General features: G+C 42.5%; 15 protein-coding genes and 1 long non-coding RNA gene across 19 annotated transcripts; 10 read left to right on the top strand and 6 right to left on the bottom strand.

Annotated features, from left to right (window-relative positions):
• The first annotated feature begins 5,146 nt into the window (after nucleotides 1-5,146).
• Nucleotides 5,147-10,876, top strand: LOC108127806 (cilia- and flagella-associated protein 43). The gene is made up of 9 exons (XM_017245106.3): nucleotides 5,147-5,319; nucleotides 5,375-5,640; nucleotides 5,701-6,248; nucleotides 6,406-7,448; nucleotides 7,507-9,649; nucleotides 9,715-9,858; nucleotides 9,921-10,198; nucleotides 10,267-10,428; nucleotides 10,494-10,876. The coding sequence occupies exons 1-9, from the start codon at nucleotides 5,297-5,299 to the stop codon at nucleotides 10,672-10,674; spliced, it is 4,788 nt and encodes a 1,595-aa protein (XP_017100595.2). The 5' UTR covers nucleotides 5,147-5,296; the 3' UTR covers nucleotides 10,675-10,876.
• An 821-nt stretch (nucleotides 10,877-11,697) lies between these two features.
• On the top strand, nucleotides 11,698-12,678 carry Nplp2 (Neuropeptide-like precursor 2). Its single transcript, XM_017244724.3, has 3 exons — nucleotides 11,698-11,856; nucleotides 11,916-12,044; nucleotides 12,545-12,678. The coding sequence occupies exons 1-3, from the start codon at nucleotides 11,812-11,814 to the stop codon at nucleotides 12,638-12,640; spliced, it is 270 nt and encodes an 89-aa protein (XP_017100213.1). The 5' UTR covers nucleotides 11,698-11,811; the 3' UTR covers nucleotides 12,641-12,678.
• Nucleotides 12,679-21,329: 8,651 nt separating this feature from the next.
• On the top strand, nucleotides 21,330-23,897 carry LOC138926329 (uncharacterized). Its single transcript, XR_011442798.1, has 3 exons — nucleotides 21,330-21,365; nucleotides 22,393-22,559; nucleotides 23,176-23,897. It is a non-coding gene; the product is annotated as an uncharacterized lncRNA (long non-coding RNA).
• A 7,094-nt stretch (nucleotides 23,898-30,991) lies between these two features.
• LOC108127510 (uncharacterized) lies at nucleotides 30,992-32,894 on the top strand. The gene is made up of 3 exons (XM_043209717.1): nucleotides 30,992-31,022; nucleotides 32,141-32,460; nucleotides 32,541-32,894. Exons 1-3 carry the CDS (start codon nucleotides 30,992-30,994, stop codon nucleotides 32,892-32,894), a joined length of 705 nt encoding a protein of 234 aa, XP_043065652.1.
• SNCF (SoxNeuro Co-Factor) lies at nucleotides 31,577-32,228 on the top strand. The gene is made up of 2 exons (XM_017244696.3): nucleotides 31,577-32,038; nucleotides 32,141-32,228. The coding sequence occupies exon 1, from the start codon at nucleotides 31,586-31,588 to the stop codon at nucleotides 31,991-31,993; it is 408 nt and encodes a 135-aa protein (XP_017100185.2). The 5' UTR covers nucleotides 31,577-31,585; the 3' UTR covers nucleotides 31,994-32,038; nucleotides 32,141-32,228.
• A 62-nt stretch (nucleotides 32,895-32,956) lies between the features above and the next one.
• On the bottom strand, nucleotides 32,957-33,912 carry LOC108127566 (neurofilament medium polypeptide). Its single transcript, XM_017244694.3, has 2 exons — nucleotides 33,767-33,912; nucleotides 32,957-33,703 (listed from the first exon to the last, which is right to left on the bottom strand). Exons 1-2 carry the CDS (start codon nucleotides 33,792-33,794, stop codon nucleotides 32,991-32,993), a joined length of 741 nt encoding a protein of 246 aa, XP_017100183.2. The 5' UTR covers nucleotides 33,795-33,912; the 3' UTR covers nucleotides 32,957-32,990.
• Nucleotides 33,913-35,200: 1,288 nt separating this feature from the next.
• On the top strand, nucleotides 35,201-36,491 carry ImpL1 (Ecdysone-inducible gene L1). The gene is made up of 2 exons (XM_017244698.3): nucleotides 35,201-35,303; nucleotides 35,381-36,491. Exons 1-2 carry the CDS (start codon nucleotides 35,273-35,275, stop codon nucleotides 36,415-36,417), a joined length of 1,068 nt encoding a protein of 355 aa, XP_017100187.2. The 5' UTR covers nucleotides 35,201-35,272; the 3' UTR covers nucleotides 36,418-36,491.
• A 736-nt stretch (nucleotides 36,492-37,227) lies between these two features.
• LOC108127750 (submandibular gland secretory Glx-rich protein CA) lies at nucleotides 37,228-38,275 on the top strand. Its single transcript, XM_017245020.2, has 2 exons — nucleotides 37,228-37,270; nucleotides 37,326-38,275. The coding sequence occupies exons 1-2, from the start codon at nucleotides 37,228-37,230 to the stop codon at nucleotides 38,273-38,275; spliced, it is 993 nt and encodes a 330-aa protein (XP_017100509.2).
• A 316-nt stretch (nucleotides 38,276-38,591) lies between these two features.
• On the bottom strand, nucleotides 38,592-39,993 carry LOC108127751 (transmembrane protein 19). Its single transcript, XM_017245021.3, has 2 exons — nucleotides 39,769-39,993; nucleotides 38,592-39,703 (listed from the first exon to the last, which is right to left on the bottom strand). The coding sequence occupies exons 1-2, from the start codon at nucleotides 39,875-39,877 to the stop codon at nucleotides 38,820-38,822; spliced, it is 993 nt and encodes a 330-aa protein (XP_017100510.2). The 5' UTR covers nucleotides 39,878-39,993; the 3' UTR covers nucleotides 38,592-38,819.
• Nucleotides 39,994-40,123: 130 nt separating this feature from the next.
• Poc1 (Proteome of centrioles 1) lies at nucleotides 40,124-41,730 on the bottom strand. Its single transcript, XM_017245023.3, has 3 exons — nucleotides 40,731-41,730; nucleotides 40,456-40,659; nucleotides 40,124-40,315 (listed from the first exon to the last, which is right to left on the bottom strand). The coding sequence occupies exons 1-3, from the start codon at nucleotides 41,619-41,621 to the stop codon at nucleotides 40,184-40,186; spliced, it is 1,227 nt and encodes a 408-aa protein (XP_017100512.2). The 5' UTR covers nucleotides 41,622-41,730; the 3' UTR covers nucleotides 40,124-40,183.
• Nucleotides 41,731-41,794: 64 nt separating this feature from the next.
• On the top strand, nucleotides 41,795-43,549 carry LOC108127752 (transmembrane protein 65-like). Its single transcript, XM_017245022.3, has 2 exons — nucleotides 41,795-42,173; nucleotides 42,240-43,549. Exons 1-2 carry the CDS (start codon nucleotides 42,091-42,093, stop codon nucleotides 42,994-42,996), a joined length of 840 nt encoding a protein of 279 aa, XP_017100511.2. The 5' UTR covers nucleotides 41,795-42,090; the 3' UTR covers nucleotides 42,997-43,549.
• A 538-nt stretch (nucleotides 43,550-44,087) lies between these two features.
• Nucleotides 44,088-48,197, top strand: Taf2 (TATA-box binding protein associated factor 2). Its single transcript, XM_017245081.3, has 6 exons — nucleotides 44,088-44,233; nucleotides 44,295-44,349; nucleotides 44,413-46,178; nucleotides 46,232-46,644; nucleotides 46,699-46,909; nucleotides 46,973-48,197. Exons 1-6 carry the CDS (start codon nucleotides 44,184-44,186, stop codon nucleotides 48,141-48,143), a joined length of 3,666 nt encoding a protein of 1,221 aa, XP_017100570.2. The 5' UTR covers nucleotides 44,088-44,183; the 3' UTR covers nucleotides 48,144-48,197.
• A 14,218-nt stretch (nucleotides 48,198-62,415) lies between these two features.
• On the bottom strand, nucleotides 62,416-67,180 carry sens (senseless). Its single transcript, XM_017244675.3, has 4 exons — nucleotides 66,810-67,180; nucleotides 65,538-66,655; nucleotides 63,445-63,595; nucleotides 62,416-63,212 (listed from the first exon to the last, which is right to left on the bottom strand). The coding sequence occupies exons 1-4, from the start codon at nucleotides 66,967-66,969 to the stop codon at nucleotides 62,962-62,964; spliced, it is 1,680 nt and encodes a 559-aa protein (XP_017100164.2). The 5' UTR covers nucleotides 66,970-67,180; the 3' UTR covers nucleotides 62,416-62,961.
• An 8,750-nt stretch (nucleotides 67,181-75,930) lies between these two features.
• On the bottom strand, nucleotides 75,931-77,527 carry LOC108127602 (tetratricopeptide repeat protein 36 homolog). 3 transcript variants are annotated; one of them, XM_070280193.1, is made up of 4 exons: nucleotides 77,266-77,527; nucleotides 76,846-77,203; nucleotides 76,354-76,529; nucleotides 75,931-76,291 (listed from the first exon to the last, which is right to left on the bottom strand). In XM_070280193.1, the coding sequence occupies exons 2-4, from the start codon at nucleotides 77,162-77,164 to the stop codon at nucleotides 76,220-76,222; spliced, it is 567 nt and encodes a 188-aa protein (XP_070136294.1). In that variant the 5' UTR covers nucleotides 77,165-77,203; nucleotides 77,266-77,527; the 3' UTR covers nucleotides 75,931-76,219. The 3 variants fall into 3 exon arrangements, with proteins under 3 accessions (XP_070136294.1, XP_070136293.1, XP_017100239.3); XM_070280192.1 differs by having other exon boundaries at nucleotides 76,846-77,198; XM_017244750.3 differs by having other exon boundaries at nucleotides 76,846-77,177.
• A 265-nt stretch (nucleotides 77,528-77,792) lies between these two features.
• dysc (whirlin protein dyschronic) lies at nucleotides 77,793-114,293 on the bottom strand. The gene is given in 17 exon segments (XM_070280191.1): nucleotides 77,793-83,276; nucleotides 83,355-83,447; nucleotides 83,515-83,709; nucleotides 84,383-84,469; nucleotides 86,477-86,557; nucleotides 92,953-93,024; nucleotides 93,689-93,962; nucleotides 94,107-94,201; nucleotides 95,360-95,389; nucleotides 95,456-95,566; nucleotides 95,626-95,797; nucleotides 95,861-96,181; nucleotides 99,279-99,568; nucleotides 101,285-101,415; nucleotides 102,419-102,557; nucleotides 102,617-103,487; nucleotides 114,278-114,293. Coding segments are annotated over 16 exon segments (3,882 nt in total). The 5' UTR covers nucleotides 103,475-103,487; nucleotides 114,278-114,293; the 3' UTR covers nucleotides 77,793-82,343.
• LOC108127674 (uncharacterized) lies at nucleotides 89,119-92,856 on the top strand. 2 transcript variants are annotated; one of them, XM_070280195.1, is made up of 3 exons: nucleotides 89,151-89,237; nucleotides 91,981-92,214; nucleotides 92,430-92,856. In XM_070280195.1, exon 3 carries the CDS (start codon nucleotides 92,458-92,460, stop codon nucleotides 92,698-92,700), a length of 243 nt encoding a protein of 80 aa, XP_070136296.1. In that variant the 5' UTR covers nucleotides 89,151-89,237; nucleotides 91,981-92,214; nucleotides 92,430-92,457; the 3' UTR covers nucleotides 92,701-92,856. The 2 variants fall into 2 exon arrangements, with proteins under 2 accessions (XP_043067082.1, XP_070136296.1); XM_043211147.2 differs by lacking the exon at nucleotides 91,981-92,214 and having other exon boundaries at nucleotides 89,119-89,237.
• Nucleotides 114,294-115,092: the final 799 nt, after the last annotated feature.

Here is a 115,092-nt window from a genome sequence, read left to right as displayed (position 1 = left end):
TCCGATTCTTGAGCGGAATATCTTAAACGATTTCTAGATCGATTCTCCACCATTCTGCATCAAAATCTAGAAACAAATTATTTTTTAAATTTTTTGTCAAATTTCCTGGATCATCCCCTATCCGAATTGGGGAGAATGCATGGAAGGCCCATATGGCCCACAGCGATGACTGTATCTTGGCCAATTTTTATCCGATTCTTGAGCGGAATATCTTAAATGATTTCTAGATCGATTCTCCACCATTCTGCATCAAAATCTAGAAACAAATTATTTTTTAGATTTTTTGTCAAATTTCCTGGATGATCCCATATCCGAATTGGGGAAAATGCATGGAAGGCTCATATGGCCCACAGCGATGACTGTAACTTGGCCAATTTTTATCAGATTCTTGAGCGGAATACCTTAAACGATTTCTAGATCGATTCTCCACCAATCTGCATCAAAATCTAGAAACAAATTATATTGTAGATTTTTTGTCAAATTTCCTGGATCATCCCCTATCCGAATTGGGGAAAATGCATGGAAGGCCCATATGGCCCACAGCGATGACTGTATCTTGGCCAATTTTTATCAGATTCTTGAGCGGAATACCTTAAACGATTTCTAGATCGATTCTCCACCAATCTGCATCAAAATCTAGAAACAAATTATTTTGTAGATTTTTTGCCAAATTTCCTGGATCATCCCCTATCCGAATTGGGGAAAATGCATGGAAGGCCCATATGGCCCACAGCGATGACTGAATCTTGGCCAATTTTTTTCAGATTCTTGAGCGGAATACCTTAAACGATTTCTAGATCGATTCTCCACCAACCTGCATCAAAATCTGGAAACAAATTATTTTTTAGATTTTTTGTCCATTTTCCTGGACGATCCCATTCCAGGATAGGGGATAGTTCATTTGGTAAGGTACATTTGTGTATATGTTCAATATAATATACTGCAGTAATTCTTGATAGATTTTTTTTTTCGATGCAATATCCAGGGTAAAAACCATTATCTCCATTAAGAGCCTGCGCGTGCATGACTTGGACTTTCATTCAATAACCTCCTAGAACAGTTCCCAGCTTATCCGCAAACAGATTCCCCATTTGTGAACTCAAACACTTGCATGTGATTTATGGTTAGCACATTTGAATTACTTCGCCCACTTCTCTTCGCAGAAATCGGTGTCTTTGGGTAATTGTGCCTCCAGGCCAGATCGTATATCATTGTGTAGTGGTCTTGCATATGCCAGAGGCAGTTTAAATAACAAGGCTCTCTCTGATTTTGTCATTGACATATATTCCACGCCTAGTGGCAGATACGCGACTCAAGCGGCAGCCACTAAATGTATCCACAAGATACAAGATAAGACAAGGGGCTGCCAGACACTTGAATGCCCCGTGCACACATTTCGAATCTATCACACTTGTGATAACATAAACTTTTCCACTAGATACATTTTCAATGTTATTTTATTTTGAGAGCCAATAACCAATATTGCGAAAATTGTCTAAGCAAAATCAAGTTGGAGGAGAATATTTTTCAATAAATATTCCGCAAGGTTGCAGCTCATAAGATTGCCAATAATACGTCAATCACACGCTTTCCTGGCTGGCTGCTCTGGAAAACAGAAACCATAACTTTAACAATTCAATCTCCCCAATAAGAAAACGCAAGATATGAAAACAAAGCAAAAATCACAAACTACTACACTACTTTTTTCCATATACACTTTGAATAATTAAAATAAACGTTGCCAGTGACAACAAACCGGTGGGAAAACACTCGATTAAAAGACATCATCAATAAATTGCTTTTGTATTATAAACAATTCAATTTTTGCCGTAGCCCCTTCTCCATCATAATGTTAAAATGAATTGAAAACACATATGGAATATGTATGTATGTTTAATGCAATTTTTATATATGCATGTTCCTGTGGGTTAAAAGCCCGGGGCATGTGGAGTTTAATGGTTTACACATATTGGCATGAAAGTGCTTTGGAGAGCTCTTTACGGCCCGACGGCGCTCCGTTTTTATGGGTCTGGGCAATTGTGTTCTGGCCAAAAAGGCGGTGACGACCGCTCTGGGCCCCGTCAGATGGGTAATTTCCTTTGTTTTTGACAACTTTGAAGCTTTCAACTTGACCGAACCTAGCTGCAGCCCAGATGGCCTTACCAAAAAGGATTTAAGTATTTAATATTCTTTACTATAAACTAGTGTGTCAGATTATTAAAATGGAGACTATAGTAACTTATCAGATTTTCTTTACAATTCTTACTCTATATGACAAAATATGTGTGCCATTCTGTGCCATTCTTTCTCCTCCTTGAATCGTAAAAAAAGTGTTTACATTTCATTCATAAAATATCAATTACGGACATGTGTGACAGCCAAGGGAATGAGCATGTGGGTGTGTATGGGTTTTGTGAGTCAAATCGATATTATACAAATACGTGAGGACATCAGAGTTCATTGCTTCGGCTTCCTCCTCGGGCTCTGTGACATTTAGGGCCAATATGCTGCACGCACACTGATGGAAATTTAACGAGTTGCGCGACAACAACCTCGTCAACAGGAACAACAAAGGATGCTCTTATAATGCAGAGCAGCAAATAATAATCAGCTGCCAGTTGTTCAGCAGATCCAGCAGCAGAAAAACGAGTAATGTGGACCCGAACTGCTCATAAACAACTCATTGACGGCAGAAAAATGAAATATTTAGTTGGAAAGTGTGAAATATATTTGAATTTAAATCAAGAAGTCCTTAAAGTCATAATCATACATTCTTAAAGATTTGAAAATCTTTTTAAAATGAATCCCAAGTTGATGTCAAGCTTTAAATTTGAAATACTCTCCTAAAAGCCTTCTATTTGTTATCACAATAAAGTTTTCTGGAAATTAAATCATCTGAGACCTGTATTTATTGAAAAAATCTTAGAAAGAGAAACAAATTCCATAAATTTCCGCCTTAATTTAATGCAATGGTCTTAAACGAATAGAAAGCCCAAACGCCCATTCGCTTTGGCCCTGCGGCTTCTCCATTTAAGTAAATGCAGCCCACAGCATTCGCATAACCAAGTAGCTAGCCACCCGTCCAGCTCCTAAGCCCTCTGTCTACCACCCACTCAATACAGACCCACACCACCCACCGACAACCAGCCACCCACCCACTCTCATCCCCATCCTATTTAACATCCGCCGGCCGCACCTGCTGTCTGCAGTTTGCAGTGTGCACTTTGCTGCCTACTTTGGGGCGCCACTCAATTATTTATGCGCCCCTGCAGTGTTGCGGAGAAGTGTCTTCTCATATGAGGGGCAAACTTTTTTCGCCTATATGCATCCGGGTGGCGTCCCAGAACCATAGCACCCCATCACCCCACTGGAAACATGGAATGTCTTTAATGTTAATGACTCGAATGCAGCAGAACTTTTCCGAGCGCTTAAGGCGGCTTTGTGGCAAGACGCCGACTACGAGGACGACGCTGACGATGCCGGCAACTTTCCCATTGTGCGGCTGGAAATCTCAAATCTCTGGTGACAAGTTTCCGCTGCACACAACTTTTTATTATAGCATGCAGACTCTCATTAAAAACGCATTAACTATGCATTGTAAATCATTATCGTGCCATAAGTGCACTCCTCCTTTTTATTTTTCTGTTCCGACATTTCCCCAAAGGCATCGACAAGCATTGCTACACCATCCGATAATTTTGTATATTTAGCAGAAAAATATTGTGTATGCTTTCAAAGTTTGTTTAAGAAATCACAAAAATCCTTCCAAAGCTCTTAGTAATTTTTTAACAATTTTCAGTTGACGTATTTAACATGTTAATAACCCCACCTGAGGGCAGGACGATCCCAAAGACGACCATTGGGGCGGCTGTAATAAATATTTTATAAAGGCCAGACGACGTCAACAACAAAGGGACGATGGGATTGTGGAGCTTCCGCCACAGGTAGCCGCCATCATAAAAAAGGCAACTTTGTAGAAAAAGATTGCGCCGATGTGCTGAAAATTCCTTCCTTCCGTCAACAACAACAAGGACGACGGCAGCAGGACAGGCCACACAATTGGCTGGCTGATGGCTAGCAGTCTGGCAAGAAACAGCAACAATGCGAGGTTGTCCTTTTGACCCGCCAGGTCCTACCCGACTCCTGTCACACTCGAGTCCCATCCAGCCACCCACCCATCGTGTGTGTGTGTGTGCTTGGGTCCCATTTCTTTATTCATTAGCATTTCGACGGGTGGGCACTTCGTGAAAGGGAAATCCCAACATTAATATTAAATTTCATGGGGCCTTCGGCGGCCCATCGGTTTTCAACCTAATTTGTTAGAGTGCGGAGTGTTTAGCGAATTTAAATAGCAAACACGGCAAATTAGTTTCTATATGGCCGGCAAACAAATCTGGACCACAACCGACCAGAACCGGCGATCAGAGGCGTAAAGACCATTTCCGTTATTAGGCCCATTTAACATGCGTTCTATTTGTTTTCGGCCATTAGTTGTCGGTGTTGAGCCGGGCTTTGCGATTTTATTTAAACATATTTTGAGCTTTTAATTAAATTTATGGGCTCATGTAAATGAAAATCTGCGCCGCAACGTATTTAATTGCTATGTGTAGCGAATAAATCGATAATAAAGCGATTCAATTTATGGGTGTTTAAGCCCATTTTGCTAATTTAGCTCAAATTTGTTTGTTTATCTTTTTTCTAATTGTTCTTTCAATATGTGGCAGTGGGGAATTTAATATTTTTAAAGCCACGAGTTACGGCTCGTCCTCAAAACATGTATCAGAAGCCGGGTAATTGTTTCAAATTTAATAACAGCCGCAAATGCAATCAACGACACCCATGTGGCTCCTAAAAAAATTACCTATCACCGGTTAGAGCCAGTCAGCCAAAAAAGGCAGCCCATTAACCATAACGCCTGGGCAATAAAAATAACAAGCCGCATCACATTTTAAAGTAACGTTCAGCCTGGGAAAAAAACCAAAAAAAAATTAATTTGGCCAAAGTTGGACTTTCATTTCTATTTTTTCAAAATGGCTAGGATAGCGGCCACTTGGGAAATTTTATTTTTGAAATTATAGAAAAACTTTATCATTGGCAATGGATCTTAGAAAAGAGGGATAGATTTTAGTAAAAAATCAAGTTTTGTTGGTTGTCCGGGAGACGAAGCAAACTTCAACAAGTAAATAGTAAACATAGCAACCAAAATAAACATTATTGTCTTTCAAAGGACTTAACAGAGTCCTAAACAAATCAGACAAAAGGACTAAACCAACCGCAGGCTCAGAAAACGATCAACATGAATATAACCTCAGCTGTTTGGTAAGTTTGGCTAAAGTCCTAAGAACCTGATCGTAGTTAATACTCTTCTGTGCAGTTGGTGCAACATCTGGGACAAGGACACCATCATGTGTGTGGGCCCCGATGTCCTGTGTGTGAGAAACGGCAACACTGTTAAGTTCATCAACATGCAAACCAAGGCCGTGAATTACTTCAAGGCGGAGACGGTCAGCACTGGCCTCAGTATTGGTTCGTTTACGGGTCACAACCGCTTCCCGCTGTTCGCCTTCTCGGAAGTTACCTTGCGACCCAACATCTACATATATCGCTATCCGGATATGACCAAGTTTGCCACTATTCCCCGTAAGATGCCAAGGGAAACTAGAGTCTTTTAAGATGTGATAATCCATCCCTTCCTCACAGCCAACAAACTCAGCTACTCCGACATCCGGTTCACGGAGTTCGATCTGTTAATCTGCATTGGCAGCTACCCGGAGTACCCCCTTTGTGTCTACAACTATCGCACCAGCACTCTCATCGTAGAACAGCAAACCATGGTGCCCTCGTTGAACCGCAGCCTGGTGGTGAGCTTCAACAGTCTGCCGAGCATGGTTATGTTCCACAAGCGGGAGATGACCATCCTCTGCTACGAGATCTGCACCATCGAGAAGGAGTCCTTCCTGCACAAGGTCTCGGAGGTGGAGGTGAGCAAGGACTACCTCAAGTCATGCGATCAGTTCCTATCCTTCGGCGAGGACAACAACCTGTATGCGACCAACGACTTTGGCCACCTCGTCCTCGTGGACGTGGCCTGCTTCGCTCTCAAGCCCCAGTGGCAGCCCATTGACATGAGCGACCTTAGCCTCATCACGATACCACGAGCTCACTCCCTCACCTGCCACAAGGCCGGCTTCCTCATAGCCAGCCACACCAATGCCTTCTACATTAAGAAAAAGTCGGGAGCATTTCAGGTAAGTCCATCGCCTGAAATTATATTAATTTTATTTTCGAAACTCATACACATCCCATTACCATCAGTGCGCCTTAAAGTCCACAACAAAATACGTTAATAATTTAAATTTAATATATTATTTAGCTGTTTAAAAAAAAATGCTTATCTTCTCAAAGGTCGAATGGATGCTGGAGGGGAGCCTGCGGGACATCAGTCGCTTTCTGAGCAACACCAACGGCGAGATTTACGCCCAACAGGATCCGGGCCACATCGAACAGGTGGTGGTGGACAAGAACGGAGTCGCGGCGCTGGAGCGGGTGGTGCATGCTGGCAGCCCTGTGATCACCTTCCGGATACTCCAGGGACTCAAGGACGAATGCGTCCTGCTGCTCCACAGCGACAAGGTGGCCATGATGGACCTTTCCAAGGGCAACACGCTAAGCGAGGTGCCTGTGGCGGACGCGAGTGCCATGTGCAACCACCGGAGTCTAGCCATAGTGGCGGTGGGCACCTTGAACGGTCGCCTGGTGCTAATCCAATTCGAGCGGGCCACCGTCCCGCATGTGTTGTGCGAGTTGAACTGCGACACTCCTCCCATAGTCGCGCTGGAATTCAATGACACTTGGATAGTGTTCCAGGATCAGACCAAGATGCTCCACACTGTGCAGGTGGACAACCGGCCGCACAAGCTGACCCACTACTTCGAGATGAGTGGGCAGGAGATAGCCAATGTCTTCATACACTCCTTCATTCTGGCCGACGGACCTCGGCTGATGGTCTACATCAATAGGAATCGGCAAACGAAGCGCCCTGGCTTCGCCACGGAGCTCTGGCTCTACAGCTGGGGCAAAGACAGACGCCTGCACCGACGGGAGTTTGTTCTACCGAAGGAGTACAGCTTCTTCTGTGTCCAGCCACCGGTGGGTAGGTGGGCCCTCATCGAGATCGTGGCCATTGAACACAACAGTTACAACTACGACCAATTCGCGCTCAACGAGAAGGACGAACTGCAGTGGATAGCCTCCTCCAAGTCAGCCCATTACAGCTACATCCTTGGCGCAGGGATGACCAAGCACCTGGTTACCTGGAGCCTTGGCGGAGTCTTGGTTCACTTCAAGCAGCACAAGCGTGCCAAAAAGCCGTATATGATCTGTCGTTTCCTTAACTTGGCCTTCGAAACGGAGTACCTACTGAGGGTCAGGGAGTGCTTCAACTCCAAGTGAGTCTTGAAATTTGTTCTTTATAGGATATTAAATCCGAGCATGACCTCCTTTCAGGTATCTAATTATCCTGTTGGCCAACCAGAGCCTGAGAGTGATGAGGCTACCATCACTGGCCGACTTCGTACGGGAGAATTTGTTCATAAAGCTGCCCGTGGAGGAGGGGGTGCCTCTGTTTATAGAGCAGAAGACCCACAAGGTGGACATGTTCGTTCCTATCAGCATGCGGCAGGAGGTGAAGGAGGAGTTCACCAGGGCTGACTTTCTGAAGCGCGACAAGGTCTTTGCGATGATCAAGGATTTTTCCGCCAAGGTGACGGCTCTGATCGACTACGACATTTCCAAGACGGGCAAAACGAAGGGCATCTTTAAGAAGTTCTGCTTCCACTACAAGTGGCTGGACGCCCTCACCGAGGAGGCGCGCAAGCTGTGCGCCTTGGAGCGCGCCTCCCTGGAGCGGGCCGCGGAGGACCAGGCCCGCATCCGCGACTGGATCATCCGGCTGGTGACCCGCGATGCCGTCAGCATCAATTACCGGGTGCGATCGATATTTGCGGACGCAAACTTCGAGAGCTTCTCTACGCGACGCAAAGTGGATATGGTCGAGTTCGACAAGTACAGGTTCTATGACATCGAGGACCACCTGCGCCTCTCGCTGGGCTCCTTCGAGGAGGAGGAGGAACACCTTCCGGCACCAGGCGGACATGGTGGGCCGCCACATGGAGATATGGAGGACGGAGAACTTGGCCAGGAGGAGCAGGTGGTGGAAGGTCCGGAAGGCCTGGAGGAATACAAGCCGTTTGTGGTGGTGACCAGCACCGTCTACGACCATATTATGGCGCCAGTTTTCCAACTGCAGGACAAGAACCTGGTCACCTCCAACCAGTTGTTCAACCACAACTGCAAGATACGATACTACTTGAGCGATCCCCTGAAGCAGGAGTTCAACAAGCTCTTCCACGAGGCCCAGCAGCTCAAGCAGGACACAATCGACAATGTCCTGCACACAAACGAGGTGCTGAACAAGATCTACGACAACATGAACATTATGCTGCGCCTGCTCAACATGGAACAGTTCAAGTTGCCGGAGCTCACGGTGCCCACGCTGGCGCAGGACGAGGTGATCAAACGCATCATGGAGGTGGACGACTCCGAGGTGAAGGCGATCAACCGCCGGAAGCCAAAGACAATCGATACGGGCGGGAAGAAGGGCCGCCTGCTTCTCTGGAGCCCCGAGTTCTGGGCCAGGGCCCTCATTGTGATGATGGACGGTGTGCTGGAGAAGCTCTGGGAGGAGGAAATCAAAAAGGACATTCCCGAGCCGGAGTTCGTGGCTAAGAAGCAGCCGCACGAGTACAACCTGGAGGAGCAGAGGATCTTTCGGGCCTACGAGGAGGCAGTGCGTCTGCTGGAGCTCGATCGCCGCAAGTACCTGCGCATCCTGCACGAAAACGAGGAGAAAACTCTAGCCCTGAAGGCCTCCCAGATCCAAAAGCTCAACCAGCGGGTGGCCGAGCTTATGATCATGAAACTCAAGTACGACTTTGCCCTGAAGCAGGGCCAGTTGCGCCTGCTCACGCTTGAACTGATTAACTTTGGACGTGTCCAGCTACGCAAACGCGTCCAGATGTTCCGCAAGGACATCAACAAGCTCAATGAATATATGACGCGCTACGGCTACCTTTTGGACTTCTGGGAAAAGGCTCTGGTGGATGTAAAGTCACGACTGGAGGCGCAACAGACCCGCGACCGGACTGTGGAGCGTCAGTTTCGCAGCCAGTTCCTGCCCCTGGTGCCACATGCCACCCACGAAATGACCAAGCTCTTCAAGAAGCGCCCCAAGCTGCCACCCAAGATCTTTAACTCGGCGCTTATTTGCATGGAGGCCTCCAACAAGCTGAGCGGTAAGCCCAGCACTCGCACCCCCTTCCCACTGCCCGCTGACGTGATGGACTTCCTCGCCGCCCTGGCGGAGCACGACCTTCCGAAGAACTGCCCACCGCAGGTTGATGCCAAGACCTGGGACACCTTCAGCAAGATGAGGCGCCAGAAGATGGAGAGCGAGCTGAGGCTCAAGGGCATCCAATACCAGTTGTTGGACAGCCAGAGCTACCTCAACATGCTCCATAAGGACATGTCGGCGCTCAGGGATTCGAAGGTCCTTACCCAGCGCAACGCAGAGGAGAGTATCCAGTCATACGTGAGTTTCTTCCTTCTGCCTAAGAAACATTGTGCTCTACAATCCACTCTTGTATGATCCTTTAGTTGGAAAAAATGAGAAACATGTCACTTCAGTTGACCCTTTCCATGGGCCAAGTGGAGGTCTCCGTATTGGGCCACGTCACGAACCTTTCAAACGCCGTCCTCATGCACATGGAGGATATAAACGAAGTCAATCGACAGATTCAGGTGAGTATTGCCAAGTCTCCTTTTAGAAAAGCTTTCATATTTTAGTCAAAAAAATCCTTTAGGATGCTGGCAACCAAAAAATAAGAGCCATGCAGAGGGTGGCCGTCTTCCGCCGCCAGGTGATCTTCAAGGAGTGGGAGCACAAGCTCTACAAGGCAAACATCGCTTACCTCAAGTACATGCTGGATGCCATTGAGAAATGCAAGGTGTCGATGGAGTTTCTAAACATTTTGCGAAACTGGGACAAGGTCAAGACGGACCGGCAAAAGTACATAGCCGGCGCCATAGAGAGAGTTATTGAACAAAAACTGGCTGCCTTCCGGAAGCACATTGAACGCCTGTAAGCAAGGCAGGATTTCCTAGCCTATATCGTAATCTAACCTTTATCCTTTTTCATTCCTCGTACAGCAATATCAAAATAGATGCGGTTAAAGCCGAAACTTTGGAGGTAAAGCGCAGCAATCATGCCATCGATTCGAAAATTGAGAGAATCAAAGTGGATGTCACCTTCCAGCACACCCTGCGCGATACAATGATGGAGGAGAAACGAGATCGGGAACAGCGGGAGAGGTGATTTAAACTTTTAAATTTAATTATATACTTTCTTAAAAATTCCTATATATTCTTGCCTTTAGAATGCAACAGATCAAGACCCATCGTCAGCTGATGGAGAATGTGCGCCGACACTATGCCCATGTCCTGGAGTTGCAGACCATACTGGAGCTCCTGCGTTTGCGAACCTACCCGACGCTGGCCCCGCCCCTCCCCCAATGTCATCCGCCCGTACCGGAGCATATACTCAGCTCAGTTCCCTAGACAGAGTACATGGTAGATCTGTCAATGACTTAAACGAATTTCAATTAAGTATTTTCAATAATTCCATTAAAAACAAAATATTTTGGTGATTTTCCTCTTGTGATTTTGCTGTACTACCGGCTAATCCATGATAGTAGAAATAAGCATTTAATTCTGGTTTATAAAAAACAAAACATTTAATAATCACAGAAAAATATTCAAAATTATTCTGATTATTATGCAATCCGAAGACTCGCATCAGTGAACTCTCTGCTTATCTGCTTGGCTTCCCGAATCAACAAACTGTACTTTTTATTTGCTCAGTGTGTCATTTTTAGGGGAATTAGAAACCTTTTGAATTATATTATCTACATATTGAATAAAATTCTTCAAGAAAGATATAAATATCCTGCACGTTATTCCTACCTAACCCATAAGTATAGCCCTGCAATATATGGTTCTTTGTTTTTTATAAAAGAAGTCTTTCGAGATCCCTTTTCAATCGCTTTTATTCCAAACAAAACAATATATACTTGCAAATATGGGACACCTTATCAGGATTGCAAATATACTGAATGTCAGCATGAGACCTTCAGCCACGTGCTGTTACCAACTGATGCTGTCATTTACCTTATCAATCAAGAAGCTGGACTTAAGTCATTCTAAATACTGCAAACAGAAGACTATCCGAGAGCCGAAGCTTACATACCCTTATTAAGGCACAGATATTTTATTTTAATCCATGAATTCAAAATAGACGAAAGGTATCTGTTGAAAATGTATATAGTCCTTATAGGAAAAATTTGTTGCAATAGGTACATGATTTTTTTTTCTTCTATTAGAAGCATTTTTTGTATTCCAACAAAAAAAGCTTGATTTCAAATGCCAATATTTATATTTTTGTTTAGTTTGCTAGAACCATGAAAGCAGATTAATTAATCTAAGTGGATGCCTCGTATGGCTGCTTATCAGGGTTCAGTTCCGTCATATTGAAGCACTTGACCTTCACGAATGCAGTGCCGAGTCTGGATCTAAGTTTTTGCAGTCTTGCTGCGACGCAAAACGAGGTGATGTGAGGAGTAGTTTCGCCAATTCTCAATCAGTACTCGAGTCGACTTTCGCCAGTTCAGACCTCCAAAGTAAAACCAATATCCTAAAATGGCCAAGCTTGCTGTGATCTTCGTTTTGTTCGCTCTGTTCGCCGTAAGTTAATTCAAAGGACTATTCCCAGGATAAAAAATTACCAAGGAACTTCCTTCTAGATCGCCATGAGCGCTCGCATCGCGCGGGAGGAGCCCAAAGAATCGAACCCTGCTCTGGACACCTTGAACAAGATTGTTGAGGATATCCAGAAGGTCTTCAAGGAACACACCACTCCCGAGAAGATTGAGGTAAGCTATAAATCAAATAGAAATTCAACATAAAATATGTTGGTATACTATATTTTAAAGTATGTATTTAAAAGTTCAGAGTTCAGAAATTTCTAGGCAGGTATCTAACGTTTATTTTAATACGAAAATTAAATTTAATAATTTTAAATTGCATCAATCGAAAAAGTAGTGCAAAAAAATATAATTTTTATATTGAGTCTGCAAGACATAATTTGAAAGATATTTAATTTAAAATACTAACTTAAAATCTCTTATTTTCCCATACATTTTTAAAGAATAACTATTACTTTCTATTACTATTTCGTTAGCTTTAAATATTATATTCCTTTCCTCCTAATTATTCCTGATAATTACCTTTTGTCCTCTCTTTTGGTTAAATTCATCACATGTTTAGTAAAAAATGTAACCAAATTTTATTTTTCATCTGAATGAAAAATTCCTTAATAAGCTTTTAAATATTGAAAGCAATTCTTTAATAAAATCATTTTAATTCTTTGCAGGAGATGAAGAACAAATTTAACGAGCTGAGAACCACTTTCGTTGACTCATTGAAGAGTGGCTCTGACGCGGTCAACAAGGAGATCCAGAAGGCTTAGGCTTCTAATAAAATGTGAATTTAATAAATAAAGAAAAATAGTCCTGCAAAATTTGCAATTATGGATGCCAGTCTATGGTAATGTTAAACGGCAGGATTTGGGCCAACAAATAGCTGCGAAAAGGTGACATCTGTGAAATATTTGTCAGTTATTTTGCACACCTGTCTGAGCAGCATTATTTGTCGGAGGGGTAGGAGGATGGAAAGCCGTGAGCCATGGCTTCGAACATGAATAATGTAATGGCATCACATCCCTTAGGAGCCACCTCGACTCCGCCACTGGAGCCTCGCACGATTGCATAATATCAAAGTGGATTTTTTCTTTGGCATCGGAGCGTATCGGGTGGGCCAAGTATCACAGCGTACAAACGGAAGCTGCCAGAGACGGGTAATGCCAAATTGTTGCTTAGACACAATTTATAGGACAAACATTCGAACAAACACATCCAGAATACCCATACTTGCTGGGTGAGTGTGTGTTCTCATCAATTGGAATCTTTTGTGCGATTTCAATGGAATTGTTGTGTGAAATTTATAAACGTTTTCGATACTTTTTCTTATTCAAATGCGTCAAGGCTTACCCATCCTGCAGAGACCCATACGATTTTTGATGTTTTTACAAGCGAAGTGGTAGGATAAATGTAGGAATTGTTTAAAGTGAATTTAAGATACATCAGTCAGTAAAGCAGAATTTATTCTAGTTTAGTTTTTAAGTTAAACAAGATGTGCCCCAATTTATAAAGATTTTTTGGAGTGTGGAGCTTGAAAACTCCTATGTTCCCTGATGTTCCAAACAATTCTCAAAGCAACAATATGGTTGCCATGTCACGCAGCGGGCTTGTGTGTACGAGTGTACGTATGCATTGTAATGCTAATTTAAATAACGATAAGCTCAACAACAGCAGCCACTGCAACTTCAGCTACAACTGCAACTAAAGCTGCAACTGCAACTACAACAATGCCAATGATGGCAGCGACAACAATGGCAACAATAATAGGAAAACAATTTGGCATTCTGTGATTTTGTCATCCTTTACTGGCTGATGTTGTCCCTTTACAAATTACCCTTACAGTCAATGAAAATGTTTACAAGTTGCAACAAAACAATTGAATTTAAAAATAAATATACATATATAATTAATTTAATAAAATAAAAACCATACTTTTGTGAGAATTTTCATTACTATTTTAATTTATTAAATATTTGCTTGGTATAGATTTTAAATAAAATTATTATTATGAACCTATAAGGATAAATAAAAGCAAATATGCATAATATTAGATATATAATTATTATTGTAAAGCTTTATTTTAATTTGTGTCTTTTCTATTTGTAAGTTTTATCCCAAAAAGAGTACTCAAAGTTCTTTAAATAAAAATCCATAAGTTTCCCTTACTTTCCTTGGTGTTGCAGCATCCCAACTAGACACGAAAAACACGCACGACACACATCCTTGCACCAGCATCCTTGCAGCATTAGCGTGCGAGCGAGAAAAACAAATAATAAAGCCACTTTCGCATAAAGAAGCGAAAACAACGGGAAAAGAATAAGTTCTGCATGGGGAATAGTCAGCAGCAGGGGTGTTGGGGCGGTGGCAGCATGGTGGCATTATCCTTTCTATCACTTGTCACATTTTCCCATAATGGCGTCACCATTGTTGTTGTCGTTTTGCTGCCTGTTGCCGCTGTCGGCGCTGCAGTTGCAAACAATGAATACATTTGTAATGTTAATGGAATGCAACGGGAGCAGGGCGGAAACGCGACCGAAACGAGAACAACGCCAACCATTTTCCGTTGCCTATTCGCGTTTTTGTCGCCCATATTTGTTTGTGTTTATCAGCCAGTTGCCTTACCTCATAAAAGCCGTTCATACCATGCCACCCACAACCTGCATGCCACACACCAGCCTCCTAGATTTCCAGCAAGTCATGTCCACACGCACTCTGACGAGATTTGACTTTAATGAGAAATAATGTTTTATATTTAAAGTTTTCTTCCAAATACTAAAAACCTACACTAAACAATTATTTCCTAGCTCAAATATTTATCATTAAAAAAAAGCTTTAATATTTTATAGATTTTAGTTTCTGGAATAAACCCTATATCCTTATGCTAACATCCCTAGTCGCTTTATTGAATCTCCTCCCAGCAAAGTGCATCGAAGCATAAAATAACGTACAATTTTTATTAGAAATATAAACAGAAAAAAAAGCAAATGCAACTCACTTGCATATATAGCTGCATAGCGCACAATGTGGCAGCCACAATAAAGAAATAAAAGGCCCAGTTGCAACAACATCACTAGCAGCAGCAGCAGCAGAAGCAGCAACAGCAGTAACATAAGCCTCATAGTCGTCGTTGTCGCAGCAACATCAACAAAAAGCACAAAAGCATTTGCATTGCAAATGCAACATAATGCGCAACAACAACACAGCACAACACACACTCAGAGGCACGCTGACAGACACATTTGCTTGCCATTTCCGAAGGATGTTGCTCCTTGCTGGCTGCCGTTGCCCAGCAGCAACAACATGAAAGTATTTGCCAGGACAAGTATTTAAGTTCCTCGACTGCTTCTTCGCAGGACTTTGTATGAATGCATACATAAATTTTTATATGCATTTTAATGCATTCGAAATGCAGGTATGAAAAAATGCATATCAGGGTGATGTAGAGGTGCAACTAAGCTTCAATTTTTATTGAAACCAGAAGGAGGCTGGGTAAAAAAGTCATTACAATGCATAGTTTACATCTAATATAGGAAAAATTAAAGTAATATCCCCTTTAAGCATCAAAATGCAAAATACATGTATATAAGAACATTAATTATGTGTTTTTCTTTCTGTGCGACAATCTCTCAAGCCCTCTCAGGTATTTGGAGAGCTCTTGCATCTACTCAGCGACAGCTTTGGACCATTGATTGCCTTGTGCCAAGGACCTGCCGAAGCCAAAAGCCAGACCGCATCCTTTTGTCTCATCAAGTGAGTTAGTTGAGTTGGAGTCGCGACTCGCAGTGGCCTTTTGCATATTCATGCATTTCTGCAGCTCCAACTGAAAACTGATGGCAACAGCTGCCTTAGCGCTAAGACCGCGGCAGACAGTGGCGGCCAGGAAGTCCTCCACGACATGGACATGGTTAGGGGCAACACTCGACTCTGGCCGCGATGATTTGCAGGCAGAGATGCGAACTCTGCGGCAATCCCAATGGTTCGTTTGCACGGGCTGTAGTTTGGCATGAATATGCATGAGTAGTTGAGCAGTTACAAGCCATCAAAACATGCCACACACTCCACCCTGCCACCGAGCGAAGTGCCACACTAGCAGCAGTGCGAGCTTTAAAACTAAAAACTAAAAAGATGCGCGGCATTTGCCTTTCGCCCGCTATGAGAAATTTAACCGCGCGACTAACGAGTATATCGTTAGAGCCAGATCCATTCCAGTGGCTTGGCCAATGCCTTCACACTGAAACAAATGTTTTCGTCAAAAATATAAAAAAAGGACTCAATATTTTTCACTGCCAGAAGATGCAAGAAAGGCTACACTTTTTTATGAATATCTTAAGGACTTTTACCATTAAGGTTATTATTTCTTTTTGATTTTATTGCATTCCTGCCTTTATTTTTAAATATTTATCAAAAAAAAGTATACATTTTAATGAAAATATATCTTTGTGGTCGTGCAACAGCACACCATGGCGTATACTTGATGACCGCCTCTGTTGTTTGACGTGTTGAGTTTAATTGGAACACTCCACGACGTTGCTGGTTCGGTCTGTTGGTGTATCCATCGTCGCTTTTGACGTTGCAACCACCTACCCTCCACCCACTCCGCCCCGTGTCTGTGGCATTAATTCATTCAGTTTCAAAGCTGCTGCTGCCAGCGCAAGCAACACATATTCATTTAGTTGATTCTTTTTTGTTGCACCTTCTTTTGCACAAAAGGATACGCCGTGCAGTGTTAGTTAGCGCCCAGACTGCGTTTTTAGTTTTGGCCATCCTTTTTTCCATCATTAAAGCGAGTGAATGTCAGGATACGCAGGACGCAGGAACAGAGGGGGCAGCACTTTATTAAAATCTAAAGTTCATTGCTGGGCTTAATGGGCGTTGTCGGGGAAAAATGTGTTGGGAAAAAAACCCAGCCACTCCTAAAGTGGAAGTTTACTTTAATGAAGATCATGATATTGAAATTTTTTCCCAAGCTTAGAAATTTTCATTTATTTCTGACCCTTTCACACTTGGTGGTTTCTTTTGTGAAGGGGTTGCAGCAACTGGGAGTCTCTTGCTCTGTCACAGCCCCCATAATCCTCAACTATCATTCGATACTCCAGGATAAATTGTCCCGCCATTACGCAAATCGTTTTTGAGCAAAAGCCCAGACACAAATAATATTCATATTATTATGACAGCCAGGACTTTGGGGCTTCTCCCCGCTCCCGACAAATAAAAATATTGTATTTCAATTGTCAATTGAACTGCAGCCATCGAAAAGCTTGAGCCATCGAAATAAAAAAGATGAAATGTAATCAAATCATATGAAAAAGCCACGAAAGTTGAGAGCCATAAGCGAAATAATATGACTTCGATTTCGACGATGTCTACGTCGGCGATTTGCAGTCAGAGGAGGAGGATGGCTCTGAGGATGAATTTTTCGCATACTTTCGAGGTCTGACGGATCTCAGAACTAAATATCCCGTCGTTATTGTCGATGTTTGTGGCTTGTCAATGGTTATTGATTGTCTGGGTGTCATGCGAGTGTAATCCGAATGGGGCGGAAGCTTTTAGGACCCACCCCATTCGGGGTGGTAGCATTTGAAATACGAGGCCCTCGTGCTGGGCTGAGCTCCTTGGCATTTGCATTACACACAACAGGAGCAGGCAAAATAAAAGATTTTCCTCCTTCACCGAGAAATCAGAGCACATAAAAAGTAAAACGCGTTTTCACATATTCCAAACACAAAAGCGGCTTGGCAAATCCTTGAGAGCTAAGCAGCATATCACAAACGGCTCAGCAAGAAAGCTTCCTGCAGGACACGGCTCAGTCTGACATTGCAATGGCATCGGAACAGAGGGACAGGGTAGAAATGTGGGAAAACTGGGGATAGCTGGGGAAAATGGGAAAAACGGAAAAGCAGAAAGACCGGGATTTGGGGGTAAGGATCGGGAGAAAAACGGTGACAGTTGAACATGCAGGCGCTGAACGAAAACTTTGTCATAACTTTCCTGAATTAAATTCTGGCGAAAGTCAACGCAACGATTCATCTTCTGTTCGTTCATTGTTTCCCGCATTGATTGCACTTTTTGGAAAGTGCAGCAAGGCTTTCACTTTGTCTTCAGTTTCAGGGATGGGCCTTACTTTCGGGCTGATGAGGCAAAAACTTGGCTTGGAAACTTCAAACGGGGACAAAGTTATGCAACTGAAACTGCTACTGAAATATAAACATTAAATAATTATGGGTAGTACATGGTACTACATTGATGAAAGAGTTTATGGAAGTGACAATAAAAATAGAACCATTTACTAGAAGTTATAAGAAAAATACAAATCCCCTTTCACCCCATTTATTCCCAAAAAAAATCTCACAAACTTTATATTCAAATAACTCAGGATGACAGGCCTCTTTTGGCGCGAAATCCTTCGTCTTAAATCCTTTGATTTTGGCTTCAACTAAGCCCGCCCTGTCATATTAAAGCTAATTCCCCGATTTCTGGTTTGCCATTTAAATGCTGGTTCGAAATGTGATGCGTATCATGAGCACCCGCATGTCAATCACCGAGATTGAACGGAAAACTCCACGCCTCCTCACTCCAACCACTCGCCAGGATAATGTGGGGAAAGGAAGCGGGCCTCGGCTTGGGTTTGATTGGGTTTGGTTTGTGTGGTGGTTGGTTTGATGGCGGTGGCTTTGGTGGATGCTAAGCAGCTGCACGTGACTCCCAAAGTGCCGGCCCACTCCACTATCGGAAACGAAATCTGTCTGCGTTTTGTGGCACTATCTTTACGGCTCGCCTCACACATGATAGAACCGTCCAGACCGCAGTACAACTTTCCCACTCCAGGTGAAAGTTTGGCCCACTTAAAGTTGCCTCATTAGAGTTGAAGTGTTTGTCCAAGAACTCAATACACAAAGAAAAATGTTAAAGGTGAGCTTTATCCAGGAATATCTCCAAGCATACTATGTAAATAATATTTTCCTAATATATTCTTTAGGTAGGAAACTCCTTTATTTCAACTTAGTAATACCAATTTTTCTTAGTGCATCTTCAATTCTTTTCATCATTCTGTCTGGCACTGATAGTCGAGTGCGTGCCAATCGAGTTTTATGCTTTTTTGGGGCGAGAACACACAATCAAAGGTGTTGAGAATTAGCACAAGTTTAATGAAGTATCCATCCCAGGGCTGGCGATTGTCTGGCTCTGTGGGGCTCTGTCTGTTTTTGTTTCTGGCTCTCTAAGTAGCTGCTAACCCAGCAGAGCACTCTTGCCTTTCACTCCCATTGCCTTCTAAGTGGATAATGCATTTCCTCAGCCAAAAAGGAAGCAGCAATGCCGAAGCTAACAGGCAGGGCGTCCAAAAAGACGACGAGGAGTCCTTCCAAAGGAGTCGCACGCACTCAAAGTGACTGGCAGACAAACTCACTTAGACACTCGGATTTGCCCAGACAATTGCCAGACAGGCGACAAAGGTGTCAAAATCGATTCATGAAGCTAAGAAAGGTGAGAAAGGATAGAGGAATCTATAACACTATAGACTATAGAATAGCATAGTCCTTACCATAATTAAAATTTAATAAATTATTACAACTATTTTAAGATCAAATCATCCTGCAACATTTAGTTGCCTGTCTGTGGGCACAGCAAAAACTGCAACACGCCTCGCTGCACAAACCATCCAGCAACAATAACGAAACACTTAATTCGTCGTCGTCTAGCGACGTCATCAGTGGCATGCCTCAGCTCTCCGACACCTTTGCCGCCCAACGCCCCCTTCCACAAGGACACTCGCCCGCCCACCTACACAAACACACTCACATCGTTAGCAACTGTAAAAGCACCCGCAAGGTATGCTCTATAAAATTTTACTTAAAATGCCACAGCATCAATCTGCCACGCCCACACTTGGTGCCCACACCCCCATAGCCCATGCCAGCTTGCCGACTTGCCGGCTTGCTTAGCCGAAAGTTTTGTAACGAAAATTGTTGTAGTCAGTTTTTTGGGGGAAAGAGTCAGGTCGGGTTTCCATTCTTCTACCAGTTTGCCGCTGCCTGTGCACTTGACTTATAAGCTGCCATATATATTGGCCACGGAGGGATTCAGGGGTGACGACACGGCTTCGTCTTTAGCCACGCCCATGCCTCTGCTACCGCCCACAATACGTTTGCAATTTCGTACACATACGTGAGGTAATTTTAAATTGTTTTGGACAAGTTTCGATGGCACTCTTGCACCCTTCCTCTGCCGCAGCTACTGCCCTGCCCCAGGAAGTATGCAACGATTTCTGTTTCTGTTTCAGCTTCTGCTTCAGCTTCCTTCGCTTTGTGCTCGTCCTGTTTCTTTCCATTTACGCATTGGCGAGCAATGAGCGCAAATTAAGCGCAGCTGACGGAGTTGGAAAAGAGCAAGAAGCAGCAGCATATATGTGCGACCCAAAATGGATGCCACACACACACCCATACCATTAGACAGCCGCTGATGTCTTCTCGAGGCCCGAGTCCTTTGTCCTTTGTTGTCGTTGTCGTCGTCTGCTGTTACATCAGCTTGAAAATTAGTTGCTACTTATATGCTTCACTTAGTTTTTCTTAAGTAGCAAGGATCAGCTCGCCATGTGTGCACATGTGTGTGTGTTGGCAGCCAGGTGTGTGTCCTTTCAGAGATGAGTGTGGGACTTGAGATGTCCTTGAAAGAAAGAAACTTTTTTTTTTAACTTAATTTATTTTTTTATGAAGTATATCTATTATTTGAAGCATTTATGACTTGAAGTTTTTATCTTTTAAAAGAACTTCATAGCCATTGTCTCACCACCAGCTAGCTGGAAGGCACCCGCTCACATTTCTTCCTTCGTCCTCGTCGACTGGAGGATTATTTTCTTTCTCTGGCTGCATTTTGCACCCGAGCATTTTCTACTTAAGAGAGTCTGTCAACGTGATTGCACGTTAGCTCCACTCTACTTCAACTCTGGCCGGCTTAAAGGGGAGCACAGGATTTGCGGCAACAGTTGCACTTAAGATGGCAGCAAGTGTTGCACTCGTTGCACATTTTTTCCTTGACTTTAAGCCACTTTGTCTCTCTGCTTTGATTTATTAATTAAAAAGCCCAAAGAAACAGCACAATATAATCAGGTTTCTACCTCTTGCTAAATATATTTCCATAAGCATTTTCACAATTAGACTGAAATTTATGTGTGAACGTGAGGAATGCTACTGCACACTCGAATTTTCAGATGCTGTGTTTGTCACTCTCTAAGTTCATTAGTTTTGTGGCACGTCACTCGTTATTTTATTTATCGAATTATATGGCAAAAGCAGACACAAACAAACAATGGAATAATTCCTCCTTCAATTTGCGTTTCCTCACCGCCCCATACTGCCACCCACTCTCGGAAATATGGCGTTTTGGTTTATTAAGCATACGCCCCGTGCAACACACACAAGCCTTTTAAATGTAATTAAACCGCCGCGCCGTGTGGGAAGGCGGCGTGGGATGGCCTGCCTTTGATGGCGAATATTTTCAGTAAGTTTCGCCGCAGTTTTGTCATATTTGCATTATTCCGATTGCAGAATCACTTTGTTTTGTTTTCACGCTTAATAGCAGGAACACAGGTGGGGGCTCGGAGGGCACCGCCTATCCTGGGGGCTTTTCAGCTACGAGTTTAATCCAATTACAAGGGGCTGCCATAGGACTTTGGGGATAGTTGTGGTGCCGGCATGCTCACATAGGTGTGGTCCTCTAATTACATTAGCTAATGAATTGAAATAGAATTAAATATTTATTATTTATTTGCTTAGATTTGCACTTTGTTGCAATTCATTTTACTCATTGTTACCTAAGCTCTGTAAATAATTGTTTAATGGCATTTTCCATTTTCTATTTTCTATTTGCCTGTCCATTTCCCATTCAACGAAAATAAACACCAACAAGTGAAACAAACTTAAATTGAAACATTTTCGTTTATCGTTTATATTTATTTTATTTATTAGATTGCCATTTTTTGGTGTTGGGCATTTTGTGGCAACTTAAATGGGGCTCATTTTGTGGTTGCCCATAGATGGGTATTTAGTAATAGGTTATCGGTTATAGTTCGCATTTAAATGCTTAGTCGCCCGAATGTGTGATGGAAGATTAGCAAGCACGGGAATCAACAAGCCTAGCCGCAATCTCAATGGCCTTAATGGTATTTGTTTATTCGGCAACAAAAAATATCTTAATGGCTATAAATTGCCAACTAAACCAAAAATAAATAATGAAACTAGGATTCCTGATTAATTTCTTTGTTATTCAAAAACAAATCAAAGCCAAATAAATGAATTGCTTTGACAGTAATGCCTCAATTGGCTTCAATCACATTATCCCCACTCACCGCAACATTTAAATTTTACGGCACGCCTCATTTTCCACCACATTGCACCGCCAGCGGATCGCTTTACAAAACCACTCACACCCACCCAGAAGACTTAAAGAGCAAAGGGGCCCGGATTGAGGTCAACGGGCGGTGGCTTTTATCATTCAGCATTCGCCATGTAATGACTTTGGTCAACAGAACTCATCGAGGATATGTCAGCTTACCCTTGAACCGCCACACTCATCACCCACCCACTGGCCTTCGACCTCGGGGTTGCCGGGGGCGGTGGCTCCAGCAGTTCGCTTGCGGTTGGCGCTCAGCGAGCATACAAAGCACTTAACTCGTTAGCGGTTAACGGCATATTGGTAAGCCAACGGTAACGCGAACAATAATTAAACAAGAACAGTTTGCCAAACGACTTGCTTACAAACATGTCATGTGACTTGTCAACCGGCCGGGCCAAGGTCCAGGTGGCAGGACGAACAATGTGCAAATGATTGTCGGCCTGGCTGATTGATTGATTGACCCGCCTGCGACCCAGAGCCACAAATCTTAGCCGGAGCATCAAGCCCAGATTGTAGCATCAATTAAGTGCAATTAATGTGATTAACAGAAAGTCCTCAAAAAAAAATTAAAAGCCCACCCATTGTCTGCAGTTGGCTGATTAAGGACTAAGCCGGTAGGATTGGTTTCGGGGAATGGTGAATGGTCATGTGAGTCAGCCTGGTCGAAGGCTGGCAAGTGGCCAGTGAAACAACAATAAACAGTTTTTGGAAATACAGTATGAGGAAAAAACGGAACTCTTTTGATGGACTATAAAATACCTAGTACTCATTCTCCAAGTTATTACTAATGATACATTAAAGTAGAGTTCGAGAAGTATTAAACAGGGACTCACTTGTATTTATAATTCAAAGTATTAAATTAATATCTCTTTCTAGATTTAATATATTCTCTAATACCCCAACTTTTGGTTAATAGACTCCACTTAATGGGATATTAAGCCACGATGCTGTGAAGAACCAAAAACAACGATCTAGATAAAGGGAAAAACTTGCCAGCCAATAGCACACATGACTCAACACACAAAATACTTGGCCAAAAAATGCTACAGCCCAGACCAGGACCCGGGACGCAGGACCCAGTAACCGGACGAGGACAAGGACGAGGACCAGGACCAGGAACAGGACCAAGAGCAGGCATCCCCGGAATAAAAATAACAAATATCCACAGTTAATTGAAATTCCTTAACTTTCTCAATTAAACTTTCGTGCAATGCTCTCAACTTTTGTGGGGCCCGAGACGAGGGCGAGACTTGGCTCAGTCTTTTATTCAGTAGCATCAGCACAAAAAAAAAATATAAAAAAGAGGCAGACTATATATAGTATATATATTTAAGTTTCCTTTAGAGCCCGGCGTGCAACACGGCGTATGAGCAATGGCTGCTAAGACGAACGCTGAACGTGGCCAACCTGTGGGCGTTTTTCGTCGCAACTTTATGAACTTTCCACGGCGGATGATAGTGTGCAACTTTTGTAAGACTATTTGAAGTATGTGCAAGTAGCGACAACAACAATAACTGTCTGCTTAGCGAAGAAACGGGAAACGGGGAGTGGCAAGTGGATGCTGCAGCAAGAACAACATCTATAAACAAGATGAGGCAGCAACAAACTGCAACAAAGTTTACTTTAGAGATGGTAAATAAAAACCTTAATATGAAACAAGTCTTACTTAATACAAATTTTAAAATAAGCTATTTATTTTGATAAGTTTTTATAAATTAAAATTATTAATTTGTAAGTAGACTCACGCTCCCATCAATAGATACTTTTAACAGACTCCAGTTCCTGTCGCGTTTTGGGGCGTTAGTTTATAAAAAATGCACAAAGCTTGGCCGTGTTAAGAGCCATCCCCCATTGCTCCTTCGTTTCCTGTTCCTGGCCAAACTAAGTCCCACCGCTCCCCCCTCTCAGACGATTCCAAGCCAAAAGTGGCTGCCTTACGACGTCTATGGCTCATTCTTATCAACTTTTGGCCGTGCTTATAACTTTTGCCAGAAGGCAACGGCACCGGCACCAGGACCAGCACCAGGACCAGCAACAAGGAGCCTGGCAGAAGGACTTTGTTAGCTGCACGCGACAGAAGCGAGTCCTGGAAACCAGAATCCTCCCACAAATCCACCCGGATAGCCCATTCAGACAACTTCAGCTAACAACAATAATTGTTAATAATGTTTATGAAAAGTTGCCCCGCATTGTGCCCCCTCCCGGTATCGCATCCGCCATCCGACGTCGTTTCCCTGCCGTTGTTGCCACTTTGGCTATATAGTTTGGCATATCTTTTGGTCTTGTTCAGTCGACTGTTGCTGGTCGAGCAATTGGCCTCAATGGTGGCGAACAGGAGCCGGCTACTTGCTTAAGTTTAATGATATTTGTTTATTTATGGCCAGTTATTGTTAAGTTGGCGCACAAACCAGATTGCTCAGAGGAGCCACTTTGTCCAGCCCAGTCCTGGACAAAGGAATGCGGCATTCCAGGGCCCATCAAATAGAAAGGGAGAACTCTCAGCGTCGCAGATCAGAGTCCCATCTATCAACCCCATGTTGAGATAGATCAAATACTCAAGGAGCTGACGGAGAGACTCCCAGGATGCTGCGCTCAAAGGAGCAACCGAGTCCTGTGCACTTCAATTTAAACTGTAAGCCAGCTCTCAGCCTGCAATCGAGCTACATAGTGGGGTGCCCGGGGTGGCTGGGAGAGCTTTCACCTTTGTCACAACATTTGACATGACTGCCCTTTGCCCCACGCCCTCGACTTTTACGACCATTCACTGGAAATGCTTCGGTCAATGTCTGCCAGCTGGCGCGCATTTCCTCTAAGCTTGAGCAAAAATCTTGAGACTAATTTAACTTTTAAATATAATTAAAAAATAATAAACATTCATTTAATTTAACAAAAACTTACCTCATTAAATACATTTTTTATTTATCTTTTTTTTATTTTATATTTTGTAGGCTTATCATTTCTCACAGTGTATAAACACCACCATTCTAGGTGTGAAGAAAAACTGGAAAACAGGACGAACGCCAGGATACCCAAAGACTGTTGCTTAAGCCGGGCGCCAAGTGTTCAATATATCAATCAAAGGTGTTGAAAATAAATGAAAAATGTGTCGAAAGTTTATCATTGGATACGGGAGGGGGAGGGTCGCCTAACGGATTTTCCATTTTCTGAATTTTTCCAAGGTTCTGGCGAGGGGGTTTTCGAACCAAATGGTGCGTAAAAATAAAGTGGCATGGCAAGGGTGGCTCGGAACATGGCAGCTTTTTCCAAATCGATTAAGCTGCGACAACTTACCTGTTCCAAGGGGAACTGTTTCAAGTTTCCCCACCTCCTCCTCGTCCACACAGTCACTCCATTTTCATCGCCCTTCGAAACTGTTTAAAGGTTAGCGTTTGAAAAGTGAAAAGAAATTCTGTAGCTCTGTATTTTCCCCTGACTGGCTGACTGGGTTTGGACCTGGTCCAAAAGCTCCCACAAGGCTAACCACAAAAGCGAAGCGCCGGGAGCCATGCATTTTACCTTCTGCATTCGGCAACTATTTTCCGAAAAATCTGTCGAAAATTGTTCACTCTTGCCCCCCCAGGCAATAAGCCCCAGAACACAAATAAGTAGGACGGGGGCTTCCCGGCCACAAAAAAAAAAAAGAAATACCATTTGAAAGTCTAAAGTTGCAAGTAACCAGGAAATTGCAAAGGAAAATGTTGAACTTAAAATGCCCTTTCAGAAGGACTTTCATCAACTGGCTTGTTTAGTTTTAATACTTGAATTAAATATTTTGAGAAGATCTTCGTTTTCAGAATGCAGGAAAACATCTCAGGTTCAAAGGGTATAAAAGGCAAGGGCAGCATTAAGAAGCGGCAAGTTATTGGCCAAACTGTAGCACAAATTTTTGCTGACTGCTGCCGATAGAAGGACTCACAGTGGATTGAGACACTTTTAATAAAATATAAATGGATAAGAAAATAAATAAAAAATACTAGTTATACTTGAGAAATTCCAGAGACTTGTTCTACATTGTCCTTTGAATAAACTTTATTTTTAATCAATTAACAAAATATTGGAACCACTGTAAGTCCCTTATCCGTTCCACTCACATTTTGGCTAAACGCCCCACTTCACTTAACTTTATTTTTCCCTTTTCCTGTTGCTTTTCAGAGCTTTTGACGTAGAAATTCTCCAGTGTTTTGCTTTCGGTCAAGTATGATTGGAATTTTATATGGCCAAAAGGTTCGACATGGACCGCCAAGCCAAAATGCCGTCAAAATGGCCAACACGTATTGAAGAGCAGCGGGTGGTGTTGGTGCAGCTTGTGAAGTGTTTGGCTTTTAGCTCTAGCCCTGGCTATGGCATTGGCGGAGAGGTGGCTTCTGGCCGTGGCTTTTGCAGAGCAAAGCAAATTGTTACCGACTCGCCAGCGATATTATTATTAATTTATGTACCGGCGACTGAGGCGGCGAAAGTTCAATCGAAATCAATAAACTAGTCACGTTTGTGGCACCCCGGCCAATTCAATCCCATCGTGGCCCGGAAATGAGCAGCAAGCTAAAATATCCATTTGCAATTTGTTGCTGCCGATTAATGAAGCTTGGACCGGACGGGAATGGAGTTGGCCGACTCGGGGGCGAAAGAAAATGGCTAATTTATGTTCACTTATCAAAATGGCGCTAATTGAAAATTAGCCTGTTATCGCGCAATTATCTGAAAGCGTCCTTTCTGCACATATGACTCCCGATTCACGATTCAGCTCTCATCTGTCAGGGGAAATTCAATTTCCATAGCCGATAGATAAGCGGCCCAAACCCAAAGATGCCGGATGAACCGGATGCTGCTGGAGGGCCATGACTGGGCCTCGAAGCCTAGTCTCTATACTCGTATATTTTGATTTGTGCGAACAGAGATTTGCCCCGCCTCTGCGGATAAACGTGGCTAAATTAAGAGACACCCCCATCTCGCCCTGGATCCAGATCTGGCCGGAGTTAATAGACCATGGACTCGTTAAATTTATGGCCAATAAGCCGGGAATCGAAACTGCGGCTACGGTTCCAGTGCGTGGCTTGTTTTCAAAATGGTATGGCGATGATATTGCAATTGCCTGAACAATGTTGAAAAGGACATGGCAGATTGCTGCCATAGATATGACTATTTAATGGGTAATGTATAGAGAAAGGACTCTAATTTAATGGTCTTAGAGTTACGCTTGATTAAGTGCAAACAAAAAACATGTAATTAAATGCTATGTAACCTCCTCATCAATTTCCGCTTCGATTATTTTAAGGGATTATTCCTATTTGTTGTTTAAAATTAAAATTTTCCCAGTGATGAATAGAAAATTATAGAGTATCCTTACTTTAAAAAATATACCAAAAAATGTTGAAACAAGTTGGAGAAATGGGTGTGGTCCTAATAAGGGTTTGGAGGATTGAAGTGGAATATCCTTCCTACAAAATGCTTCCTATTTATCCCGATACACTAATTTGTTACCCATCCTGGGGTGGCAGGAGTGTGCGTGTGGCTGGGTGTTTTTGGTGAGCCCATTTCAATTCGTATTCGGGTCTGGCAACAAATTGGACAACTTAAAGAGCCCATCAAATTAACTGCACGCATCTGTAAAACTTTCGGTCATTTTCACTTGTTCTACATACATATTTATTATTATTTTTCTTAGTTCTAGACTCGTCCTGTGTGTGGATCCTTGTGAGTGCCATTTTTTCTTCTTTTTTTGGACTGTTTGTTCTGGTCCATCTTCTCAATTTCATTTTGTCAGTTTTTGTTGAACTGGCACTGCTGACATGACATGAACTGTAGTTTATTTATTATTTCTCTGTGCCTCGGCCTCCATCTTTCTTTTCTCCATTTTATTTATATCCTTAACGCATGCAAACATTTGTATGTATGCGAATCAGGTCATACATACTATATATGTACATGTATGTATGTATGTGTTGAAGTTTATTGTCAATTGTATGTGGCATTTATTTCGCAATTGTTTTCCTTTATTTTGTCACTTTATTTGCCTGTGCCCACAGCCCCCCCGGTTTTTGTTCATTTATTTATTTATTTTATTAGTTTTTATTGCTTGACAATTTTTGGTGCATATGATATAGAGAACCACAAGTTCTTTCTTATTCCCATTTTGTTTGACTGGGAGAATTGAAATTAGTTTTTCTCAAAATAGAAAATACAATTATTTAATTTTTTAGACAAAAGGAATTCTCTTCCAGAGGCTATTTAGTATATCCTTTTCGTTTAAAGTCAGAAAGGAGTCTCCTATTATCGTAATAGTGCATTATTATGGATAGCAGTTTTCTTCAAATTACTTCTCGGCCAAGAGCTTTCGGGATAATTCATTCATCGTTTGAACATCATTTAACTGATTCAAAGTCACTTGGCATTTCAAAGACTCCATCATATGGTCTGCGCAAACACAATAAGGGTCTTTCCACAGGGATCTCCAGCCATTAACTTCCACTGCTAGCAATGGGATTGGAATCCCCTTTCACCCGAGGAGGCATTACTTTGACTGCAGCATCCAGAGGTCGGTGGACCTAGGGGGGTATGGTAAGAGAATGGGGGACGTATCAGTACAGCCATCCATCTGATGGTATTTGGTTGCCCAGTTGACTCCTTGCCCCATAGTCGATTGAGTTGGCATGCGGCACGTGCAACATGAATGGACTGGGCGCAATCGGTCGATGCATATACAGGGAGGCCTCTGCCCCAGCCGGCGAAAGCTCTTGGTGATTGGAACTGCCAAAGGGATGCACTGAAAAAAAGTAGAGATATTGGACAGTATAGTCCTGCCTCATACCTTCGTAGAGAACTAATTTTTAAGCTACCCAATTTTTTCCACTGTACAGAAAATGGTTTGATGCGAAGTGGGTGCAACTTCTACGCGTGGCTTCAACTCAATTATCAAACTTTTGGCTGGCAATTCCGCCGGATTCCGCGGAGCACCTGCAGTTGAACCCGGAGAGCCCACTCTCCGGCCGGACAGTCGACACGTGTTGGTTCGAAACAAACGGAAATGGATTTTTGATTGAGTGCACAATAAAATGTGAAATGCATTTTACACGCCAAAACAAGAGAAATACATAAAATGAAAACGTATACAACTCCGCGCCGGGAGTGGAGTTTAGTTGTGTGTATTTTAATAAATTTCTTTTGCTAAAAAAAAATAAAATAGAAAAAAACATGGAAGCTCCTCATCTCACACCAGGAAAAATCCGTTTCAATTTGGATCGAAAAGTTGGCTTTTATTTGCCAGCCCGTCTATCATGAAAGTCAATTTATTTCATTATTAAGTGCATAGGTTTGGGCGTATCCCTTCCGTGCATTTTGTCCTACTATCTGCCGGATGTATCTTCACTCCGTTAGCTCCTTTTGCTCTTCACTTTATGGCGCATATTTGGCCAATTTATTGGCCTCATGGCCAACAACAAATTGCAAACACACAATGGCGATGGAGAATTATTGCGCCGTTCATTCAATTGGATGCAATGAAAAAGTTTCTTCCTTCGACGGTTTGACTTTTTCTGCATTTATAATTGGAAATCCATAAAGGGCGGATCGTAAACTGGCCCCAGACTGAAGGGTCAGCCATAAAAGCCAGAAACATTTAAGCAGAATTAAACGATGCCCTATCCGGGATATAAAATCGATGGCGATGCATAAAAAATATTTAATTTTTCTAAGTGGCAAAATAAAAGGACTACTTATTCGGTTTTTACGCTTAGCATTAAAGTGCTATAACATCGAGTAATTCTAATAAATGAAGATTCCTCAGAAAATATGAAAACTAGACCATTAGATGCACCAAAAAATTCTGCCAAAAATATATTGCTAGATTTATAATAGTGCTGCTTGACACAAAATCAAATCGAATAAACCAAAAAGGACCTCAAAAGGAACTGAAAAGGAAGCCAAAGACAAATGCCCTCGGGACTAGCTGGCTCAGTCATGAGGAATCAGAAAACGTTGCCAATTTTCGACGATTTCCCTATGGCGATATTTGTGTAGCCAACTTCTTGGAGCAAACGCCGGCATATCGATGTCTGGCCCGGCCTGTCCTCTTCTGGCTTGGCCTGACTGTTCCGACTGAGTCCTGGTCTAGACATTGTCTAATGACAAACGCAAACCGCAAAAGATGAAGGACATTGAGGGAAACGTTATGCAAGTCAGTCGGAGCCAAGTCAAATGGAAATGTCCTGACGCTCCGTCTGGCAGCTAGATAAATAAACGGAACTTTAAATGGAAGCCAGGACTCCCTGGTTCTGGGGCTAATTCCCATCCACCAGAAATCGAAAGCGGAGCAAGGGGATTTCTTTCGATGGGCACTGGAGCGAAAGAATATCTTGATTCGAATTTCGAAATTCATAAAATGCATGCAAAATAAACCGAAAAAGTGGCGCATCATCATTATTTATTCGATTTCCCCCGCATCAATCTGACCCCCTTCATCCGAGGGCACAATCAATGACGACATCGACGTTTAAATATGAAGGGGCATAGCCATCTGAAGCCATCCAAAATTTGCATAGACCGGAGAAGAGCAGAGAAAGAGAAAAGTCGAGCCAGACTATTGAGGAATTAATATGCAAATTTCTGCCGGGAGAACTCGGCATTTCGTTTCCATTTAAGTGAAATTTCTCTAGCATCTCTAGAAACTTTGCCTTCTCAGGTATAAAATTGAAATCTCTGGCCTAAAGAAGTTTTAGTATTATTTTAAAACACGAAACATGAAGACATACTGGAGCTTGAGTTGTGGAGGTTCGTTTTTAGCGAAATTGTTTCTGTGGTTTCGGTTTAGAAAGTAAAGGAATCCTCGGAATCTACCTAAGTGAAAGAAACAGTGATATTGTTAGCCAGAATTTTCTAGGGGGACATTTTAGGGTCGGGATTCCTAGTTCTCTGAAAGTAGAATATCTGGATTCTAGAACTATCCACAAATTCCGCGAAAGGTAGCCCCTGTATCCCCTGCTGGGTTCCGATGGAAAATCTCCACAAAACCAAAAGGATCTGGCGAACGGCGCTAAGTTGGCAGCCATAATTGAGGATTAAGCGAGGACCGCTAGAACGGTGACTGGTCATAAAGCCATAAATCGGGACGGGGAAATCCCGGCGACCCGCCGCGGGCGCTGAAATCCCGAATGAAAATGAAAAGTCTGGGAACGGATAAGTTTATGACATGCACACGCGTGACCGGCACCCACTAATTACACCCGCTACCTGCCCAGGGCTTACCTGCCGGGGTGGTCCTTTTAAAAGGACTCGCCCGGAAGCATACTTCATCATTCACTCCCGAGTCGTCACACAAGCCAGATCATCGCACCATGAGCCACAAGTCGGAGAAAAAGCAATCCGGATCGGAGAAGCTGCAAAAGTTGAAGGCCATCATTTTGCTGAAGAAACAAAAGAAACGGGCCCTAAAAAAGCTAAGAAGGAAAGAAGCCGGGCCGAACTTCAGCTACCAGCTCTTCCTCTACCGCCAGGAACTGCGGCGTGCCCACTCGGACTTCTCCTACCTTCGTCTCTCAAAGGCCAAGATCAATCTTACCTCGCAACTGATTGCCAGGAATCTCGTATACGGTAAACCAATGAGCACCGTGGAGGAACTAAAGGAACTCAGTCGGGAGGTGCAGTTCAAGAAGCGTCTGGCCCACCAAGTGGAGCGTCTGCAGCAATTCCGCCAGCTGGGACTCACCGAGATGATCCTCAACGGCAAAAGGATGACTCTATAAAGGGACTACTGGGCGCATTAGACTTAGGGCCGGGCATTAGCTTATGTTAGTTGGTAGAACTTAGACTGTAATATTTTATCAAATAAAATATCACATTAAATTTTAAAAACTTTAAATTTTATGATTCAATTCCTGAACCATTTTCAGTTTGGTTTCTTTGTTTCATTTTGTGCTCTGGCCAAAATGTAACCCACACCAACGACAGCCAAGAAGCCATCAAAGTAAAGGTTCTGCTGCAGGCATCTTCTTCGAGTCCAGCTAGTTCCACTACCACAACAACGGAAAAGTCAAAGGTCAGCCCCACAGCCAAGACCTTTAAGCAGGGCCAGGAAATTGAGGAAGAGGACTACAACTTCCACACCGATCGCCTGCCCGAGTTAAGCGAAGATGAGTTCAACAACTTGAGCGAGGATGCTAATCCTTTGCACTTCCTCAAGCAACTACCTATGCAGACAGAGAACCAACAGGTGAGAAAATCTAAAAAAAAGGATGAAGATCTCTAAATTTAAAGTCATCTAAGCTGCAGGAGCCAGAAGTCCCGGTTGAGCCCAAGCCAGAAGCTCAGGCTCAGCCTAAGCCAGACACCCCAGCCCCTGTGATCCCATCACAGCCAAGTGGCTCACCTATTTACATCACAATTCCCATTTACATCAGCACGGCGGGCAAACTGCCCCTCACCCTGACCATTGGCGATCAGGAGCTGTCCTTGAACAAGATACGAAAAAAGGGAAACTCGGCTCTGGGCAGGAAACCCCCATCCACCAAGGCTCCTAATTCCCACTACAACCGGCTGCTTGAAACGCCCAAGAGGCGCACCACAAACCGCCATCGCAGTCAACTCAAGAGCCACATTTATGCCATCAAGGATCGCCAGGACTCTATGTTCAAGCCGAAACAATGAGCATTTTTCTGAATGAATTATGGCATTTAATTTTTTATAATAAATAATAAATAAATGAAAATAAATAGATTTTATGGACTTGAACTGCGGAACAGACTAGACAGCATTGCTCAGAGGGGCGGACGTGGAAGCCATCTGCTCTGGCACCTTGGCAGGCTCTGGGGTTTCCTTCTCAGGACTGGCCACAGCTTCTGTATTCTTCTCGGGCTGAGTCTCAGAGGTGATCTCTTCCTCTGGCTTCTTAATCTCTTCGCCTTCGGTTTCGGCCCCGGGAATGACGGTCACCGGAGTCTCCTCCTCGTCATCATCATCGCCGATTACTTCCTCAATAGCCTGCTGGATAAAGTGCTCGAACTGCTGGAAGTACTGCAGAGCATTGTTGGCCACCTGGGCGGTGGGCAGGTCGGTGGTAACCTTCTTTAGGGCATCCCGGATGAGGACGAGCACAGGCTTCCGGACTGGAGCAGCCGCAGTGGTGGCGTCCACCTTCTGGTCCTTGTCTGTCTCGACGGGAGTCTCGGTTCCGGTCTCCTCCTCTGGTGCTTCGGTGGTTTCCACCTCGCGACGCCTACGAATCAGCGACTCATCCTCGTCATCGTCCTCTTCATCATCATCCTCTTTAGAATCATCGGCCACCTTGTGTGAATCCTCCGTCTCCTCATCGTCGTCCGACTCCTCGCTGGTAACAGCGCTAGAGTTTTGGACTTCCTCCTCCTGAACAGCCTGCCTGGAGGCTGGGAACTCGAGACTGGAGCCTGATCCCGCCACGGGAGCTGAGCTCACGGCACAGGCGAGGCAGAGCAGAGCAGCTGTTGAGAAAACCCAGATTAGCAAACATACTCCCAGGCCTTGAGGGAATTAGCTTGTCTCACCTAAAGTCAGGTAGATGGGTCTAACCATGATGCTAATCCTTGATTTCTTGCTCTTGACTCCGTAGTGGACTTTTGCAGTTTTGCGGTCTTTATGAGCGAATCCAGCGCTCAGCTTTCGCTTTTTATAGGCCCCCCCAAAAATGAAAGTAAATGCGCGGGTAAACAAGGCGCTGGGGGCTCCGATCCCAGCGATCTCAAAGATGAGGTCTCTGGAGCGGACTGGCTGCAACTCAAGCTCTCTTTCTAGGGTTTCTTTCTCCGCCCTCTCAGCAGCCCATCTCGTTTCATTTCTTTCTTCGTTTGACTTTGACTTCTTTTGTTTACTCGGGTCTCGAGACGCCATACGCAGATCCCCAAAAGAAACCGAAATCATTTATTTAAATTTTCGGTCTGTCTGCTTTCTGGCAACTTCTTTCATAAATTGGTTAATTTGTGTCCAAAGACCTGGGTCTCGCTCGGATCTGTTTGCCAGAAATATTAGCGAGGCCCGGCTCAACTCCGGGTCTGACATGCAAAACCGCTTACAAGATCACTTGGTCTTCCGAGTTGGGGGAGCTGGTCGGCCAGCAGCCCAATTATGTAATTGGACACGCTCCAGCAGAGACGATCTAATCGAACCCCCTCATACCATCTAGCAATGCATCACAGATCGGATAACTTTCTAATGCTAATGGGAAATTTGAAAACTTTTCCATGGAACTACGTTTTAAAGTCAACAAGAAGTGATAACGAGGAAGATGATTCATCAAATCCACGGTGGTAATAATAAATGCAATTATGGATGGATTTCAAAAGATGGTACCCCTAACCTTATAGACAAAACTTCGAAACTCTGCGGTTAGGATCATCTAGAAAGAAGACTCAATCCACGACTCTTCAATAAAAACCACAATTACAATTGATGGAAGTTTTTGAAGACTGTAGCAGATCAAAGATCATCAGCATCGTATATCGTCAGAAGAGAACACTTAATTGGACGCGGATTTCCTGAAAGCGATGGCCAGCAGAAGAACCTCGTAAAATAACAACCAGATCACCGAACCTTTCCAGATTGACCCAATTTCAGAGAACCGGATCGCTGGAGAGACTGTCAAGCTTGGGCGACTGGGAGTGGGATTGGGCCTCGAATGGAGGGCACCAAAGGTGTTAAACACACAACCAGTTCCATGTCCGAGAAATTCTAGATGGCCATTTCAAGTGTGAGTGGACAGTCGGAAAGGGCAGGCCCACACCACATGAGTTTGCATAAAATTTCACCAATATGATACCAAAACTTTGCGTACTTTCGTTTCGGGGGAATCCGAGGGGAATAGACATCTCGAAGCTGCGCGAAGTGTAAACAAACCCGGAGAAGAACCGGGCTGGCCAAGAAGAGAGTTGCAGTATCAAGAAAACCGGTAAGAGCGAAAAGAATTCCCCGTCGAGAGGAGAAGACTGGTACTTAAGTCGGTGCCTGCTACAAGATGTGATCAGTTGTTTTGGAAACCAGCAGCTGACCGAAGCAATATGAGACCATACCCAGCTATCTGTATCGTAGGTAAGGCATCTAAATCAGGTCAAATCAGGGATCAGAGCCTATATCCTATTATACCTTCTGGTTTTACCTTTTTCCAGTGGCTGCTTTCCTGCTTTTGGGAGCAGCTCCCGCCGAGGCCAAGCGCCGCAAGCACAAGGGCTCCGACCACCACCACCACGACCATGAGAAATCCGATCCCCACAAGACTAAGACCAAGACCAAGTGGTCTACTTCCACGGATCTGGCTGCCAATAGTCAAGTGTCCACGGAGGAGCACGGCTACTATGTGAAGCGCACTTATGCGCCATCCGAGGAGGCCCAGGGCCGAAAGCGTCTGAGTCCTCCGTATCTGGCCATTCCCATCGCCTGGTTCAGCTGTGAGTCCTCCGACCAGAAGCAGTGTCTTACCTCCAACTCCGCGGCCATTAACAGCGCCGCTCAGTCCCTGAGCGAGGGATACCTCTGCGACGACGACTGCGAGGACCTGTACGAGCCCATTTGCGGCAAGACCAATTCCGAGGTGGCCGTTTTCTACAGCCAGTGCAAGCTGAACGTGGCCAAGTGCCGATCCCACGGCCTCTGGACGGAGTTGCCCTACGCCGAGTGCCAGGCCAAGTACCCCACGGAGACCGCCTATGCTGACAAGAAGTTCCGGGCGTCCCCCTATTTCCGAGACCTTGCCCTGGTGGAGCAACAGAAACTGCTGGAGGAGCAGCGCCGGGCCGAGGAGGAGAAGGAGAAGCTGGAGAAGGAGCAAAAGAAGCGCGAGAAGGCCGAGAAAAAGAAGAAGGAGAAGGACAGCAGCGAAAGCAGCGAGGAGAAGGAGGATGAAAAGGGTGACAAGCCATTGAAGGATGAGCTCCCGACTCTGCCTTTGTTGCAGAATCATAAGCCCGTCGAAGCTCCTTCGAACGTGCCAGTGGCAGTTGCAGTACCAACTCCAATTGCTGCTCCAGTTGCTGTTCCTGCCATGGTAGAGAAAAAGCACGAGCCCATTGCCCTGCCTCCCATGCCCATGAAGGAAGTGCCCAGCCACAAACCCATTGCCATTGCCATGGTCGAGGCTATTCCCCCGAAAGTGCAGGCCCCACCCAAGGCCAAAGAGGACGACAGGCTCAAGTACACGGTGGCATAAACTAGAAATAAGATCTCATCTAAGAAAATGTATTTATTTTAATTTATTTAAATAAAAAACTTAAAATTTAACAATGCTTGTTTTGGGGGTAACTAAAATAATCTTCAATTTAATGGGTTATTTTTTAGATAGACTGTTATGATTTGTGCGTCATGCATAATGCTTTCTCAGGGTAGTTGTTTTTCGGAGAAAGCAGCTTTATTTTTTCTGCAAATAAAGGCAAGCAGAATTTGTTTTTATTGACTTTAAAAATAATCAAGATCATCATAAAAAGATTTCTAGAAATATTTTATTTTTTCTTCTAATCTTATAAAAATTTGCAATATTACTTTTAGAGTTTTATAAACCTTTAGCCTTACTAAAGGATCTCTTAAGTTAACTGGCTTACATCTTATTTTAAGAAAATACTGCCATAGAACTATACCGGATTTCCAACAGTGTTAAGGGTATTATATCCTCCATAAAACAAATTTAAAATAAACCCATTTCTTGCAATTAAAATATACTACTTCTTAAGTTTTTCCAAGCCCATGATCATCGTCTCCCTTTGGACTTTTACGAGTCTTAGGCTGATGCAGCTTCTGTTAGGTGCATTGAACTTTGAAACAAGTTCTATAAACTGATTGACAGCGATATCAAAGCTTGGAAGGGCCATCATCCGGAGGCCAGAGCACTAAACCCAAAAACTAAGTGGGCGTGGGATGGATGGACAGTGCAACAGGTTGCCGCCAGCTGCCTATAAAAGCTGCAAGATGTGTGTCAGTAAATCACAGAAGTGACCCAACTGCAAAGGGATCCAGAAGTGCAGACATGTGGTTCTTAAAGCTTCAGCTATTGATCTTACTAAGTGCAGGTGAGTTACAGAATCCTTCAAATTAAAGCGATTTCTTAAAGAATTCTTTTTTCAGGCTTGCTAGCCATTCAAGCTGCTCCTGCGGAAGTAGCGGATGAAGTAACACATCCTCCTCCCGAACAGCTGCAGACAGAATCCCGATCTCGCAAGGACGATGTCCTGGACGTAGAGGACGACCTGGATGGACGCAGTGCTTATGTGAATAACCAGTTTGTTCCCAGCGAGCCGGTGGAAGTGGTGGACGATGAGCAGAATGCCCCGCTCTACGAGATTCTTCAGAAGCAAATGGAGCAGGTCCTGGCCTCCACAAGTCCCAATGATCCAATCTATGAGCAACGCGAAAAACAGGAGCGTCGCGATCAGCAGCAGCCACCCCACCAAGCACCCCTATTTTCTGGAGGAAATCGGGAGGATAACGATCTGCAGGACGATTACGACGACGAGGAGGATCAAACAGACCAGGGATATCCGGATGACCCTGAGAAACCAGACGCAGTGCCTGCTTCTGAGGAGGAGGATCAGCCAGAATCCGGCTACCAGGCACCACAGCTGAACAAACCCATCAGTACCACTCGTAGGCCCAACAAAAGACGAACCACGTCTCATCCCAGAACCTCGAGGCCAAAGTCCTCCGTTTCATCCAGGACTACTGCAGCTCCGTTGAATCAAACCAGCACCACCGAGTCACCAATAACTAGCAGTACCACCACCACCCACCGCCCGAAGACCACCACAACTTCCAAGCCTAACAGCCTTCCCAGTGATCCTCAGGTGTACCAGCACAAGCGGCGCATCATCTTCAAGACCATTTCCACGGGCTCCCAGTTTGTCAACTCGCCCATTGGCGACCTCATGATCAAGTTCTCCATCGGATTTGCCAAGCCAACTGCTCCAGGTGCAGTTCCTAATCCCTCAAACGAGGCACTTCGGGCTCTATCCAATAACATTTTAAGAAATCTTGAACTTCAAAAGCTAAAGAGAGCTAATAAATTGCAAAAGGAATAAATAATATATTTAAATAAAATATTTGTGTTAATTTCTGCGAGGTATAAACCTGTTTTTAATTTTTGAATTTTTCTTTCAGAATTTTGTGATTTTTTTTGAAAATTTCTAGGAAATGAAACCAAATATCGATGTTTATTCAACAATATTACATTTGTGAAAACTTTCGACCTTGAAAATTATTATTAGAGTCGATATTTAGTTTATTATTCTTGGAAAAATTAAAGCATCGTCTGCACCGCTATTTGAAATTCTACTTTTCTTGAAGTAGAAATTTTTCATCTTTCGAATAATTATAAAGTAGTTTTAACAACGTATGTATGATGTCAACATGTGGGTTATTTAATGGAATTCTAAATCTATAAATTAAATGGACAGTCGTTGAGGCTTTTATGTATCGATATGAGTTGTAGCATTCCCAGCCAATCTGTGCCATAATATATGTTCGTTTCGAGTCTTTTAGTATGTTAGTTCGCTTGGCGTTATGGAAGCTTTACAAAAATATATATATGTACTCCTAATCCTAGAGCATAACAGGCAACGAGCTTTAGCGCACAGGCCAGAATTTCTGGGCTAAAAGGGGTATGGTGACGCCAGTGACTATGCTGGATATTAGATTAACGCTGTGGTTGTCCAGAATGCGTAGTCCGCTTACGTGTCGCACGCCTTTTCCAGGAGCATCTACAATCTTTCCGTCGGCATTGATGCCCGAAAACTGTAACAGGCCGCCCAAAACCGAATCGAGGAGCGATCCAAAGAGCCCGGCAATGCCGCCAAACAGGATAATGGGCCATTGGGGCGGGCTCACCAGTAGCATCTTTGACTCTACAGTGTAGCGCACAGTGACAAAGTAACCGAAGCCAACCAGTAATCCGCCCAGCAGGCTGACCACGATCCCGGGCAACGAGACGCCCCCGTTGGTTCCGCGTGGCACTCTCCGCCAGGTAATTATAGACACGGGATCTCGCCGAGAGAGCACACTTCCCAGCTCGCTGGACCAGGTGTCTCCGTTGCAGCAGGCAAATGCGCTCAGCACGCCCACGCCCAGCCAACTGGATCGGTACTCCCGGGCAAAGTCGATCGCCCTCTCACCACTGCCACAGTCGAGGAGGTAAAGGAGTGCCAGTTGGGCGGCCATGCCACCGTTGCACAGCACCTGGACCCAGTTACGTTGGCCTTCGCCTTCCCGAAAGTCACTTTCAAAGCGGCGCTTCATGTTCGACCGGAACTTGGTGGCACGGGAGGAGCTGAAGAAGAAGACAACCAGGCTGGCGAAGAACGGGTGACTGGCCACAGACAGGATAAAAGCCACCAAAATGCCAAGAGCTGCACCGGATCGGTTTACGGAGCCTCTCTTCAACGCCACGGTCATCAGGGCCAGGGGGGAAAGTATGGAGAAGAGCCAGCGCGCCGGCGAGATCACCCTTGACTCTGTGGGGCAGTTAGATAACCTTTAGCTTGAATGCACCTGGGCGTTAATTGGATTTTGATCTCACCTTCGAACTCGCCGCTCCAGAACTTCGATAACGCCACGTTTCCCAGCCACATGAAGAGCGAGAGGGGCACGGAGAGCCCGCAGAAGAGTATGGGCATCCAGTCTCGCATTGTAATTCTCCGTCTGGGAATGCAATCAGTTGTTTAATGCCCTCCAGCGGGCACTTTCACCGCTGGCATTTGTTTATTTTATTGTATGCGCAGCTTAGAGATGGCAGTGCCGGCGTATAAGGTTTCCTATGTCTATCGGCTAAAAACTATCGCCGATTTTTTGGTATTTTACAACCCTTAAATTTTGCCAACTTCTTTAAAATGGTTCTTTTACAACACCTTGGCGGAAAATTCAAAATTTGTTCGTATTCGTATGTCATAAATTATATTTATAGTAAGAAAGAATGTCTAAAAGGCGCTTAACTATTACAAAGTGTAAATGCCCTCCAAACGCCGCACTCGCTCGTCTAGCAACTTCAGCATCTCATTCATCTCCTCCAGTTGGGCCTCGCACGAGCAGGCGGACTCCGAGGCGGATTCGAGGGACACGTCCACCACCTGTGGGAGGTTCATCAGGTTATGTGCGGCAAGGCTACTCAGGTATTTTTTTGTTTTGTTTAAAAAAGGCGCGGACTGGCGCTTCGGGGATTGAGGTCCAGGTCCTGGGGGGACGGTGTCAAGTGTCGGCTGTCAAGCACCTGGAAATCCTCATCCAAGGCCTGGTAGGCCAGAGACTGGCGTGGATCGATGCGGATGCTCAGGTCGTTGGACTTTGCGTCGCTAGCATTGCTCTGCTTGGTGGAAGATGCGGCACTGGTGTCGCAGCCCGATGATGCCAAGGCAGACTTGGTCTCGAATTGGGATGCGTCGTAGGTGTGCAAGTTGGACTGCCAAACCAGTAGCTGCAGGATTAAATAATAATTATAATAACCTCTCATATTAAGTGGCCCAAAAGCTACAAGTTGAAACCTACCTGTTTATCGTTTCCAGCTGTGGCAAATTGTTCTCCATCCTTTGTAAAAGCCACCGCATTTACTGCGTCAGTGTGTCCGGTAAGCGTATAAATTGGTCGCCCCTCTAGCAAATCCAGGATCCGGATGGTGTGGTCATCGCTGCCCGACAGCAGAAAATGTCCGCCCGGATGGAAGGCCACATCGTTCACAGGCGCCGAGTGAACCACGTACAGCTGAAGCAGCTGGCTGGCGCTCACGTCAAAGATTTTAATGCGGTTACAGCCGAGGGCCACGGCCACCATATTGCCCCACGGGTGCCAGGCAACTTGGCGGGGCGCGGCCCTCTCCTCTGTGAATGTGCGGACGCACTCGCCGCTTCCCACGTCGTAGATGCGGAGCGATTTGTCGTCGCTCACAGTGGCCACCAGCTTTCCGTTGGGACTGAACTTTGCCGAACGCACCCAGTTGCATTGCTGGGTGAAGGAGGCGATGAACTGACGCCTGGCCACGCGCCACAGCTTGACGCTCTTATCGTCGGAAGCGGTCAGCAGCTGGTGTCCTGTCGGATCGAAATCCACGCTTCGCACTGACTTGCTGTGCGCCACAAACTCACCGGAGACGCCGCGAACCTTGGGCTCCCATATCTTCACTGTTCGGTCATGACCAGCAGAGGCTATTAGGTTACCCTTTGGGGACCAGGCCACACCGTTCACCGTACCGGAGTGCGATCCGAAGCGAATGCAGCGTGCCGCCTGCTTCAGGTTCCAAAGAATCACGGATGAGTCCATTGAAGATGTCGCTATCTGACTCCCGTCCGGGCTGAAGCGAAGTTGTGTGATACCACCCGAGTGTCCCGTGAAGTGGCGTTCCAAAGCCGGGTCGCTGAAAAGGCCTTGCATCTCGGTTCTCATTGCTTTGTCAAAAAAAAAATGATATTTTCACACAAAACTCGTTGAATTTGCCGCTGGAGTTTGAAAATTGAAAACTGCGTCGCCAAGCCAACCCTGCAGTGTGACCAAAACACGAAATATTTATCACCGACTAGTAGGCGTTACTAAGCACGGTCACACTAAAATCGATATAAATTTATAAAAATTCATAATTTTTTAAAATTTGGGAGAAAATATTTAAAAAAATATATGTTTTTTCAATAAAACATTAAATAACAGTCGGAAAATGTCAACCCAATGTTAAAGCTCATTAAAAACACGTATTTGGACATGTTTCCAACACTGAAACAGCGCTATTAGATCACTTCACGTATAAGAGCAAATTGCGTGGCAAATTCTTGTTTATTTTTACAAAAGTCAGAGCGCTGCTCCGATCAATTAAAGTGCCATAATTGTGTAATAGTTAATTAATTTTATTCGATTCCCCACCATGCGAAGACAATGGCTCGGGGTACTGGGGCGTTTCCTAGGAGGTCCAGCTCCTCTGGGCTATGTGGCCGGCGTTGATAGAGGGTGAGTCTTGAAAACTAGGATTTCCCTGAAAACCTCTTCATTTCAATTGTTTATTTTCGATTTTAGTGCCACTAGCTTCACCACCCGATCTGATATGCGCCTGCGGCTTAGCTCCAGTGCCTTCACATGCCGAAACTACTCCGAAGTCAGCACTCACCTCAGTTCGGAACGGGCCACGGAACTGCTGGGAAACCTGGACGATGAGGAGCTGAAGAATCTGCGTGGTGCCTTGGGAAAATTGGACTCCGACAAGGAGAAGAAAAATTTCGAAAGCCAGCTAGCCGTGGGCAGTTGGCGTACTCGATTTGGACGACTCTCGAACAAGCCCACATTGGGTCAGGTGGATACTTCCGGGACCTTTTGTGCCATCCCAGACGATTGGCTGCGGAAAAAACTGTTGGAAACTGCACCCTCCCCTACAGTTGGACAATTGTGCAGCATATTTTTTGTTAATGCTGTACCCTTTGTTGCGTTCGGATTCCTCGACAACTTCATCATGATAATGGCAGGAGAATCCATCGAATTCTATTTGGGCCACTTTGTTGTTTTGTCCACAATGGCAGCCGCCGGTCTGGGCAACACCATCAGTGATGTGATAGGAATAATGACCGCCACCTATGTGGAGAGCGGATGTGAAATTTTAGGCCTGAAACCGCCTAAGCTAACGCCCGCCCAGTTCGAGCTGAAGTCCAGCAAAAGATCCGCCAGTTATGGTCGCGTGATAGGCATTACTGTCGGCTGCCTTTTGGGCATGTGTCCGTTGTGGCTTTCGGACGACAAAAAGGAGGAGGTCACGGAGAGTACTGTGGCTGTGACTGATTGAAGTGCCTTCGAGTAGTATCAAGATCAGGGTATTGGTCTACAGGAATATGGATAACGAAAATTGAAAGCCTACAGGGACAAAAAAATAGGGAATAATTCTAAAATAATGACGCGGAAAGGTACTTAGCTGAATGCGTTTGGGCAAGTCGATCTCGTGTGACTGCTTTAAACAACAAATAGGAAGCTGCCAATAAATCAGGTTACGAAGCTCAAGAAAGTCCTTACAAAGGAACCATGGGAATCCCCGTACTCCACAACACGGAAATGGTCTTCAATTGCCTTCAGAGACTAAACCTTAAGTCGAACGAGTCTGACCTATCCTAATGCTGTGCAAATAACTTAACATTAGATCAGTATTCCATTTTTAAGTGTTCCATATAAATATTTGTATATCATGAAGAGACCACTTTATTTTAACTTTTTAAAGGACTACTAATAACCTGAAACCCGGTTCGTCCCCGGTTCTTGTATGGGGAGACCCAAGTTTTTATCTGTATATACCGCTTAGCCTGATTAAATTATTTTGAAATAAATCTAATTAATAACAATGACAATTGTGGTTTTTAATTCATCCTCCATAAATTTGTTTCAAATCAAAGATCGATAGATCTAAAATCGATAGATCTTAGATTAATTCTTAGTTTTTATGTCGAAAAGCCAATTTATTCGGTTTTTTGTTGAATTTCTAGGATATTATCTTCAAAAACTGTGAAAAATGCGCTTCATATATTGGAGGGCCAATATAAGCTACTGCGGGAGCTAATCATGGCCGAAGCGGGGTACCTTTATTATTTTTCGGATCGATTCTCCACTAAACTGCTTTGGAACCTGGAAAATCTGATCAAAAATAATTTTTTCGATTAGATGTACAATTTTTTGAGGGAAATTAGGTATTTTTAAATTCTAAAATTTTCGTTACACGACTGGAGATTTTTTACCAGAACTTTTTTTTAATAATTGGTTTTTTATATATGTTAAAAAATAAACTCAAAGATCATACAGAGGGTTAAACATGAAATTCAGGGCTGAATAAACTGAATAGGGTTGCCAAATCAAGCAAAACTCCATTTTTGGTATTTTTTAGGACATTACTTCTAGGAGAAATAAAAAGAAGAAGAATTGATTGTTTTCTTTTATGATAACAAACGAAAACCTAAATAAAATTAATTAAAAGACGGGAAATTCACGATGGAAGCCCAACCTGAGGTGCCGGACCTACCACTGCGTCCATTCAAATTATAAGTATTACACCTATTTTCGTATTATCATAAAATAATGTCCCTCCTTTTCAAACAGTACGGCGCATCAGGTTGTTAGCCTCACCGGAATTAGTTTTGAGAGAAAAAGCATTATTGTAAGGACTAAACACAAATATACCTATTTGGAAGGCATTCCCATTACAATTTTTCATTTTTAGGGAGTGGTAGAGCTTACGATTGTGCCGAATAGTGAAGGCCTGCGACTCATCCGCTTGAATGCAAAGCAGCTTCGAATTTATACCGTCGTTCTCAATGATGTCTGCCAGGCGGAGTTCGTCTATTTCGATCCCTTCCAGGATATCTCGCACAAGGAACCGAAGAGCCGTTCGCTGGAGACCTACTCAAAGCAGCATCTTACTGCTGCCCAGCTCACCGACCCAGATGCAAATAATGGAGAACTTCTAATCATTGTGCCGCCCGAGGGTTATTCCATGATCCAGGAGGGTCAAGGCCTGCGTGTTCGCATCGAGTTCTCGCTGGAGACACCCAAAAGCGGTGTACACTTTGTGATTCCGCCATCGTCCATGGACGAGGAAACGCAGCAGAACTGTTCGCATATGTTTACGAATTGCTACGAAAACTCAACCAGATTGTGGTTTCCCTGCGTTGACAGCTTTGCAGATCCGTGTACGTGGCGCTTGGAGTTCACGGTGGACAAGAACCTGACTGCAGTTTCGTGTGGAGAGCTAGTGGAGGTTGTGATGACCCCCGATCTAAGAAAGAAAACGTTTCACTACACGGTCACCACTCCAGTTTGTGCTCCGAACATTGCCCTGGCTGTGGGGCCCTTCGAAATCTATGTAGATCCGCACATGCACGAGGTGACTCACTTTTGCCTCCCTGGAATGCTGCCGCTCCTGAAGAACACCGTCAGATATCTGCATGAAGCGTTTGAGTTCTTCGAGGAGACGCTCTCAACCCGTTATCCGTTCTCCTGCTACAAACAGGTGTTTGTAGATGAACTGGACACGGACATAAGTGCCTATGCCACCATGAGTATTGCTTCGGTGAATCTCCTGCACTCCATAGCCATCATAGACCAGACGTATGTATCTCGAACATTTATGTCGCGCGCCGTAGCGGAGCAGTTCTTTGGTTGCTTCATTACCTCCCATCACTGGTCGGACACCTGGCTGGCCAAGGGAATCGCCGAGTACCTTTGCGGGTTGTATTCCCGCAAGTGTTTCGGCAACAACGAGTACCGCGCATGGGTTCAGAGTGAATTGGCCCGGGTTGTGCGCTACGAGGAGCAGTACGGTGGAATAATCCTCGACTGCAGCCAGCCGCCAGCCCCCCTGCCTGTTTCGAGTACCAATCCAGCAGCAGCTGCTAGCAAGCAACAGGAGATCGTCCACTACTTTCCCATTAAAAGTTTGCACACCGTCTCTCCCAAATATGTGGAGGCCATGAGAAGGAAGGCGCACTTGGTCATCCGGATGTTGGAGCACCGCATCGGGCAGGAGCTTCTTATCCAGGTGTTCAATAAGCAATTGGCTTTAGCCACCAATGCGGCGTCCACAAAGATTGGTGCTGGTCTCTGGTCGCAGCTTTTGATATCCACGAACATATTCATAAAGGCAATTTTCACCGTAACTGGCAAGGACATGTCTGTGTTTATGGATCAGTGGGTGCGAACTGGCGGGCATGCCAAGTTCTCCCTCACATCGGTGTTCAACCGCAAGAGGAACACCATCGAACTGGAAATACGCCAGGACTTTGTCAATCAGCGGGGAGTGAGGAAGTACAATGGGCCGTTGCTGGTCCAGCTACAGGAGTTGGACGGTACCTTCAAGCACACCTTGCAAATTGAAAACACCCTGGTGAAGGCAGACATCACCTGCCATTCGAAGAGCAGGCGAAACAAAAAGAAAAAGATTCCCCTCTGCACAGGCGAGGAAGTGGACATGGATCTCTCGGCTATGGAGTAAGTTGTTCGATACTTTATTAGAACTTTTCATCATTTAACTTATTTTATAGCGATTCACCTGTACTTTGGATTCGCCTGGACCCTGAAATGATTCTGATGCGGGATCTCATTATTGAGCAGCCAGATTTTCAATGGCAGTACCAGCTCCGGCACGAAAAGGATGTAACGGCCCAATTCCAGGCCATACAGGCTCTGCAAAAGTATCCAACAAACGCCACTCGATTGGCCCTAACCGACACGATTGAGAGCGACCGGTGCTTTTACAAAGTGCGTTGCGAGGCGGCCCACAGCCTAACCAAAGTGGCCAACCAAATGGTGGCCTCGTGGAGCGGACCACCAGCTATGCTCAACATATTTAGGAAGTTTTTTGGCTCCTTTAGTGCTCCGCACATCATTAAGCTGAACAACTTTTCCAACTTTCAGCTTTATTTTCTGCAGAAGGCGATACCTGTGGCTATGGCAGGTGGGTTTCATGAATCCTACTCTAATTTCAAATACTAATCTTTTTTTTGTTTAGGCCTGCGCACCTCCCATGGCATCTGCCCGACGGAAGTAATGCGCTTTCTCTTTGATCTCTTCAAGTACAATGAGAACTCCCGAAACCACTACACAGATGCTTACTACAGAGCCGCCTTGGTGGAGGCACTAGGTGAAACGTTAACGCCTGTGGTTTCTGTGGCCATTCACGGCACGCAGATCACCACAGACAGTCTTTCCACAGATGCCAAGTATGATTATTCAATAGACAACCGAAAAGAGCTTCTGAACTATTAACCAACCCATTCTTTCAGGCTGGTGCTCGACGAAGTGACTCGCTTGCTGAACATGGAGAAGCATCTGCCCTCGTACAAGTACATGGTGTCTGTTTCCTGTTTAAAAGTCATTCGAAAACTGCAAAAGTTTGGACACTTGCCATCGCTTCCACATATTTATCGCAGCTATGCGGCGTATGGAATTTTTCTGGATCTGCGAATCGCTGCCATGGAGTGTCTAGTGGATTTCGTCAAAGTAGATGGCCGAAGCGAGGATCTGGAGCATTTAATCACACTGCTGGAAACCGATCCCGACCCAGCGGCCCGGCATGCACTAGCTCAACTCCTGATCGACAATCCGCCGTTCACTCGTGATTCTCGCAGTCGCTTGGACAAGCCCGACCTGGTCGATCGCCTTTGGTTGAGCATCAACACGTTGGCGTACGACACCAAGCTGCGTTGCGACATCGTGGATTTGTATTATGCATTGTATGGAAGCAAGCGTCCCAACTGCCTGCAGGCCAACGAAAATCAGAGTTTCTACAAGGACCTGATGAAGGACAATAGCAGCGGCGCTGGTACTAGTAGCACACCCAGCTTCAAAAAGAATAGCAGTGATCCGAAGGCCACCGTAACGTCTGCATCCGACGGGATTAGCATGGAAAGCGAGCCACATAAACCAGCCATGGTCACCATCAAGCGAACGGCCACCGAGGCATTCGAAGTCGGTGATGAGATTATCAAACTGGAACGCAGCGAGGAGATCACAGTCCTCGATGAACCGATGGATGTTGAAGCCTTCGACAGCGAGACTAAGCTGAATGTGCTCCCAGCAGGCGACGGTGGACCAGAGGGTCACCAGCAAATTAAGAAGACGAAGACGGAAATATTTGCCGAGGATGACAACGCATCCATGGCCATGGATGTGACCGAGTCCACGAGATACGAAAGCAGCTACGAGGATGGCAAGTTCAAGCCAGGCGATGGCTCCATTAAAAAGAAAAAGAAGAAGGACAAAAAGAAGCACAAGCACAAACATAAGCACAAGCACAACAAGGACAAGGATCGTGAGAAGGGAGAGCGCAAAGACAAGGATAAGCGCGATCCACAGATTTCCCGCCTCCAAGCTCGGGAGGCAGCCACTCCCGATACACTGAGCTCGGCGGACAGTAGCAACAGCAATAGCAATCCCCCCATTGGCCTTCCCTAAGCTCCAAAGTATATGTAATTAAATTTGTGTCGAATTTTCTGATCCTATTAAAAATTGTGGATCGATTCTGAATCAATCTGCATAATAACCTTACCATTTTTTAAATTTTTTGTCTGAGGGATTCCCTGAAAAATGTATGGGGAAGCTATATCTTGGCCAATACTCATCCGATTCTCAAATGGGATACCTTTAACGATTTGTGGAGCGATTCTGCATTAATCTGCAGCAAAATCTGGAAGCAAAATATTTTTTCGATTTTTTGTTGATTTTTCTGGGGTGTCCCCTTCAAAAACTGAGAAAATGCATGGAAGGCCCATATGAGCCACTGTGGAAGCTATATCTTGCCCAATACTCATCCGATTCTCAAATGGGATACCTTTAACGATTTGTGGAGCGATTCTGCATTAATCTGCAGCAAAAACTGAGAAAATGCATGGAAGGCCCATATGAGCCACTGTGGAAGCTATATCTTGCCCAATACTCATCCGATTCTCAAATGGGATACCTTTAACGATTTGTGGAGCGATTCTGCATTAATCTGCATCAAAATCTGGAAGCAAAATATTTTTTCGATTTTTTGTTGATTTTTCTGGGGTGTCCCCTTCAAAAACTGAGAAAATGCATGGAAGGCCAATATGAGCCACTGGGGAAGCTATATCTTGGCCAATACTCATCCGATTCCCAAATGGAATACCTTTAACGATTTGTGGAGCGATTCTGCATTAATCTGCATCAAAATCTGGAAGCAAAATATTTTTTCGATTTTTTGTTGATTTTTCTGGGGTGTCCCCTTCAAAAACTGTGAAAATGCAGGTTAGGCCAATATGAGCCACTGGGGAAGCTATATCTTGCCCAATACTCATCCGATTCTCAATTGGGATACCTTTAACAATTTGTGGAGCGATTCTGCCTTAATCTGCATCAAAATCTGGAAGCAAAATATTTTTTCGATTTTTTGTTGATTTTTCTGGGGTGTCCCCTTCAAAAACTGTGAAAATGCAGGTTAGGCCAATATGAGCCACTGGGGAAGCTATATCTTGGCCAATACTCATCCGATTCCCAAATGGAATACCTTTAACGATTTGTGGAGCGATTCTGCATTAATCTGCATCAAAATCTGGAAGCAAAATATTTTTTCGATTTTTTGTTGATTTTTCTGGGGTGTCCCCTTCAAAAACTGTGAAAATGCAGGTTAGGCCAATATGAGCCACTGGGGAAGCTATATCTTGCCCAATACTCATCCGATTCTCAATTGGGATACCTTTAACAATTTGTGGAGCGATTCTGCATTAATCTGCATCAAAATCTGGAAGCAAAATATTTTTTCGATTTTTTGTTGATTTTTCTGGGGTGTCCCCTTCAAAAACTGAGAAAATGCATGGAAGGCCAATATGAGCCACTGTGGAAGCTATATCTTGCCCAATACTCATCCGATTCTCAAATGGGATACCTTTAACGATTTGTGGAGCGATTCTGCATTAATCTGCATCAAAATCTGGAAGCAAAATATTTTTTCGATTTTTTGTTGATTTTTCTGGGGTGTCCCCTTCAAAAACTGAGAAAATGCATGGAAGGCCCATATGAGCCACTGTGGAAGCTATATCTTGCCCAATACTCATCCGATTCTCAAATGGGATACCTTTCACGATTTGTGGAGCGATTCTGCATTAATCTGCATCAAAATCTGGAAGCAAAATATTTTTTCGATTTTTTGTTGATTTTTCTGGGGTGTCCCCTTCAAAAACTGTGAAAATGCAGGTTAGGCCAATATGAGCCACTGGGGAAGCTATATCTTGGCCAATACTCATCCGATTCCCAAATGGAATACCTTTAACGATTTGTGGAGCGATTCTGCATTAATCTGCATCAAAATCTGGAAGCAAAATATTTTTTCGATTTTTTGTTGATTTTTCTGGGGTGTCCCCTTCAAAAACTGAGAAAATGCATGGAAGGCCCATATGAGCCACTGTGGAATCTATATCTTGCCCAATACTCATCCGATTCTCAAATGGGATACCTTTAACGATTTGTGGAGCAATTCTGCATTAATCTGCATTAAAATCTGGAAGCAAAATATTTTTTCGATTTTTTGTTGATTTTTCTGGGGTGTCCCCTTCAAAAACTGAGAAAATGCATGGAAGGCCAATATGAGCCACTGGGGAAGCTATATCTTGGCCAATACTCATCCGATTCCCAAATGGAATACCTTTAACGATTTGTGGAGCGATTCTGCATTAATCTGCATCAAAATCTGGAAGCAAAATATTTTTTCGATTTTTTGTTGATTTTTCTGGGGTGTCCCCTTCAAAAACTGAGAAAATGCATGGAAGGCCAATATGAGCCACTGTGGAAGCTATATCTTGCCCAATACTCATCCGATTCTCAAATGGGATACCTTTAACGATTTGTGGAGCGATTCTGCATTAATCTGCATCAAAATCTGGAAGCAAAATATATTTTCGATTTTTTGTTGATTTTTCTGGGGGTGTCCCCTTCAAAAACTGTGAAAATGCATGGAAGGCCTATATCAGCCACTGGAAAAGCTATATCTTGGCCAATACGTATCCGATTCTCAAATGGCTCACCTTTAACGATTTGTGGAGCGATTCTGCATTAATCTGCATCAAAATCTGGAAGCAAAATATTTTTTCGATTTTTTGTTGATTTTTCTGGGGTGTCCCCTTCAAAAACTGAGAAAATGCATGGAAGGCCAATATGAGCCACTGTGGAAGCTATATCTTGCCCAATACTCATCCGATTCTCAAATGGGATACCTTTAACGATTTGTGGAGCGATTCTGCATTAATCTGCAGCAAAAACTGAGAAAATGCATGGAAGGCCCATATGAGCCACTGTGGAAGCTATATCTTGCCCAATACTCATCCGATTCTCAAATGGGATACCTTTAACGATTTGTGGAGCGATTCTGCATTAATCTGCATCAAAATCTGGAAGCAAAATATTTTTTCGATTTTTTGTTGATTTTTCTGGGGTGTCCCCTTCAAAAACTGAGAAAATGCATGGAAGGCCAATATGAGCCACTGGGGAAGCTATATCTTGGCCAATACTCATCCGATTCCCAAATGGAATACCTTTAACGATTTGTGGAGCGATTCTGCATTAATCTGCATCAAAATCTGGAAGCAAAATATTTTTTCGATTTTTTGTTGATTTTTCTGGGGTGTCCCCTTCAAAAACTGTGAAAATGCAGGTTAGGCCAATATGAGCCACTGGGGAAGCTATATCTTGCCCAATACTCATCCGATTCTCAATTGGGATACCTTTAACAATTTGTGGAGCGATTCTGCCTTAATCTGCATCAAAATCTGGAAGCAAAATATTTTTTCGATTTTTTGTTGATTTTTCTGGGGTGTCCCCTTCAAAAACTGTGAAAATGCAGGTTAGGCCAATATGAGCCACTGGGGAAGCTATATCTTGGCCAATACTCATCCGATTCCCAAATGGAATACCTTTAACGATTTGTGGAGCGATTCTGCATTAATCTGCATCAAAATCTGGAAGCAAAATATTTTTTCGATTTTTTGTTGATTTTTCTGGGGTGTCCCCTTCAAAAACTGTGAAAATGCAGGTTAGGCCAATATGAGCCACTGGGGAAGCTATATCTTGCCCAATACTCATCCGATTCTCAATTGGGATACCTTTAACAATTTGTGGAGCGATTCTGCATTAATCTGCATCAAAATCTGGAAGCAAAATATTTTTTCGATTTTTTGTTGATTTTTCTGGGGTGTCCCCTTCAAAAACTGAGAAAATGCATGGAAGGCCAATATGAGCCACTGTGGAAGCTATATCTTGCCCAATACTCATCCGATTCTCAAATGGGATACCTTTAACGATTTGTGGAGCGATTCTGCATTAATCTGCATCAAAATCTGGAAGCAAAATATTTTTTCGATTTTTTGTTGATTTTTCTGGGGTGTCCCCTTCAAAAACTGAGAAAATGCATGGAAGGCCCATATGAGCCACTGTGGAAGCTATATCTTGCCCAATACTCATCCGATTCTCAAATGGGATACCTTTCACGATTTGTGGAGCGATTCTGCATTAATCTGCATCAAAATCTGGAAGCAAAATATTTTTTCGATTTTTTGTTGATTTTTCTGGGGTGTCCCCTTCAAAAACTGTGAAAATGCAGGTTAGGCCAATATGAGCCACTGGGGAAGCTATATCTTGGCCAATACTCATCCGATTCCCAAATGGAATACCTTTAACGATTTGTGGAGCGATTCTGCATTAATCTGCATCAAAATCTGGAAGCAAAATATTTTTTCGATTTTTTGTTGATTTTTCTGGGGTGTCCCCTTCAAAAACTGAGAAAATGCATGGAAGGCCCATATGAGCCACTGTGGAATCTATATCTTGCCCAATACTCATCCGATTCTCAAATGGGATACCTTTAACGATTTGTGGAGCAATTCTGCATTAATCTGCATTAAAATCTGGAAGCAAAATATTTTTTCGATTTTTTGTTGATTTTTCTGGGGTGTCCCCTTCAAAAACTGAGAAAATGCATGGAAGGCCAATATGAGCCACTGGGGAAGCTATATCTTGGCCAATACTCATCCGATTCCCAAATGGAATACCTTTAACGATTTGTGGAGCGATTCTGCATTAATCTGCATCAAAATCTGGAAGCAAAATATTTTTTCGATTTTTTGTTGATTTTTCTGGGGTGTCCCCTTCAAAAACTGAGAAAATGCATGGAAGGCCAATATGAGCCACTGTGGAAGCTATATCTTGCCCAATACTCATCCGATTCTCAAATGGGATACCTTTAACGATTTGTGGAGCGATTCTGCATTAATCTGCAGCAAAATCTGGAAGCAAAATATTTTTTCGATTTTTTGTTGATTTTTCTGGGGTGTCCCCTTCAAAAACTGAGAAAATGCATGGAAGGCCCATATGAGCCACTGTGGAAGCTATATCTTGCCCAATACTCATCCGATTCTCAAATGGGATACCTTTAACGATTTGTGGAGCGATTCTGCATTAATCTGCATCAAAATCTGGAAGCAAAATATTTTTTCGATTTTTTGTTGATTTTTCTGGGGTGTCCCCTTCAAAAACTGAGAAAATGCATGGAAGGCCAATATGAGCCACTGGGGAAGCTATATCTTGGCCAATACTCATCCGATTTCCAAATGGAATACCTTTAACGATTTGTGGAGCGATTCTGCATTAATCTGCATCAAAATCTGGAAGCAAAATATTTTTTCGATTTTTTGTTGATTTTTCTGGGGTGTCCCCTTCAAAAACTGTGAAAATGCAGGTTAGGCCAATATGAGCCACTGGGGAAGCTATATCTTGCCCAATACTCATCCGATTCTCAATTGGGATACCTTTAACAATTTGTGGAGCGATTCTGCCTTAATCTGCATCAAAATCTGGAAGCAAAATATTTTTTCGATTTTTTGTTGATTTTTCTGGGGTGTCCCCTTCAAAAACTGTGAAAATGCAGGTTAGGCCAATATGAGCCACTGGGGAAGCTGTATCTTGCCCAATACTCATCCGATTCTCAATTGGGATACCTTTAACAATTTGTGGAGCGATTCTGCATTAATCTGCATCAAAATCTGGAAGCAAAATATTTTTTCGATTTTTTGTTGATTTTTCTGGGGTGTCCCCTTCAAAAACTGAGAAAATGCATGGAAGGCCAATATGAGCCACTGTGGAAGCTATATCTTGCCCAATACTCATCCGATTCTCAAATGGGATACCTTTAACGATTTGTGGAGCGATTCTGCATTAATCTGCATCAAAATCTGGAAGCAAAATATTTTTTCGATTTTTTGTTGATTTTTCTGGGGTGTCCCCTTCAAAAACTGAGAAAATGCATGGAAGGCCCATATGAGCCACTGTGGAAGCTATATCTTGCCCAATACTCATCCGATTCTCAAATGGGATACCTTTAACGATTTGTGGAGCGATTCTGCATTAATCTGCATCAAAATCTGGAAGCAAAATATTTTTTCGATTTTTTGTTGATTTTTCTGGGGTGTCCCCTTCAAAAACTGTGAAAATGCAGGTTAGGCCAATATGAGCCACTGGGGAAGCTATATCTTGGCCAATACTCATCCGATTCCCAAATGGAATACCTTTAACGATTTGTGGAGCGATTCTGCATTAATCTGCATCAAAATCTGGAAGCAAAATATTTTTTCGATTTTTTGTTGATTTTTCTGGGGTGTCCCCTTCAAAAACTGAGAAAATGCATGGAAGGCCCATATGAGCCACTGTGGAATCTATATCTTGCCCAATACTCATCCGATTCTCAAATGGGATACCTTTAACGATTTGTGGAGCAATTCTGCATTAATCTGCATTAAAATCTGGAAGCAAAATATTTTTTCGATTTTTTGTTGATTTTTCTGGGGTGTCCCCTTCAAAAACTGAGAAAATGCATGGAAGGCCAATATGAGCCAGTGGGGAAGCTATATCTTGGCCAATACTCATCCGATTCCCAATTGGGATACCTTTAACAATTTGTGGAGCGATTCTGCCTTAATCTGCATCAAAATCTGGAAGCAAAATATTTTTTCGATTTTTTGTTGATTTTTCTGGGGTGTCCCCTTCAAAAACTGTGAAAATGCAGGTTAGGCCAATATGAGCCACTGGGGAAGCTGTATCTTGCCCAATACTCATCCGATTCTCAATTGGGATACCTTTAACAATTTGTGGAGCGATTCTGCATTAATCTGCATCAAAATCTGGAAGCAAAATATTTTTTCGATTTTTTGTTGATTTTTCTGGGGTGTCCCCTTCAAAAACTGTGAAAATGCAGGTTAGGCCAATATGAGCCACTGGGGAAGCTATATCTTGCCCAATACTCATCCGATTCTCAATTGGGATACCTTTAACAATTTGTGGAGCGATTCTGCCTTAATCTGCATCAAAATCTGGAAGCAAAATATTTTTTCGATTTTTTGTTGATTTTTCTGGGGTGTCCCCTTCAAAAACTGTGAAAATGCAGGTTAGGCCAATATGAGCCACTGGGGAAGCTGTATCTTGCCCAATACTCATCCGATTCTCAATTGGGATACCTTTAACAATTTGTGGAGCGATTCTGCATTAATCTGCATCAAAATCTGGAAGCAAAATATTTTTTCGATTTTTTGTTGATTTTTCTGGGGTGCCCCCTTCAAAAACTGAGAAAATGCATGGAAGGCCAATATGAGCCACTGTGGAAGCTATATCTTGCCCAATACTCATCCGATTCTCAAATGGGATACCTTTAACGATTTGTGGAGCGATTCTGCATTAATCTGCATCAAAATCTGGAAGCAAAATATTTTTTCGATTTTTTGTTGATTTTTCTGGGGTGTCCCCTCCAAAAACTGAGAAAATGCATGGAAGGCCCATATGAGCCACTGTGGAAGCTATATCTTGCCCAATACTCATCCGATTCTCAAATGGGATACCTTTAACGATTTGTGGAGCGATTCTGCATTAATCTGCATCAAAATCTGGAAGCAAAATATTTTTTCGATTTTTTGTTGATTTTTCTGGGGTGTCCCCTTCAAAAACTGTGAAAATGCAGGTTAGGCCAATATGAGCCACTGGGGAAGCTATATCTTGGCCAATACTCATCCGATTCCCAAATGGAATACCTTTAACGATTTGTGGAGCGATTCTGCATTAATCTGCATCAAAATCTGGAAGCAAAATATTTTTTCGATTTTTTGTTGATTTTTCTGGGGTGTCCCCTTCAAAAACTGTGAAAATGCAGGTTAGGCCAATATGAGCCACTGGGGAAGCTATATCTTGGCCAATACTCATCCGATTCTCAAATGGGATACCTTTAACGATTTGTGGAGCAATTCTGCATTAATCTGCATTAAAATCTGGAAGCAAAATATTTTTTCGATTTTTTGTTGATTTTTCTGGGGTGTCCCCTTCAAAAACTGAGAAAATGCATGGAAGGCCAATATGAGCCAGTGGGGAAGCTATATCTTGGCCAATACTCATCCGATTCCCAATTGGGATACCTTTAACGATTTGTGGAGCAATTCTGCATTAATCTGCATTAAAATCTGGAAGCAAAATATTTTTTCGATTTTTTGTTGATTTTTCTGGGGTGTCCCCTTCAAAAACTGAGAAAATGCATGGAAGGCCAATATGAGCCACTGGGGAAGCTATATCTTGGCCAATACTCATCCGATTCCCAAATGGAATACCTTTAACGATTTGTGGAGCGATTCTGCATTAATCTGCATCAAAATCTGGAAGCAAAATATTTTTTCGATTTTTTGTTGATTTTTCTGGGGTGTCCCCTTCAAAAACTGTGAAAATGCAGGTTAGGCCAATATGAGCCACTGGGGAAGCTATATCTTGCCCAATACTCATCCGATTCTCAATTGGGATACCTTTAACAATTTGTGGAGCGATTCTGCATTAATCTGCATCAAAATCTGGAAGCAAAATATTTTTTCGATTTTTTGTTGATTTTTCTGGGGTGTCCCCTTCAAAAACTGTGAAAATGCAGGTTAGGCCAATATGAGCCACTGTGAAAGCTATATCTTGGCCCATACTTATCGGATTCTCAAATTGGATACCTTTAACGATTTGTGGAGCGATTTTGCATTAATCTGCATCAAAATCTGGAAGCAAAATATTTTTTCGATTTTTTGTTGATTTTTCTGGGGTGTCCCCTTCAAAAACTGTATGGAAGGCCCATATGGCCCAAAGTGATGGCTGTATATTGGCCAATTTTCATCCGATTCTTGAGCCGAATACTTTAAACAATTTGTGAATCGATTCTCAATAAAACTGCGTTAAAATCTAGAAATAAAATATTTGATTTCAAATTTTGTTAAGTGTCCTGGGAATGCTGTATATTTTTTTAGCGCCACAACGGTCACGTTTCAATGTAGTGTAGAAATGTTTGTAATGTAGAATGTATATAAGTAAAAAAACTAGTGTAAAAAAGAATATTTTTAAAAAACATTAAAAAAAGAGCCAGGAGTGTTAGAGCTTTAAAATAGAAACCTCTTATTAGAGTAAGAAAGTGCTGACTTTTTTTATTTAAAGGGTGGGCAAGGTCCGATTTCTAGCCGTTTTGGTGTGTCTGGGTCCTAAGGAGAACATAGTCTTGCCCAAGAGGACCACCATAATCTAGGATCTTGGCCAGAAGGAATGTAGTCTAGAATCTTAGCCAGAAGAAACAGTACAATATAGAAGACTAGCTAGGAAACGCTGCCTAATTGAGATGATTACATCGCTGATAACCAAGATTTCCGCATCCTTTTGGTAAGAAACTCTTAATATCCTTTTTCTGCCATGGAACTCCTTGCTAGTTCATTAAACCTTCTGTTTGGTGCTGTGTCCCTCTAATGATCCTTTTTGAACTTTTTTTTGGCCAAGTTCAATGCCTCTTCTCGGCTGCTATCTCTATCGACTAATTATGCGTTCCCCAGAATGCCGGGCAAACGACCCCAGAAGCCGTTCTGGCCAAAGGCTGACATCAAATTAAACAACGAAAAGTGACAGGAGTGCAACTGTGAAAGTGCAGCAAACGGCAAACAAGGACTACAAACAAAAGCCACCGACGAACATTGAACTCTAACTTTGGGAAATTATTGTGACAAGCACACGATTTCCACCTGTGGCTATGCACCTCTCGCTCGTGCCCCATGCCTCATGCCTCATGCCTCATGCCCCATGCCTCGTAACTCGTAACTGTTCTTTGCCAAAATGCAGTTATGCTCGCAGGTTGGTAGTTGGACTGGCCCGGACTGGAGTGGACTTTTTGCAACCCTTGGCCGTGTTTATAACTCTGCAGATCGCATAGACAAAAGGTCGTTGTCGCTGCCATCACATCTCAGAGGGGGAACCCAAAGGATTCCGTTCGCTCGGTTAAGTTCAACAAACTGTTTTATCAAAAAACTGTTGCACTTTCAAATAAACTAAGCTAATGTGCCGCAGGACCAAAAGGACTAAGTGGAAACAACCACAAGCTGATGAAAAATCCTTGGTAACACGAAATGATCTTTTTATGACAATAATATATACTCTTTTTTTCAAAAACGTGGGAATTACTTAAAGAAGATTTATATAGAAGACCATTAGATCTCAGATATTAAGTTTAATTCTTTATTTTTAAAACAATCTTCATAGCCAATGTAGCCTTTGGCAAGGTATCTTTAAAGCCGCTGAGCCAAGGGTCCTGGATGCAAGGCATGTGGCTTGCGCCACAAACGAGCCCAAGCACCAGGATTGCCGAGAAGACCCCAAAGGCACCGACCAATCAAGCTTCGGACCCTCGTGCCGCAGCTCCTCGGGGCCCTTGCCGCTTGGCTCGTGTCATCTGTTGAATTATAAAATATGGCAAGGAATTAATTTGGCCAGCCCCTGTAGCCCGGCAGAATCTGGCACAGCAGCAGCCGAAAAAGAGGGAGGAGCAGGACCAGTGGAGCGGCAGGATAACGATCCGAACCGATCCGAATCATCTACCGCTATCTGCCGAGCACCTGTCGTCCAATGCACCAATTCGAATACAAATTCGAATCTGGACTCGAATCCCGGTCCCAGTCCCAGTTCCAGCCTCAGTCTCGAAAACCAAAACGAAAGGTGCGCTTAAATTCTTATAATGACTTGACTCGCTCGCGTCTTCAACCTGCTGATCCCTGCCCCTGCCACCAGGAACGTGCAACCTGCCCCTAATGTTGTATCTTTGGCCGCAATTTGTTGCCCATTGTGTGCCTGCCTCCGTCTACTTCTTCTGCATCAAAATCTGTCTATAATCTGTATTTCTTTTTTTCTGGTCTGGTTTTGGGCTGATACGCAGTCGAGGCTAAAAACACCTTGTGATCTTTTTACTTTTTTGTGTCTCCTTCAAGGGTCTGTGGACGTCAGGGTCCTGCCGTCCCGGCGTCTTGCCCTGCCCCTTGACTTTGCACCTTTCCTGACAAAATCCGTACAAAATTTCGTGTTTAGATTTTGTCATTTTAATTGCGGAGGATTGGCTTTTGTTTGGGTCGCCTCTTGCCTTTGTTTTGTTTTGACCGTTGCCTTCGCTAAGCTCTCCGGATTGGACAGAGTAGTCTCTTTTTCTTCGGGCTTGCCAATTAAGCTGTTGGAATAGATTTCACAATTCTTCCCGGCCTTCTGGCCGAGGGTTGATTTGCATATCTGACTTGGATTTGTCACTGCATTGCCTTTGCCCTCTGCACTCAAATCGAAACAGCTTAAGATTTTCCAAGGGGGTGATGAAGACTAATCTACAACTTGCAGACTAGTCGTTGACATGGCATTCTCATGGCTTCCGATTTGGCCAGCGAACTTGGCCAAACTAACTAACGATGTCTTAGCCACTGAGTCACTAATGAAGCCTGGAACCAATCAAAATATGACTTCTGTAGAGACTCTTGAATGGTCTTCACCTCCCGAAAGGACATTTAATATTTTTATTGCAGCATATGCAGTCGTCACCTGTCCCTTAATGTCTATTAAGAATACCCCTTGAAACCATCGGAGACTCAGTTATATCGATATTACAAGATCGCCAGGTGACAATGCTCAATCAAACAAAAGCAAAGCAATCATAACTTATCAGCTCGAGCCTAAAAAAAAAATAGGAGGGGAAAAGGGACATCGGCTTGGCAATGGATGTGCAAGTGGTAGCCGAGGGCAGCTTGTTGAAATTGGGTCACTTTTGGCCAGGCAGTGGCAACAAAAGATCTTGTAATATCGATCGAGCGTGACAGGTGCAGTGGTGCATTTGCGATTGTTGTTGCTGCACCTTCGCCTCTGGATTTTGAGCGACAGCTTGTGGCCCAAAAGGCAGTGGCTGCGACTCCCCTGAGGGCCTAGATTAGATGCAGATCGAGATCCAGATATCTCTTCTCGTATCGGACGTATTTTTGCGGTCTGACCCGGTCGGAGGGGAGAGATTTTTACGACTGTTGCATCTTTTGGCTTCTGCCGTTGTTGCAATTGCTAGTGTTGCTGTTGCTGTTACTGTTGCTGTTGCTGGTGTCGTGTGGCCCATGTCAACTGGTTGCAGGTCGCCGATGTAATTTGCCTCTTGGCATATGGCTTTTGCCGCAAACCGGCTTTGAGCACGCGTCTTGTCTCGTCCTGGCTCAATAATTGCGCGACAGGTTCCAGGATTCCACCAGCAGCAGCAGCAACAGCAACAGTACCATCAGCAACAGCAGGTGCTCAATGCGGCTAAAGGGAATCGGGAATCAGCGCCAGGCTGCTTACAACGAAAGGACATAAACATAAATGAGCCGATGTAATATTGAGCCGCTGCTGCTGCTGCTGCTCCTTTTTCTTGAGCCTCTTCCTCGTCCTTGCCGCATCCCTTTTTGTCTGCCATCTCCCTCTATCTGTGCGTTACAGGTGCCTTTTCGAAGGCATCCCCTCCGCATTTTAATTGTGAGCCCAGTTCGCTTCACCTGCAACACACAGCAACTGACCTAAGACATCTTTTTTGCTCTTGCTCTTGGCCCGGCTCTTCACCTTTTTCTTCTTATATGTTGTTGTTGTTGTTTTTTTTTTTAGCCACAACTATTATTTTTATTAATAGCCAAAGTCAAAAGTCACCTGCTTGGCACCAAAAAGAACTCGAACTAAGGGTAGCCGGAAAACGGAACCGAGGGGCAAAAGGATACAGCATGTTGCGGGTTTTGGGCCACATTTTCTTCTGACCATTTCTAAGATCAATTTCCTCTTCTCTATTATTCCCGCACGGGTTTTCCATTGTTTGCGTTTTGGGGTTGCAGCTTTCGAGTGATAGCCATAGCCATTCTTTATTATCGAAGGGGTCTGACTCTCTTTCTTTCCATTTTTCCATGTGGGCTTGGCTCGAGTGGGGCTGACTGGCTGGCTGTTGAATAAATTCCAAACGGCATGACAAATTATGTGGGCTCAGGTGTTATGCGGCGAAAAAAAGGGGTTAATAAACCGAGAGTCACCGCTGCGGAGAAACTCCAGCATATGGCTGCAAACGCATGCCACTTATCGCTATATCTGGGTCTGCATTGTGGTGTGGAAGTAGACGATATTGTGACTATATCTTTTGATAGGAAAAGGATCAAAGATCACTTACAGTTTTCTACAAAGGATACTCTGAATTCTCAACCCTTTGCAGCCTTAATCTACTAATCTACTTTTAAACATACCACTCCCTCCTCTTTAATTATCCTCTAAAACTTCCCTTCGACCTTGAATCCTCCTGACAAATTCTTCAACTCCATTGATCACCTGCTATTGCATATGCAACAATTTCATCTATGGTACTGGGCATCTACATTCCTTTGACTTTTAACTCTTACTTTACTTTGTCGGCACTTGTCGGAAAGTCCTTGAACTGCATTTTTTTTGGAGCGGCAACAATTGAACGGCATACTTCTTGATCTCCTTCCTCGGTTTTTGTTCAATATTTTGTCAATTTCGATCAATTTGTGGCGTGCCAAAGTGAAAAGAACCACTCCGTCTCCGACTCCATCTCCGTCTCCAACTCCGATTGCAGAAAGTGGCCCCTTTTTGGTTGAAATCCTGCGGCTGGAGGGCTTCGCGATTTCTGATTGCGGCCAGCGATGAATGGCGATAATGAGGGAAGTCGGTGATTTGTAAACTGCCAAACTTCATTTCGGGCGTTTTAAAGTGCCGCAAAATGCATTCGGACATTTCGATTACCGAAAATTGCGATCAGCAGCAGCAGTCCTCAATGACCATTGCACTCGATTCCTCCAGCCTCCATCCTCTTACTCCTCCTCGCCAGACCTCAGCCTCCCTTTCTCACTTTATTTTTCGTCAGCAATTAGTTCGAACTTCGAACACTTATTGGCGTTTTCCCCCGGGAGGGAGGGGGATGGGCGGTGCCAGTGTACCTGCTGTAACGCGGCGGTGTACAAAGGACATTCCCCACATGCCACATTGGCCACAGATCAAAGATCACCGCGTCACCCGAACCAGGAGCCGTGGCAGGAGCTGCAACAGGAGCAACTTATTCCCCAACAATTGGGGACGTGCTGGAATTTGTCTATAAAATCAGGTTATGAGCCAAATCCCCTCAAGAAACAGGATTCCCCCGAAAATATATTTGGAGCGTTTTGGACAATTGGCAGGAATATGTGCGTCTGCAGAGGAGGAGGCTGTGTCCTTGATGCCCAAGAATGCTTCATTTTCATCATCACCGCTTTTGAATGGTAATTGAATGCCATAAATGAGGCCTTAAAGTATTACATTTTAATAAATTAAATCCATTAAAAAATCATTGAAATTCCTTGTTCTTGAACTTTGCATTTTATTTTCCAAAATATCATATTTAATCTACTAATAACTAAAATACAAATCATTGGGTAAATTATAAAATTATAATAATAGGCTACAAAAAATTCACAATAATCGTATAAATAAATGAGGATGGTAATCGAAACTAACTTAAATAAATAAAAATGCTTAAATTTTGACAAGTTTTTGGTCGCCAAGTGGTGGTTGTGTTCCTTGTTGATGTTGTTCTTTGGTACTTTTAGCTGCCAATTTTGGGTTACGTTTAAACCAAATCGATAGAGGTTAATGCAATAAGTTAATATTAGTCATTAGGCTAGGATCTATTAACAACTACAGAAAAGTCTTGTGTTTTGTTTACTATATACAGGCTTACAGTACTAGGGTTGAGCAGTAACTTAACAATAGTCATCCTAATCCTAGTTAAATCTTTGCGAAGGCCTAAACAAAACAAACTTTGGCTTCATAGCAACGACTTAGACGGGGATGAGCTCCTACATCTGAACTGGTTTGGGTGTGTGTCTCTTCTTGGAGGAGGAGGAGGATAAGGAGGAGATCCTGGTCAACAGCTGCTGCTGCTCACCTCCATCTTGAGCAAGGTCGGGGGCATGTCCAGGGGCTTGAGGTCCTCGTTGGAGGCCTCCTCGTGGCGGCTCTCGCGATGCCTCCGGAGATCCACTTTGCGCTGGAAGGACTGATCGCAGAGTCCGCAGCCGAAGGGCTTGTATCCCGTGTGCTTCCTCATGTGCGTGATCAGGTTGGAGCTCTGGCTGAAGGCCTTCAGGCACACGGTGCACTTGTGCGGCTTCTCGCCTGGAAAACGGAGTCAAGGAAATCGATAAACACAATTAGTTAAATGCAGGTTCAAAGTTTATTAATTGTGCGGTTCGGCAGCTTTACAGCAATTAGGAAAATGGAAGGGCGATAGGGATCAGGAGGGGGTGAGTTTGTTTGCGTTGACACATTTGCCGCCAGGACGAGGAGTCCGTGGGCAGGCTTTGATTTCCCCGTGGAACCCGTGAAACCCGTGGAACTGGCAACTTACCGGTGTGTATGTAGGTGTGCTTCTTCATGTCGGACTTCTGGTGGAAACGCTTGCCACAGTACTGGCAGGGATAGGGCCGGGTATCACTGTGGATGAGCAGATGCGTGGACAGGGTGGATGAACGCTTGAAGCTCTTGCCACATTGTTTGCACTGAAAGAAACAAAAGGGCAGCAATGTTAAATAAATGCCACAAACAGAACGAGTCACGATTAGGAATCGCAAAATCCCCCATATTTGTACAGCCTGGTTTGCCTCGCACCCGAAAGCCAAAAAGCTAAATAAAATCTGAATAGAAATGCCAAGAATATACTTGGCGCTTTTTGTGTGTCTGAACCAAATTCTCAGTGGCAACATGAATTAAACTAGATTTGTGAGTGCTCAAATATTTGTCGGGCAGGTGACGACAACCCCCAGCCACCCAGCCATCCAGTCGATGAGGGAAAACCCAAAGCCAAACTTTGTACCTCCACATCATCCAGATAGGTTATTTTTGCATTTCTGTCTCACTCGCTAGATGTCAGGCACAAAACAGCTAAGTAAACAGGTCGAGGGGGGGTCTACAGACTAGAGAGAGATCCAATGCTAAATCTCAAGTCAGGCGGCGATGTATTTGTGGGCCAAACACAGCTGGGCCAAGTGGATCGATCGCGGATTGGGCGACACTCGAAAGATCCAATCCCCCAAGCTCTGTAACATCTTCTGGCCAACTCGGTCTGTCTGTTTGTCAGATTAAATGTTTAAACAGTTTGCGTGTTGCAGCAACATCCCAGTCTCTAAACATTGACACACTGACTCGACTGTCCCCCCACATCGCGGCTCAAATCGTTCATCAGCAGCTCGGCCTACGTGGGCGACATTTATTAAATACTGGAGGGAGCCTGTATGGAAGGCTATTTTGTTTTCCAAAAAAACAAAAAAAAAATGCGTAATTGTAAATTGACACAAGTGTCTCATATTTTGAATTTCTACCATTTTATTTATTTTCTGATGGCTTTTGTTTTTTTGGGATTTTCTATTTGCGCATTGCATTGGAGTGGACCATATCCATATCCACGTAGCCGCAGAAGTAGCTCCACATTGGCTAGTAGCTAGATCCGGGCCCAATTAGTTGGCCTATTGTTAAGCTGCGCTCTGAGCCGCAGTGTCAATATGCTTAGCTTCGACAAGGGAGCGGAAGTTGGCGAAACTCGAACAAAAAGTCGAAAAGTCGCAAAGACATACAGAGTCGAGGAGAAACCCCAAAGTCTGAGTCAGCCGGGTGGCCCGCCTACAGGGAACAGATGTAAAATACGAATTACAGAAGAAAAAAACTCGAAATTATCCATAAAACAAGGAAAACTCTACCCCGAGTCTGAGACAGAGCCTCAGCCAGAGCCTAAGCCCGCGCCTGCGCCTGCGCCTGCCACTTAACCCTGACCATATGGTCCTGGAAACCTTTCTTGCTGCTGGCCTATCGCATTTCACTCGAATGTGTGAAAAAAACAAAAGAGGAAAAAAACAAAAAATAAGGACTCGCTGCAGCGGGTGTTGATGGATATGAACGCAAAATGACATCGGGGGTAGGCATCGATGAGGACACCCGGGTGATGCCTTCTCGAATTCCAAGAGGGTCGGTCGGGTCGTGTGCCTCGACTCAATCCAATAACGAAATGACAATTATGATTGTAATTTGTACATAAATCTTCGAGGGGGTCACCCACAGCCCCCACACTCCCGCTAATCAAAATTATTTGATTAACTAATTGCGTGATTTCGATGGGACTTAATTGAATTTCCATAGAGCTCTATCACTATTTTATTACAATATTTGCTGTGCCACTTTTCCAAATTGAAAGCGGGGAGCAGTGGAGAGTGGAGAGCTGACAATTAAAACACTCGAGGACAAAATATGAAACAATTAACACAGGGGAATACGTTTAAGGACACGCAACCTTACGCAAGGATATTACTCCACGCGAAAAGGGTTGGAGGTGTTTGGACTCCCCCCTACTCTGGGGCACGTGATAGCCCCATTAGAGACAGATCAGAGATTTGGCCTCGATTTCGTGTTTGCCCCAAAAATGATATATCCTGTTTGACTTTCGTTTCTTACCTGGAAATTCCTGCCACTGCGCTTCTCCTCGCCCTCACCTTGGTACGAGGACGAAGAGGATGAGCGACGTGCAACATCTGTGGCCGTTGAGTCAGGATGTTGCTGCTGCTGCTGCTGATGTTGCTGCTGCTGCTGCTGTTGCTGATGATGATGATGATGCAACTGTTGCTGGTGCGTCTGCTGGTGTGGATTACGCATGTAGCCGAACTCGGCGGCAGCCACCAAGCCCATCAGAGCGGCTGCCGAACGGTTTTCCTGGTGCTCGTCCTTGATGTGTTGCTGCTGCTGCTGTTGGTGTTTCTGGTTCTGCTGCGACTTCAAGTGCTGGGTCAGCAGCTCCAGATTGCTGCCCGTTAGCCCGGCCATAAAGGCGCTGCGATGGGCGTACAACTGCTGCTGGGCCACCTCAAAGTCCAGATCCTGGCCAGAAGTGGAAGGCGGCGCGGAGAGCGAGGAGATCGGCGATTGCAGCGACGAGACAGAGGCTGCAGTCCTTCGCTCATACTTGAACTTCCGTACAATGGGGTCCACCTGGTGCTCCTCTTCTCCCGCTTCTCCCTCCAGCTCTACATCCTCCTCCATTTTCAGAGCCAGTTGCTCCCTTCGCGCCGATCTCTCGCACATCGAAGCCGGCGACCAAATGAGATTGCCCTGCGATCGCTGCCTCTGTTGCTGCTGCTGTGGTGTTCCCGAGCTCTTCAGATTCACCGCCCTCAATGGGGGCGGGGTCACATTCAGGGCTGCCACCGGATGCAGTGGCTCCACGTCGCTGCTGGAGCTGCTGCGGCTGCTGTTGTTGCTGCTGCTGCTGCTACTGCTGGTGATGTGCAGGTGATGCTGGCCGTAGTTCTCCTGGTCGGAGATGCGCCCTTTGGTGCTCAGGTTCAGGGGCATGTCCTCGTCCTGCTCCATCTCCTGCTTGCCGATCTGCTGCATCTCGTGCTCCTTCTCAGGAGTGAGAGCATAGTCCCGATCACGCTGACCTGCCACCAAGCCAGCCGGTGACTTGGGGGTCATGGGGGTCAGAGGAGTGCCCAGAGCAGTGGCCGAAGACAGAAGGAATTGGGGCCACAGCAGGGCACTGGAGTAGAGCAGTGGGTTGTACAAAAAGGGCAGATCTGTGAGACAAAAGTGGGGTTTTACAAGGGTTTTAGTAAAGTATATTGGTAGTAACAGATCTGCCCAATAAGGAAAGTCGAGAGTTGATCTTTGGGAGCTTATCTTTCATGATTATTAATTATTAAATATAATATTCCTTCTTTCAGGACTCACCTCTTCCATTGAGCTTCTGGGCTGCGGCTGAGGCTATCACGGTATTGAAGGCGGATGCACGCTGCATCCACTGCTTGTCCAAGGAGGCTCCATTGTAGCCCATGCCCGCCGGACTCGGCTGCTGGGAGTGCGGTGATGGTGGCGGCGATAGATGATTCATTTTGAGTCTTGACTGTTTTTTACTCTTCACTGGCTTTGATAATTTTCAAATACTTGTTGTATCTTTTTGGTAATACTCTTGGGACACTCGGATGACACAAATCTCACTGTTTCACTCTCGAACTGATCTCTGGAATTTTGTGCGGATTCTAGACTCGAAGGAGGCGAACACGTCCGTATCGCTCGGTGCTTCGCACCTGACTGAATCTTTGGCCGATTGCTCGGTTCTAAATTGAGCCAACGGTGAAGCGGCAGTGCCTTGGCTCGACTTGGCCCGAAAAAAGGTAAAAATCGAGGTGAGTGTGCTGGTAGTAAGCCAGTGTGTGTAAGTGTATGTGAGTGGCAGCAAGCCGAATCAAAACGAGCCCTCTTTGGTGGTGGTGGCTCTGTTGGCCCTAACCTGTCTGTGTGTGTGTTTGTGTTACCAACTCTGGTTTTTCACCTTTGGCAGCAGTTGGCGGCTGTTGCAGTTGCTGTTGCTGTTGCTGCTGCAGTTGTCCTGCACAGTTAGGAGCCCTCTCGCCACTCACCCCTCCTTTACCCCTGGTCCTATCAGGGACTTTGATCGTGCCTCTCATTGTTGTTGGCAGCACGCGTTTCCTACTAATTGGTATGCAGTTAAAACTTTGGCGGGCGTTTGTTTTCTTGTCCTTTTCCCGCTGCATTGTAACTGTTACAGTTGATGTTGCTGCCCCTGCCCCATGCCACTGCTGTTTGTTGCTGCCACCAACTGTTGTTGGCTGGGAATCGGCAGGAGAGTAGGAGAAAGGGCCATCGATCGACGGAGGATTTCGTTGCCGATCGCTAATAGTGGAATGCAGGACGAGGGCGGCTACCGGGAGGGGTGACTTACAAATATTTATAGTATGTCCAAGGATCTGCAGATTCAACATCTGTTGTTTTTAGACTTAAAATCCATCAACCAAGAAATTTCTCTTGAAAAAATGCTAATTTTTGTTATAAAATTTTAATAAAATTTGAATAAAAATCAACTTAAAATCCCTTCTGTATTTATAAAAATTTATATCTTTATCCCAAAGAAAGTTTTAAAGTAATTTAAAGCAAATAAAATTAGCTACAATGAAATATACCTACACTAATCAGTTATTGGTATAGCCTCTTTAAAAAATGTACCTTAAAAAAGTCAACTTAAAAATTCTAGATATTTTTTTATATCTAAGAAAAACACTTTTCCAATTTACAGTCTTAACAATAGAAGCATTTCTGATGCATTCAGTTGTTTACAAAATACTATTTTTGTTTAGAATCTACATCTATCGAAAGTTAGTTATATAGATCTTAAACCTCAATTAAACATAAAGTTTTTAAAAAACTTAAATGTTATAAAGTACACAAAATATTAAGATATTTTTAACTAAAGTCTTAATATTTCTGAAGTAGTTTTTCTCCGATTTTAAAACGCATTTGAATCTCAGATATATTTTACAAGATAAAGTAGTAAGGAATGTGATTTTTTTTTAAAATATGTACATCGTTATTCTCTAAATTTAAGTCATTTAATTTCAAGTTAAAGTTATTTTTAAATTAAATATTGATTTGCTTTATTTTATTTAATTAATTCAACTGTAGAACAATATATCCTCAAATTTCTAATTAAAGGCAAAAACAGAATCGGTAAAGCATTAAATATATGTATATAATCTTCAAATTTAGTTCCACTCTAGGATAATCACGAAATTAGAGGTTTTTGGGAAGAGACCCCTAGCCCTTTTCGAATGGAAACGCTCCACGGGCTAGCACCTGCCACTTTCTCAATTTTTTTGTAGCGTCCTGGCGGCTGCACCTTTTTCCCTAGCCCAAGCTTATCCTTCCGCTCGTCTTCGTCCTCTTCCTGGTCCTTCGCCACGCTTGGCCACCTCGTCTTGGCCGCCTCAATTCCAGTTTATCTATCCTTGGCGCGGGCCGGGCCTACACCTGCCTAGAAAATGAAGAAGTGCCTGGCGCACTCTTACACATTTAACGATCCTTTTTCCAGCGGGTGCGCGTCAGCAATTTTTATTCCCCCCGCTCTTCAGTTTTTTTTGGCGCAATTTCCTTGAGAAGGACATGTGCAGAGGACAACATTCCTTCGGACACGAGACCGCCACGGGTCCGAGCTCGACTCCCAGTCTAAATTTGAGTACGTCGAGCTAGCGGAGCGTGCGAATGCGGCACGAGGCTCGAAAGCGGGCCAAAACGAGGGAATTTTGTGGCACGATGAGGGCTGGCCACGATGCGCTTGGCAGAGTTCTTGCCCCTGGAGGGCTAGGGCGCGTGCCCCTACCTCTAGTGCCACTAGCTCATCCCCTATGGCTTTGTAACGGATTCGCCTTATGCCACTGACATCTATCATCGTTTGATATGCGCAGTCGCAACAGTACACTGTTAAAGAAATTTTTTAAAGAATTTATTTTAGGAAAATAATTAAGTCAAAAGGCATATCCATGTAGGGGATAAACCTTAACAGAGACCCATCAGGGTTTACTTTTAAAATTAAATGAAATCCTTAAATTTTGTAGATAAGCTTAGCTAAGACCCATATATCTTATACATTTTCTAACCCTAAAACCCCTTTTTTTCTCTCAGTGCATCACTGGTAAAACAGATCAAGAGTCGCTACCGATTTCCCTCTTTTCCATCGGGCGACATTTTATTTACGACACCCTCGGAGCCAGCCTTTGTTTGCTTTTCTCGCTCCCGGTCGAGCAAATCCCACGGAAATGCCGGTGCACTCTTGGCTAGTGCCTGGTGGCTGGTGGCTCGTGGCTCTCGGCCTGCTAATCGCTGATTGGCCAAAACGCCGCCAAGAGGGTCGGGCGACGCGCACACCCATACACGCTACTGAACTGTATCTGTGTGTCGTTTAGCTCACCTGGTGAGGTGAGTTTCTGCCCTGCTTGGCCGTCTGTGTGGGCTGCGTGGACCGTTAGATGTTGGATTGGTTGACTGGAAATTCATCCCGTGATGAATTGTTAGCTTGGCCAAGTGAATGGTGGATATGAGCAGTGGCAATGGGACAAGATCTTTATGACTTTGAGAGGTGGGTTCTATAGGTTTTGGCTTATTTCATAGAGAGCTTTGTTATTTTTTAAAAATATTTTATTATATTTTAAACTTGTACTTATTTAAGATAACTATTTTTAAGTAAATTTGGGAGTATTGTTTATAATTCAAATAGTAATTCTAGACTCTAGACCCTTTTAGAGCAATAAAAACCACATTTAAAATATTTAAAAAATATGGTTTTCTTTAATTTTAAACTATTTTGTGTAATAAGTCTAAATTTTATTATAAATATGGTGTTTCAATTAAACCAATATATTCTTGAAAAATAAAATTTGTTAAAATATTCAAAAGCCATCCAATTATCTTAAATCGTGCCACTTCTAATCCCATCTATGCTAATAAGTTTAGCTTCCGAAATACCTAACCGCTGAGATTCTTTAACTTTAGCTTTGCTACTCCCCTCTCCCTGGTCTATAGTTGTTAACTGATTTATCGCAGTATCTGCCGACATCGTTTAAAGCACCGAGATGCCATTTAAGTATTCCCTATTTGTCTCCCAGTGGGTGCTGGCCAAGTGGCTTCTGCCGGTTGAAAATTCCTTAAAAACAAATCAGACGGAAATCTGTAATAAATTTATTATTATGTAGCCTGGTAGCCATGCGGATTATAATTGTCTTGGCAACAAATGGTGGCCGGAACGGATGCCCATGGCGAGGCGACTGTGGCCACCGCCCCGGCTACTGGTTATGAGCACGACCAGGAGGAGCAGGAGTACTTCACAGTCCCCAATCCCCAATCCCCATTCCCCAGCTCTAGGCCCAGTCGGAGTCGCTGTCGCTGTCGTCGGTTCATATCGTGCAGATTGTTGGCAATTATTAAAATGATAATTGCACAAATCTGGCTATCAATTGACGACCATCGAAGACCTTAGACCAGCCGCGAGCAGCGGCCAAAACGAGCGAAAGCCGCGCACAAGAAGCCCAACAAACCAGGCCCAAAACGCATGCGCAGATGCAGTCAACGGTTTCGGGTTTTGGCTTGGTTTCTGGCTTCGTTTCCCAGTCAGTGACAGTGCCAGAGCCAGTGCCAGCTTCCCAGTAGGTTTTAGTCCAGTCTGGTCTTATCATGCGGTGCGGCTAGCGCTGTGCAGCTTTTCGCCGCGGCAGCGTTGACAATTTGGTATTAATTTAAGACAACAGCAGCGAACCAGGCCCACCAGTCCAGCAGTCCCGGCCAGCAGAAAGTTGGCCACATGGGCCGTTGCTGGCCAAACAAAAGACGGACATTTACATGCTGCCAACGAGGCTAACAATGAAATCTGCGTAGTTTGTGTTGGCCCCCAAAGAGGGGGCGTAAAGGTGAAGTTGGAGGAAGCGGGTCAAGATGCTTAGTCAGGCCTAAAAGTATGACCAGCAGTAAATTTAAAATTTTTTAAATATTTTTTAAAAGTGCAGAAATTAAACCCTACTCTTATAATTCATTTATTTCTAGCCAGACAAGCACTTCAGCTAAGTCTAATAATACTCTTAATCTAATAAAATCTTGGCTTAGCTTTCTTTTAATAAAAAGATACCCTCGAAAAATAAAACTTTATTCTATTTATTTTTTTTTTAAATACTTTTAAGTCCTCTGGTCACTTTTTCTAAAAGTCGTCCTGCTTTGGTTAGTTTCCTTTTGTTTTTGGCCAAGTTGTGTCCCTCCACTGCGTCTGGGCACAATTATAAAACAAAATTGATAAAATTATTGTTGGTGGCTGCTGCTGCTGCTGGGACGGGACTGCTACTGGAACTCTTTGTGGGCCCCTGTGTAGAAGCCACGATGGGCGATTAGGCCCAAAGCCAAAAGGTTGCAGTTTCCCCAACTGACCAACAAAGATTCTGGCAGTGGCTGGCAGGAAGGAAGGCTCTGCTCTTCCGACCTCGTTCGCATGATGAAAATCAGCTACAGAGCAGTCTATGGTAATAGGGATAGTATTCTTGTTCTGTCTGCTAGGTGGCCGACGAAAATTTATTTCAATTTCATTTGATATTAATTGCAAATGGCCTTAAGATTGAATTCCAGTGGCTTGCCTTATTTGGTGATCGAGCTGGAGGCTCAACAAATCGGGCCAGCAGCTTCTCACTAGGGGCTAGGGGGCTTGTTAAGATTGTGTTTGTTTCTTGGAGTTCCAAGGCCCACCAGCCTCCTCCCGGTCCAGAAAGGCGGCTGGCGCCAGTACAGCCATTCCGGGGCTACAAATAAGGTACCGACCCGGGGTCTCGCCCGCACAAATCTCTGACAGTTGAACGCTGTTTGTCCATTGTCGTTTGTCGGTTGTCGTTTGTCGTAATTAGCAGCCAAATAGTTGCCCAACCTCTGCCACCCAACCCCCAAAAAGTACCAGAAAACCAAGATCCAACTACCAATTGCCCCCACCTAGGGCTGTTTTGACCATTTCTGGCCGGGCTGTGCGAAAGTTCGGAAATCGGTAGGCTGACTTTCCAAACGGCAACCCACACGCTGACACAATTAAGCCAAACACATGTCGGCTTTGGCGGAGATAAGCCATTTATTAACTTTTCACAAGAACCTCCAAATGATGCCATAATCTCCGCTTACGGTTAGACATATGGGAGAGAAGAGACGGCTATCTGCATGGGCCCAAGATCCAAACGGATAGAATGGAACGGAAGAGGAATCACTGGGGAGGATACTTGCAGGACTATGAATACTCTAAGGTGATAGGGTCTTAAATTTAAAATCAATGATGTTTCATAATTAAAGTCTAAAGTTAAACCCTAAATAGATACAAATTCTATTAACTTCCATTGAAATAATATTATAATTAGATCATAGGACTTGAAAAAGTTGTAATGCCCTTCGGGAGCACTATAATTTAGTGCTGGATGGGACACTGCGGCTACTGTTTGGTTTCGGGGACCTCCAACGAGCGCCGCTTGACAAGATCCCAGGCAGCAAACAAGCCCAAAGAAGTGGAAGCTGAAGCTCAAGTAACAATTGAACTGCAATAAAACAATTTACCCAAAATAGCGTTTGGCCCAAGAGCAATCTGCTGGTTAACCCAGCATCAGCACTGATGCCGATGCACTGGAAGAAATATAAAAGATTTCAAACCATTTAAACCTATAGATGTATGGTGAAGTTCACTATCATTATGTTACTTTTGAAACTACATTTGAGTCAAGAATGATTTTTAAACCCGAAAACCAGTAACATCTATTGCTAATTTTTCAGCTACTATCTTTCAGTGTTCTACTACCACTGGGTCTGGACTCTTTGCAACATTTATCATTGAAATGTGGCGTGCGGTTCCTACGCAGCCGAGGAGGCTTTGCGGCACCAAAACGAGCTCCCGAAACTCTTTTTTGACTTTGGCGGTTGCTTTGCATATAAGCCCGGCTCGCAGAGGGGCTAATGGTGGGGCGGCGGGCGTGGTAGTTGGCCGATAAACTAGCCTGACTGGCCAGTCATCGCGTAAGTCAGAGGCGGCAGTCGAATGGGCCCGCAGGAAAATCAATTCATTGGCCTGAACAGATTTCCCTTTATCTGTGCCTCCAGCCTGCCAGTCTGTCGGTCTTTCTGCTCTTCTGTCTGTCGGTCTGGCTGGCTGTTTTCCTTTGGACTACTGATTTGCATATGTTTGGCTTCGCTTTGAGGAGAACTTGCGACAAAGGCTCTCATAATTGCTTGATTTAGAGTTCCATTCAAAAGGCAGAGTCGGCGCCAGTCGCAGCCTCCCGGTGTCTTTGGGCCATCTTCGGTTCTGGCCCGGTGGTGTAAATTGTCGCCCGAGAATGGGAGCTACGTGTGGAGCTAGGTACGTCCTAGCTGTCCACAAGTTGCACCAATGCGATTTCTTGTTGTGGGTGTCTTGGCGGTGTGTGTCGCGTAAATTGCCAAGTAATTCATAAATGTCAGCTACCCGGGCCATGGGGGGAGATTTATGAGTTTACTTGGCCAGCCTGGAGGTTGGAGAGGAAGGGCAACAATTAAAAGACTTTAACAAAGGTTATCTTGCGATTATCTCAGAGGAATCTCTTTCCTATAAGTCTCTAATTTAGTGGATTATTGGATAAGTTATAAACTTGCCCAATCTTGTTGATTTCCACGTTTCAGCTTTCGATCAAAATATTTGCATAAGCAGAAGCCTGAATTACGGTTTGGGCCAGAAACCTCAACGGCAGCTCAAAAAAGGTGAAACAAAAAATAAAAACCAAAAAAAATACACAAAAAACGGAAAGGTGAGCAGAACGTCATGTGTTGGCCAAGGAGCTCAGCTCCCTTCAGATACAGATACCAATACAAGCTACAGATACAGATACAAATACATTACTGAAGCCCAAGCAAGACGACGACGACAGCAGGCACGCGCCCCGGTCCCGATACCCAAGGGCTCAGGTACGAGACCATAAGACTCTGGCCAAAAGGGAAAAGGGCGCAAAAAGCAAAAAGCCAAGAGAGTTCAACACAAAAAAAAAAGGCTAAGATGCACAACTGCTGGGCATTCGCACACGGGTGAATAACCCGGGGAGACGATCCTCGTCCACCAAAGAATCTCGATCTAGCCGGCAAAGCTTACCACCACATAGCATATATTGTAGTTTATAATTTGTGGCAGGAAAAAGTCGAGAGATGGAAGATCTTATCGTATCTAATATCTGTGCCCGGTCCTCGATCAAATTACAGTTCCGGTCAAGATTGAGCATTTGGTTCCGCTTTTGTTTCGGGGATGATGTGGGCCCCGATCACCGATCACCGATCCCCGAGTTGGAGATCCAACCGTTAACCTTAAGTTAATGATTTGCCGGCAGCCTGCGCTTCAAGTGCAACATATGGCATGCTGCTGCCCCTCCACTCACTCTCTTTTTGCTGTGGCTTCAGCACAACTGACGCAGGATACGCAGGATTGCAGGAGTGCAGCGGCCTACCTAAGATCGAAGACCATAGTCCTTAGTTTTTGGTTTTTGGGTTTGAGTTTTGAGTTTTGGGCTCACTTCCTATCATCCTTTCTTCCTCTCTTATTGTATCCTGGGGAATATTTTTGTAAAAAGATCAATCAAAAATATTGAATCCCCCACCTTTCCAATCTTCAGCTTCCTCAGAAGAAATTCCTAATTCCACTTGACTTGGACTTGTTTTTTTCTGGTGTTTATGGCATGTAATCATAGAAATTGGAGGGAATGATATAGCAGGTGTTTGGTTTTTTGGGGGAAGAAGTTACAATTTTATTAAAATATTCTTTAAGATAGGAATATTAAATCATCATAATATGTACTCTTCTTAATATTTAGAAAATTAAAGTAACTTCTAATTTAGATAATTTTCCATACAATTTAAGACCGAATTCGAGCCCCCGTTACCAAAATCCATTGTATTTTCTTTGTTTAAGCCTGTAGGTTGTTTTTAGGACTACTGCTGCTGCTGGTCCTGTTGCCAAGCACCGGCACCTGCTCCTTGGGCGCAGGACGCGCTTCTTTTGACCGCAATCGTTGCCAGAGCCCTGGCCGAAAATGTAAGACAAGAAAAAAGCAAACACCGCTCTTACAAGCCAACAGAAGGCAGCCTGAAAATCGTGGCTCAGGAGGTCGCTTAACTGTTAAACTTGGCGCGCTTACAACGCAGGGGGACTTGTCCTGATAAATGGGGTTTCAAGGGCTGGGGGCAGCAACAGGGGCAGCAAGGATCCTGCAAAGCGTGTGCCAAAAACCACAATCAAAAAAAAAAAACCAATCCGAGCCAGCCTGCTGCAATCTGACAAGAGCCTGCTGCATTTAATAACTGTTTTCGTTTTTGCCGCTGCTCCTCACAATACCCTTTCAAAGGGTATTTAAGGTCTATTAAGTATCTTGCCGATTAAAGAGATTTAATCTCTCTTGGAGAATTTAGCCCGAAAGAATTTACCAATTTGACTTTATTTCATGTATAATATTTTGTATCCTTTATTAAAGTATTAACATCTTCGGTTTAATAAATCGATGACCAATTCATCTGCTGTTTGTGTGTAAAACTGCCCCCCGAGTGCTCACGATCTGGGGTTTAAAGCCCAGTTAAAACGGAGACCACTTGCGCTGCACGTGCCACTTTTTGCAGCTTGCCACATGATGCTCTCCACCGCAACCAGCAGCCGATCCACCTCACTCGCCTTATCGCAGACAACAACGCGTCTCAGACTTAATTAATTTTTATTTATGTTAACGAGCCCTTCGGCTTTTAGCCAAATCAGAGCATAGGTCCACGAACTGGTACTACTTTAGCTGATCGAAGGCCTGACGAAGCATTTGATTGCAGAGAGCAGCGTAGGGATTTATTTCCACCAACTGGAAAAATATAAAAAAAACTTTAAAGAAAACCCTATGGAAGGAGTACTTAGAAGATTTACCTGTTCTCTGGCAAATTTGCTGCCCAACTGAGCGGCTGCCTCGAAATCGGAGCGTGCAGCATCCAAGTTGTCCAGCTTGCGATATAGAATCCCGCGCTGGCAGTGGGCATGGCACTTGGTGCGAACCTCAAGCTCGTTGGCCAGGCTTAAGGCGCGGTTCAAGTCATCCATGGCCTCTATAAAAATATAAGATATTTTATTTATGCGTATAATATTGCATATTATTGTAACACATAGTTTTCTTTTAAAATAAGTTTATCCTGAAATGATACGAGTTATTTATGTACGTGGCGCCATCTGTTGTTGATGCTTTCTTAGCAAAGATTTAAACCTAAATACCTGTTCAAGCTGTAGGTGCTGGAGCCCTCAGCATCGAGATATTAAATTATACCTCTATCCCCTTCTTTGAGGAAAAAATGTAGTTACCTAATGTTCCAATCGAATAGACATAGAACCTCAAATAATATAAATATAATTATAAATATAACTTACCCTGATCCCTTTTTGCCAGGCGCAGAGTTTGGGCCCTATTGTTCAATACCGAGGCTCTTTCAGTAAGATTTAGGGCTTTTTGAAACAAATCAAGAGCTTCTGGTACATCACCTTTTTCGGATGAGCAAATAGCCCGGTGCTCAAGGTCCTTGGAAGCTTTGACTGCATCCGATTCAGGCTCTACACATCCATCCGTTAGATCTGATTCACTGGGCACGAAGCTGTTCGCCCCTGGAAAGCCGCCCAGCTCTAGGGGATTGAAAATGGACTCCAGCACCTGCTGATCATGTTTACTTAGCTTTAGATTCGTCTGCGGCATTATACGATGTGATCTGATGGCAGATTTAAGCAAACTAATCTAAGTAACCGAGTGGTCAAAATCAAAACAAGGGGCACCTAATGCAAATCAAGTCGACTAACCTGTTCATATTGCTAGTCGCGTGCTTTAGACTTTAGATAAGAATTTTATCATTAAATATGCAAGGGGGTATACTCGGTCTGAAGCAGTGTTGCTTGACAAGTTCACCCAAAGTGGCCAGAGACAGATATACACACCATTAGTAGGACCACTATAAAAACCGATTTAGGCAATAATAGGTTTAGGCCTAAAACCGATTTAGGCAATAGGTTTATATTTTATCGACCTGGAGGCTATATAAAAGGTAGTTTGACCCTACGCAAATTCATTTCTACTTGGACTTGGTTTACTTGGTCTACTTGGTTTTGAACGTCGAGATATTATTTTATTTTTATATCGTCCTTATTTTTTTCCCCAGTACCCCACATTTTAGTCGAAGAACATACCTGTAGGAGCTGTCATAGTAGATCATGGAGTGAAAATAATCCTATAGGTCCTCTCGGGATCTAGCGATGGAAAGTTATGAAACAAATCCAAATTTTATACTTACTTTATTCTAAAAATGTAAAATAAAAGACTAGCTCATGTGTATATAAAAAAACGTTTTGTTTTTATTTTTCATATTTTTTTGTTTGCTGTTTTCTTTATGTATACGTAAATACCAAGGACAATATCATTTGTTTTTCACTTTTTGTTTTTTGCAATATAATTAATAATTAATAAATCAGCGCTTTTTGTGTTCATTACCATTTCAATTTATATATCATTATCATTGCTATGCTAATGCGTTAGATTTCTTGTTTTTTAATTCCGATAAATACAATTATTTTTAATGGTTTAATAAATTTTTGGTTTTTTGCTTTAAATGTTTAACTTTATGTTTGTTCTTTTATAATTTTTCTTTACAATATACACAACTGAAAAGCCTTTTACTCGAATGGTTTATATATTTAAATATTATGCACTAGTTTAGCTCGATCTTTTGCGTTAATGCCTGGTGTTATCTTTCCTAATTCTCACTTTGAATTTGAAGGGGTAGGGGATCAGTAATGGAAATTAATAATATGAGGTCTGGTCTTTGGGGAATTTCGTCTCGCAAGCAAAGCAAATTGGCCCTAAAAAGCGATTGAACCCAAAGCTAGAATAAAGAACTTGTATACTATATATAAATATATGTTCTTTGGGGTATATGAGGACATTCCTATGTTTCTTCAGTGGTGCTTCGTGGTTGTGTTCTAGTTGTCTTTCCTTCTTGATTTCTTGATATATGTATGTATGATAAAAAATATAAAAGTGAGCATTGAATGTTTTCCTTTTCTATATAATATGTATATATAGGTATATATATATATATATTTTACAAGTTCGTGTCAAGTGTTAAATCTTTCTATAGCAGATATATAACCTTTCTTGTTATGTACTAGGTGGCACAGTTTGTTTTTGTTTTTGTAGTTGGTTGCTTTTGTGGTCTGGTCTGAATGCGTAAAATATACTTGATATATATCAGTTGGGGGTTTTCGAAAGATTAACTCAAAAGCGAGACCTAGAAATTAGTATAGTTCTTGTCTATCCGGTAATATACACAATCATATATTTTTATATGTGATATATTGAAATATCTACAAGTTGGATTATCTCTGGTTAAAAGTCTAACTCGATCTTAATCATACAACAAGTTTGCTTCTGCCGAGGCTTAGCTATCATTATGAACTATGTCTAGGTTTATTCTATTGCTATTTACGATACGATATTTACGTGGTATATGGGCTTTGAGTTTTTCTGAGTGGTATGGTACATAATCAGATCTATATGATATTTATAAGCTTTAATTTTCATTGCGTTTGATGCGGTTTTTTCTTGTATTTTGTTTTCTTTTTTTTGGTTGAATGAATTTAAATGCCGTTTACCCTTTTATTAGCATAACATATAGATAGCCTTGTTCTTTCTGGTATTCATTAGATATATATAGTTCTATACATTTTCTTTCACATTTATGGTTTAACTCGTTAGTGTAGGTGTGTGTGTGGGGTTATTGAAGTGGAAATTGAAGTTGTTTCCTTGATTTTGCTTAAAATTGCTTTTCATTGTCGTTTACAATTTAGATATAGTTTAGTATACGATCTATGTATATGCGGTATTTGTTTACGTTTTATTTTGTATATTATATTAAATAGATATTCGTCTCGTAGATATCAAAGTTTTTGAGTTTTAAGCATTCTCATCAAAATCTATAGCAATATACAAAGGCGTAAGTGCGTTTACGTGGCGATCCTTTCCAGGTAGCCCCTTTTCACGCATAAACATTGCAAAATGATTTTTATTTTCATAATTTTGAAAAATTTAACTTGAGTTTAATTTTCTTAGAGTTTTTGTTTTTTTTTTTTTTTTGGTAAATTCACTAACAATAAGTAACAGCATAAGCTTTTTGCTTGATTTTGGTTTACAATTTCCATTTTTAGCTAAAAAATGTACATAACTGATATTCAGTAAAGCGTTTAATTACATAATAGTCAACAAAAGTACAAGTGAAATATCTCATATAACGATTCAATTTCAATATCAATTTTACATTTTTTGTATTAATTTTGTTTAATTACTTTTCACAGAGACATATATGTACGTAAAAGGAGTTATTAAGAGAGATAGGGAGAGATCTAAGCAGAGAATTATCCTTGTAGTTAAGAAAACAAGCCCGGCATGGGGTTCGAAGTTCGAACCTCGAACCCGATATGCCCCTATAGATATCATTAGACACAAAGTTAACTTCTTGTGGACTTATGGTGAACAGATTGCTCATATGACATGCAAAAATTTCATTTTATTCCAAACACTATCACACACAACAAACGAAATCAACAAATTCGCCGAACGATTGATTAAACATTGACCGATTGAGTGAAAGAGATATATAGTAGTGATAGAGAGAGATAGATCGAGAGACTTGGAAAGAGAGCGAAAAATATGTTGGATTTTTGGTTTTTTTGTTTTTGATCTATAAAAAGGATTTTCTTTTTTACACAATACATATGAAGAGTTGCACTTGCAGTTGTTCTTGTTTGTCGTGCTCTTGTAAAAGTTTTAACTTTTTGTTTTTTAATATTTAATATTTGCTCGTGATCGCGCCCTGTCGGCCTGGCTCTTCCTGCTTCAACATCGTTTAACTTTTTACTTAATGCCAATCAACCTCAAATTTTAAGCGTTCCATTTTTCTGGATTTTCTCTACAGCGTTTAATGTTAGTTTTCTTGCATTTTACAATGGTAGAGTTAGCATAGATGCTTCCTTTCCTTTAGCAGATTCATAATTCGTTTACCGTTTTTGTTTTTTTTTGGTTTTCGGGATAATATTGTAGTGGAATATTTGGCTGGGGATTTAGGCTTTAATTTTTTTTCAGAGGATTTCGTTGGTGTTGGTTTTGCTCTTAAAAACATTTAACAAACATTCAAAAATTGTGCAGCGTGCAGTTTAAGTTGTACTAATAACAAGGACATGCCCAGAGTGTTGCCAGATTGATCAAGAATATTTGATACTGAATTTTAAAAAAACATGTTTTTTAAAAGTTGAATATTTTCTGAATTTAAGCTTTCAATTTTGATTAATCTCACAACACTCTAAGAATTTAATTTAATATTTTGGCTAGAATTTTGAATTAATGCGCTTTTCGGGCTAGATATTTTTTTCGAGTGACTGCTGATGTGAGTGTGTGTGTGTGTGGGTGGGTGTGGGTGTGTGTATCTATGTGGGCGTAGCTACTGCATTTATTTATAATTTTTACATGGCTTGTGATTTAATTTTACGATTATTTTTTAATTTTTACAAATTATCATTTGCTTAGGTGGGCTTCATATTTGTTTGTTGTTGACTTCATTCATCAATTTATCAATTAGCTGCTGTAAATACAATCAATTTGGCAATGCGCATGTGTGTGTGTGTGTGAGTATGCCGTGCGTATGTGTTAGTGCATGTGTTTGTTAGTGTTAGTGTGTTTTTTTGTATCTAACAAAAGCAACAATTCATTTGCTAATTCACTGATTATTTTGCATTGTACAGTGTCTGTGCCTGTTTTTTATTTAAGATTTTTTTTTTGTGTTTTTAACTTTTCTTAAATTTTTTTTCTCTGCATCATCTCCATCTTGCTTACTGTATATAGGGGACTTTTAGATATTTTACTTGATAATTTTTTAAACATTTTTAAGCTCTTGTTTTTCTTAATGTATGCCTTATTCGGTTGTTGTTGCATTCTTCTCATGGGGATTTCGTGGGTTTATCATCATCAAATATAACATTGCTCTTACAGTAATCTCGTGAAACTAAACACTTTGTCTCGCCATTATTTTAAACAAGTAATGACTAACCGGCTAAACTACATTGTTCGATTTGTAATCAATAGTATAATCATAATCATACAATAATATTTTATAGAGTTTTACACAGATTTACACATTTCGACTAGCTTGTGGTTCGTGGTTCGATAGAGGATAAAGGATCTTAGGACTCCTAAGGTCTGATTAGGTCTTGGCTTTGGTTTTTGTTTCTAGTTAAGGACTTGAGTAGTTTTTGGTTTCTGGTTTGGTTCTAAGTACGTGTTGCCAAGCGGGGAGAGATGCTCTTTCTTCTAGTTAGTTTCTTCTGGTTGGCAGTGTTTTAATTTTGCTTTTGATATTTCTGGAAAACCTAACAAATAATACAAAAAAATCCGGGAAAAGTTGTCTTAACATTAGACATTGTTTGAGTTTCTTTTTTTTTTTTGAGCATCTCGTTAAGTTTTTTTTGTTTTTTTTTTTTTAAAAACAACACATTTCTACGGGATCTAGTTAAGCTGGGGTGGCTCTTTGAAAATACACTTATAACTTTATTTTTTTTTTTGTTTCAAAACAAAACCTTACTAATTGTCTGTCAAGGGCGTTTTTCTGTTTAGTGTGAAAATAGGCGTGCATGTAGGAAAGGTTTTTAATTTTTTTGTCGTAGGCTTCCATTTTGTTTTATTTGATTTGATTTTTATATATTTTTTTCCTGATTCTTTTTTTTTTGTTGTGGAAAAGTTAGCACAATTAAACTGTTTACTGATTGAATTGCTGTTGCAGTTTGAAAGAAATTTTCCCAAATATTGCGGCTCCAATAGTTAAAATTTGGTTTTTAGTTTACTGGTAAACGGAATTATTATGAGATTTGTAGCTGCTGCTGCTGTAGCGTTGGTGTTGCTGCTGCTGTGATGCCGATGAATGATGATGGTGGTGGTGATCGTGTTGGTGTCCGTGTTGGTGTCCTTGGTGGTGTCCTTGGTGGTGATCGTGGTGATGGTGTTCGTGTCCGTGTCCTTGGTGTTCCCGTTCGCGCTGTTCACGTTGCTCTCGCAAATGTTGCTGCCTATCGCGATGATATTCACGTTGTTCGCGTTGTTCACGTTGATCGCGTTGTTCGCGTTGTTCACGTTGTTCACGTTGTTCGCGTTGTTCACGCTGCTCACGTTGTTGTTGCAAGAGCTGCTGGCGGGTTGGTGTTTGTTGTTGCTGTTGCTCCCTCGTTGGCGTGGCATGCTGCTGCTCCCTTGTGGGAGTTGCCTCACGAGATGCTTTCGTTGGTGTATTAGTGTTTAGTGTTTGTTGTTTATTTGCAACCGATGTTGCTGTTGTTGGTGGTTCTTGTGTATTAGTAGTGGTGTTGTTAGTGTTGTTGTTTGTGGGTGTGTTTGGATGATACTGTTGTTGTGGTTGGTGGTGTTGCTGATGATGCGAATGATGGTTGCTGAGCGCGGCACTGCTGCCATAATGGCTGTTGATGTTGTTATGCAGCTCATGGGGCAGTGGCGGTGGATTCTTGGCTTTTGTTAGCGGTATTGGTGTTGGCATTGGTTTTGGCGTCTCCGTTAAATCGATGCCCCATTCGTAAAGGAACTCGAGTTTTTGTCGTTCCAATGGGTCACTGGCCGGCAGGGCAAGCAAATGTTAGGCTTCTAAAAATATCAAAGCTGTTGGCTTCGGTTCCAAATTTGATTTTTTTGCTTCGACAACTAAGAATGTTATTTCAGCCTTTTCACGATTAGCAAAGCATTCAGCTATCAGTCGAGCAACCTCCTAAGAAAAAGACAGTATTTTATGGATTCTGCCATAAAAGGCCCTTAAAAGTAGGCAATACTTATTTTCAAATCATACCTGATGATGTAGGCCTTCCACTTTGGTTCCATCCACCTCCAGTATCAGTTGTCCGACTTCTAAGCCGCCCGCTTCAAATGCTGCACCATTTTCCTATTTAAAAATTACACCAAAATTTTAAATAAATTTAAAAAATGTAAGCTTTTAGTAGCAAACTTACATGGATATTGATTATCCTAGGGAGCGGGTGTTTTGTGTTAGCACCACCTTCGATAGCAATACCTAAAATTGGTTTGGTTTTCTTAACTGTAATGTGTAAGTTGCCTCTATGATCAGGTACGACGTTTGGATTGTGTTCATGTGTTTGTTCAGTCGTTGAACCACCATTCTGCTCCGCTGACAGACGCTGCATGGACTGGAAATAGAAAGTTTGTAGTTATTAGTCTAAGAACTAGTATATTTCAAGGCATATAATAGCTCCATGGGAAATCATCTTTATCTGTCAATCGAAACCAAGTCAAGAACTACTGTTTCAACTCTAAGATTAGCTTACAGTTCAAAGTCAAATTGTGTTTCGGTTTGATCAAAGCTGATAAAATAGATTTTGTGATTTGGTAAAGGCAAGCAATTTAACGTTTTGTTGAATCTGAGGATTTGGTTAAATATTTTCTGGTATTAAAGTACGTGTGGGGCAAACAATACGAAAAGGTTCAAGCTATGAAAAGGTAGACCAATTTTAATTTACAAATATTGTAGTATATTGTTGGTTTGCTAGTTTCAAATATTTGTCATAATTGTTGTTTATTTTTGAATTGAGGTTAAAAATAGATAGAGAAAAGGAAGAAGTTTTTGTGTGATTTGTTGGGAATGAATCATGAAATGTTCTTGGAGTGACCAATAGTTGTAATAATTTCAAATAGAAACCGATGGGTATTGTATTTTTTTTTATATATAATTAATTAAATCTCATAGATATATTTCTTAGGTTTAGTTAAAGTTGTTGTCGGCATTCAAGTGCTGTATTCTGCTATTAGTTGTAGATATCGAATATTGTTGTGTGCTTGCACTGGATTTCGAGTAGCACTCACCTGATGCCTTCGTACACCTTTATCGCCCAGCAATGTGCCGCCTTCTTCCTTCATATCGAAACTTCGTGAGAGTTTTGTGGCCAACTCCTATTATATTTATTTATTTTTTTCAGGTTTGGCCACATTTGATTTTGGCAATGTATTGGTTTTTTTTTATATTTTTTTGTATTTTGCATAGTGAGCAACATTTGATTGATTTTTGAATGTAAAATGAAAATAGTAGAAATATTTGCATAAGAATTCGTTGTAGTTGCTTGTAGTAGAGATAAAAACGTTACAGGTTTCTTTTGTAGTTGGTAGTATTAAGTAGTTCAGTGAATTATGATAATAAGAGTTATTTGATTTTTTGAACGTGTTTGCTGTTGGTTTGAGTTTCGCTTTCACTTGCAAACATACAGATAGAAATTGAATTGAATAAAGTATGACAAGTAGTCTATACGGTAGTAGGGTAGTGGGTGGTTGGTAAGTCAGTGGGTTTTTGGATGGATTCTTGTGGGGACAGCCAAGTGCCAAAGCGTGCTTCAGAAAGAGAATTTAAGATGGAGATATTGCTTTTGGAAAATAGAGCTTGGACTTTAATCAGATTTAGAGTTTAGAGACTTTGACTTCAATCGTCAAAGAACTCAAGCACTTTGTTTAAATAATTTCTCGTCACATTTTCTAATTATAGAGTCTTAAATATTTATGATTTAATTCTGGAGCTAAGCTGAATGTCAGAAGTGCAAGGATATGAATATGCGAGTGCTTGTGTATCTGTTAGATACTTATGGTCAGTATCCGTGTATCTGTCGGTGTATCTGGTTGTGTGTTTGTGCATTTTAAGGCTTTGCAACTATACAATATTTATACGATCTATTTATAAAAGCTAATTGCAAGAGTTTGGCAGCTAAGACACTCAGATTTGATTCGCTAGACTAATTCGGACTAAGTAGGTTTTGAAATGTAGCGCTAACTAAAACTTCAGTAACTCCAACTTATTTTACAGGGCTAAGAGCTGCTAACTACGACTAACAAAGGATAGGTGGAGTGCGTGTGTGAATGTATTCATTTTTTAATTAATATTTCAAAGTTGTGTGGAGGGCAGCAGCAGCTAAAATGCCAAAACAAAAAACCGGGAGTTTACACTAATTACAGGGCAAAGTAAAAATTAAATGGAAAAATACTACAAATCGATATGAATGGAGGTGATTGGGTGACTTATGACTGGCTGGCGGTGAACCGAGACCAATTCATTTGAATATTGATACAGATATATTGATATTTGGCGTGTGTTTTTGAGAAATCGGGGTGACTCATGCGTAAATGTGCAAATGTATTTTTCAAGCTTTTCTTTGTTGGCTTTTAGTTGGTTGGCTCGTCTTTTTGACCTTTCGCTTTTAAATGCATTGCTGACTTTTAGTCTTGTGTCTTGTTTAACTTTTAGTTTAAATACTTACATTGACAATTACTTTACAAAGATACTAAAGAAATCTATATGAAAAGTTTCAAGTGCGCCACATAAAATCATAAAAAAACAAAACTAAATTTTTTGAAAACACAAAACAATCATTTTGTTTATGTTGGTGGGGCAAGCAGAATTTTATTCGTAATGAGAGCACAAAAAAACTAAAACACAAATCCTACAAATACAACACAAAATGCTGGAAATGCAATTGATATTTTTTTTGGAAATTTATTTTCGAGTTTAGTTTTTAGTTATTTATTTAAAAAATATTTAAATTATTGCACTTGCAGTGGCTGCGTGGCAATGCACATTCAAAACAATCAAGTTTTTAAGTTATTTGAGTTAATAGAAAGAGACAGAGTTACAGAGAGATAGAGATAGAGAGAGAGCGAGTGAGAGAGTGATAGCAATAACACTAAGTAGTTCAGGCTAAATTGAATGCAACGAGATGCAAATTGAAAGGTCTTTTCCAAAAGAAAAACAAAATGCAGACTGTGAAAACACACTTCGCAGACAAAAATTTATTCCACTCAAGTTGCGAACACAATTTCTAGATTTTTTTTGTGGTTGCTGGTGTCATTATTGGCTTTATTATTAGGTATTTTGTTTGTTTTCGTTTAACGATTAACGAAAAATACATTGGCACTTACTAGAGGTCGTCCCCAATACCATGATTTGACACGTTGTGTTAAACCACCCAAATGTGAACGCAGTCCATCTAAGTAGCCGCCCTGAAATGCACACAAATGAACAAACAAGAACAATTTTGGGGGGAGTACGGGATCACAAAGTCACGGGATCCGAGGAGTCCGTGGATCGCATGGATCAACAACAAAAGTGGTTGAAAAGTGAAAGTGCCAAAAGTGAAATGAGAGAATCGATTCGAACTAAATGAGAAAGATCTGGTGTTCTAGGGATAACTGAAAAATATTTAAAAAAAAAATTAGGAATTTGTGGGGAATATTTGTTGTTGGGTTCCTAAGATGTTTTGTTAAAACTATTCAATCTACAATTTAGTTAATTACTGGTTGTATATGGTTGAAGATTAAATCTACAGGTTTTTACTTTTCAATATGAGCTATTAATATTTTTAATACATTTTTCTTTAAGATTTTTACCTAAAACTAAGCTGATCACTTTGGAGATGGGTTTTTACCTTTACTAAGGCTACAGAACTAAAAACTTAAATAAATGAATTTCTATTTTTATAAATTTAAAATCTTGTACTTATTATATACTATATTTTGAGGGAATTATTATTATTTTATGAAAAAATTTGTGTTGTTGACCATATTTGTTGCTAAATAATGTTGCTCGACTTGGCCGCAATGTTGCTGGCTTTTTTGTAGCCTACTTTCAGGCTTCACCTCTAATTAAACCGAATATCTGACTAATCTTCAATTTCTAAGCCTCTTCTACCGCGAAACCAAACGCGTTCATTGGCTAATTAGCTCTGGTTATGTCAAAACTTTTGTGTTTGGTAATCTTCCCCCAAAAGCTTTGTTGCATGAACGTATAATCCGCATCGGCCTGCGCCTCCATCTACTCCGCCCCCGCCATGTTGCATTCGAAAATTATGCACACGAATCCCCACCAGAGGGAAAATGAGTTTTGGAGAAAAAACACAACACTAGTAGCTCTAGCTAAATATTTACAACAACGAGGCGTAAGAGATTTATTTTCGTTTTTTTTCGGTTTTGGGGTGTTTTCTTTTGTTACGATTACGATTGCTTCCTTATTGGACTTTTCTTTCATTTTATTTTCTCGTTATGTATGCACGTATGTGTTTTTGTATTTAAATAAGTGTGTGTGTGTAGTGTTGTTGTGTGTTGGTATGTTTTGAAAATATATAGTTTCGAAAACGGTGCTTAAAGTGTATCAAACGGCAAATGCAGCAACTTAAACCTTACCTGTTCCTGTTTCCAATTAATGCGATTCCATCAGATTGCGTATACGCAGCGTGAAACGAAAGGGTAGAGAGACAAAGAAAGAGAGATGGAGATCCAAAAATCATATATTAATTATCACGGCGCAACTGCTAATGAGATATCATCTAAGTTCAATGCCAAATGCCAAACGCCTTCTGGCCAGGCCATCAAATCACATCCCGCCTCCCAAAATCAGTCAGTAGTCGCTAAAGGTTTCTGTTTACGTCATTCCCAAGAAAAACAAACTACATTCAATGGCTACCACAGCCACATACAAAAAAAAAGAAAAGAAATATGTAGAGCCAGAAGGAAACAAAAACCCGGCACAGCTGCAGAAACTGTCAGCTGCATTTCCCCCACCGCAGTCCCACGAATAAATTTTATTTATTTGTCACTCCAGTTCGAGCATTGCGTAAATCGGACACTTACTACTATACGGCTGCCATGGGCCATAGACTCACAGCAGTGGCCAGTAAATCTTGCCGATATAATTGCAGTATAATTTTTAGTCATAAATATTGACAATCTTTGTTTATCAAATTGTTTTGCGTTGCCATTGTCGTCGCTCTGGGTAATTTTTTACATTACTAGGCCATAAAAAGTAGCTTGGAAAAACGTTCGGTGGCAAAACGTCAAAGAAAGCAAAACTCAACGCCATAACAAGAGTCCCATGATGTATTTAGTTTATAGTTTATAAGTAAGCCATAAAATGCTCTAACTTTTGGGGATAATTTTTTAACAAAATATGATTTTTGCAGAGGATTTGGATAAGTATTTTAATGTTTTTTGGGGACCTCTGTTTGGCGTAACTCCACTTTTATGCTTTGTTTCTTTTTATATATGTGGTAGTTTTAATTTATAATAATCTATAAAGTAGTAATTTATGTACTTAACAGCTAACTATTTTTAAAATATGGTAAATATATTTCTTACTTAATTTCTTTTGTGTTTATTTATTATAAATTGCCTTATCCAAAATATCTATTTTAAACCTCAATGAGTCTATTATGTTTTAAAATTTAAATATTAAATAAATACCCCACTTATTTCTAGAATCTTCTTAAAGCTATTATTAGAGTTAAAAATAAATTTAAATTCAAGCATTCTCCATACAAATTTTTTGGCCAAGGTCTCCGGCTTTTGATCAAATCCAATACCATCTGCCCACGACCCGGCGGAACAAAGAGTACTCTCCATGGCAGTCTGCTGCGGCTGGCTGGGCATCGTCAACTTGGTCGGTGGCTTTTGGCAGCAGCCCCACATACAACAACAACAATACGAACAAGCTGAAAAACAAGCTACAACAACCAGAGGCAAGAGCCAAGAGCCAGCAACATGAGCAGCTCCGGCTTTGGGTCTACAGTAATACCTTCAGCAAAGTCTGCAGTTTCAGTCGCGCGTCGTCGCTTCGAGCGTGAGGTTGTAAGCCAGATTTGAAAGACGGAATAACAGAGCTTTGTGCCGCCAAAAGCATCAGCTAAAAGTGCGTATACAAGGCTTAAATTGAACGAAAACAAGTTGCCTGTGGAGTTGACAAGTCTCGCGTTTCGTTACATTTCGCGCTCTGTTTGCCAGCAAATTGTTGCATCAAAAAAAAAAAAAACAACCATAATAATATAATCATGGGAGCAGAAGTTTTGTCTGATTCAGAGGTTTTGCTTTTCTGCACTTGATGGTTATATCATCGAAGTCGTTGCCACAGATTTGTCGGACATGTGTTGGCAACTTTATTGCTTTGCATTTTGCATTCAATTAACTTCTATTTCTCGACTTTTTCGGAGTTAGCTTCCATTGTTTTGATTTTTTAATTGCTTAGGAGAAGTTAAAACCCCCAGCCCGGGAAGAGTTTCTTTTCTGCAATTAACTTGCTGACGGAAACCGGAGATTCTAAGTGTTGGAACTGCGAAATAGTTGCTAAACATTTCGACCCATAAAAAAGCCATTGGGAAAAAGACAAGAAAACTATAAGAGAAAAGAAATGCGCAGAAAACCAATGAAAGAACAAAGTATTTTTAATGGATTTCGGACAGACTTTCAGCCTTTCAGTCACTCAGCCTTTCAAAAGGGCCTGGGGGGGCCGGCCTGACAGCCAGAGCCAGAAAAGTCACGGCAATTGGAGGAGAAACTTAATAAAGTTTTTCCGCTGACTGATTTCATTGTCTCCCAAATTGAGACTCTCAATCATCCAATCCAGGCCTTACGTTGACCCACTTCTTGTCACTTCTGATCGAGAAAACCATAGTCCAAAATATGATAAATGATTTTAAAAACGTAGAATGAGTTTATAGGTCAATGAGCTGGCCATAGGCAGTGTCACAATAGAACACAAAGCCCAGCTACGATCGCAGGCGACTGACTTCTTAACAATAGTGTGAATTAGAGAACAAATTAAATGCTCACCTTTTGTTTAACTTTAGAATAATTATAAAAAAAAGACGCTGACTGGCAGAACCAGAAAAAAATTTCACCACAACGAAAGGAACAGCAACCAGAAAAAAAAACTTGGAAAACAAAAAAGTCACAACTTAGAAAACCGGGAAGCGCAACTTTCACAAAAAAAGTGACAGAGTGTGGCTAAGGGGAGGAAGAATTTTCCAAACAATAATGCATTTTTCCAGTCAATTGTCTGCTGACAGCCCATTTAACTGTATTTTCCCTACGCACATCATTTTCCAACAATTTTTCTCACAAATTGTTCAATAATTTGGGTTTTTTTTTCTTTGCCTTTTTTTTTGAGTTAAGCCGCTCAGGGCAACCATTTCAAAATCAATCAAATTTATGACTTTGCAAACTTTTTCAGTCAACTCTTGATGATTTTTTGCTTTTAGCCAAAGCTCTAGTCGTAGCTGAAAATTTGTAACTCGAATCGAAAAGCTGGCAATCATCATTCAAAGCACATGCCATTGACCTCGTTGCGTATGCGGAGGCTGGGGGGCAGCTCTTTGTCACTTAATATGAAGGGACGGGGAGAGGGGTGACTCGATTGCCCCACCAATTCGATATTCGAGTTGACAAATGGCTGTAAGTCCCAAAAGTGGTATTTCATTAATCGCCTTTCAAGGCCAAGCTGGATTATGGATAGATAGTTGTGCATAACCTTTTAATTGAATAATTTTAATAACTACACTTTTATAATAATAGGTAGTCTTTGAAAATCTTCTCCCCTTTGGTATCAAGTCGAGTATAATTAATGATGTCAAAAGATGACAAGCTGTCCAAATTGCTAACACAGCCTCGTGATAGACGAGAAAGAGTTTGGTATAACGGTTAATCAACTGCCAAGAATTCACACCTCTTGGCCCTCTCGGCCCTCTGGCCCCCTTGCCTCAATTAAGGTTCTCATTATGAGCCTTTTCTTCACACACAGAAAAAAAAACAGAATTAGTTAACGAGACAAGCAAATCATAAATATGATGAAGTATTTCTTAAAGAATATATATTTCTTTCTTTTCCATAATTTCATTTCACACTCATTGACTTTTTAGACCGGATTTGGAGTCCAAGTTTTTTTGCTACGCATCCAAATGGTTTATTTACATTATAAACAACTTTTCTCCATCTCTGTTGCTCCGAAGTTTAGCTCAGAGCTTGTCCAGAGCTACAACAATTTACTTTCCATTTATGTTTGCTCTTGACAAAGTTTTGTACCTTATTTAGTACATTTCTCTAATGACCCACTTTGAGTTTTTGGTCTTGGCTGGCTCTCTGTCTGCCTCTCGCTCTGTTGAAGCCACAATCTCTGGTCCGTCGGTATCTGCATCTCTGTCTGCGTAATTTCAGAAAAGTGAGTGTCCCATAAGCCAGACAAGCGACATCCCCATCCCCATCCCATCGAAGTAACAGCAACAGCAACGGCAACAGCGACAGCCACAAAAAGTTGTTTGTCAGTTTTAGTTGAAATCAAACTGGTTACTCAGGCTGGGCCGGCCGTCGTCTGGCTCCGTTCATCGACCATCCGGCCGTCGGACCATCGAGTGCATCTGTACATCGGTCAAGTCGGCCCAAATGGTGTCAGCTGTGTAAACAGGGCTAAGCAAGCGGATCGGGCTAAGCAAGCCGTTTAGCTCCTCATTTACCCTAGCCCCTACACTGCCATTATGCACCGCTCCCATGTCCAAATCAATTTCGTGCGAGCCGAATGAAAATCCTGCCCTGAACTTGACTGAATGCATGTGATATGGTTGGACGCCTTTTGCGGAAATTATTGCAATTTTCTTGTCTTCTAGCCAAGCACTCACTTACACACACGCCTGTGGCCTGGAGTGGTGCGGCGGTGGTGCACGGGGACCAAAGTTTTGTCGGTGAATTTACTTTCACTTTTTGCGGCACCCACTCTGGCTCAACAAGTAGCGGGGGAGTGACTCCTCCAGGAAGTTTTGGATCAGAAAGGAAACATTCATCAACGAATGAAGTGCACGAGTTCGAGTGGAGTTTTCCCTCCAAATCCAACAAAGACTCAAGTGAATAAAGAAAGTTGAAAGCATATTGAGTTTCGAGTTTGAAGAACCGTTCTAAGCCAATAAAAATTAGTGTTTAAAGTTTAAGCCATTTAATATTCTTTAGACTCATTAGCCATTCCTTTTCCAATTGATTGCACCGGCAAACTCTGACACTGATTGCAACTTGGCCAAAGAAAAACAAATCAAATCATTTAAACAAATCAAACATCCAACAGGCACCCCACCCCCAGACCTAGCGACAACATGGAAACCTATCTGACGGAGATCAAACAATTGCGCATACCACGCCCGAAATTCGAGCCCAACAGTTGCCATCAGCAGCACCAACATGCGGTGGTTAGCTCGTCCTCATCCTCGACCACGCCCACCCAGCCACCACCGCCCCTGCACCACCGGCAGTGGCGGCACTTTGTGCGACCCTTTACGCCGCCCCGCGATTACCATTTGCCGATGGTGGCCGAGGGTTCCATTCACGACAAGATGTGAGGAGGGCCGGATGAATATATACCATAACCCTATATACGATACTTACATAAGATAGTGCTTAAGCTTATAGTTTAAGATTAACTCTAGATACAGATACAGTTTACAGATGCAAAGAATAAAGAGTTGATTAGAGTTTGTTGTGAGAGTTATCAAGTATTTAAGATGTGCTGATCATGAAATGGTTTTTGAAATGTCAAGGTAAGGCATATATGACCTATTATAGAAGCACCCCCCACGGATAATCCTACTCACCGTATCTTGTTCGTATTCCGGTAAAAGGGTTTCGCTGCCCCGGCGAGTTCTGTGCTCATCACAGCCGTATTCCTACGATTTTTAGCGAATAAACAAAAGCATATAGATGGTTTTCAGTTTCTTGAAGGCAGTTTAGCTTGGCTCGTGACTTAATTCGACTTAAATGTATTACAACACCCAATAGCCAATTGGACAACATTTATAAAAGGAAGTAACAACATAACGGGAAACGGAGATGGAGACGGAGACTTAGACGACAACTCAAACAAAAACCACATGGAGCAGTTGGACAAACATGGGAATAAAAACGCAAACATATCAACACGACACAACATACGACACTTACGGAAAACCAAACAAACTTAAAACGAAAGACAAAGATACAAAAGGAGTAATAGATAAAGATAAAGATAGATAGTTACTGACACCAAAGACAATTAAAAAATATTCAAGTTTAAGTTCGAAATGACAGACAGGAATGTTGAATTTTTTGAGCCGAATGTCAATTTTTCGTTTTCCAAGACAAATAGAGAAAGGTCTGAGAAATCAAAATCTTAAAGCTTTATGTACATAGAGAAGATATAGAAGATCCTAACTGATAGTTTGGAGAAACCTCCAAGATAGTGAGGAATAAAGTCAGAAAGATTTTGGGCTTGCTAGTACACTTTTTTGGGAACTTTTGCTTTTGATTTTCTGTTCATTTTTTGTTTGTTTTGGGAGTCGCGACAATCCTGACCTGTTGCTGATTGTCTTTGGCCTGCTTGAATTTCAGATGATGATGACGACCAGGTCCCACGGTGCCGCCTCCACCGCCCAGATGACGCAATGAGGCATGATGGGGTGGATAATGTTGCTGCTGTTGGTGTGGCTTCTGTTGCTGTTGTTGCTGTTGTGGTGGCGATAATGGTGATGAGGACTGGTTGCTGGCTGTCTGATAATGGGATGCTGGCTGTGAGCGATGCAGTATGGGTCCCGCCGACATGGGCCTATGGGGCAATTGTAGAGCGGGTCTGCGATGCCGCCCACACATAATCAGAGATTTAAGTAAACATGATTTCACAGGAAGGATATGCAAATGGATGGGGAGAGTGAAGGGATATCAGGATGGGCTTTAAGGTTTTCTAGGCTTTAAGGAAACAAAACTCTCTCAGTACCGTTTATGAATATCCGTCACGGTCATGCCCAGGCCCGAGTCCGATGAAGGACTCCGTCCGGTGGCGGCTATAATCTCCAAATCGTCGGCGGTTACCTGTTGAACGGAACGGAATGGATCGAAGTGGTACGATACGAATCGAACGATTTGGTTTTTGCTTGAGACAGTGAGTCGGTGGAGCAGTGAGTGAGCAGGTGAATAGGATTCTAAGGATCTAGGCTTTCGCAGACAGAGACAGATAGAGCGAGAGCGAAAAAGAGGTGGTGACTAATAGACAGAGTCAGATATATAAAGAGAGAGAGCGACAGAGTGAAGTGCAATCCTACTAGTTCGATATGATATATTATGTTATATAGTGCTGATTCTGGGTGACTGTTTTTGGTTTCTTTGAGTATCCTTTTTGGTGCATTATCGGTGTTTAGTTACAAAAATACTCTTTTGATACTTAAAACTAAGTCTAAACTAAATATTTTACAAGAACAGTTCAGTCTCTTCTTGAGGCAACTGTTTGTATGTTTCTTAGAACGACTGTATGCCCCATTGGCTTATAATTATAGATCAAAACCCCCCTTTTCCCTAGAAAAATATACATGTTTTTATATACAAAGGTATTGGCACTACAATTAAACAAAAACTGTTATTGTTTTGTGTAATTTTTGTTTTGGAAAAATTGACATTCGATCGGATTGTTTTCTGTTTTTGGAAAACAATTGTCTGTAATTTGCAAAAAGGGCCGAATCGGAGGAAAGAAATTATCGGAAAGCATTTTATGAAAATATAAACAAAACTGACATGCAACTGTTTAGAAAGAAAAAGCATTAACTTTGTTTATACTTGGGTGGCTAAAAGAAAGTATCAAGTGTGTTTCTCGTTCAACAATTAAACTACAAGTTTTGGTTTTGATTTTCTTTCGTGTGTTATTTGTATTTTTGTTTACTACAAGTACAAAAACAGATAATTTTAAAGTAAAAGTTACAAACACATATAGTGTGACAACAATCACCAACGACAACAACAGCAAGAATAGGAAATAAACACTTTATAGGATAGATAAATAAAAGTATAAGTAGTATAGTAGAGTATTTTAGACGAATAGTAGACAGTAGACAGTAGACTGTATTAGGTTGAACAGTATTCATGGTTTAGTTAGAGTTTACTTGGCTTAACATGCTCAGTTAGAAGTCAGAGAAGTATCTCTCCGTACTAAGTATATATTGTGTCTGTGTCGTAGAATAAATCTTCTAAAAAGCTTACCGGCAAATCACGAGTGGGGTCTCCCTTACGCTGTAAGGAAATCAATTTGAAGATTGTAGAACAGGTTTGGGGAATGAATTATATCCTCAAACTTACCCTATGCCTATCCACGCTGTAGGGATCGCGTTCCCGCCGATACACCAACTCGTCGTATCGCGTGCGATCCTCGGGGAAGACAAGTTCCCGGATTTCCGTCACCAGCGTGTGCTGGAAGAGGTCAAGATTTATGGAATTTCAATTGATTTGAAGTGGGCCATTCCGCTCACCTTCTCGTACGTGTCTAGCATCTCTAATAAGACGGCAACAAAGGCATCTATGGTCATTGCTTTCGCACTATATTCGGCAATGTAGTACGAAAGGCTTGCAAAGTGATGACGTGGCAGCAGCGAGCGAGCCTTCTCCTCCACCATGGTCGCAATTTGACCTTTTCGTCGAGCTCTATTTTATAATTGAATGACATTAAGTGACATTATTGAAAGTGAGTGTGAAAAGTGTCCTCACCTCGTTCCCGTCGGGCTGTAGGCATCCCAGGGCTCCATCTCGATGGAGGTGCACGAGTGCGGCACCTTGCCCACGTCACGTATCACCAAGGACATGCGCTTGTGGTACTTCAGCTGGCCCACAGCCTCGTCGTGCGTCACATCGAGAAAGGACTGCCCGTTGACCTCCAGGATCTCGTCGCCGATCATCAGTCCGGCCCGGTCGGCCACACTATCCTTGTCTACGCCGGTCACAAATATCCCCAGACCGTACTCCACTCCGCCGCGAATCATCAGGCCCAGCGACTGACCCGGTTCGATGAGCAACTCCACGCGTCGTATCCTGCGGGTACAGAGATGTATTTTTGTAAATGGAATAAAAAACTCTCATGAAATATATTTTTCAATTATTCTCAATCTCTCCTAGTGAATACAATAACTTTCATTCCCATTTAATATTGACTTATGGCTTTCGCCATGGCTCGTATTGCGCCTCCATGCATTTCCATCATTTATGAAGGGGATCCCCCAGAAAATTTGACAAAAAATCTAAAAAATAATTTTCTCCCAGATTTTGATGCAGATTAATAGAAAATCGATCTACAAATTGTTTATGGTATCCCGCTTAAGAGTCAGATGAATATTGGCAAAGATATGGCCATCGCCATGGCTTATATTTGGCCTCCATGCATTTTCATCATTTTTGAAGGGGATCCCCCAGGAAATTTGACAAAAAATCTAAAAAATAATTTTCTCCCAGATTTTGATGCAGTTTGATAGAAAATCGATCTACAAATCGTTTAAGGTATCCCGCTTAAGAATCGGATGGATATTGGCCAAGATATGGCCTTCGCCATGGCTCATATTGGGCCTCCATGCATTTCCATCATTTTTGACGGGGATCCCCCAGGAAATTTGACAAAAAATCTAAAAAATAATTTTCTCCCAGATTTTGATGCTGTTTGATAGCAAATCGATCTACAAATCGTTTAAGGTATCCCGCTTAAGAATCTGATGGATATTGGCCAAGATATGGCTTTCGACATGGCCCATATTTGGCCTCCATGCATTTTCATCATTTTTGAAGGGGATCCCCCAGGAAATTTGACAAAAAATCTCAAAAATAATTTTCTCCCAGATTTTGATGCAGATTGATAGAAAATCGATCTACAAATCGTTTAAGGTATCCCGCTTAAGAATCTGATGGATATTGGCCAAGATATGGCTTTCGACATGGCCCATATTTGGCCTCCATGCATTTTCATCATTTTTGAAGGGGATCCCCCAGGAAATTTGACAAAAAATCTCAAAAATAATTTTCTCCCAGATTTTGATGCAGATTGATAGAAAATCGATCTACAAATCGTTTAAGGTATCCCGCTTAAGAATCTGATGGATATTGGCCAAGATATGGCCTTCGCCATGGCTCATATTGGGCCTCTATGCATTTTCATAATTTTTGAAGGGGATCCCCCAGGAAATTTGACAAAAAATCTAAAAAATAATTTTCTCCCAGATTTTGATGCAGTTTGATAGCAAATTGATCTACAAATCGTTTAAGGTATCCCGCTTAAGAATCGGATGGATATTGGCCAAGATATGGCCTTCGCCATGGCTCATATTTGGCCTCCATGCATTTTCATCATTTTTGAAGGGGATCCCCCAGGAAATTTGACAAAAAATCTCAAAAATAATTTTCTCCCAGATTTTGATGCTGTTTGATAGCAAATCGATCTACAAATCGTTTAAGGTATCCCGCTTAAGAATCTGATGGATATTGGCCAAGATATGGCTTTCGACATGGCCCATATTTGGCCTCCATGCATTTTCATCATTTTTGAAGGGGATCCCCCAGGAAATTTGACAAAAAATCTAAAAAATAATTTTCTCCCAGATTTTGATGCTGTTTGATAGCAAATCGATCTACAAATCGTTTAAGGTATCCCGCTTAAGAATCTGATGGATATTGGCCAAGATATGGCTTTCGACATGGCCCATATTTGGCCTCCATGCATTTTCATAATTTTTGAAGGGGATCCCCCAGGAAATTTGACAAAAAATCTCAAAAATAATTTTCTCCCAGATTTTGATGCAGATTGATAGAAAATCGATCTACAAATCGTTTAAGGTATCCCGCTTAAGAATCTGATGGATATTGGCCAAGATATGGCCTTCGCCATGGCTCATATTGGGCCTCTATGCATTTTCATAATTTTTGAAGGGGATCCCCCAGGAAATTTGACAAAAAATCTAAAAAATAATTTTCTCCCAGATTTTGATGCTGTTTGATAGCAAATTGATCTACAAATCGTTTAAGGTATCCCGCTTAAGAATCTGATGGATATTGGCCAAGATATGGCCTTCGCCATGGCTCATATTGGGCCTCCATGCATTTCCATCATTTTTGACGGGGATCCCCCAGGAAATTTGACAAAAAATCTAAAAAATAATTTTCTCCCAGATTTTGATGCAGTTTGATAGAAAATCGATCTACAAATCGTTTAAGGTATCCCGCTTAAGAATCGGATGGATATTGGCCAAGATATGGCCTTCGCCATGGCTCATATTTGGCCTCCATGCATTTTCATCATTTTTGAAGGGGATCCCCCAGGAAATTTGACAAAAAATCTCAAAAATAATTTTCTCCCAGATTTTGATGCTGTTTGGTAGCAAATCGATCTACAAATCGTTTAAGGTATCCCGCTTAAGAATCGGATGGATATTGGCCAAGATATGGCCTTCGCCATGGCTCATATTTGGCCTCCATGCATTTTCATCATTTTTGAAGGGGATCCCCCAGGAAATTTGACAAAAAATCTAAAAAATAATTTTCTCCCAGATTTTGTAGCAGTTTGATAGCAAATTGATCTACAAATCGTTTAAGGTATCCCGCTTAAGAATCGGATGGATATTGGCCAAGATATGGCTTTCGACATGGCCCATATTTGGCCTCCATGCATTTTCATCATTTTTGAAGGTGATCCCCCAGGAAATTTGACAAAAAATCTAAAAAATAATTTTCTCCCAGATTTAGATGCAGGTTGATAGCAAATTGATCTACAAATCGTTGAAGGTATCCCGCTTAAGAATCGGATGGATATTGGCCAAGATATGGCCTTCGCCATGGCTCATATTGGGCCTCCATGCATTTCCATCATTTTTGAAGGGGATCCCCCAGGAAATTTGACAAAAAATCTAAAAAATAATTTTCTCCCAGATTTTGATGCAGGTTGATAGCAAATCGATCTACAAGTCGTTTGAGGTATCCCGCTTACGAATCGGATGGATATTGGCCAAGATATGGCCTTCGCATTGGCTTACATCGGCCTTCCAATATAAATCTTTTAAGTTTTTTATGAAAAACAATATGACACACTCTAAAAACATCTTCTGTTTTATAAAAATTAACATAATAATATTATTTAGTTTTTTAAACTTACCGATCCCTTCGGTCGCTGCGCCTGCCCCCGTACTCCATGGGCGGGGAGGCGGGCCGGCCGTGGCGGTCCATCCAGGAGCAGGTCTGGCGAAAGGGCAGGCCCGCCCCGGAAGCGGCCGCCGCCGCGGCTGCCGCCTGGTTCTGTGGGTGCAGGGGGGGTGCCATCGACGCGTACATGGGGTCCCGCGAGGGGGGCCCGAAGCCGTGGAGCGGGGCGGTCGAGTTCAGCGTGGGCGGTGCACGCACCGTCATACTGATTTGGCGTGACGATTTCAATATCTGCACACATCTCTGCGTTAAGAAAAAATGTGGCAATAGAAGAGACACAAAAGAGGAGACGGAAGATGCGAGCAGAAAAGGAACGAACCAACAATAACAAAGAGAGATAGATAGATAGAAACAGAGAGAGAGAGCGACAAAAAGGAGCAAAATACTAAACTAAAATTAAATAATTAAAACAATAGAATAGTATTCAAAAATGGCTTGGACAATATACTGTGTGTGGGCAGAGTGGTGGCAAAAATGCGACGAAATTATTAATTAAGTTTAATTGTGGACGTGTCCGTTGTTGCCAAATAAAAGCCACTAACCGACCGACCGACCGACCTCTGACCTCTGACTTCCATTTGTCGCCGGTTGCTGTGGCCGGTTTTCCGTTGGCTGTCATTACTTTAATAGTTCTGGCCAAAAAACTAATGTGAGAATGTGCAAATTTGTGTTTCTGGCCAAAAAGCATGAAAAGGTGGCCAGGTGGTGCAGGTGCTCTGTGAATCCTCACACATGTTTTGAATTTGTTGGAAATTTTAGTTTTCATTCTTTTGGAATTTATTCAGGAAACTAAGTAAAGCTTTTGTGGTTAACTTCTACTTGAATAAAATATTTAAAATGTCCTCAGTTTCAAGCAATTAGTTGGGAGCAATTTTAGAGATTTACTTTTGAATTTCACTTTGTAGAGGCTGTCATGTCCGTCAAATAATTAAAATTAAAATAATTTAAATAAATATCAAAAAGTACAAAAATGATGAACAAAAATTATATTCAAATATGCGACTAATCTATTGCCAATTTTTTCTCAGTGTTTAATTGTATTAGTGTGTTATTGATTTTATTTTCATATATTTTCATGTCGATGTATCGTATTTGGTTTTAGTAATATTCATACAAAAATGTACCAAGTGCATAAAGATTTAACAACTACGAAAAATCGCTCAGAGCAGACAGCAATCGATATGGGGAGGGAGTATCTATACTATATAGATACATAGATACTTGTATATATATTTGCATTTGGGTTTATCATGGTTGCCCAAACAAGTTGTGTCGAAAATGGTTAAAGTTTAAATTGCTAGAAAGCGTGAGAAATGGCACACCACGTACCAGGACCTCGTCGTCCTTCCGTCAGTCTAGTAATCTATATGAAGAAGAATTGTATTGACTATCATAACGTGTCACATAAAATATTCCACAATAAATTGACTTTCGTTGTTAGGCAGGCCAAGGAAGCCAAGGGAGTGGAAGGCAGAAATCCTTTTCTTTTGGTTACTCTGTCAAGTGTCGGCCATAAAAGACGACGATGGCGGCCCACACTGAATACAGTCTACAGTTCTGGCCATGTCAGGGTACACATGTTTGTGCCTGTGTACATGTTTGATGGATAGGGCCCTATTATGGGCCACTATTAAGGACCAGCGATTGACAAAATGAAGCTGCCAGGCCCAGAAGCCGGGCCCAGCCAGGCTAGAGAATCGCATTAAAAATCAATAACGTGTACAATAAAATTAGATAATATTCTGTGATGGCTGTCACATCGGCTTCCACACTGACAGCTATTATTTAAATATTTTAAAGCTTCTATTAATTGAAATTTTCAGGACTACCATATTGCTGCTGTATGCTTTAATCGATTTTTGTCTAAGAATAACATTTTCTACTACAAAATATTCAGGAAGAGTATAAAAGAGATATAAATATATATGCGATTTTGTATATATTTTGAGAGATGCTCACCTTCAACGCCTCCTCGTGATTGATGGAGGTGAATGGGGTGCCGTTCACCTCTAGGATTGTATCACCGGGTCGCAGTCCGGCGCGCTCGGCCACCGAATTCTCCTCGATGCGCGAGATGTAAACGCCTAAGCCTACGATGGCGATGGTAGACATGCAAAAAAAATTAAAAACAAAGACAAAATCAATTAGCAAGCCGGCTCTCACACATTCAATTTTTAATAAAAGTTCTCACACCTCCCCCATCCCTCCGGCATGTCCTCAATTACACCGATCCCGGTCCCCTTTCCTTGGGCTTTTCACTTTGTTTTTCATTAAGCTCAGCCGGTTGGCAATGGTCTGAGGGTTGGGAGGACTGGGAGGACTTGGAGGACTGGAGGATGGAGTACGGCAGCCATTTTATGTTTAATTTATAAAGCCCGGCCATGTGTGTGTGTGTGTGCGGCAGCCAGCACAATGCCATTGAGTAGCGGAGAGCGGGCAGGGCGGAAGCCTGCATACGGGGCCAACTTAAATAGATTTTTATCGATTTTAAAGCCCAAGTCCGCATATTGCAAACTAAAAATAAATTCTACAGCAGGAAATGGGAAGTAAGGAAAGGCTGAAAAGACTGAAAAACGGGGGGGTATGGTTGGCTGGACGGATGGATGGCTGCTTGGCTGGATGGGAATGAAGGAAGGAAGAGCTGGTTAGCCAAAAAGCTAGTCAGGTGCAAAATGCACTTGGAAATGTCAAAGCTGCTGGCGGTTTGTCACACACACCCCGACACCCCAACACTCACTAGGTAGTACACGTGGATACATGGACATACGACTCGGAGCGACCCCGACAATAAAATGAAATTGAAAACTAAATTGCACGTAAGAGCTTCCCAAGCCAAAATGGGAAACCAAACCCCAACCCAAACCCCAACCGACTGGGCGTGACGTGGAATCAAACGGCAGGGGCGGGGCGGCGTGGCTCAGGTAGCTCAGATGGCTCAGGTGAGAAAATGCCGGTAAATTTCACCTGCATTGGAATTTCATCGAAAGTGGGATTTTCCTACTATCTATTCTTGTTTTTATCTTCAGGATTTTTATGAAGACAACAAAATTTTAGAGTGCTTCGGTATTAAAAATATCACATTTTAATATTTACCTGAGTCTTTTCCTCCTTTAACGCAGATTCCAAAGCCATGATCTATTTGCTGGTCACGTGACATGGAAACCGTTCGCGTCGTGAGCTCATGAATATTGGGAACACTGCGATCCCTTTCCCGCTCACGATCCCGATAGATCTTGAAGTAGATGTATTAAAAATTAGTAATTGATTATTTAAGGATTCAAATCCAATCACCTGGTGGGTTGTGGAGGGCGGACTGCTGGCCGGACTACGCCTGCCCGTGCGATCCCGCGTGCCACCGTTGCTGTAGTGATAGCTACTCGTAGGAACTGAAGACGACTGCGTGGCACTTGCCCCGAACATGCGCAGCACCTGCTCCGGCGATATGGGTCGCTTCTTGTTGCCGTTGCTGCCCGAGTGCTGGCCCATCGACCGCCCGCTGGCGGCCGTCGAGGTGGGCAGGGTTCCCGCCGTACCGGCGGCCATATGGCTGGCGGGTGAGGAGCTGAGGTAGGCGCTGCCGCGTCCGGGCAGGGATCCGCCCTTCGTCGGCACGCCCGCCGAGTTGTAGTAGTAGTGCGGCGAGTGGGGGCGCTCGATGATCGTGTAGGAGGTGCCCGGCGGCGAGTAGTATAGCCCAGAGCGTCCACCCCCGCCTCGCAGCGAGCTGGTGCTGTTGCCGACACGTGATCCCCCGGCCGCTGCCGCCGCTGCTGCTGATCCGCCGTAGGGTCCGCTGCCCGGCGGCGGACTAATCATGCCGAAGGCCAGGCCAATGTCCTCCGCCTCATAGCTGCTGGCCACCGCCGCTCCACTTCCGCGCAGATGGTGCGCACTGAGGCCCGACGATCCGCCCGTCGGCACGCTCGACGACGACTGCGTGGCGCCCGCAATGAGGCCGCCCAAGCTTCCGCCTCCGGCCGAGGGTCCAAGCCCCAGACCGGCGGCGGCTGCAGCGTTGGCGTGGTATCCGTAGGAGCGGGCGCTCCAGCGCGAGGGTCCAAGATCACAGAGTTCGGCATAATCGTTGCCAGCTGCGCTCATTGTCAGGGGGTCGCCGTCGTATGGAATGCCACTGCCCCCAAGGCGCATTACACTGCTGGAGCTGGAAAATAAATGAGAAATATTAGAAGTTGTCAGTCAAAATGGAATTGCTTCTTGGTTCCCCTTCAATGATTTTGAATATTACTCATACGCCATGGTTTCCATATTACTCATACGCAATGGTGGCTCATTAATGGAATTAGTTTTTAAAATTCACTTAATTTCAGGCCAGCTGGTAAGACAAACTAGTTTTTGTAGTTTTCATTTTAAAATAATGTGTCATACATGGCGTATGAGTAATTATAGCCACATCACTCATACGCAATGTGGGCCGTATTTTATAAAATAAATATAATCATGTATTTATCAAAAAAAAATAGCACCAAGAGACAATAAATATTATTTAACCATAAATATATTTTAAAAGCCTTTTCATAAAAACTTTGTTTACAAAACATCAAGACATATACATATTTCATGAGTTTTGGTCTGATGCACTCCGGCACATTATGGCAGGTATATCCAACCAGAATTGGGTTAAAGTACCACTTGCACCTCTCTCTCCTCCCTGCTCTTCCCTATTCAATCTGCAATCCCATGAACAACTTTTGTTGGCGAACGCAACCCGCTAAGCCGCAGTTCAGACTGAGCACCATATTCAGAGCAAACAATAGCTTAATCTCCAGAGTCATATGGTGTACAGAGTACAGAGTACCCCACCCTCCTATTCCCCATCCATCCCACACATACATATTCATTTCCACACACTACCGATTCAATGGAAACTCATGGCCCATGCTTCATTATTTATGAGCCAACTTTGGTTGGCAAAACAAAAACAGGTTAACACAAAGGCAGAAGCTCCATGTGCTCCGCCTCCCAAGGGGCTGGATGCCATTCCCCCAGTATCCTTCCCCATATTTTCACACCGTTCACCGTTCAAAGGATGCGGCTCTCGAGGATGGGCGATGATGGGGGTGAGGGGTGGACTCTGTGCTCATACATAAATAGTTGAAAATTGCCGTGCTCACTCATAGCCACTCGGTTTTCCAGGGCCATGGCATGACGGCAGTCCTGAGAGCTCCACGGCATTGGTTAGGAAATTCGAGCTGTTATTATCCGCAAATATAAAAATTGAGCCACGCTGGTATGCATTTATCGACCAATTGGTGATGGGGGTGGAGTGATTTGGGGCGGTCAGAGGTCTATGAATAATATTTTACTTAAATCGTTTATTATGTTTTATTTTCCCTACGAATTAAATTAAAAAAGTTACTGCAAACGATTATACCAATAAAAGTTGCATCAAAGCCATAAATAAAACGCTCTCGATTAATCGAGTGTGAATAGCAAATAAGTTTCGAGTACTCAAATACTCGTTACTATGTGGATTGAGTTGGGAAGTTGAGTGAATGTGTGTGTCTGCAGGGAGGGGAGGGAGGTGGTTGTGGGGATAAAAGTGCACTTTCTGCTAAGCGCTGAAGAACAAAGCGCCGGCCAATTTGGTTTGACGCTTAAGCGCACTTAGCGGTCGACCATTGGCAAACACAAACACAATGAGGACACGCACACAATCACAGATACAGACATACACACACATATAGATACAAATACACTTACACAGAGACACCTACGTAATGGCTGGCAATTGTGCTTACGTCTAACAAGCAGCCAATAATGTCCTTTTTGATTTACCGATACACATTTGCATTTCTTTCTGCCACACAACAAATTGGCAAGCAGACGCCATTACAAATGAGCCACACACACACACATGCACTAACAGGAAGAGGAAGCTAAAACATATGTGTGAGTGAGTATTTTATATAAATATCAATAGAAGCATCAGCAAAAGCTTGCCCATATTATATACATATATGACAATATATTTCTCAGTCGTTATTTTCGCTGCTATCCTGCACTCTTCTATTTCCACCATTTATTCCTTTTTTGTACTTTATTTTATTTATTTTGTTATATTTTTTTTTGTTGTTGTTGTGTCGTTTGTTCTTGTTGCTGCCTTGGCTTTGTTAGAGAATAAACGGCAAAAACAGCATGCTCCAAACGTATTTACTCATGACCTTGCTAAAGCAAAGCCAGCACACACACTCATACACACACACGCATCCTTCGTCCTGTGGCAGTGCCAGCGAATTGTTGTTGTCCCCGGTTGGCGTTGGCGCTTGTCACAAGGACATTTTTCATGTGCGGAATGTGACATTTGTTAGTCTGACTCTGGTTTGTGCCAGCCAGCCATACAACCAACCAGCCAGTCGAGGCGAGTCAAGTTTAGTTGAGTTGAGAGTGCATAGAGATGCACTGTGTGATGGAATTTATTTAAAATGTATCCTTTTTTATTAAAAATGTATAAAAAACTATTTAAAAGATATATATTCCCTTATACTCCCTTATACTCCCTTCCCTTATATTCCATTCAAACTCCAAGTACACCATTATATATCTTGAATAAAGTCATAAAATATTATTCCTTGTAATATTTCTTTATTATTATTCTCTCTCTCTATTCTCTTTATATATATTTTTTATAGACCTCTAACCACTGTATTTGTACTGTACTGCCTTCCTCCCAGCAGCTGGCATTTCTGTTGTAACTATTCCGATGTTGCCACCGTCCTGACCCCCAAACCTGCCTCTTATCTCTGTCCTCCTGCTGCTGCTGTTGTTTGATTTGAAAATAAGTTTTGTATATTGTTCACTCCAGTTTTTATGGCACTCGAGCCTATTCGGTGCATGTTGCATTTAGTCCTCGTCGGGGTGTCCTTTTTGCAATTGCAGGCATTTGTTGTTTTTGAAATGTTTGCATTTTTCAAATAATTGCTAAGCACATTTCGATGTTTGGGTATTTGAACAAAAAAATCGTTGAACTACAGGGGAGAGGATGTAAGTACCATACTATAGAGTCCATATAGTCCATGTTGAACCCTTTTTCGTCTGGCATTAATAATGGATGCTTAATATGCGGCGGGTATTTAACATTCAGCTCTGCGAGAGCGCTTAATAGTTGCTGGAGGCATATTAAAACATTAACCAAAGCTACAGAGTTTCGCCGGTAAAAGCCCAGGGCATTCATCAACGTTCATCATCATCAACGATTTTTTCTTCCTTTTTTTCCAGACCCCCATTCCCCTTCAGAATGTTCTCTTTTTTTTTTGGCGGTAAATTTCTGGGGAAGTAATTATGATAAATGCAGGATATACGTACGAGAGTGTGGGGGCGCATGAGTTTGCCTCTGCGGCATGTCGAACTTGTAACTGGGTTAATTGCGCGTAAATATAAAGAAGGTAACACTCACATACCCCTCCCCATACACACATACACTGAGATGAGGGGGAGTCTGTTTACCATTTCCTGTTTCCGCTTCCACTGCCACAGCCACTGCTGCTGTCAATAAATCTTGAAGAAGATCTCAGAGAATTCCGATAAGCGTCAGCCAAACAAGCAGCAAAGCAAATTCTTCAGTTACGTGACTTTCTTTTGTTGGCTTTGCATGAAAATTTGCAAAATATCTTCTGCCAGAAGTGTAGTCTTTACTACTCTGGTGATAAAAACTGCAACGTGACAATTACCGAATACAGCATTTTAGATCTCATTCATTTATGACTCATGAGTAAATCTTGAATTCCCCCAAATGATTATGCAAGTAATTGTGTAACCAGTAAGTAAATTCAATTTTCCTCTGGAGGATATTGATTACCCGCAGATGAATGAAGATAATCCAAGGACACCATCCTTGGAGTGACTCCGAACAATGGCTCTGCTCTTTAGCCCCGGAGGCCTCGAGAACAATACATAATGCAGTATGCACATACATCTTCATCTATTAATCAGTTTTCGGTAGGTTGTGGCTCAATTAAGAGGGCCTTTTGGCTATTTGAGAGTCTTGTCGGAGTGTGTGGTACAAAGGATATAATTTAACAAGGAAACCTGCTCTAAATTTAAGAGGAAAAAAGGCTCTTCCTTTGGCGAACTTTTCACTGGGGTTGAGGGTGTGGTACTACTATGATATGCTTTTGGGAACAGCGTCACGTAGACGACAAACGAAGCCAGAAGAAAATCTGTTATAATAAGATATGCACAAATGCACATGCATAAGTTAGAATGGAACCCAAAGAAAAGCCAGCAACAAACCGTGGCCGAGAGAAGAACCAACCAAGTTGACTTACATGTCAACTATTGATTTTTTAATTAAATATTAATGAAGCACGAAGAACGGCAACAACACCAATAGAAACAGCAGCAACGGCAAAAAAATGGCACAGAACACGCTCGACAGCCAACAAGGAAGTGGAACGCCTCAGGTATTCCACAAAAACCAAAAAGAAAAAAACACCGTCATGACACAGAAAGAAGGGTAGCCAGGTGAACCAGGTATGTATAGGAGGACAGGTATACGAAATATACGGGCAAATTACGAATTTTTAATCACACGTCGCGTTTGTTATATAAGAAAAAGTATCAGGACTCTGTAGGGCAAACCTATTCCGCAGAAATATATATAATAACGTTGGAAGAAGGCGAACAGAAATCAAATAAAATAAATATTCAAAGCGTCGTCTCGCTGTCCCGCCGCCTACCGCCGCCCGGTTTTCCGCTTTTCCGCCCTTTATCCCATTTTCCTGCTGCCTGTTTCCCTTCTTTTGAGTAGGTCGTCTATGCACAGACACGCAATAGCACTGAGAGAAATAAATATAAATTAATTATATGAATTTCTTATGGCTTTAGAGTCCTATTTCCCATTTAAAGCTTAAAATTTAAGTCACAACTATAGCCAGATTTCTCAATATCCTTTTGTAAATATATCCTTTTTCTCTCTGTGTTCTAGGATAAAACCAAAAAAAAAGTAGGAAATATGTGGAAATGTAAAAGGCAAATGAAACTAACTTTGGAGCACAAGAAGCCCTAAAGGGGGAGTGCCAACGAGAGACAGGACAGCCAGGACGGGCTGGCATTTCCTACAAAACACACTGAGCCGCATTTTGTCCAGTCACGAAAAGTTTTGGCCTAAGCCCTAAAAAACAAAAAATACAAAAAGCATAAAAGACAGAAAAACAGTAACAAAGACATACACACGTAGATACATCGGATGGGGGGGTTCAGGCACTCGAGTCGACAAAGTCTCAAGTTGAATGAAGAACTCACGCAAGTTACACACAAGACCAGGTGGCAGGACGAAAAGCCTAACTAACATGTTATGCAGAGCAGGAATACCAGTGCTGTTCCTTGATGTCCTTTGCCATGTTTACATTGTTTCCCGGGGAATGCAAAGTTGACGCATTTAAAAATTGAAATTTACGACGATAATAAATAATAGTAGATATAGGACAGTAGTCGTCGTTGACATATATGAAGAACTCGTATATTTTTCAATCATAATCTAAATCAATTGACAGTAGAACATGTCCTGGCATACTTTTCATTTGACAATTTATGTCGCCGCATTTAAGTATTCTCCATAAATCTTCAACAGAATATTTCACATAATTTGGCTTGCCAAACTGCAGCCCATAAGCCCCTTAATTATTGTGTCAGCTAACTGAACGTTAATAAACCACCCATTGTCATGAAAATAAAGTCCAAAAATAACCGCCAGACCAAATGGGGCACGAGCCAAAATCAATAAATACATAAAAGGGCCAAACAATAATAAAAACAAGGCCAAAAAAAAGGGACATACTATAGATACTCTTTGTAATTTATGGAAGAGTACAAAATATAAATAAATATTTTTAAAAAGCCATTCCTTCAGTAAGCTTACTCAATAAAATTATTAATAAGCCTGCACTTCCATAAACAAACGATGTCAGACTCATCGTAATCGTTGAATTGCGTGGAGCCTCCATGGCGGTACTGGCTCCGCCACAAATAAGGATAATAAGCCAGCAATTAGTGTCACCGATAGACTTGCTGATGCCACGAAACGGAAAAGAGCCAACGGCAAGACGAACCTTTTTTTTTCCATTTAAAGCCATTTTCTCCAGGCCAGCAAAAAAGGTTAAGCGAGGCACTCACCCCTGGCACAAATCTATTATCCTACATCCTTTTCAGAGAAGCAGTAGAAAAGTTGCAAGGACAAATCGCACAATTTTTATTAATATTTCTTTTTGCATTTTTCTATTTGGGAAACTACTGAATGGTCCTTGCTTTATATACTCCTGCCTATTTTCCCACTTCTGGCACAAGTCCTAGAATCAATTCAATGGCCAGAGCTGGGGGAAACTTTCTTAATACAAGATACTTAAAGGACTCGCTGGCAAACACGCTCACAACTATTCCGGTGGCCATTCAATTGCCACCTTCAGGGTGGGGCTGTAGTAGGTGGGCGAGGGATACTTGTGTCCTGGCCTAACACAAACCGAAAGTCTTAACTGAATTAAGAGGAAAACTTGCAACATTTCTATGGCTGCCTACCGTCCTCCACCAAGGTTAGCTCACTTAATGAGCTCCTGGAGTGCTCGGCTCGAGTTTACACACAAACATAAAGGATTATTTGATATGGCAGCTACGCCCCCCTTTTAACGATTTACTTCTGGCTGGACACCTGTGCGTTGGTCACTTACTCCCACTCCGGGCCAAGCTTCAAGATTGATTGTTATGCCACCAAAAACTAAACGCAGAAGGGGCTCGGCCTTTCAGGTCAGCTTTGGTTTGGTCACTTTCGGGCCACCTAATGATTGCTGGCCGAAAAAAAACAAAAAAATGTCGGATAGTGCCAGGTCAGGGTGCGTTCAGGGAATGCCTGGGGTGTCACCCACACCTTGGAATAGCATAAAACAATTATTGGAATTTCCTTCTTTCACCTTTCATTCCCACCTGCGTGGGTTGGGTTTTTGGCTCAGTTTATGATGGTTGTAATTAAGATGGGAAAAGGAAACACCAAATCGATATTCAATAAGAATTTATTTAATAATTCCACTTAAGTTATGAGAGCCACTTTAAAAAGAAGTCCATCACAACAAAATACATCCTGACCCAACCATTATTAACGATGGAGTGTCAACAAAATAACAAGAGTAAGATATTAATGGCCTAAAAAACACATTCGTGGCCGACACTCGCCATGAAACATGGTCTGAGTAATAACTATTTAATGAGTTTATGTCACAGCCGGCCGAACACACAGGAGGCTAAAACTACTTGGCTACGAACCAAGAGGCAAGTAGCAAGTAGCAACTGGCAAGTGGCAACTGCCGTCATCGGGAGAACATTTCCATCCACTGACGCCATTTAATTAAAATTTGCGCCTAATTAATTGCCGAAAACGGAAGCGCACAGCCTGACAGGACATTGCGCGCCCACTAGGCGTATGAGTGATTTTGCTTGTTTTGGTTCGTTCGGCGCACTAATTGAAAATGAAATTTTTGATTTTTGATTTTAGGCCTTTATGTGGTGGGGCATTTTATTGTTCAGCTTGCATGATTGAATTCGATGGCTAAATATTTCCCAATTATGCATAAATTATTATGCTACTACCGCCCTAGTGGCCATCCGCCATTGGGCATCGCCCATCACCCATCGCCCAAGAGTAGGCAACACCTTTGTTGTTTCTCGTTTTGTTTTTTTTCGGTTCGCTGGCATCATTTCTGCCCTGCATAATTGATGGCTGAGCTTTTAATTGAAACTGAGTTGTGGTTATTACGATTGTAAGTGGCGTTCGCAAGCGTGATTCTCGAGCGTTGGTGGGGGAGTGCAAAAAATTTATGCAAATTAAGACTGCACCGAGGGCGTTCGCAATTAAAGGGAAATTGCAGCATGAAGCGGAACAAGAGAAAAAGAATGAAAACGCTGTAATTGAAGGGCATTTGAAGAGGGCGAAGACTGAACAGTGCTTGAGATAGGGATTGACGAAGGTGTCCTTGAAGGCGTTAAGGAGGGAGGATATTTTAAACGGAATTTGTTAAGATCGTAGCTTGGAATCTTAACCCCTCTAAGCTTAAAATGTATTAAATTATTTATAGTAGAACTATCCTACAAGGAGATAAAATACCCCTCCTTCGTTCGCAAACCTCTTTTTGTAGCATACTTTTGCGGGCACTAAGCACACAAACTTCTCACCCATTCAAAAACCATCAACACAATCATTTATTATACAACTTATATACAATTCCACATTCAGTCCCTTATCTATGTCCTTTTTATGTGTTCATTTCACTTTTCGGGTTGCATGCTCACCTGTTTGAAATTCTAAGGATACATTAAAACTGCCGTTGCTTGCCGTTGCTCTGGTTTGTGTGCGAGAGAGTGTGTGTGTTTTTGTGGCTATTGGAGGACTCTGTGCTGGCCAGTGTTCGGTGGCGGCTTTGGGTCCTATTGAATTGATTGTGACAGGACCGGACGCTGGTCCTGTCCGCACCACTGTTGTCCTGCTGACAGGCTTCCTGCAACAGTCAGCTGCTCGATGCTGCTGCTGCTTCTGCTTGTGGCATGCAAAGAGTTTTCCCTTTGAGTTCTACAGTTCCTGTCACTTTATGCGCTTGCTGCCCCTCGATGCCGCCACGTTGTGGCGAGAGTGAAAGTAGATTTTTTTTCTTTTCGCCTGCTCCTTTGTTGTATTTTATCGTGGTGAGTTCGGTTCGGTTCAGGACTCTCCCTCTCTGTCCCTTGTTCTCCTGTCAAGCTCTCCTCTCTCTCGCTCTCTTGCGGAGAGAAATTTTTCGGTTGAGTAAATTTTATAAATTATTTTTCTTTAGATTTCCAAAGCAGTTTTAATATTTTATATTATTTTACTTGTTTTTAAAATTTTTTTAATATTTTGTAGAGCTTCTATAGGAAGCTGCAGGACATGCTGGATTAACGGTTTGCGTTAGCTTTCATACAGTCTCTGCTCTCCGCTGAGCTGCACGCCTATAATCTGGCAAACTTGCGTACTCCGTGCCCTTATTCGTATTCGTACACCCCGCACCCGTACCCGTATCCGTATCCGTCACCGTATCCCGAGCAAGGACTCCGAAACCGAATTTTCGGACTGTACGACTCCGAAATCTCTGTCGTACGTGGCGAATTTGACGTTTTGTGTAATTTAACCTTCCTGCCCTACTCTTCTCGAATGCGTCATCGGGAATCGGAATTTGTCGAGCAAATCGAGCAGAGCACAGACAGTAGCCAGAGCCAGTCCAGTGGCCCAGAGCTGGAGTCCAGAGTCGAGTGGCTTATTTATTTGCTTAATATTTTATTTGGCACTCGAACTCGCACTCGCGCACCCACACACTTTGTTGCACATGTTTTCGTACTATTTTCCTCGTTTATTTGGCTTGTTTTCCTTCCCCGCATTAACCATACGCCATGTTGTACGCCAGTCCAGTGTAAGCCAGAGGCTCAGGCCTCAATACCAGTTGAGAGCCAGAAGGCCAAAAGGCTTCAAGGTTATGATTTTGCCTTCTTAACAATAAAAAACGAAAGAACTCTCCTTCATCTGCAATTGTTATCCTTGTTCTTGTTTTTTTTTTTATTATTTTTCTGCCTTGTCCTGGAGAAGGTTCATCTGAGGCCCGTTTGCAGGCCGTTCTTGGCTGTATCTATGGACATGGCCTGTGCATATTTGTGCACAAAAACCAACAAAAAAAAAGCAAAAGGACATCATCGAAGGAGGAAAATCGTTTCGCACATTACACACAACAACCAGAGGGAAGAGCCAGAGTTGCCCTGACTCTCTCCTTCTTGCGCCTTAGGCTGCCCATAATTGGCATTTTTGTTTAACTGGAAACATATTTTTTTTTGGTAACACTTTTTGGAAACTTTTTTCTTTTTTGTTTTGACGTTTTTACGCGTTTATATGGTTTTCGAAACGTGTTTGCTTTTTTTCTTCTGGGCCAACGCTGAGCCCTCTGCAATTATTTTATGGTAATTTTTTTTTTTGTTGCTTTTTTTCTTTCCACGAAGCGCGATTCGGGCTGCGATTTGTAGTCCCCTCGCCCCCTGATTTCAGAATTTTTTCGGCGGAGCTCCGCGTCTTGACCGTTTGGCTCCACTTCTCCGACTACTTTGGGGGCTTCGCCATCGCGCTAACCAGAGGCCTCGGCCCGAAAGCTTTTCCCCCGATTTTGGCGACATCCTGGCGAGCTTGGCGCCTCTCTCTCTCTCTCGAGCTATGTCTCTTTTGTTGGTCTTGCACTCAAAGTTTGCGTTGTTTGGATTTTGTTATTTTAATGTTCACTGAGCAGTCCCTGAGCGGCCAGGATACGAGAGGCGTTGGGCGGCCATATGGGGGAGGTGCAGTCTCAGTCTCGTTTTTCGTGTGCTTTTGAGGATTTCTTTCGTGTAATTGTTTTCGTTACGTTTGTTACGTTTGTTATGGGCACCAGGTCCACATGCACCTAAAATGTAGACGTAATTGTGCACTTGGAAAAATTTTAAGGGTACTTTTGAGGATATTTTTTATTAAAAAATTCAATTGTTAATATGAATTTCAACAGTCATAAAAAAAAGAGGATTTTCAATAAATATGATTAATTATTTATACTTTTTTGAGTCATTAATCTTCTTTAGCTGGTTTCTAGAGCTCATAAAACCTTTTCTAAATATTCTTTTTAACAAATTTTTATTCATAACCCTTAAATATACCATTTAATAACTCTTTTTTTAATTATCAGTACTACCCCTATAATTTTAAACCTTTTTAAATAATAAGAAAACTCTTTATAGAACTCTAGACAATTTTTTTCTATAACGCTGCATTGAAACCTTCTTCCAATTAAGTGTCTTGGTGTAACCATAAAAGCCATCCAACAAAACCCGCGCCCATCAAGAGCCTCCCAGCCTGCCCTGCCCCCTCAGCTGCCCCCTGGCGGGACCCTGATGAGCAGTAGAGTAGTATCAAAAGCAAAAGCAACTCACTCAATAGTCCGCAAAACGAAATGAAGCCCCATCCGCAGACGAGGCCCAAAAAGAACCAGGTAATACGAAAGCTGCGGAAAAGCTCTCACGTTAGTCTCTCCTGCGAGCGGCTCTCCCGCATACTACTTTTCACTTTTGCTCTCTTTTGACGTTTCTCCCACACAGGAATTCAACACAGCTGGCAAAGAAACGTCAAAATATGTGACAGGAGCAGAGAAGGCCAGTAGAAGAAGAAGAAGAACTTGGCAAACTCCAAGTTTATCAGGTAACAGAGCTCCTTTCTCTTAGGCACTCTGGGGATGCTGTCCATAATTTTTTGTGTGTGTGTGAGTGTTTTTTTTTTTTTTTGGGAGAGAGAAAGTGGAAAGGTGTGGGTGATGGCACGACACGTTGTTGCATTTTCGCCTGTCAGAGAGAAAGCGCTTAAAAGCAGGCAACTGAATAGAACGGGTTTGGGATACTATCATGCGCCTATGGCGGGTATTTCTAATATTATTGGTGTTTATAATATAGGAATATTTTACATAACTATGTTTTTAATTAAAATACTATATACTATACTATATATAGTATACTATACTATAGTATACTATATACTATACTATACTATATAAACATAAAAATTAATCTTCTTTTATTTTAGTTTACCAAAAACAAGTTTAAGAAGCATTTTTTTTAAAGACAAACCTTAAACTTTTCCCAAATACTCCCAAATATTATGTCCTTTTTCTTACCTAGAGTATTTAATACTTCGCCTTTGAAATATTTAACCAAGTTTCTGCATTTTTTATGTTCGGCTGCTTTTTTGTTTGAAG

The sequence above is a fragment of the Drosophila bipectinata genome, chromosome 3L (genome assembly GCF_030179905.1).
Source record: "Drosophila bipectinata strain 14024-0381.07 chromosome 3L, DbipHiC1v2, whole genome shotgun sequence".
Lineage (NCBI taxonomy): Eukaryota > Metazoa > Arthropoda > Insecta > Diptera > Drosophilidae > Drosophila > Drosophila bipectinata.
This window is presented reverse-complemented; position numbering and strand designations above follow the sequence as displayed.

What these genes read in the sequence shown, in the direction of transcription:
- LOC108127806 (XM_017245106.3), top strand. Translation starts at nt 5,297, where the DNA reads ATGAATATAACCTCAGCTGTTTG. An exon ending in AAAAGTCGGGAGCATTTCAG is followed by an intron (nt 6,249 to 6,405) that starts GTAAGTCCATCG and finishes ATCTTCTCAAAG; the next exon opens with GTCGAATGGATGCTGGAGGG. An exon ending in AGGGAGTGCTTCAACTCCAA is followed by an intron (nt 7,449 to 7,506) that starts GTGAGTCTTGAA and finishes ACCTCCTTTCAG; the next exon opens with GTATCTAATTATCCTGTTGG.
- Nplp2 (XM_017244724.3), top strand. Translation starts at nt 11,812, where the DNA reads ATGGCCAAGCTTGCTGTGATCTTCGTTTTGTTCGCTCTGTTCGCC. An exon ending in TTTTGTTCGCTCTGTTCGCC is followed by an intron (nt 11,857 to 11,915) that starts GTAAGTTAATTC and finishes ACTTCCTTCTAG; the next exon opens with ATCGCCATGAGCGCTCGCAT. An exon ending in CCACTCCCGAGAAGATTGAG is followed by an intron (nt 12,045 to 12,544) that starts GTAAGCTATAAA and finishes AATTCTTTGCAG; the next exon opens with GAGATGAAGAACAAATTTAA.
- LOC108127510 (XM_043209717.1), top strand. Translation starts at nt 30,992, where the DNA reads ATGAAGACATACTGGAGCTTGAGTTGTGGAG. An exon ending in CTGGAGCTTGAGTTGTGGAG is followed by an intron (nt 31,023 to 32,140) that starts GTTCGTTTTTAG and finishes AACCATTTTCAG; the next exon opens with TTTGGTTTCTTTGTTTCATT. An exon ending in TGCAGACAGAGAACCAACAG is followed by an intron (nt 32,461 to 32,540) that starts GTGAGAAAATCT and finishes GTCCCGGTTGAG; the next exon opens with CCCAAGCCAGAAGCTCAGGC.
- SNCF (XM_017244696.3), top strand. Translation starts at nt 31,586, where the DNA reads ATGAGCCACAAGTCGGAGAAAAAGCAATCCGGATCGGAGAAGCTGCAA.
- LOC108127566 (XM_017244694.3), bottom strand. Translation starts at nt 33,794, where the DNA reads ATGGTTAGACCCATCTACCTGACTTTAG. An exon ending in ACCCATCTACCTGACTTTAG is followed by an intron (nt 33,704 to 33,766) that starts GTGAGACAAGCT and finishes TTTTCTCAACAG; the next exon opens with CTGCTCTGCTCTGCCTCGCC.
- ImpL1 (XM_017244698.3), top strand. Translation starts at nt 35,273, where the DNA reads ATGAGACCATACCCAGCTATCTGTATCGTAG. An exon ending in CCCAGCTATCTGTATCGTAG is followed by an intron (nt 35,304 to 35,380) that starts GTAAGGCATCTA and finishes ACCTTTTTCCAG; the next exon opens with TGGCTGCTTTCCTGCTTTTG.
- LOC108127750 (XM_017245020.2), top strand. Translation starts at nt 37,228, where the DNA reads ATGTGGTTCTTAAAGCTTCAGCTATTGATCTTACTAAGTGCAG. An exon ending in ATTGATCTTACTAAGTGCAG is followed by an intron (nt 37,271 to 37,325) that starts GTGAGTTACAGA and finishes TTCTTTTTTCAG; the next exon opens with GCTTGCTAGCCATTCAAGCT.
- LOC108127751 (XM_017245021.3), bottom strand. Translation starts at nt 39,877, where the DNA reads ATGCGAGACTGGATGCCCATACTCTTCTGCGGGCTCTCCGTGCCCCTC. An exon ending in CTGGAGCGGCGAGTTCGAAG is followed by an intron (nt 39,704 to 39,768) that starts GTGAGATCAAAA and finishes ACTGCCCCACAG; the next exon opens with AGTCAAGGGTGATCTCGCCG.
- Poc1 (XM_017245023.3), bottom strand. Translation starts at nt 41,621, where the DNA reads ATGAGAACCGAGATGCAAGGCCTTTTCAGCGACCCGGCTTTGGAACGC. An exon ending in CAGCTGGAAACGATAAACAG is followed by an intron (nt 40,660 to 40,730) that starts GTAGGTTTCAAC and finishes TTAATCCTGCAG; the next exon opens with CTACTGGTTTGGCAGTCCAA. An exon ending in CCTTGGATGAGGATTTCCAG is followed by an intron (nt 40,316 to 40,455) that starts GTGCTTGACAGC and finishes AACCTCCCACAG; the next exon opens with GTGGTGGACGTGTCCCTCGA.
- LOC108127752 (XM_017245022.3), top strand. Translation starts at nt 42,091, where the DNA reads ATGCGAAGACAATGGCTCGGGGTACTGGGGCGTTTCCTAGGAGGTCCA. An exon ending in GTGGCCGGCGTTGATAGAGG is followed by an intron (nt 42,174 to 42,239) that starts GTGAGTCTTGAA and finishes TTTCGATTTTAG; the next exon opens with TGCCACTAGCTTCACCACCC.
- Taf2 (XM_017245081.3), top strand. Translation starts at nt 44,184, where the DNA reads ATGGAAGCCCAACCTGAGGTGCCGGACCTACCACTGCGTCCATTCAAA. An exon ending in CCACTGCGTCCATTCAAATT is followed by an intron (nt 44,234 to 44,294) that starts ATAAGTATTACA and finishes TTCAAACAGTAC; the next exon opens with GGCGCATCAGGTTGTTAGCC. An exon ending in ATGGATCTCTCGGCTATGGA is followed by an intron (nt 46,179 to 46,231) that starts GTAAGTTGTTCG and finishes CTTATTTTATAG; the next exon opens with CGATTCACCTGTACTTTGGA.
- sens (XM_017244675.3), bottom strand. Translation starts at nt 66,969, where the DNA reads ATGAATCATCTATCGCCGCCACCATCACCGCACTCCCAGCAGCCGAGT. An exon ending in CCAGAAGCTCAATGGAAGAG is followed by an intron (nt 66,656 to 66,809) that starts GTGAGTCCTGAA and finishes TTTGTCTCACAG; the next exon opens with ATCTGCCCTTTTTGTACAAC. An exon ending in GCAGTGGCAGGAATTTCCAG is followed by an intron (nt 63,596 to 65,537) that starts GTAAGAAACGAA and finishes TGTTTCTTTCAG; the next exon opens with TGCAAACAATGTGGCAAGAG.
- LOC108127602 (XM_070280192.1), bottom strand. An exon ending in CCTGGCAAAAAGGGATCAGG is followed by an intron (nt 76,530 to 76,845) that starts GTAAGTTATATT and finishes ATATTTTTATAG; the next exon opens with AGGCCATGGATGACTTGAAC. An exon ending in GCAAATTTGCCAGAGAACAG is followed by an intron (nt 76,292 to 76,353) that starts GTAAATCTTCTA and finishes ATATTTTTCCAG; the next exon opens with TTGGTGGAAATAAATCCCTA.
- LOC108127674 (XM_043211147.2), top strand. Translation starts at nt 92,458, where the DNA reads ATGGAAACCTATCTGACGGAGATCAAACAATTGCGCATACCACGCCCG.